Raw genomic sequence first — 144179 nt, forward strand, 5'->3', positions numbered from 1 at the left:
TGAAAAATGTGTTTCATACGGAGAATATGAAAAGAAACAAAACTGAGAATCGTATATGCAAAATTTTCTTAACAGACCGCACAACAACTGAACTTGTACCTTTAGTTATATTTCACTGATAATTTGGCTTTTGTTACCAGGTCCTTGTTTTCTAACACTTGTCTATAAAATTCTTTACATTGACAGTTGAGGTTCCATGAATGGTAGTAAAAATACTGTATATTTCTATTACGAAATTTGAAAATAAACTAAATACGGGACATTTGGGTGGCCCTGAAAGGTCAGTACGGGACAGGGGACAAAATGATCAAATATGGGACATGTCCCGTATATAAGGGACGTCTGGCAAATTGAAGCCCCGCCCCGCCCCGCCCCGAGCGGCACGAACTCGAGCTACGCCACTGGCGTGGAGTTTGCATGTTCTCCCCGTGTTTGTGTGGGTTTCCTCCCGGTGCTCCGATTTCCTCCCACTGACCCAAAACATGAAGGTTAGGTGAACTGGCAATGCTAAATTGGCCCTAGTGTTTGTTTGACGTGTCTGTGTGTGTTTGCCTTGCGATGGACTGCCGTCTCCAGGGTTTGTTCCTGGCTTGCGCCCTATGCTTGCTGGAATAAGCATCAGCACCTCATGCAATCCTGGTCTGGATTAAGCGAGTTAGACACAATTGACATTCAAAGATACTGCGAAAAAATGCATTTCTCATTTTTTTAGACGTAAATGTACTAGCACATATTTCTAAATGTAAAATATGTGAAGAAAAAGACGAATTAAACAATCAGATAATTTACAAGTAAGGCGGAACCATTTGTTTGTGAAACTGGTTTAGAATAAAATTCCCCAAACACACTGGTTGTCCAGGATTTAACTTGGTAACCCGCTGTCTATGAAAAATATGATAAAGGAGTAACAATGAAGTAACTTCAAATAAAAGTACTTCTTAATTGAAAATTTCGCTCAAAATAAAAATACTGCACCGCACAAGTTCCTCGAAACTTGTCAGCTCGACGTTTCTCCTCCCTCCCTGACTTTGTTATACCGGTGTGGCCACGCGTCTTCTCCCATTGGCTGCAGCACGCGACTCCACTCCAGGAAGTAAGCGACAACGAGCCCGGTCTCTCAAGGGCGGGAGGCCAAATATGAAGCATATGATTGGTCGTGTTCTCGGTTACGTCACTAAATCCCTGCCCATTTGTTGGTTTGATTGGCTGTTATAGCTACATGCTACGAAGTGCTTGCCCTTTGAGGACGCTGGTTTCCGGCTGTTCTCGTTGGCGGGCGGTCTGTGGGTTTTTTTTTTTGGTGGGGCGCGTTGCTGTCAAGAAAGATGGCGAAAGAAGAATGCGAGGTGAAACGGTTAGATCGAGTAGCAGCGGAAAAAAGCCCCGAAACCCACGGCCCTGACCCGGGAGACTTGAGGCGTGGAGCTCGGGAGCTGGCAGCTTTGTATTCATCCGGTAAGTTGACGCGTAGCCAGGGGTGTTAACGTGTACAGTAGACGGGAATCGCGGGGCGGCGGTTGCATACGAATTAGCCGGCGTTCATACAGGGGGACCGCGTTACCTGTCAGTCTGGCTGCCTGCAGGGACACCCCATGCCACTGCTGTGCCATTCCTGTCATTGGGGGTGTGTGTAACGTATGGAATGTACACCGGCACACAGTGACAAAGGTGATGTGCATCTTGTTGTCAGCTGAATTATTTAAGCGCCCCCGTCTTTTAAATGTACGTGCCAGAAGCAGCGTTGACACTTAAGACGTGTGACGCGTGTGGCGTGGTTCACTGTAGAAACGCAAACCTAACAACTGGGGATGCAGTTTGTAATGCTGGAGGCACATTCCACACGGGCATTTCCTTACTTCCCGTTTTGTGCAGTTTGTGAAGTTTCAGGATTACTAAATCTGTTCACCTCTCCACATTGTACAATGTAACAAAATGAAGAAGTGGCCCTTTTGCAGCACCTCTCCTCTCTGAAGATGAGGGATACATAGAACTTTATTTCTTTCCAAGGGGAAATTAGGCTTTTCACATAAGCTTTTTAAATAAATAAATAAATACATACGTACACAAATAGATGAATATACACACTGGAATGACTATAAAGCAAGAAAATTCAAAAGAGAGAAAAGTTCTTACCTGGCTGTCACGGTCATAGTGAGGCATTATGCAGACATTGTTATAAATGAGCTCCAGTGGTGTTTCTTGACACACTTCTGCTGAGTAATTCGTTAGGTGAAAGTCCTCCATGTAAGTGTGTCAGAGAGAGGATGTGCAGCATTGTTTATAATGGCACTCCGTTTTGTTTTAATTCTCTCCATCACTACTAACTCCAGGGGTTCCAGAGTGTGTCCTATAACTGAGGTTGCCCTTCGAATTAGCCTGTTGATTCAGTGGGTCTGTCTTCAAGTGATGTTACTAGCCCAGCATAGAAAATCGCACTGGCTACCACAGAGTTATACAAGATGTGAAGGGTGTCCCTTCCTTCATTAAAGGAACACAGACTTCTAAGGGAAAAAGAGCCTGCTCTTCTCTTATATATAATTTTTCTGGGATCCAAGACCATTACAACCTTTCATTAATGTGGACAACCAAGTACTTGTAGGAGTGGACCACCTCTACATCCACTCCTTGAATCGTAACTGGTCAAAAAAAGAGGCTCTTTGGTGTGGCGAAAGTCAATAACCAGTTCGTTGAATTTGCTGATGTTAAGATGCAGACAATTCTCTTTACACCAAGAAACCAACTTTTCCACCTGACTCTTATACTGTGTCTCATTCCTATTATCAATACACCCCATAAGTACAGAATCATGTGAGAATGTCTGCAACTGACATGACCTGGTGTTATATTTTTAGTCTCAGGTGTACAGAGTGAAGAGAATATAAGACAGGACTGTTTCCTGTGGTTCTCCAGTGTTGCTGACGTCCGCATCAGAAACACAGTCCTTGAGTTTGACAAACTCTGGTCTTCCTGGTAGATAGTCCATTATCCAGGACAACAAAGGCTCATCCACCAGCATATCTCCAAGTTTACCCCTTAACAATGATGACTGGATGGTACAGAAGGCGCTGGAGAAATCAGGAAACATAATTCTCACAGTGCTGCCAGCTTTGTCGAGGTGAGAATAAACCTTTTGTCCGATAGGCAAACTGTAGTTTATAAATTAATTCTAATTAATTAGTTTATTTACATAAAGCTCTTCTAAACTGCTCAAAGCGCTTTACATAAACAGTGCAGAACTGCATTTACCTTCAGCAATATGCAGCATACACCTGGATGATGTGACAATGGCCATTCTTGTGTTGGCACACAATGCAATAACACATTAATTATTACATGACAAAAAGTTGGGAAAGATTATTAGCCAATGAACAGCAGGGATCTTTTATGACCACACAGTGTCATGAACTTGGTGTTATGTCTGATCTGAAGGATGGTACCAATGTTAACATCATCATGTCACCATCACGTCACCATCACTGCACTGGGGCATAGGTATCTACACACGGACCACAGGGTAAGTGCCCTGTGAAACCCAAACGTTCTCCTAGATAGTCTCCCAAACATGCTTAGGTTCATGTAGATTTTCTGTTCTGAAGTTCAGGTAGTGTGGCTGCTAACAAAAAGATCCATTAGCACAGTTTGGCTGAGTTGCACATTTTTCTTCAAAACACCTGGACCAGCTGTCACTGCCAGGGTATAAAGATGTTACAGTACATTAGTTGCTTACAAAGTCTGGAGATGGGACATTTCAAACCTCTTTTAATGAACTCTGTAAAATTCCTCAATCTAAGTATAATTCATTTTCTCCCATCAATAGCCGAGAGGTTAACTTAAGCCATGAAACACAAGTATGCTTTAATGCAGAGTAGTGTGCAAGGAAAGTAATGTGGGTAGCACAAATAAGGTGTCACCCACAATTCATCCCACCTGGCATCCTCTTCCCAACAACTTGTATTCTCCATTGAAGCCCTTCCTAACTTCTCTTACCTGGCACCCAGCAATTTAAATTAGTCTCCTAGTTTGCTGTGTATAGTGATGAGCAAAACAGTTCAGTGTTATTTTGCATAGATTCACAAAATTGATGCTAAAATGTGTTTCACAAGTGATTTTTGCAGCTGAAAAAGTCAGAAAAAACATGTATTTTCTTTATGTCTAAAAGGTGAAAATTAAGGCATATTGCTCCCTAAAGCCTCATTTGCACTTAATTTATTTTTTCCACACCTGCAGCTTGCAGGGAAAATTTGGGGGGTGGTGGCAGAATCGGCACTCCAGTCACCATTTTATATATATATATATATATATATATATATAAATAAAATCTATCCATCATCCAACCTGCTATATCTTAACTACAGGGTCACGGGGGGTCTGCTAGAGCCAATCCAAGCCAACACAGGGCGCAAGGCAGGAAACAAACCCCGGGCAGGGTGCCAACCCACCGCAGGGCGTGCACACACACACACCCACCAAGCACACACTAGGGACAATTTAGGATTTCCAGTACACCTCACCTGCATGTCTTTGTGGGAGGAAACCGGAGCACCCGGAGGAACCTACGCAGACACGGGGAGAACATACAAACTCCACGTAGGGAGGACCCGGGGGGCGAAACCGAAGCTCACACTGTTTAGCAACCAACAAGTCAATTGATCTCACTATTTAATTATCTGGTCTTTTTAATTCTGTCATTTAGTATTTAGAAAATAACAGTAGTGTAAGATTTACATTCATAAGAAATGCAATATTTGTATTCTTACTGTAGTTTAGGTTCTTGACCCTCTGTCATTTTGCTTTTAATTTGTCATTTTGTGAGGAGTTTGCTTTCGTAGTTATATTCTAGTAATGGCAGCTAACAACACCAAATGATTTAAAGACTTGACAAAAGAGACTTAAAAACTGGGTTTCCTAAGTTTTATTGGTTTGCAGTAAGTATTTATATATGTTACTTGGTGATAATATACTGATTTATTATCCGAGAAGATTGTCATTATTACCATTATCATTCTCATACCGCATTTCTTGGCGTTCTAATTCTTAATAGCCCTGCTAGTAGGTATGATTTTTGAAGTATCTGCAGACTTGGTGCACTTAGTGACATTTGTCCTGTCCCTGTCCCTGTGTTTGTTCCACTGAATAATTGTCATTACTGGGATACAACTAAAGGCCATGTTACATTAGACCTCTTTCCCAGTGATTTTCTGTTGTAGCCTTCATTTACGTAATTACCCATTAAGTCTGTATGACAAAATCGGACCAGTTTAATTTTGTCTGTATTCATAGGGATGGGGCTTTTTGTGCATTAGAGATGATAAGTAATGAATGCTAATTTGGGAGTACAATGGATATAATGCAGCAGCAAAGACTAAGTTACGTGAGTGTTTTGGACCTCACAGATAATAGACAGGCTTGTCTGTCTGAGATCTTGTGTTTTATGTACCACAACAGAATGACAAAAAGGGAAAAAAGGTCTTTGAATTAGTCATACCTGTTAAACCTTGTACCGCACCAGCTCTATCAGGCAAGCTCACTGTGAATTGACTTGTTCCCAAGATGAGATCAGTAAATGGCAGTTGCCAAGTCTGAGGTACCTTATGACTAGAAGTCGCATAAAGTGACTTAGTTAAGGGGGCAAATTCCAAAATAAGCTGAGTGAATACAAACTTTTTTTTTTTCCAAAAATGTAGAATAAGAGAAGGGAAAAAAAACAACTAATTAAACAATAAGATCATCCATCCATTATCCAACCCGCTATATCCTAACTACAGGGTCACGGGGGTCTGCTGGAGCCAAGCCCAGCCAACACAGGGCACAAGGCAGGGCGCACACTCACACACACACACACACACACACACACACACCCCTACACACCACGCACACACTAGGGACAATTAGGAATCGCCAATGCACCTAACCTGCATGTCTTTGGAGGTACCCGGAGGAAACCCACGCAGACATGGGGAGAACAAGCAAACTCCATGCAGGGAGGACCCGGGAAGCAAATCTGGGTCTCCTAACTGTGAGGCAGCAGTGCTACCTACCGTGTCATCGTGCCGCCCGCACAATAAGATCAGTTAGAGGCAAAATAACTTATTGATTGTGAAACTTGTTGGAACAAAACATGCAGCCACAGTGGCCTTCAAGGACTGGTCTAGATCCTCGGTGAAATTGACAGCTGCAATAGTAGACGGCAAATATTAGAGATCAGGCCCCAGCAGGAGTGAAAAGAGTAGCTTACACCGTTTAGAAAAGAATGTCTTCTGGTGCCTTCTTATGTTTTACGTTGTTGAGATGAAATTTCATTGAATTGGAATGCTGAACATAAACGTCATGAATAGCCTCGGCATTAATCGTTCAGTGTGGTGGGTGGAACTGCCTTTGCTGACACCTTCTGAGTCATGAAAAGCTTTTAAAACAGAAATGTGACTAACAGCGAGCTTAAGATTTGGGTGTGGAAAAGTGGTTTGACAAGGCCCTGCCCAGGTGAGGAAACCAGATCAGCTCCGCTAGCCTGCCACAAAATGCTGCCCGGGGATTTGAGATACAGTTGGGAAGGTCACTGGTTATTCCGTAAATCAGAGAAGATAAAGATGTTGTGTTTTTGTTTTATACTAGCACACAGATTCACCATAAACACCAAAAAAAGTCCTTACAATAAAGTGGCTAAGTTCAGTCAGGTGTTCTAAGAAGCACCTCTGGGGGTCTTTTCTGCCCGCTCCTATTAGGCAATTCGATACTTCCTGCCAACATACTGTTTAAGTTCATTTTGAAATCTCTGCACAATATACATTTAATTATTTTTATTTAATTATTGATTTATTGGCTGTATTATTTGTCCTGTAAGTCTGTATTCTTTTTTTTTTTTTAAAGTTTCATCCTATAAATTAAGTATGTATAAATAAATACTTTATTTGTAAACAAAATAAACAGTATTTTAGGGCATCATAATAAATAAATAAACCACCATTAAAGCCATGAATGTCCAGAATCCTCAGTACTATACTACTACTAGAGCAACATGAACCACAGTACTCCTTTCACGAATGCAGCCGCTTGCCTCCATTGCTGTTACTTCAACAAAAATTTAACAAGTAATTCATTCCATTGTCACATCGGATCATTATTATACTCCTTAAGACCGTCATTCCCATCCCAGGTGATACTTCTGTCATTGCCACACCAGTCAACAGCCTCGACATTTGCCGTGGAACCACACCTCCTCAACTCTCTCACTGCCCTTTCCCTCTATACCTGCTGCGAGTCCTCACAGCCCAAAGTCCTCCTTGTTCCTTTGCTCTTATTGAGCAGGTTTGACACCCTCCTTGGGACGGCACTTAACACGCTTGAGAGTTTCTTTCTCCATCCTGACGAGTGTTATCTCCACGCTCCTTCATTGCCTCATCTCATCTCATGCACACACCATCCCTTCTGCTATTCCTGGTTTTTACTCCTATTTCCTCCTTAGCTCACCTGAATTTAACTACTGATGAAGGTCGTCCTATACTTGTCACGGGGAGCTGTAAATGAGGGGTGGCTGTGACCCAATATTAACAATTAGCCATCCTCCCCACCCTCTGCTTCGCTTTTCATGGTGCCTTCTTTCACTGAGTTTAAGCTGTCTATTTAAAAGCCCCACTTGTCATTGTCTCCGTAACACAAAGTGTCACACTAACAAAAAATATGTGTAGTTTAAATAGCAGAGGAGAGCATGTGACTTAGTTATAACATAAACTAGCAGGGTGCATGTCTGATCAGTTAACAAAACATCTTTACTCTCAACAATCGGAATACAATGACACATCCTCATCCCCTTAAATGTCTGAATGCAGTATTTTGTTCTGTATAACGTCTGAGAAGTGCATTTTTACAGCTGCATATTTTCTCAGTAGTTCATTAGCTACATTTATGTCTGTAAAGCTTCACATGCTCAAGAGAGTGGTGGCAATGGTGAGACCATGAAACAGATTGTTGTGATTTACGTAAACCTAATATTAAACTGTTATATGAGCAAGTAGGTGACAAATGACTACTTAGGCCACTGATTAATTTGAAAGCAGCAAAAATGCGTTGGTAATGAGTGACTTTTTTTTTTTAGGAAGATAAGAATTTTTATATTTTATTGTTTTAATTAAGATAATTTTTTATTTATTTTTTTATTTTTTCAGGAATATAAGAATTTTAATTATTTTTTATTTTTTAAGGAAGATAAGATTTTTATATATTTTTTGTTTTAAGGAAGATAATAATTTTTATTATTTTTTATTTTTTAAGGAAGATAAGAATTTTTATATATTTTTTGTTTTAAGGAAGATAAGAATTTTTATATTTTTTTATTTTTTAAGGAAGATAAGAATTTTTATATATTTTTTATTTTTTAAGGAAGATAAGAATTTATATACCAAAAAGACATTTTCAATGGGAACAGCATATTCAGTCCAACACAGGTTGTTGAATCCTATTCACCTAACTGCTTTGCAAAATACTGCATCATCCAGTTGAAGCTGGAAAGTTCCCAGTTGTACTGCGGTTTGCCCCTACTACTCGGTTATTTTATTCCATGTATCTGTGGTTCTCTAAATGGAGAAAATTTTTCTAACAGTTGTCTGAAGCCAAACCTTAAGCAGCTTCCATCTCTGCCCCACTAGTTCTTGTTGAAGAATTCATCTAGCCATCTGTTAATAGCATCAGATTTGGATCTAGAGGAGATGTAAATAATTATGATCAGAATGAACTGTAGCATGCACTAGTAAGGAGGTGCATCATTCAATAACATTTAATCTATTGCAGTAGTGTAACTGCTCAAAAACTGTATAAAATTTGTTATTAACCTGTAATGATAACAATGTGTCTGAATCTAGTCATGACCGTTCTCAGTTTTACGGCTGTAAGAAAGAGCACTGCAGTAGATACGCTGATTCACGTCCACAGAAAACAAAAATGGTTTGCTCAGGATTAGGGATGAGTGAAATTTGCTTCACTTCAAGTTCAGTGAAAATGTCTGGGAATTTTGTCAATCTTGGCAAAATGCATTGAAGTGAATTGGGAAGGAGAAACTGAACTCGTTCTGAGTGGATTATTGGGGTGCAGTGGTCTTTTAACCGTCCCTGTCACTGAGTGACTTTACATGCACTTTAATAACTTGATTTCTAACCTGCTTTCTAAAATGCCATGTAAATCCCTATTCCAGTTAGAGAAGCCATGTGAACACATTTAGATTTCTGCGTGAGTAATCCTGGTTATTAGACCATGTAGACCCTTAACCGGGTTGCAGTTAAGGATTCTGTAGTCTGCACATGTTTCTTGCACTCTGTTAGCCTGGCATTCACTTTCAGCAGCTACAGGCTGATGTGTTAACAAGAGTAAATTTCCTGTGGCAAATGCTGAGACAATTGCATTATTCCTTCTCCTGGTTGAAGTAAATCTGCCTCCATAGTTCAAAAATTGCCCAATTCACGTTAATGATCTAAACATGCAGTGCTAAGCCCAGCAGCAGAAGCTCGGGAGCAGTGGTGGGGGTGACATGTTAAAAGTAACACACATTAAATAGTCCAATTACATTTTTAAGTAATGAGTAACCGTACACAATGTTTTAATTTTTGAGGTAAAAATACGTGCATTATTATTATTCCAGCAGCACTGGGTGTAAGGCAATGCATGTATACAATTACTGGTATTCCAGTTTGCAGTGCTCATTCACACAGCCAAGCAGAAAAGAGTGTGCTGCATGTAATCCACTTACAGAAACACATTAATAAAGTGGTACTTTAGTTTTAATCCAGGTATTTTCTATGGATGTGTTGAAATAGTGTAGTTGGGTTAAAAAATGGACTGGATGTTATTTACTTCACAGCACATGAAGGACTAAATGTATTGAAATAGAAAAAAAATCACAAGAAAGCTATTATAGGCTTCATGCTTGTTTTCAATTCAAAGCAGCCTTTGATGACGCTTTATTCCCTTTGCGCGGTTTAATGACACTGGAGTGTTTTGCAAAGGGTGAACTCCAGAAGTGTACTTGCATGTGTAAAGAAACCAGTTTCTGCTTTAACAGAGTTTTTTGCCTTATCCGTGTTTGGTGTGCTCATGTAAGTACACTCACTGTCGCTACCCACTCTGCGCTACATGCTAAAGAGCCTAACATACTTAATCCAGTAGCGAAGACACAACATTCAATGAATCAATGCAGAATAACAAATTATTTTATGAGGGATGATCAAAAAGTTTCCACACTTTTATATGTTTATTGGAAACTGTTAATGCAGAAGGAGTAGTAATTGGGCATTAAAAAATTGGTATGACGCTGGGAAAATTGCATCGCAAACAAAGGTGACTATGTAGAAAAGTGATGTCCTTTGTTTTTGAAATTCTTAATAAATTGAGTTAAAAAAAAAAAAGTGCAAAAACGTTTTGAACTTCCCTCGTAAATGATATTCTCATCATAGTCTGCTAATGTACCCCTCAAATGAAAGTACTGCAAGGCGTTTTTTTTAATTATTATTATTATAGTGTAAACATAATTTTTTGCTATTTGGAGAATTAAAAAAATTTAGGCTTTAGTTAATTGCACATTACATATACTTTATGTGAATGTCTTCCCAAAAGATTAAGCCAGACTTGCTACATGAAGCCAATTTTAAGTAGTAAGTCAACTTTTTCTTTTCCTAACTGGCCTCTGAAACTTTAATGGGAAGCAAGGAATTAATAGCTGGTAGGTATTGTTATATTACCTAAATAAACAAAAACAAAATGCCACAGTGGGTTTGCTCTGTGGCACAGGCCTTAGTTCTGTAGCCTTACTTTTCCAGAAAGTAGTAGTAGAAGTTCACATCGTTGCCCGGTCGCTATCCATATTCGCCAATCATTTTTGTGTCTGTGTGCGTTTCTACTGGGGTACTTCACTTTTCCAGCCACATCACAAATGGACAGATGATACTTTATTAATCTCCAAGTTTAAATTTAGTGTTCTGCAACAGCACTATGAAGCACAAATTCAGGGGGTCGAACAAACCATTAACACAAAGTGTTAGGTTAACTGGAATCTCTTTCTTGGCTGCAGTGAGAGTGAAAATGTGTGTGAATGAATTATGGTGCCTTGATTAGCTCCGGCTCCCTACTAGCCTAATTTGAATAAGAGACTTCAGCAAATGGATGAATAAAAAAAGTGTAACTGAAGTAATTGCCAGCTGATTTTTATTTTATTTTTTGTCTTCTTCCACAGGAAAGCGTTTCCAGGAGTGGATATCTGTCATCTTCTGCTTCTTCTTACTCATCTTCAACTTCTATCACCTGCTTGTCCACTTCCACATTGATCATATTTCCTTCATGCTGACTGGTGTTGGTAAGATGAGAACTTTTTAACATTGTACAAAAACTGAAATTTGCTACACAAATCTGTGTTCACCTTTCTGTGCCGCAACTGAATTTGTGATCATCAGACAGTAGCCCATATACTAACAGATATACAAAAAATCATATAATAAATACATCCAAAGAAACGCTCATTAACAAGGAGAAATACAAAGTAACATGTCTATCTTGCATGGGCCATACTAACAGTTTTTTTTACTTTCCCGTATACGAAGTACAGTGAAAGTTTTGTAATCGTCCAAAGATTCGAGGTTGAGATTTTGATGAATCTCGACATTTTAGACCTCCCTGATTTTCTTGTATACAAAGTACGGGGAAGGTATTTGAATCCTCCAAAAATTCCATTTTGAGATTTTGATGAATCTCGACATTTTAGACTTCCTCAAGTCCAAAAATACCATTTTTGGGATTATTTGAGTGCCAATCTGTCTATAAACACGATAACTTAAATACGCTTTTACTTTGGCCAACCAAATTTTGCATACAAGTATTAGATATGAAATGTAGATTTCTTTTGGGCTATTTTTTCTAAACTGGAAGTGGTACCTTGCCTTTTATTCATGCAGTTGCAGAGTGTGATTTATGCAACTTTCCTGTTTATAATATTTCATAATATATATAATATTTTATTCATTCATTTAATTTGTTGTTGATTGTTCTTTAATGTCCATAATAAAAAAAATGTAATCATTGTGTTGCGGTTTATTCCTCAAGTATCCATCCCCATATCTGATTATACAAGAAAGTCTAGGGGAGACCATTCCTGATTTTTTTTTTTTTTTTTTGTACTGATAGGTGGGGTAGATGGGGTAGCTCATCAACAGTCTTTTTTCATTCTCTTTCTCTCTTTTATGTGGTGTAGTGGATAAGGCTGTGAAATCAAAATCACTGGTTCAAGCCCCACCTTCTGCTCCTTGACTGACCCAGTACACACCACTTAACCGGTCTATACTCGTACTGCAAAAAAACATGCACAGATATGTAGTAGAACTGTTTACATGAACAGTGCATTTGATTATGCTCATTTGGGAAAGACACTACTTAAATAAATTGTTGTTTGTTTCTACAAAAGGGTAAAACATGCAGAAGCCAGTGTGACTAATGGGCTGGCTTATGAATTGTAAGTGGAATGGTGTATTATCTAGACTTGTGGTAAATGTGTCAAAACCAGTTTCTGAAAGGTTAATGGTTTCCAATGGGAAAAGGGATATAATACATACAAGAATGAAAGTGTTGCTTTGATGTTTGCACCTTCGGACAAGAAACAACATTGGTAAATCTTGAAATGAAAAATCTTAAACGTAAAAAAATTACATTAAATTAAAATTTATTTTTTAAATTTAAGTTTTCATTATATATATATATATACACACACACACATAAATACATACATACATACATACATACAGTACAGGCCAAAAGTTTGGACACACATCCTCATTCAATGTGTTTTCTTTATTTTCATGACCATTTACATTGGTAGATTCTCACTGATGCCTTCATATATATATATATATATATATATATATATATATATATATATATATATATAAAAACAAAGGGAAGTTCAGTTTCTGTATTACATCTTGCCTGAAGATGGGGACTGAGTTGCCTTGAAAGCTTGCATATTGTAATCTTTTTAGTTAGCCAATAAAAGGTGTCACTTTGCTTGGCTTTTCTCTACATTCATAATGGCTAACACGGTACAACACCCTAGTACAACTATTATAACTGGACAAAGACCTGGGGCCTCATACATAAAGCCATGCTTAGAATTCACACTAAAACATGGCGTAAGGACAAAAGCGCAAATGTACATATGCACAAAAAAACTCAGATGCAGAAATCTGTACATTCGCCAACTTCCACGTTCTTCCACTCCATAAATCCCGGTCAGCGTGAAAAGTAACGCATTTGCACACGCCTGCTGCCCCACCCCAACCCCTCCAAGGATTATGCCTCTTTAAGTATGCAAATCAATATAAATTGCCCTTAAGTTCGCCGTTCTGTGAAAAGACAATGGCAAAAGCACAGGGGGAAAAAAGAAGAATTTCAGCGAATACCGAGTGGAGGCAAGGAAAAACATACTATTTGTTGATTTAAACAGTGCTATAAACAACAAAAGGAAAGTTGATCGAGTGACATAGAGTGTCGGAGAAACTCGAAAGCTCAAGTTAACAAAGTCGCACAGCGCCCGAAATAAAAAAGAAGTTGTCAGATATCAACGTCGCCGTGAAAAGGCGAGTCATAGCCCACTGTCTGAGTGTCATATGAAAGCTTTTTACGGTACAGAGAAAAGAAAAAAAAAATAGGGACACACTGAGAAAAAAGCTCAAAATGTCAACTTTAATCTCAAAATTTCCACTTTAATCATCTAGTTTATGTTGTCATTAAAGTTGAACATCATGAACTTCATCTTTAAATCGTTTAATTTACTACTTTCTTAAATACCATCGTAACTAAAGTAGCACGTTAAATGCTTTGTTTTGTATATGTTCTATGTGTGTGAATCACTACGTGCCTCTTAAACGGGCTTTCTCTTCCTCCGACAGGACACAGAATCCATTACATTCGTGATATTACAGCTCTCTGATATAATTTTCATGATGATAAGAGTTAAAGCACGTTATTAAACATGGGAACACGGTGGTGCAGTGATAGTGACAAGCTGGGGCCTCGGCCATAGACTTCCACACGCAAGATGCTTACTGTGCCATGTGTGACCTTCAATGAAATAATTTATTGTAGCGGTACTGTCTCTTTTTCATACGTACTAACTCCCAATTCCTGTCCTTCCTTTTCTTTCTCCAAGTAACTAATCGCCACACAATCAGCTCTGTAATAGACGTTAAGCCATCTGTAAGCTTAGAATGCCGATTCTTCAAAATCTTTAGGGAACATTGAAATATCTTCGTAGTACATGTTTAATTATTCTGTCCATCTATCCTTCCAGTGTCGAGCCAGCCCCAGCAAGAATACAGTGCGAGGCAGGAACAATCTCTGAACTAGCTAGCGCTGTGCCACCGTATCCTCACATGTTTAATTATTAACAATATAGATTATTTAAATGATGTTAACATCTTATCTGTATAATGTAATAGACATATTTTGCTGCATTTCATCTTAAAAATGATATCATCATCATATGTAAATACGCGCTTTATAAAGTGGCTCAGTTTGTGCAAAATTGTAACTGTATCGCAAATTTACAGTGAGGTAATTGTACTAATGTCAATTTATTTATATAGCACATTTAAACCAACATAGGAATGCTGTGGTCAAAGTGCTTTACAATAAAAGACAATACTATATACAATACTAATAAGTACAAACAGTTCTACAAGGAGCACTTGATGGACTGATTGAGTGCGTTTATAGTTCTTGGGATGAAACTGTTTGTGAACCGCGATGTCAGTACAGGAAAGGATCTGAAGTGTTTGCCATGCGAGAGCAGTTCAATAGACAGCATGGCTGAGGCAGCGTGTGCTTGATGCTGTATCCCGATAATTCTCTTACCAATCAGTTGCTGTAGAGCTGTGATTCCCCACTCGGATACAGTGATATAAATACTCTGAGTGGTGCAGTGAGAGTAATGTGGGAAAAGATGATCCGCTGTGGCAACACATAACGGGAGCAGCTGAAAGAAGAAGAAGGTGTAGTGAGAGTAACAACGCTAAAAATAAAGGGAAACCACACTAGAACAAAAGCACTGCTTTGACGCTGGGTGCCGCCAGTTTGCAAAACCGAGTGGAGAACTTGCGTACGCCATGGTTTGAGCAACCTTAAAAATGTGTGTGGCTTTACGTCAAGTTTAGATTTTATACATTGTGATTTGAGCGTGGAAAAAACGGACATTTTTGTGCATGCGCACCGTTTATACATGAGGCCCCTGGTCTTTTGGACAAGTGCTCTCTGGTCAGATAAAACAAAAGTTGAACTATATGGCCATAATGATTACTGCTATGTATGGAGAAAGAAAGCCAAGTCTTTTAAGGCAAAGAACACTATCCCAACTGTGAAGCATGGGGTAGCTGCATCATAGTATGCTGTTGTTTACCTGGTAAAGGGACTGGGGCACTTCAGATAATAAATGGCATCACGAGGAAGGAGGTTTAAACTTGGTTGCAAATTTGTCTTCCAGCAGGATAATAACACTAAACCAAAATTGTAACAAAATGGCTGAAGAAGGGGCCTGAGTTGCTGTGAAAGCTTGCATATTGTAATCTTTTTAGTTAGCCAATAAAAGGTGTCATTTTGCTTGGCTTTTCTCTACATTCATAATGGCTAACACGGTACAACACCCTAGTAACTACAAAAAAATGGCTTAAAGGTGACAAGGGGAAAGTATTGGAGTGTCCGTCACAAAGCTCTGACCTGAATCCTACAAGAAATTTTTGGGCTGAACTGAAAAAGAGAATCCGAGCAAGGAGGCCCACAATCCTAACCCGGTTACATCAGTTCTGTAAGAACTGGCAAATATTCCTGCCACATATTGTGAGAAGTTTGTAGGAGGTGACCCCAAGTGTTTGATTCAAGCCCAGCAATTAAAAGACAAAGCCATCAAATACTAACAAAGTGGTATGTCAACCCTCTGAAAACCTGATATAGTCAATAAAGGCTGAAATCAGTCTGTCTCTTAGCTATTATTCTAACATTACCACTTATGGCAATGAAGTATACACTAATTGACTGATCATTGGGAGTATGTGGTAACATGACCTGAGTGTTGATGTGAAACACGTTTGAAAGTATTAAGCTGAGGTATATATATATTTTTAAATTCAAACAATTGCCCCCAAAATTACTGTTTTCACTTTGTCTATTAGCACCTTTCACATTATCCACTCAATTGTGTTTTGTAGCAGTTTGGAACGGAACAGGATGGTTTCACAAGTGTTGTGAGAGCTTGTCTACATTTAATGACTAGCTAATTTTCAATACCTACTTTTCAGGTGAAAGATGAGCATGCTGAAATTTCCAGAATGAAAATTATTGTATTTTTGTATGCAAATGGAGGTGCATTATTTACAGTAAGTAGGTTGACAGCCATCAATTCCCAAAGAGTACAAGATTAATCTGTTAAACGTTCTGAAGTCTAGATTGAAATTATTGTGTCTTGTATTATTCTGTCACTGCTGCCTCACAGTTAGGTGACCCGGATTCGCTTCCCAGGTCCTCCCTGTGTGGAGTTTGCATGTTCTCCCCGTGTCTGCGTGGGTTTCCTCCCACAGTCCAAAGACATGCAGGTTAAGTGCATTGGCAATTCTAAATTGTCCCTGGTGTGTGTTTGGTGCGTGTGTGTGTCTGTGTGTGCACCCTGCGGTGAGCTGGCCCCCTGCCTGGGGTTTGTTTCCTGCCTTGTGCCCTGTGTTGGCTGGGATTGGCTCCAGCAGACCCCCGTGACCCTGTAGTTAGGATATAGCAGGTTGGATAATGGATGGATAGATGATTCTGTCACATTCTGTCGAGTGTGTTTTCTTTTAAAAAACCCTTTCCATTTATTCAGAACTAAAATAAAAAGACCAAGCCAGACTTGGGTGAGTACTTAATAAACTTTTTATAGAGTAGATGTGTTGTGTAAAAGAGACATCTGTTTTAATCACATACTGCATGGATATGGATCATGTGTGTGTGTGTGCCATGAGTTATGGGAAAACACAATTGTGTCATTGACTCCCTAAAGTACAAAAAAAGAACGGCAGAAATGTATTTAATATATCTCAGAGTTGTACAACATTAAAATGAGTCTGACCACATGCTCCCATGGGAGGTAATCGGACCTTTCCATATTGGATGAAGACCATAATGTCACTTTAGCCTTGAAGTTGCTCTGGTCACACAAAGTCTCCCACCAGCAAAACTGTAAAAGTCTTGAGGAATCTCTTGTTTATTTGTGTGTTGCAATTCATGTAAGTGAGAGAATGATTTCTCCGTGGTCTTCTTTCATAACCAAGAGGAACAGCTCCTTCAGTAAGCCAGATCAATTTATCAAGATGCGTGTGCCTATATGAAACAAGATCCAATTTAGTGAATGGGGTTGGATACAATTCTTCAGTCGGTAAACTGGAAAAATGTTAATTTTGCTAATGATGAGTTAGAAACACATTTTATTCGCAATAGCCAAACAAGGTGCCATTTTCAGTTAAGCTTGCTAGAAAAACATGATGGATTGCACGTAGTGATGATAAAGATCTTGTGGTTGTGTATTTGGAAAGTGGTTCCTCAAAGATTACTTATGCCTCTCCTCATTAGCCAAACAGCAAAGAGTGTACTCAGAATTTATTAGTGGCTTTACAGCTCACTGTATTTTGCATTCTGCAGAGCATTTATTTTTAGCAGCCGTATCTCCAAACAGTTGCCAATGTTACGCCTTTTGCTGTATAAACCACTTCCACTCACTGTTATCTGGTTAAATGGCATCCTGCACCTGCTTATATTTGTCTGCAAAGCAAGATGTTCTCATGCAAAGACATGTCATAATATTGGACCTTTCCCAGATTTCATAAAAGTCCTACGGAGTACCATCATTCTTTTGAAATATAAGCATTTTAAAAGTCTTGTTTGTAAACACATGAATATTGACCAGTTTATGAGATGAATTTTTGCAAATAGGAAAAAATTACCTGAATTAACTCTTAGGTTGTGAATGAATGTGCTAATAAACCTTCTGTAGGCAGCTTATCATTGCACATATTTAGTCTGTACTGGTCGGACATTTTTAGCTGTAGCTACCAACTTGTTAAAAATAATTAAGAAGTCATTTTTAATGGGCCATTACTTTAAACTTTTCAGGAGGCACATTGTTTTACTGCATCAGAAATGAATGGGTGTCTCCCTCATCACAACGAAATGTATTTTAAGTGAATCGGTGACTCTTAAACAATGCCAGTATGAGTTGAGTTACCAGGTTTTGGTTCCTTTCTTTTGCCTGATGCTGCTGCCATGGATGCCAGCTTCATAAGTGGCCTTCAAAAATGGTTGGCTGATTACATACATTTAACAATTTAATTTATTGTCCCTTTTAATATAGGGTTAGACTCTCTATAATCTGGCAAAGGATTTTACTTTGGGTCCCTTTCAGGATTGACAAAAACAGAATGACAAAAATAGTGTTATGGCATAGATGTGTGTAATGTATAAATATTTTATTTCTTCACATACTTGCTGTCAAGTCATGTTGTAATACCTTTTTTTTTTGCCCTATCCACCAACTATTAACACAGTTGCCTACCAGGTGTTTCCTTTTGCACTGAATGAGCACAAATAAAGTGTGTGGATGGATAGTGATGTTCATTTAGCCTTAGCTCTTCCTTTTTAAACACAAGAAAACTGACTGTGAAAGAAAAGAATTCAATTGGCGCAGACACCACATGGACAATTCACTGGTGCAGGATTTGATCCCAGGACACCAGATCTGGGAGGCAGCAGTGCCAACTACTGAGTTGCCATCCTGCTTCTTACCCTCTTTTAATTCAGGGTGAAACAATGAATTGAATGGTATTTGTAAAATATGACTTCAACTATGAACAGGAATACCCAGAGAGAACGTATGATAATATGTTCTTTGGCGTTGCACACATGTTTTTAGTTGCAAATGCAAATCACCTTCTGTAGGTATAAAGAATTTTTTTTTTCTCAGTGCTTATAACATTGGATGTAGATTACTGGTTTATACTTTTCTGATTTCCTTTTTTCTTGTAGTTGCAGGAATTCTCTCAGCAGACTTTGCCTCTGGCCTAGTGCATTGGGGTGCAGACACGTGGGGGTCTGTTGAGGTCCCTGTTTTTGGAAAGGTATATATACTTTTTTTTTTTCTCAACAATATCTTTGTTACTTTGTATTGTATTTTCTCAAAGAATTAAGGACTATAACAAAATAATGCAATTGTGATTTGACAGCCATATAATAAGAAAAGACAACATGGTGCTGTAGTAAATTATGTAAATGCCCTGATTGCCAGCAAACGAGAACTGAAAAAGCAGGTTAGATAATGGATGGATATTTCATATCCTGTTAACAGTACTAAAAAAATCTAAGGGCTAACAAACACTACTTCAGTCCCAAAAGTGGTATCATATATATATATATATATATATATATATATATATATATATAATTCAATAAGGCAAGACAACCATGGAAAGCACGCCAGAAGGGGCATGGATTCACTAAGCCGCCAACAAGTGAGACACCTATGGCACACGCAGGAAGGAGCCACGCCCACCAACTCCAAGACCATTGGATACGATGACAATTCGCAGGGCCACGCCCACCAACTCGGACGCGACGACACAGAAAAATGGCGTCATTTATATTCGTCTGTCGTAGAGGCCACATGCAGTGCAGGTCAGGTTAATGTAATGTGCATGTCATGCACCTCCGAGCTACGTTGACTGTTCATAGAGGCATGTTTCTCGCAGAGGTGAATCGCCATATGCAGCGTGTGAAACGGTTCGCAAGGGGTATCCCATGGGATCCTTAAAACATTCCTTTACAACTGAGATTAAAACACAATGAAGTCAGCAGTCTTTAAAAACCGAATTTTCGGTTACGACGCACGACAGCGTGCACCATAGCAAACTGTTTTACACGCTACATTCCGCAATTCGCATCCGCGACAAACGTGCGTCTTCTTAGATGCTCCTGCACTTTGCTCACACCCCCCTCCCACCTCGCTACTACCGTGGTCGGGTGTCTTGGTGGATTATATATAGAAAAGCAGCCAAAACCGCACAGAGCAATGAAACGTCTAGAGTTCCATCTTTTCATTCACTTTGTTGTATCCTCAAACCCTCCCTTTTTAGACAATGGTGTCTTTCCAGAAGTGTTCAACCATCCATCCATCCATTTTCCAAACCATCAATAAATAATTATATGGCGTTTGTTATGCCGCGGGTTCACTATTGTGTTGTATTTTGCTCTCTCCAGAGTTCCATCTTTTCATTCGCTTACTGTTGTATTTTCACACCAACCCGTTTTAGACAACCGTGTCTTTCCAGAAGTGTTTAGCATTCAATAAATAATTATGCATGACATTGAGTGTGTGTCTACTCGGCGTGAGCCGTTGAACCCCATTCGGGCTGCAAGCCGTGGAATTCCCACTAAGTGCGACTCATACACTCCCACTGGTTGCGTACACACCTCCCTCCCACCTCGCTACTACTGTGGTCAGGTGTCTTGGTGGATTATATATAGAAAAGCAGCCAAAACCGCACAGAGCAATGAAAAGTCAGTCACAGGTACATCTGGACTGTGTAAAGACCAGGGCTGTGGAGTCGGAGTCGGAGACAATTTTGGGTACCTGGGCAAAAAGTTAACCGACTCCGACTCCTACTAAATTTAAATGGGAATTAAAAAAGTAAGTTGAAATGTCCCAATTCACAAACAGTCATAATGAACTACTTCTCTGCTGTAAGAATAAAGCCCAATGCATGCAGTGCATAATGTTACCACAAAACGAACATGTCAAGTAACCATGAAGCATGCTTTTCATTGACTGTATGCGTCACTATATGGGATGTAATGCACAGGTAAGGTGCGGCACCGCTTTCCATTGTGTCGTGTTCCACTGTTACAGGGAACTGTGAACCTAGCCTAAAGTCCCCCATACATTTACAGATGCACTGCTGATTTTTTCGGCCGTTCAACGAGTCATCACACGTCAAACGCCTGAAAAATCATCTGGTGTGTTCTCAGCTCCGTTGGCCCCCCTTCGCTATGCGCTAGTGAAGGGGCCAAGGAGCCGAGAACACAGATCTCCCTACCTGTCTCCAGCAGAGGCTCGTTCTGCTGATCAGCTGGCCGGTGAGTGACACAATACACTAAACTTCCGGCTGTCTGACAGAGGAGACAGCCACTGCAGCAGACCGAGGCATCACATTACTTTGGATGGGGGCGGTGGTCGAGATTTTCGGCAAGCTGGATCTGCCCGTCCATGTGGACACCCGCAATCTGCGGCCGCCAATCAATTGTGTTTGTCTTTAATCTGGCATTATAGTAGAGTGTTGGCTTCCTAGCCAGTAGTTCTGTGGTGAAATGACATGTATGTTGCCTTCCTTTCCTTCAATGGATGTAGAAAATACATTAGCATAGTATATACATACAGAGGAGTCGGAGTCGGAAGATTTAGAAACTGAGGAGTCGGAGTCGGAGCATTTATCTACCGACTCCACAGCCCTGTTAAAGACGACGACTCAAGTGATGAGTTGGAGGTGGGCACATGAGCGGGCAGTGCATACTGGACGAGAAATCAGCAGACTAGCATGACGAACAGAGCTGAATGGTCGTCCTTCTCCTCTCCTTCCGTTCCACACTCAGCGCCGTGCACCCCCATCCCTCCGTCTGGCAGGAGAAGGCGCGAGGACGGTCCGCCGGTTTTCAGTCATGGACGATTGTGTGTTGGTTCGTTCCGTGCATTGTTACAATGTTGCTTTTCTTGCTGATTTATTACATTACCGATTTTTCAAATGTTAATTTTCTCCCTGTGCTTAAAAATCATTAAAAAACCGGCCTGATTATGCGGCGTATGGTACACCGTGGGTTGGCTAGTTGATATAATTCCATTAAGGATATCCTATATTATTCAGGCATAGCTTAAGAAAAATTGCACTGTGAATAAAATATAAAATTACCTATTACTCTGAACTGGAGGTGTGCCAATTTGAGAAATCATGAAAAGTAGATTTCAAGAGAATTTTAAAAGTTTGGTTTGGATCTTATTGAGTACAGGCAGTTTGACAACCCCTGATAAAGAACACAAGTGTCCTCATGGAAGGTACTAGAATAAACTGTATAAGAGCAATTATCTCCCATCTTAAAAAGTAGTGAGGTCTTTAAAACTGAGATGTGTTAGCAAAAGTAAACAAATCAAAACCGAAACTGGAGAAGACTGAAGACGCTTTTGATTTAAAAAGGGCAGCCGAAGCGTTCTGTATATGAGCTACAACAAAATACAGCTCAGTTTGTCATAAATTGCACTTCTGGCTGGAAGCACAACAAGTTACACACCACAAAAGCATCCATTCATCCATCTAGTTGAAGCAAAGCACACAGGGACATGCCACAAAAAATACAAACCATATTTGGAGTATTGTGGGCCTTTGTGAAGCAGGATTATCTCTCTGCCAAGCTGCTGAGCAGAATGGATGGAAGGTGACGGCAGTCCATCTGTGTTAATGAAGATGGGAAGAGGAGGGCATCCACAACTGGAGACGTGATTCTGTACAGCCCCATATGTAAAAGTCCATATCATGAATGCACAATGGGTGGTCGGAAAATCGAGAGTCCACCTTATGAGAAGGATTTAGGACTTGTAGTGGACTCTAAGCTATCGACTTCCCATCAGTGTTCAGAAGCCATTAAGAAGGCTAACAGAATGTCAGGTTATATAGCACGATCTGTGGAGTACAAGTCCAAGGAGGATCTGCTCAACCTTTATAATGCACTAGTGAGGCCTCATCTTGAGTACTGTGTGCAGTTTTGGTCTCCTTGCTACAAAAAGGACATAGCAGCACAAGAAAAGGTCCAGAGAAGAGCGACAAGGCTGATTGAGGGCTACAGGGGTTGAATTATGAGGAAAGATTAAAAGTGCTGAGCCTATACAGTTTAAGCAAGAGAAGATTAAGAGGAGACATGATTGAAGTGCTTAAAATTAAGAAGGGAATTAGTACAGTGGATCGAGACTTTTATTTTAAAATGAGTTCATCAAGAACACAGGGACACAGTTAGAAACTTGTGAAGGGTAAATTTCGCACACACATTAGGATGTTTTTCTTTACACAAAGAACGACAGACACTTGGAATAAGCAACCAAGTAGTGTAGTGGACAGTAAAACTTTAGGGACTTTCAAAACTTGACTTGATGTTTTTTTGGAAGAAATAAGGGGATAGGAATGGCGAGCTTTGTTGGGCTGAATGTCCTGTTGTCGTCTAGAGTGTTCTAATGTTCTAATGATTGGTGTGTTAGAAGAGTGGCTCCAGCAGAAATAATGAAAATGGTGGTATCCTGGTGAAAAATTGAGCACAGTACAATTAAAACTAAGATGTGTGATCAAGACATTGAAATGCGGACTGAATTTGTCCATGTCACTGCCCAGGAAAGTATGTTTCATCATCCTGCCTAACTCAACAACAGAAATAATTCAATCTGTACCAACATCTTAATGATGAGACATTGTGAATGCTGGTGACATTAAACAAGGAATTAAGTAATTGCCTGTTAGGTGTGTTCCATTCATGGATACTACAAGCTGAACATGCTGCATCCAAATATTAGTGACTTTCAATATAAAACTGAGCACGGCTCATCTTACTGCCATCTGCAAGCCTGTTATTGACAGTAGCTGCCGCAGTACTCTGTTTTCCAATCCAGAAGTTTTTGCTGTGTGTTTTTTATGGCTAGTATAATCAATCAGACTCACTGTCACAGCAGAAAGGTCTACACAGATGATGTGCAATTGTCTTCTTGACTGTGGTCACACATTCTCCAGGCATGACTGCTAGCCACTCGTCTTCACTGCCACACATGTCTGCAGTGTTGCCTTAAGCAGGCTGATTAGAAAGAGGAATGGCAGTCTGTCATTTTTAATGATCAAAGCACATTCTGCCAGAGGATGAGTGATGATCGTGTATGCAAGGGACCACATTCATTGTGCATACACAACACACCCGGGCATCATGGTGAAGGGTGGTATTGGCTACAGAGCTCGTTCGTGTTCAGTGTTTGTGTTGGAGACAGTAGTCACCACTGGACATGTCAGCCAGTTAGTCCTGTTCCTGTGTGAAATGGGAGAAGTGTTGTTTCAGCAAGACAGTACCTGCCTACATTCCATGAGTGCAATGCAATGTCACCCTACACAGTGTTTGATCGCTCCTTTAGTCCGCATACTCGCCAGACACCTCCCTAATTGAATATGTATGATTAGGGCAGCCAGTGATCAGCCCAAAGCTGCATGGACTGACATCCCACAGGAGGACATTCATTATCTGAATGACAGTATAGAGGTCTGTATTGCAGCAAGGGAAGATTATTAATGTTAGGTTTGTGTAACATGTGACATTCTCTGTGTACCGAGTAACAGTGTTGTATCACATTGTCATGTGATCATATTCTTAACACATTCAAATGACTGTCCTAACTGAATCTCAGTTCTGTTGTGTGACACCTACCAGGTGTTTTGGTTTTTTTTTGGTTCACCAACATATATAAGGCAATGTATGTACCAGGGTGAAAACTTGGAGTTATCAACAAATTTTACCTGTTTTAGAGAACACAATTTGAACACTTTCATAATGACAGGTGTACTTCGGGATGTGGAGACCAACCAACTGCCACGGAGTGATATCTCACAGCAACAGATTGTGCTGTGCAGAGATGAATGATTTTGGTTTGCACTCATTTGTGTGGTGGCACGGTGGTGGCACTGCTGTTTCATAGTAAGGAGACCAGGGTTGGCGTCCCGGATCCTCCATGTGTGGCGTTTCCTCCAGGTGCTCCGGTTTCCTCCCACAGTCCAAAGACATGCAGGTTTGGTGAATTAGCAACATTAAAATGGCCCTTGTGTGTGTGTGTGTGTGTGTGTGTGTGTGTTTGCCCTGCAATGGACCGGCACTCTATCCAGGGAATTGTTCCTGCCTTGCGCTCTGTGCTAGCTGAGCTGGGCTCCAGCACCCCCCTCGACCCTGTTCAGAAATGAGCTGGTTAGTAAATGACTGACTGACTCATTTGTGTCATAACTACGTCAAAACTAGAGTAGGTCAGACATACATGCATGTTTTCATCAAGATGTCATTTTTTTCATAGTTCATTCAACATGACTAAAAATCACAGTTTTGTGTAGGAAAAGTACCTTTATGAACTCACCATGTTTTTTAACTTACTGCAGAAGCAGAGATGTAAAATTTGTCTAATCCAAGCATCCTGATCAGTTTTGGTTATTTATATATCTCTCTCTCCATCTTTTTTTTATTTCTTTTTAATATTTAGGCATTTATTCGACCTTTCCGAGAGCATCACATTGACCCCACAGCTATTACCCGGCATGACTTCATTGAAACAAATGGTGACAATTGTATGCTGACAGTTGTGCCTTTAGCAAACATGGCCTTAAAATTTGTTTCCCTCTCACCAGGTAAGTCTTGTAGGTACTGTGCCTGTTAAAAGTCTTCATACTTTTGGAAGTTTCCACATTTTATTTTTATACAGTGTTTAAAATCACCGTGGATTTAATTTTGACATTGATATACAGAAAAAAACTCTTTGACATCAAAGTGAAATGGATCTCTACAAAGTGATCTATTTTAATTACAAATATAAAATATAAAGTAATTTCATTAATATTCAATGTAGAGAAAAGCCAAGCAAAATTACACCTTTTATTGGCTAACTAAAAAGATTGCAATGTGCAAGCTTTTGAGGCATCTCGGGCCCCTTCTTCAAGCGAGATATAATACAGAAACTGAAGTTTCCTGTGTTTATATCCACACACTAGGACAAGAAACAACAATGGTAAATCTTTAAATGAAAAATCTTAAATGTAAAAAATAAATAGGTTCATTCAGGCTAAGATTAATTAAACAGGGGAGAGAGGAACAATGTATGGTCAAGATCTGTAGGTAACTGTCCAACAGAGTCCTTTGAAGTTGGTGATGAGTTTTTCAAAACAATATGTGTCTGTAGACAGGTTGTCTGTGTCATTCTGAGAGATGCAAACAGTCCATACCTGGCTATAAAACTCTTGTCTCTATTCAACCCATGTTGTAATGTGTTCAGTTTTACCCTGAGTTTGACTTCCCGTTCTTTTCTCTCTTGCTGTGTTCTGAGGTTGCCCATAAGCCCTGTGACTTTAAAGTCCCTCTCACAGTGTCCATGGCTGTTGAAGTGGGCCGCTACAGGAACATTTGTGTTGCCATGTTTAATGTGGAATCTGTGTAAATTCATTCTCTGGCAGAGTGTTTGTCCAGTTTCTCCCACATAGAGTGCAGTGTCAGGACATTTCGTGCAGAGAATTAGGTAGACAACATTAGATGATCTGCAGGAAAATTATCCCTTTATGTGATGTTCAAGTCGGCAGTTTGGTATAACTATACGGTCTGTATTGTAGATGTGGGCACCCCTTTTACATCTTTTCTGTAGGCAGGGAGATGTGCCATTTTCTGTCGGTTCATTTAGGGAGTTTCGGACAATTAGTTGCTGCAGGTTTGGCGGTTGTCTGTATGCCAGGAGGGGAGATTCAGGAAATACATTTTTCAGTGTTTGGTCGTTGTTTAGCATTGGCTGAAGTTCTTTTATAAATATTCAAGTCATTATTGAGTAGATGCATCTTTGGAAGCCATGATAGCCTTGAGTGTGTGTGTGTCTGTACATCTATCTCTGTTTCTTAATCTCTCTCTCTTTCTATCAGTTGAGCACATCAGCAGTTTTCGTCCCCCCTAATTCTAACCCCCATCCCCCAATCTGTTTTGCAGAAATGCTCAAGCTCTGTTACGTTGTATGGGGATCCTGAGTTGAACAGCCTTTTTTTCAGGTCCAGCCACTCATTCTCAGTTGGAGAGATATGGGCTCTGACCTGGTCACTCCAGAACATTAATGTGGTTTTTTGAAGCCATTCCTGTGTAGCTTTGGCTCTATGCTTGGACTTTCTTTTGTCTCCCAAGGTGCAGGTTTATTGCAGACTGCATCCATTCTCCTCTCTATCGTCGCAAGCCTTCCAAGGCCTGTTAAAGAGCGTTATCCTCGGAGCTTGATGCTGCAACCACCATACGTCATGTTTGGGATGATGTGTTTTTGATAATGTGCAGTGTACAAGATGTTTAGCCTGGTGGTCAGAAAGAACCATTTTAGTCCCATCATGCCCTAGAACTTTTTTTCAGACATCTTCCGTGTCTCTCTTATTTACCTTCTGGTAGATTCTAGCTGAGATGCCCTGTGCATTTATTTTTCCTTTTCTCCCTCTCCCATAAAGCTGAGAGTAGTGAAGTATCCCAGGAACAGTTGTCTACTTCGTCTCTCCAGTCTTATCCACTGTAGCTTGTAACTCCTTCAGAGTTCTCTGAGGTTTCTTAGTGACCTTGTTTACTTGTCGTCATCTTCTTGTATATCACTCACTTTTTGTGGATGGGCTGCTCAAGGCAGATTTACAGCTCCACCATTTTATTTACATTTCTTAGTGACTGGATGGATGGATAGGTAGAACTTTATTTGTCTCCAAGAGGAAGTATAAATATTTAGTGACTTGGATATTTTTAGTCTCCATCCCCTGACTTGGACTTTTCAATCCCCTTTTCACGGAGTTGCTTAGAGAGTCCTTTTATCTCCATTGTGCAGATTAGGCCACCATACTGACTCATTACAAACACGACCTTCCACAGTCAGGTGCATTTATACCACAATCAGTTGAAACCCCAAACAGGTGACCTCCATTATTATGTGAGTTTTAAAACTAATTGGGCCCAGTAATGATTTAGGGGTGTCCTATTAAAGAGTGAATACATGTGTGCATTGTTAATTTTAATAATTTAAATAACTTAATATTTTAATTATTTAGACCACTTTACAGAGATCTGGTTTCAATTTGACATGAAAGAGTATCGATTAGTTTTAATATTTTAATACACTAAAATTGGAAAACCTCCAAGGGGGTGAATACCTATTATTGGCATTGTACATCTGTATATGCATACATCTGGGTACTTCTAAAATTAGCATATCTGAAATTGTTTTTAAAAAGTATGCCAATAAATGTGCCGGAAAAACAAATGTAATTCCAAATAAGTGTCTTTACTGAGATAAAAAGCATTTTTTCCTTCATACTTCAGGCATGAAGGCTGGTTATATTCTGCCTCACACATCAAAATCATTTAACGAATTGTAAATAACTGTTAACATCAATAAAGCAGTGTGTGTCTTGCTTTTGCAGCGGAGATCTATCATACCTATTCCTGGGAGTGCTATATATTTGCTTTTGCTGTCTTTGTGACCCTCACAAACCAGATCCACAAGTGGTCACATACCTACTTTGGCCTACCCAGATTTGTGACACTTCTCCAAGATCTGCATATCATCTTACCCAGGAAGCACCATCGCATCCATCATGTCTCGCCACATGAAACCTACTTCTGCATCACTACAGGTGAGAGAATGGCAGCCGTGCCCCTCACGATGAAAATAGGGCAGTGATTCAATATGTTGTGCCAATGTGAAATTTGTACATGAGAACATAATTATAGAGTTGGCACCTTTTTCAATTTGAGTGTATTTAGAATGACTGTTGTTCCAGATTATAGTTTTGTGTTTTCTTTACAGTCTGAAAGGATTACAGATTTTACAAGAAGCTCTCCTTGGGTAAAACGGTGCTGCTGTGTGGAAGCTTCTTAACAAAGGCCAGCAAAACATAAAAGCATAAACACTTGCCTTTTTTTTTTTTAAGTAAGGTTTGGTTTTGACTGCAAGATGAAACTCTTGACAATACTACTATCATTTGCTCTTTTAATGAAATGTATTTATACCAGGAAACAATTGGACTGCTGGTCCTTGATGAATGGTGTTTCATGTGCTTCTTTTTCCTTCTTACTATCACAGAGTTCCTCTGAAAGTTGCTCTTTAAAGTCATGCAATGCACCCTCTAGCGTGGAGGCTGCCTGGCAAGGTGATGGGCCACAGTGTTAGCGAGCTGCTCAGGTGGCTCTATATTCAGGCTGACCTCTCTGTCTGCGATATGTACGTGTGTCGTGCAGTCTCATAGTCTCTCGTTCCTCATCGGTGCAACTGCTTCTGGCTTTTGGCTCGACATTGATCAACAGTACAGAGTAATGGGGATTGTGGAAGAGAGGTGAAGAAAAGAGTGCAGGCAGGGTGGAGTGAGTGGAGAAGAGTGTCAGGAGTGATTGGTGACAGACGGGTATCAGCGAGAGTGAAAGGGAAGGTCTACAGGATGGTAGTGAGATAAACTATGTTATATGGGCTGGAGACGGTGGCACAGGAGACAGAGCTGGAGGTGGCAGAGTTAAAGATGCTAAGATTTACATTTTAGGTTTCTAATTTACCTGAGACACACACACACATTTTGCTGCCAGTCACCCTTCTAGCCCTGCTTCTCTTCAGCATAATATGCTGACTACTACAATAATGCAGTGACTCCCTGTGTGTTGATACTGCGATATCACTTGCAGTTCACATACATGTGCTCATCCACACTTGTGGCAGTGACCTTGATGTGTGTGCTGTCAGTCACTCCAACAACTCCAGAAAAAACAGTGACTTGCACGAATGCAGCTTACCTTAACATTACTTCATGTGGAGTGATGGTCAGTCAGTCATTGTGCAACCCACTATATCCTAACACAGGGTTATGGGGGTCTGCTGGAGCCAATCTCAGCCAACACAGGGCACAAGGCAGGAACAAATCCCGGGCAGGGAGCCTGGAGTGATGGTGAAATGTATAAATCTGCATTATTACTTCATGCTTTGTAAGAGTGTTTAAAGTTTGGTGCAAACTTTTGAGACAAGGTTGATTGCAACATACCCCAGGCACTGCTATTGCAAAGCTGAATTTCCATGTGGAAAGAATAACGTAACAGTACCAATACTGTTGTTTTGGCTAACAGGGCATGGCTTCTTTGCATAGGTGGCATGATCACGTGATTTAGAAAATTTGTTATGAATATTAGTCCGTGTCTGTCATATCTATGTATGAGTTCACTGTTGTCCGGTGTTTCCAAAACATTCTGCCTTTCCTGGAATATGTGTGCCAATCTCATCATCTTCCGGTAGGTCCTAAAGAAGGTCGGTCAGCTCACAAGCTCCCCCATCCTCCTGTGGAACCTACGAGAAGTTTCCCAAATTAGGAAAGTTGATGAAATTCCACATTTGCATCACTCTGAGATTTTTTTTTTTTGCCAGTTATGACTGTTTTCCTACTGGTAAACACTTGATAAATATGGGCACAGACTTCAGTCCAAGTGAGGATGTATAGCTGGATTTGACAAAAAAACTGTTCATCTAAAATTCTCATGCAGCCTGATGGAACTTCAGATGTTTTGCAAACAAGAATGGGGGGGGGATGTCGGAGTCCAGATGTGCAAAGCCGATAAACTGAGAGAGAGACCTGTAAACAAAAGACGCAAGGCTGCCATGGCTACACTTGAAAGGGAGAATACTTGTGCAGTCGGTTATTTTGGGTTTTATATCTGTAATTAATTTAGACCACTTTGCAGAGAGCTGTTTTCATTTTAACCTTAAAAGAGTCTTTTTTTTTTCTGTTGATTACTATCAAAAAAGCCAAATTAACTCCACTTTGATCCAGTGTTGTATAACAAGAAAATGTGAACACTTCCTAAGAAGGTGAATACTTCCGATAGGCCCTGTGTTCTGTTTTTCTTTTGTGGCGCATCACTAACTGTGTATTCTCATCATTTCCATTTTTCCATCTCTTTGCCAGGTTGGCTCAATTATCCTTTGGAGAAACTCGGCTTTTGGCGACGGTTAGAGAACCTCATCCAGGGCCTTACAGGAGAGAAGCCGAGGGCTGACGACATGAAGTGGGCCCTGAAATCCCAGTAACCCAGCAGAATCCACTGGTTTTAGTCCAGTGCTCAGTTACTCCTTCTACCTCTTGAATTTAGCACTCCTTAAATGCCACAAGCATTGGAGCCAAAGCCATGAAAGAAGATACACAGTATATGGTTGCCATTGCTTAAGTCAAGGGATTGATTTACCTAAAAAAAAAAAAAGACTAATACTTGAAGAACTAAACTGCTTTCCAGCTCGCTCAGAAGCACTTTTTCATATATATATATATTTTTATTTAACTTTAACTAGAGTTTGAAATTGGACTGATTGGAGCTGTCAAGAATGAAGCTACGTCTGGTTCAACAAGATGTCTGGCCAAATGGTTAATGTGGTCGCGGAATTAACACTGGCTACTCAGTCAAACACAGGATATTAGGTACTGAGGGTGCACTTCCATGGCTAAAAGCATTAACAAAGATACTATAACTTTATAGTAGTCATCTGTTACTTTTATCAATATATTTCTTTTTATAAAATTTAAATTGATACTTAATGAAAACATTAAATAGCCATTATAAATTAGCATCTCTGCCAGGCCTGCTTCCCAATAAGATGTTCTGAATTAATGTTTGGTACATTTATGCTAATCATCGACTCTAAATAGGCTAAGGGTGAGTGAGAGTTAGGGGAGGTTCGTGAGTGTGTGTCCCATCCAGGCCTGGTTCTTGTCTCACCCCCTTGTATCGGACATGAAAGCAGATGAATAAAACTGACAGCAGTCTTTAAAGCCTTTAAAGTAAACATCTTTCAGTAAGTCAGCGATAGATGCAGATACGTTCAGAATACTGACTAATATGTTAAATACAAAAGCACAATATTAGAAATTAAAGTCTGCATTCGTTTAAAAAAAAAAAAAAAAAATATGAAAGTTGGCTGGGATTAATAAAATCCTGGATGGGCTCAGAAAATGGACAGCTGGATAACCTCAGCTTGTTTTAAAGTAATTGATAATTGTAATTAATTTCAATATCTTTGCGTCCATTTCTAACATATTGTTACTGTGTATTATATGTATATACCAATTTTAAATATCACATGAATCTGCTGTTACATATTTATATTGGTAATAACATTCCTATTATGGATTAAATACTGTAAAATGGTGTTGGGGGGGGTAAAGTAAAATAAAATGGTAACATGATTATTGCCATAGTGGTCCAAAGAGGGCTGCTGTTCTTATTCCAGACGGTCATCTAATCAGATGTTGTTTTGTGGGTCTGATTGACTACACCACTAATTTCATGCTGAGCTTTCATTGTCTGGCCTTTGTTTTCCTACAGCATTCAGTAAAGCGTTGCATTCAAGCACCGCCGCTCACAAAACCTTCTATCGATTTATTGTTGTGACCCGTGATAACTTCGTCCACAGCTCATTCCTGCCTTGTTCTGAAACTGCTGGGGCAGGTTTTAGGATCCTGTAACCATGAACTGGACTGAACCGATCAGATCATTTCAAGACAATTGTGAAATGGCAGAGTTCACTTCAAATAAGGCCAAGTGGTGGCAAAGACCTGTGCGCTTTTTTCCACTCGCACTGTAATGTTCTTGTTCACTTGCATTAATGTTTCCCCCTCATTGATGTCCAATCACCGCTTTGATTGATTCTCCTGTTGTATGAGTACGGGGGACGCCGCTGTGAGGGCCTTCAGGTGTCGGACACTGTCCACTAGTCCAGTCCCCTGTCACTGCCCCGATGTTCTTTTCTGTCTGGGCCCATTTTACACTCGGACTCATTCACTTTCTGCACACTTTATTGTGTTTGTTGATTTTATTCTGAAATGGAAAAATTTGCCGTTTTTGCCCATCAGTCTACACTCCATTACCCATCATTACAATGTGACAAGTTTTTTTTAAAAAAAAAAAAACTGAAATTTCATTTATAGAAGCACTCAGACCTTTAATTCAGTACTTTGTAGAAGCCCCTTTCATTAGCTTCCATGTCTGCGTGGGTGAGTCTTGACAAGCTTTACACACCTGAATGTGGGCAGTTTATTCCATTGTTTCTGACAGATCCTGTCAGGCTCTGCCACATTGGAGCTTGAAGCGCGAGCAGACATCTTAATATTTGCATTCTAATCCACAGGGGTAGATGCTAATGGGAGTGGAGGACTTGGCATTTCTGTTCTTGAAAACTGTTAAAATGGAAAAGCAGTGTCTGGCCCCACAAGTTGACCATTGCCTGTCATTACACTCTGCATTGTCTGTGTTCTCTCTGCATGGCAGGTGGATTGGTGTGTCTATTAGGTCATATAGCGCCTTGAGATGTGTGGAGTACAAGTCCATGGAGGTTCTTCTGAAGCTTTATAACACACTGGTGAGGCCTCATCTGGAGTACTGGGTGTAGTTTTGGTTTCCAGGCCACAAAAAAGGACAAAGCAACGCTAGAAAGGTCCAGAGAAGAGCAACTGGGTTGATTCCAGGGCTACAGGGGATGAATTATGAAGAAAGATTAAAAGAGTTGTGCCTTTACAGTTTAAACAAAAGATTAAGAGGAGACCTAATTCAAGTGTTTAAAATTATAAAGGGAGTTAAGCATATTGGATCAAGATTGTGACTTTAAATTGAGGGCATCAAGAACACGGGGACACAGCTGGAAACTTGTGAAGGGTAAATTTCACACAAACAGAATGTTGTCCTTCACACAGAAAACCACAAACACACGGAATAAGTGACCAAGTAGTGTGGTTGACAGTAGGACTTTAGGGACTTTCAAAACTTGATGTTATTTTATAACAATTAAGTGGACAGGACTATCCAGCTTTGTTGTGCTAATGTGCTAAAATTGTCCCGTGTGTCAGCGTAGCTGTGTTTGTGAGTTTGCCTTCTGATTACAGACTGTCCTCGCTTCAGCCTGCCCCCCTTTTCAGACATCCAGCATCTCCGAGGGGTACTTGGCAAATGTAGATGAGAAACATCCATCTGCAGGTGTAAACGGGCACTTTCATGGTGGTGGTGACGTCACTGTCCGGCTATGCAACGTGCTTACGACTCTAACCTCTGACCTTGAGTTACCCCAAATCTTAACCGTTTCTACTACACTAACCTTAACGTCGGCCGTGATGGCTTTTACTGGTTTAGGCAGGTCTGACAATAACAACATTTATTTATATGGCACATTGTCATACAGGTGATGTAGTTCAAAGTGCTTTACAAGATGAAGAAAGAAAAATATGAAAATAAGATCAGGTAATACAAAGTAACAAAGAATACAGTAAGGTCCAATGACTAAGAGGACGGAAAAAAAACAAACAAAAAAAACTCCTGGGGCTGAAGAGAAAAAACAAAATCTAAAGAGGTTCTGAGGCCCTGAGACCACCCAGACCCCACTGGGCAATCTACCTAATGTAAATGATCTCAATCCGTCTTCATGTGGAAGAATTAGATGATGATGGTCATGTGGACATCTGGCCTTCAATCCATCAATGGAGGGACTGCATGGTGCTTTGATCAGGTGCTGGTGGTGCAGATCGCCACCACAGCAGACCGGAAAAAGAACAGCAGAGAAGTAACGATAATAAAAAAAATAATAATGAATGTCTATGTGAAACTTGCACAGCAGGGGGCGTCAGATGCACTGGTATGAGTATATCCACTTCAAGAGAAAACGGGCAGGAATTTATAACTCGCTTAAAGGGTCGTCCACTTGCTTTTTTTTTGGAAAATTGAAATGAAAGATTCACAAATTAATTACTAATTGTGAATTCAAGTCCTGTCTCTTCAGTTGCTTTTTCAGAAGTAATGAGAATTGTCTGCCATTTAAAGCAGTTTTATAACGTTGCTTGTATGCAGTGCTTACATCATCACTTTAGATTAGATCACTATATATATACTAGAGGCACTATATAACAGATAATTAGGTGAACGGCACTATATTATAGATCGATGAAAGACACAATGATAGAGTACTATATAATTAATAGATGATTGATTTTGATTTCAGGACCTTGGCACCTTGATTTCAGGGCCTCGAGACAATTTTTTCAAGCGTTTGGAGCTCCTTTAATGTGGACAACGTGCCAAGTAACTGAACTGCTGGGCAGCAGGGCGAACCTAAAATAAGCCAAAGCGTCTTTTCTTAAATTTTGCAGACTGCACATTGCTTAGGATTTTTTCCCCAGGGCTTTGCAAACACACTGGCATGGTCTCAATCATAATGAGGTCCCAGTTTCATCGGTGCGACTTTAAACAAATGAATTTTCTAAACGCGTATACAGAAGCATACTAACAGATAACGCATCTTTGCAATAAATTGTCCCGCATTTCATTTCACGGTCACCAGTCGGGCAGAGGAAGCAGCTTCAGACCAGAACACTGGCATAACACGACTGTTACTGATGAGTATTTGAACATTGCCCTTAATAGCTTTTAATAAAAACTTCATAATTCAAACAATTTTGGAACGACTAAAAATTTAGCGGTTGAGATTAATGTATATGCTAGTTTGCCCGGATTGATAGACACACCGATGTTTTATATATACGGCCGACTGGATGAGTCATTATTAACCATGTGTCCTGCTTTCAGAAACGTCTTTCCACCTCTGCTTCATACTAATAAGTCCGGAAAAGTGTAATCAATGGGATTTACCAGGGCCCCATTGTTATTTTTGCTTTAGGGACCCCAAATCATTAAATCCGCCTCTGCACGCAAATCCCGAGACAATTCCACGTACTTACGTCGGTAACGTGCCAGATTCACACAGACTAAAGAAGAACTGTTGTTAGCCGGATGGCTGAGTGTAGACCGGCGTTATCACTGCGCCGTTGCGTTTAAATTGGCCAATACAACACGCCAGAAAAGAAAAGGCGTTGAAGCGGAGATGTATGGACAAAGTTAAACGCGTTTGCCCCTGAGGAGTTTTTGACCCTTGCGGCGTTCCATTGCGCGCCTCTCACTGACGATGCGCGAATCTCCGGAGTTTCGTTTCCTCTTCTCACGCGCGCGCGCCGCTCTATACGCACAGTGACGTGCGCGTCCCCGTGCGGCAGCAAGAAGATGGCGGTGGACGCCGGATCTGGTAGGAGAAAGAGCGAATCGGATATTCTATGCAAAACCGTTTAAGCTTCGCTTATGAAAGCGGGACATCGTGTATTCAGACGAGAGTACCGCGTTCAAAGCTCCTGTCTCGTCCGTTTGGTTTCGGCGAACGTTTTCGCCTTGTCCTTTACACGAACGTCCCCTAGATAGTTTCCTACATTGCACGTCTGGACGCGCTCCTCTGCTACAACTTTGAGTGCGTCTGCGGTGCTGCTCGTTGTGTACATTTAGTAAGCGAAGGCGTCCGCGTTAAACATTGTAATGCCGGGTAGAGGGAAAATGCGGCTGGAGCGTCTTTCCGAAGAAGCCTCGAGCAGTCAGTCGCGTTTGGTTGTAAAGCCAAGCCGTGCCGTGTCGCCCGCAAAACGGGTGCGTCGCTGCGCCGCTTCGCCGCTTCGCCTGCGTTTTAAAAACCGCATGCAGGGGGGATGGGAGGGGGGCACACAGTTAAAAGAAGTTGCCTTCGAAATAAAGGAATGCTAGCGTTTCGACCCCGTGTCTCCCAGCCGAGTATCTGTTTTTTTTTTTATTCTTTCGTATTTTTAATGATCCAAGCACACATTGACTGCTCGAATGATTCGGTAGTTTGCCGAAGCCGGGGCGACAGACATACAGGCGCACAGGGAGATAGTCGTCCCTGTTAGCACGAAGCCCGAACTCCTTACAGACTGTAGGGTTTTTTTTTGTTTTTTCGCAGCACACTTTTAAATGACCTCAAGAAATGGATAACAAGCGTGGATCGGCTCTTAAAGCTACGAAACTCGGAACTGTCCTGTCAGTTTTTTATTTCTATTTTTCCTGTAGCCGGCTCACGTTCTTTACTATTAGTGAGGCTTTGGAAAGGGCAAAATGTGACACATTGAGGGTCTCTGCTCTCCATCACTACTAAGGAGGTGTCTTCAATCTCAAATGCTGCACTTTAAGTTAATTCTTTGCTTCATGCAAGGCCTTCCATGATGCACTTCTTACTCATTTTTAGTAGAAGTGACATCGTTATTTTTGTAAAACTACAGTCATGTGAAAAAATAACTATACCCCAAGGATATTGTTGACTTTTTCTGCTTATTTGAACAGGCAAACAGTAGATCTTCATGCAAATGGTGCCTACAGATAAAAGTGATCAACTTAAGCAAATGATCCATATCATTAACATAGTGTATTCATACTTGTAATCTAAATGAATGAGAGAGAATACAGGTTTGTCACATGGAAAAACTAATGCCACCCTACACTTCTCACTTCAGATCCATCAGATTAGAACTGGGTGTTCCAGATTAACTGCTAAGGTTCAGAACTTGCTTAAGGTTTATGCAGATGGCCTCTGTCTAATTTAAACCTCAGGCATTTTAAAGGTCTGGTGTTCTCATTACTATTGATGTGTGTGGTGTGGTGTCATCATGCCAAGACCAAAAGGGCTCTCAATGCACCTCCGAGAAGGTGGTTGTGGATGTTGAGGAGTCTTCCAAGGGATTTCAGAAGGTCACCAAATGATTTGAAATCAGTCATTCCACTGTAAAGAAAATCGTCCACAATTGGAGTAAATTTCAAATGATGGCTATTTTTTCCAGGACTGGCCTGCTCAACACTTCAGAAGTTTGATAGTAAAAGAGAAGTCTCCAAGAACCCCAAAAATTCATTGCAGGTAACTCTTCTAAACGTTGATGTTGGTGAACATGCATCAGCAATTAGAAAGGTAGACTGGACAAGCGTGATCTGCTTATGTGGTGTGCCAGGAGGACAAAAAGGCCTTTGTTGTCCGAAAAGAACATTAGGGCAAGATGACAGTCTGCAGTTGACCAGCTAAGCAAAGACCAGACCTTCTAAGCCAAATGTGATCTGGACAGGTGAATCAAAGAGAGAGATGTTTGGCCACAGTGACAGTCGACAGTGCAAATCGAGGACAGCATTTCAAGAGAGGAACTTGTGCAACTGTGAAGCATGGTGGTAAAAATGTTCTGGTTTGCGGTTGATTGACCACCTCGGGGCCTGGACAGCTTACAGTCAGTGAGTCAACTTTGAGTTCTGCGTCATTTCAGAGTGTGCTTCAGGAGAATGTGAGGCCATCGGAAAGTTGAAGTCGAGCTGGAAATGGACCTTTCAACATGATAACGACCTGAAACACACTGAGGAATGGCTCAAAAAGAAGAAACTGAGGGTTATGGACTGAGCAGGCCCGATTTAAATCCCTTTGAAATGTTGAAACGGACAGGAAACGCAAGAAAGCCCACAGACATCTTGCAGCAGAAAGGAATTTTGAATGGAGGAGCGGTGAAAATTGTCATCGAGTCCGTGTCAGAGGCCTGTGGGCAGTTTAAAAAAAAAAAAAAGTCAATTCTGCTAAAGGGAGCAATACCAACTTCTGAGGCCATGGGTGGACTTATTTTTTCCACAGTAGATGTCAATTTATACTTTAATTGAATAAGTTTATGCTGTAATTGGTACTTTTCTATTGACACAAATCGTATTATCGTTTTTAAGGGTGCTTTCACACCTACAGCATTTGGTGCCCCTGGTTCGGTTCGTTTGCGTTGATGTGAATGCAATCTCGGTACTTTGGTGCGCACCAAATCAATCGATCCGAGACCTGCCTGAAGGGTGGTCTCGGACCGCTTTATCCACTCTACTTTGGTACGGTTCGTCTGGTGTGAAAGCAACCAAACCAAATCTGATGAAATGGTATAGTTTAATGCACTTTGGGTATAAGAGATACGGGGTTGTGGGTAAAATTCTTTTCACTTCCTGTTGACTTCATTAAATTTTTCAAGCTATCGACTTGTGATGAAATTTAAACCGCGGAGAAACGTGGAGTGCCGAAGAAATTAAGTGCCTCGTAGATATATGGTCGGATGAGCATATCCAAAAGCAACTGTCCACGACACATAAAAACACCTGCATTTACGCGCTGTTCAGTAAGCAGCTAAGGGAGAAAGGCTATCCTCGGACAGTTGAACAATGCCGTATTAAGACAAAAAAACTTCGGGCGAAGTATATAGAAGTGCGTGATGCACTTAGCAAAGCGGGAAGTTCTGGAAAAGAGAAAGACAAGTTTCCCTGGTGCCGATGGGCTTCGCGGTCTATTTTGGTTCGTTTAGAACTCGGAATATGTGAAAGCAAACCGTACCCACGTCTGTTTACTACATTGTAACATTTTTCTGACTGGTGCGGACTAAAGCAATCGAACTATAGGTGTGAAAGCACCCTAAGATTAGGCACCCAAAGGGGATATTAACATTAGGGACTTAGAAGTGACTATGCTCTACCGCCACTAACTTTAAGGTTAGTATTTGTGGTTGGGGAAGGCCAGTCAAATAATTTTAAAATTCAAAAATTAAGTAATCGGGAGGCGGCCCCAGTGATTTGTGTCATGATAATAGAAAAGTACCCTTTAATATATTCAGGTAAATAACCTTTAATTGTAGACACTGAATTGCATGAAGATTTACTGTTTGCCTGTTCAAGTATGTTCAAAAAGCTGTCAATTTACATGGTGTGTCCTTACTTTGTCAAATTACTGTTTATGTATATATCTATATATATTTCTATATCTATAGATAAACATATAGCCATAGATAGCTATTACGTACATATAATACACCGATCAGCCACAACATTAAAACCACCTGTCTAATATGGTGTATGTCCCCCTCGTGCTACCAAAACAGCTCTGACCCATCAAGGCCCGGACTTAGAAGAACTGTGAAGGTGTCCTGTGGCACTGAGATATGAACAGCAGGTCCTTTAAGTCCTGTGATTTGCTTGGTGGGACCTCCATGCATCGGACTTGTCTTTGCCAGCACATACCACAGATTCTTGATCAGATTGAGATCTGGGGACTTTGGGGGCCATGTCAACACTTTGAACTCTTTGTCGCCGTGTTCTTCAATTCATTTGTGAGTAGTTTTTTCATTGTGGCAGGTTGCATTATCTGCTGAAAGAGGCCATCTCCATCAGGGAATACTGTTGCCAGGCAGGGGCATACGTGTCCAAGTAACATCCATATGAATGTCAGAACCCAAGGTTTTCCTGCAGAGCATTACCTTGTCTCTGTTGGTTTGCCTTCTTCCCATAGTGCATCCTGCTGCCATCTCTTCCTCCAGGCAAACAACGTACACTCCCCCAGCCATCCACATGATGTAATAGAAAATGTGATTCATCAGACCAGGCCACCTTCCATTTTTCCATGGTCCAGCTCTGATGCTTATGTGCTCATTGTAGGTGCTTTTTAATAATAAGAAATTACATTTATTGAGCACCTTTCACAAACCCAAGGCTGCTTTACATACAGAGAAAAAAAAAATTACACAGATGACCAAAGTTTGTAGAAGAGGAAAGTTTTAAAAGTGCAGAAAGAGGAGCAATCTCGGAGAGACTGAGGAAGAGAGTTCCAGTGTTTGAGGGGCTGTGGCACTGAAGAACCTGTCCTCCTAGGGTTGGAGAGTCTGGTGCGTGGGACAGTAAGGCGATGACTGCTCGAGGACCTGAGAGAGCGACAAGGAGTATAAGGAGCTGTGAGAGGTCGAGGGGGGTGAGGTTATGTAGGGAGGTGAGAAGCAGAATCTTGAATTTAATCCTTGATGGAGCTTATAACCAGTGAAGCTGGGAGAGAACGGGGGAGATGTGAGCAGAACGCTTTGTGGTTGTGAGGACTCTGGCTGCAGAGTTCTGAATTAGTTTAATTATTAATTATTTTTGTGGTGGACAGGTGTCAGCATGGGCATCCTAACAGGTCTGTGTGTACACCACAAGCTGCAATGCACTTTGTATCCTGACATGTTTCTGCCATGGCCTGCATTAAGATTTTCAGCAATTTTTGCCCCACTTGTTATTCTGTGGAATTGGATTAGATGGGCTAGCCTTCGCTACTCATGTATACCGGTGAGCCTTGGGCACGCACCCATGACCCTGTCTCTGGTTCACAGTTGTCCTTTGTTGGACCACTTTTTGTAGATACTCACCACTGCATACTGAGAGCCCCCCCACATTTGGTGATGCTGTGATCCTGTTGTATAATCATCACAGTGTGGCCCTTGTCAAAGTCGCTCAGATCCTTTTGCTTGTCCAACACATCACCTTCAAGAACTGACTGTTCACTTGCTACCTGATATATCCCACCCCTTGATGAGTGCCATTGTAACAAGATAATGTTATTCACCTGATCTGTTGGTGGTTTTAATGTTGTGGCTAATTGGTGTGTGTGTGTGTGTATATATATATATATATATATATACACACACAGTACAGGCAGTCCCCGGGTTACGTACGAGATAGGGACTGTAGGTTTGTACTTAAATTGAATTTGTATGCAAGTCGGAACAGGTACATTATTTTAATAAATGCTACTAGCCAACCCGCGGCGTACGCCGCATAATCAGGCCGGTTTTTTGATGATTTTTAAGCACAGGGAGAAAATTAACATTTGAAAAATCGGTAATGTAATAAATCAGCAAGAAAAGCAACATTGTAACAATGCACGGAACGAACCAACACACAATCGTCCGTGACTGAAAACTGGCGGACCGCCATCGCTCATGTGCCCACCTCCAACTCGTCACTTGAGTCGTTGTCGTCTTTGCACAGTCCAGGTGCACCTGTGACTCACGTAGACTTGCCGTGTTCCTGCAGGAGCATCTAAGAAGAGGCATGTTTGTCGCGGATGCAAACTGCTGTATGTAGCGTGTAAAACAGTTTGCTATGGTGCACGCGGTCGTGCGTCGTAACCAAAAACTCGTTTTTTAAAGACTGCTCACTTCATTGTGTTTTAACCTCAGTTGTAAAGGATTGTTTTAAGGATCCCATGGGATACCCCTCGCAAACCATTTCACACGCTGCATATTGCGATTCATCTCTGGCGTGGCTCCTTCCTGCGTGTGCCATAGGTGTCTTACTTGTCGGTGGCTTAGTGAATCCACGCCCCTTCTGGTGTGCTTTCCATGGGTGTCTTGCCTTAGTGAATTATATATATAGATTGTTGACCGACTGTAACCAAGCATGAATGATGGAGTTTCACGTCTCTCTGACCTTCTTATTATTTCTACTTTATTTTCAATGGTGATGTTTTTTCTCTTCTTTACTGTATCACCAGCACTTGCATCAGATTTGTGTTTCAGAGACATTCTTAAAGGTTAAGAGGAGCTCTTCTGCACGGCACTGTCCACGCTATCACAGCAGGAAGGCACCCGTCGTCAGCACGTCTGATGTATTGGGTGGTCCAGATCTAATTATGCAATTTTCATTACGCTATAACTTATTCAGTTTATTACATAGAAAAATCACCCGAAAAATCCCGGAGCATCGAGAAGTGTGCGAACTGAAGACATAAAGAATCGTCTTCGCGCTGGACTGCAATCCAAGCTGTATAAATCAAAGTCATCCAGATGATCTGGATCTGCATAATTAGATCTGCGCCACCCTATACTGACAAGAGACAACTTCCTGCTATGTGCGTAAAAGTACAAGCAGGCTTACTATTGAGAATGAATGGGGGCAGGAAGGGGCGGTTCATCAGCCCACCTCACAGTCACCTCCACTACAGTATGCTGCCTGCAATGTCCGCTGCACCACCGCCCCCATTCAACACGCAGCCATCCGAGGCACACTACAATGCTACCCCTCGCCGCCCCGTTCACCCTAAATGGCCTCCGTTCAACCACAACCGGGTCACCGCTTGCAGCATTACCAGCCGCCCACCTGGAATGAACAGGCAGCCGTGCGTGGTAGGCGGGCAGTGAAACAGCTTGCCGCCCGAGGTGACGCTACACTGCACGAGCAGCGAAATCGCCTCCGTCCAGCCTCTGCTTGCAGCGTCCCCAGGCAGAAGAGGACGGAGTGGCAGTTACTGAGTCGCATGCGTCGCAGCCATGGCCCCGTTCATAGGTCGGATGTCTGTAACCTGGGGACTACCTGTATATATGCTTTCTGCTGTGCACAGTCAAGTGAGCTACTCTTTTATTTGAGATGAGGACCTTTTTAAAATTTGCACACATTGCATACTCTTGGTGTTGGTTTACTGAGAAGTTCGTTCTTTGAGCTTTCATTTTTAGTGATGGTTCTCTCTAAGCAGCTGCTTTCATAACCTCTTGCATCCTCTTTTCACTTGGGTATCCTGACAGTGTCAGATATTTTGTGGTTTCGGTGGTGCACCTGTTTCTCTCGCTGGCATAGAGAATGTAGAGATCTGCCAAATGACAGGAGACCTTTCAGTCCATCAAGCCTGTTTGTTTAAGCTGTCCCAAATTCATATCCAAATCTTTCTTAAAGGTGGTCAAGGTTTCTTCTTCAACTCCATGCCACGGCAGTTTATGCAAAGATTTTTTGGAGTCTGAAACAAAGTGCTTCCTGGCTCCGGTTCTAAATGCTCTCCATTAGGTGTGATTCACCCTTGAGCTGAAAAGAATTCTGCTGGACCTGCTTTAAAAAATGCCTTTTGGGATTATGAAGACCTGGATGAGGTCCCCACACGGTCTCCTCTGCTCGAGACTAAACAGTTTTGATTCCCTGTGGCTGTCACAGTTGGACATGTCCTCGAGCTCTGAGATGCACCTGGTTGCTCTCCTCTGCACAGCGTCAAGTGCTGCTGTCTTTCTTGTACTGTGGTGACCAGAACTGCACACACTACTCCTGATGTAGTCTCACTAGTGCATTATATGGTATGAGGATCCCATCCCTTCATTTATATTCAATGGGCTTTACCACGTTGCCTCACGTTTAATCTGTCTTTTTTAATCGCTTCTAAACATTACTTAAATGATCAAAATGTTGTTTCAACATAAACCCTTAAATCCTTTTCAGAGGTCACTTCCTGCAGGTCATCGTGTCCCATCTTGTATTTATATTTGCCTTTCCAGTTGCTCACATGTAGCACTTTCTTTCCTATGTTAAATTGTATTTTCCAAATGTCTACCCGATTTTTTTTTTTTAGTGTTTTGGAAAATGTTTGCTTTCATCGTGTGGTCCCAACCTGTCGTCCTCCGCTGTTCCTCCAATTTTAGTTTCATCTGTGAATTTCACAAGTTTCCTTACTATACCAGAATCCAAGTAATGGTCCGAGGGCAGACCCCAGAGGGGGACACTCCACTGATGACCCCATTGTCCTCTTACCCGTACACTTTATGCCCTGCCGATTAAACAACTTGAGCTCCTGTTTTGTAGGTTACCTCTGATGACTTCAACTTCCCGTTTCAGAATTAATCTTTGGTGTGGGTCAACTGAGTCAGAAAATCTTAAGGAAATTATGTTGTTTGCTCTTGTCAACTGTTTAAAAAAAATCTAAAAGATCTAAAGTTTTTTTGGTACGATCTTCCTCTCATTAATCTATGCTGGCTGTTATTTAGTTGAAATTTTCATTATACAGTAGGACCTCGGTTCACGACCATAATTCGTTCCAAAACTCTGGTCATAAACCGATTTGGTTGTGAACCGAACCAACTTCCCCCACAGGACTGTATGTAAATACAATTAATCCGTTCCAGACCATACGAACTGTATGTAAATATATATATTTTTTTAAGTTTTTAAGCACAAATATAGTTAATTAAACCATAAAATGCACAGCATAATAGTAAACTAAATGGAAAAACATTGAATAACACTGAGAAAACCTTGAACAACAGAGAAAACTAACACTGCAATAGTTTGCGCTATAGCGCTACCAACCGCCGGCTAAAAGCACTTTTTAAATGAGTTTTAAGCACAGGGAAAAAAATGAACATTTGAAAAAGTCTGTAATTTAATAAACCACCAAGAAAAATAACATTGCAACAATGCACGCTACGAACAGATCGCTGGAAACAGAAGTGAAAACAAAATCAAGCCCAGTGCATTCTTTAACTGCCTTCCTACCTTAATGCGTCAAGCTCTCTCTCGCGCTGCCTGTGTGTGTGTGCATCTCGGGCTGCCTCTGTGTGTGTGTGTGTGTGTGTGTGTGTGTGTCGCAATCTCCTGCGTGCTGCTCTCTCTGGCACTGCCTCTGTATGTGTGTGTGTGTGAGTGCGCGCCTCTCTTGCGCTGCCTGTGTGTGTGTCTGTGTGTCGCTCTCTCTTACTCGTTGCACAGGAAATGCACAGGGAGAGACTGAACATGTACAAACCGAAAGGGAAACTGGCTTGTTCGTATACCGAGCGTGTGGTCGTGAACCGAGGCAAAAGTTTGGCGAACTTTTTGGTCGTAAACCGAGTTGTTCGTGAACCGAGGTTCCACTGTAGTCATTTCTTTGCTTCACTCCTTTTTGTAGTGTCCTCACGTTACTTACTCTTACTGTCCTTATAATTTTAGTCTTATTAATGTACTATAGTGTGTGATGTTTGCTCTGAGGGTGTTGATGGAGAATAGAGAGAAGGTCAGAAGGAGTTCCATTTCGTCTTTTTGGACCTGGAGAAAGCATATGACAGGGTGAGAAGAGAGGAGTTGTGGTATTGTATGAGGAAGTCGGGAGTGGCAGAGAAGTATGTAAGAGTTGCACAGGATACGTACAAGGGAAGTGTGACTGTGGTGAGGTCTGCGATAGGAGTGACGGAGGTGGGATTACATCAGGGATCGGCTCTGAGCCCTTTCTTATTTGAATAGTGATGGACAGGTTGACAGACAACATTAGACAGGAGTCCCCATGGACTATGAAGTTTGCTGATGACATTGTGATCTGTAGGGAGCAAGTTGAGGAGACCCTGGAGATGTGGAGATATGCCCTAGAGAGGAGAGGAATGAAGGACCACCATGATAGAATACCTGTGTGAATGAGAGGGAGGTCAGAGGATTGATGAGGGTGCAGGGAGTACAGCTGGCGAAGGTGGATGAGTTTAAATACTTGGGATCAGCAGTACAGAGTAACAGGGATTGTTGAAGAGAGGTGAAAAAGAGAGTGCAAGCAGGGTGGAGTGGGTGGAGAAGATTGTCAGGAGTGATTTGTGACAGACGGGTATCAGCGAGAGCGAAAGGGAAGGTCTACAGGACGGTAGTGAGACCAGCTATGTTATGTGGTCTGGAGATGGTGGCGCAAGTGGCAGAATTACAGATGCTAAGATTTGCACTGGGTGTGACGAGGATGGACAAGATTAGAAATGAGGATATTGGTGGGTCAGCTCAAGTTGGCCGGTTAGGAGACAAAGTCAGAGAGGTGAGATTGCATTGGTATGGACATGTGCAAAGGAGAAATGCTGGGTATATTGGGAGAAGGATGCTAATGATAGAGCTACCAGGGAAGAGGAAAAGAGGTAGGCCAAAGAGAAGGTTTATGGATGTGGTGAGAGAGGACATGGCAGGTGATGGGTGTAACAGAACAAGATGGAGAGGAAGATATGGAAGAAGATTAACCCTTGTGGCAATCCCTAACTGGAGCAGCTGAAAGAAGATGATTAATGTACTATAGTTTGGTGTAGTTGGCTACAGTAGGGTGGTGTTTTCATTAATAATTCCTAACGTTCATATTGAGCATTTCTCACTATTCAAAGCACTTTATGTAGTGAGAGGGGAGCCACTTCAGCCAACCATTAATGTGCACTACCCACCTGAATGATGCGATGGCAGCCATTTTTGCACCTGTACACTCGCCACAATTTAGCTATTAGGTGTTGAAGGTATGAGAGACAGTTAGCCAGTCAGAGGCAGGGGATGATTAGGGGGCCAGAATGACTAGGCTGAGGTGGGCAATTTAGCCAGGACATCGAAATACACCCTGCTGTTTACAAAGGATGCCTCAAGTTCTTTTATGACTACAGAGAGTCAAGGCCTCGGTTTGACGGTCCCATTTTAACAGCACAGTGTCCCCAGCACTGCACTGTGGGGCATCGAGATCCACCTTCAGACCACTGCGTCAGTGCCCTCTGCTGGCCTCATCAACACCTCTTCCAGCAGCAACCCAAGCTTTTCCTCAATGGTCTCCTATCAAAGTACTGGCTGGGCCTGAACGTGCTTAGTTTCAGGTGGCTGACCTGTTCTGAAGCGCAGGTGGTCTGGCTGTTTGACTGATCTCGATCCTTTCATCGTAATATTCTCATAATCTGCTTAACTTAGCATAGTGCTAGTGATAGAGCACACAGCCCTGCTATTCACAGCGGGATCTACTCATCCATAGACACATACGGGGACAGTTGTGGAGCAGGCAGTCATGCTAACCTGCAGAGGGGAGCAACCTCTGAAAAGGATTTGGGGGTTTATGTTGACAGCATATTTTCATCTACTAAGCATTAATGTACAGAATCGATTAAAAAAGGCAAATGTTAGGTTATATCATAAAAACTGTTGAATTTAAGACTAGGGACTTTATGCTCATACAGCATAGAGCACTAGTAACACCACATCTGGAGTCCTGTGAGCAGTTCTGGTCACCACGGTAGAAAAAAGACAAAGCAGCCCTTGAAGCTGTGCAGAGGACATCAGCCTGGTGTACCTCAGTAGGAAGTGTCCTACTGTGTCAGGCTCAAAGATTTAAACCCATTTAGTCTCATGCAGATGAGACCACATGGGGACCTCATCCAGGTCTTCAATATCCTCAAAGGAGATCCAGTAGAATTCATTCAACTAAACGGTGAATCTCGTACTTGAGGTCACCTTTGGTAATTAAGGACTGAAGCCAGGATGCTCTTGCTTACTCATAGAGTTGTGGGACTCGGGAAGCAAACTACAGAGACATGGAGTTGAAGGAGAAACCTCAGTAACCTTCAAGGAGGATCTGGGTGAGATATTGGGGTCTTTGATGGACTGTGTGGGCTCCTCTTATTTGTTAAATTTCTTAATTTCTTGGGATTGTGGGATGGACCTTCCCTCAGGCTGCAGCACTTAATCGCCGAGTTTCCATGTTGCCCTCCTTTGAAAATGCACACCTCATATGCTGTAACTTTTTCTTGAGGTCCATCGTCATCATCATCATGTCAGTTTATGATCCCGATTGTGGACAGATTCTTGTAGTCGTCAGATGCCCAGCCCTGATGCATACATTGTCAATTGTTTTTTTTCGTATGATGCCTGTTATTGGAGCACCCTGTACAAAACAAACAAAGGTATTTGAAGGCGGCACCTGTAAGAAAGCGTCCGGTTTCACTTATTCCTCTAGTTTTATAAATAAATAAAACGGTGACCAGATCAGATGTTTGAAAAGCCTGGATTTCCTCCTTGTTAGAGGTGCTCGTTAATATTGTAATAATTTATAACCTGCCTTGTGATGGCATCTTCTTTGAATGAATCGGTGTAATGTGACGAGTAAACTCATTTCACTGCTTGTCTTAGTAACTTAATCCGACGGAATACATTTTTGTGTGTTCTTTAATTTATTTTCATCTTTTTATCTTTTGTTTTCTTTGCATTCTCTTAATTGCGTGGGTTGCAAAAATTAGCTTTGAACTAAACTGCCCCCATAGGTAGCAGGATTCCCCAATCACATCAAAGTAAAAAAAAAAAGAGGGTGGGGCCTCTGCTGAATCACGATTGCGTCAAAGCAGTAGGGCGACTCCCCTTGAAGTTCCCATCATGTCAAAATAATGATGGCCGCCCCGCAAAGCTCCCATCGTGCTGGAGCAATAAGGACTGTCTCTTGTAAAGTTCCCATCACATCGAAGCAATAGGTGGGGTCCCCCTTGAAATTCCGTCTTGTCGGACTGTGCAGTTTGGTTTCCTAAGGTCTACAAAGTGGAAGTTTTTCCACAACTGTGAGTGAGTGACAAAGGAGAGGTGGGGGGATTGAAAGGAAAGCTGAGGTTTACCTCTGGTGCTGAAAATCCTCAAATGCTGGTCCCATACCGTTTTAAAATGTTGTTTTTTTTGGTACTTTCCCAGTACTCCTAATATTTTACACAACCCAGTACACTACTTAGACACTGGATGTTAAATGCAGACGTCACTTGTCGGTGTCGGCGATAGATAGATGGATGGTACATAATTTGTACCAAGGTGGAAATTTTGCTTTTTACAGAAGCTTAAGAAATTTAGAATACCAGTAACGGTGCACTGCTATAACGATAACATCCAGTGGATCCACTTGACTTGAGCATTCCTAGTTTTCATCCTCTTTCTCTGCACATTTATCTTTCGTTTGCTCAGAGGTTGATGTGCTTGCTGCTTCCTGAGCAGCTCTTCTTCTCTTCACCCTAGCGACCCTCTTCTTCCGTCGGCATCTTTTTGCGTTAAAACTGATTGAGTCCGTGTTTGTGTTGCAATTAATTAGTACATTTTAATTTTTCACTTAAGCTGGCACTGAAGGCTTCAATTTCCCTCAAGAATGATTTAAGATATGAAGTGGTAGGGGAAGTGCTGGCGAAGGTGGTAGGGAATAAGAACGGCGCCCGTACGAATGCGCTGGCCGCTGCCAAGAGTTGATTCTACAATAAAATAAGAGGAATAACCTTGGAGGTTAATCATCACCCTGAAAGCAGATAGTAGACGTCATGTAGTATATGTGTATCAAATTTCAGGTCGATAGGTCAAACGGTTTGCGAGCGACAGGCGATTTAAAATCCTGGACAGACAAACGGTAGTGTATTATATAAGAAGAATAAGAAACTCGTGGCCTCCCTGCCCTCACGTAAAGGCACTTATGTGGAATGAGCTGAACTTCTACATTTTGGCAAAACTGTGTTTTGTTTTCACCATGAAAAAAATTCAGCTTCCCAGTGAAGACATCGTTGATGTGACTTTCCAAAGTAGTTGCTCATCTGTCGGCATGCGTTTTTCTCTCTTGTTCTCGTTTTTGTACTCTCTATCCTGTATTAAGCCTCATGATGGAGTTCCTTGTCATGACTGAGGATCAATAAATGCAATACATACGGTTGATAATGAAGGCCGAACATGTGTGTACCATGCCCTGGGGGATTGTCAATACTGTAGATCAGCTTGCAGGGACAGAACTTCTACATGACGGTAAATGTTTCCATCCGCCATTGCTGCCTCACAGTAAGGAGACCAGGGTCCGTGTACTCCCTGCATTGAGTTTGTATGTTCCCTCTGGATCTGTGTGGGTTTCTCCCACAGTCCAGAAACGCGCAGGTTAAGTGAACTGGTCATCTTCTGGAGTTCTTTGTCAAAACGTTCCAAATATTAAACGGTGCAATAAAAAAAAGTCAAACGTTATCCTCTGCCTCCGTGAATCCAAAAATAAGCATGACGCCTCTAATCGTTTTATAAATATGTTTAGTCAAACTGACACTTCGTTTATTAGTTTCTCTTTCCACTCTTTTGAGCCCTGCAAAGGTTCAGCATACCAGTACAAGTGCTTCATACCTTACATCAAATGCTGCTGGAATAAGAATAACGCAGGGATTTTTACTTAGTAAGATATTTGTTTAATTATTCATTACTTTCAAAAGTAATCAGACTATGTAACACACTCTACTTTTAATGTGCTGCACCTTCTACTCTCAAGTTTCGCACCGTACGTTCAGCTCATCAACGTGAATGTTGTGATTTCTGAAATATTGAAGACGGATTATTTTAGCCAGGCAGAGGAAAAATGCACGCACTTAAACATTTGACACTGGGATTTTATTTAGTGGACGCTTCTACCTGAAAACGTGTGAGAAACAAATACGCATGCAGGCTGGCAGAGTGCAGTGGCCATGTGCAGACAAAAAATCCTTACCTGTAACCCAGTTAAGGGTTTACATGGCCACATAATCGGGTTATTCACAGAGAAGTCTATCTCTGTTAGTCAGGTTTTGCAGAGGCCAGTAATCTGATTTCTCCAGCCGGAGTAAAGGGTCTACATGGCATTCTGTGAAAAACTGGGCTATCAAGGCACTCGATGACAGGGGCACCTAAACGTCCATTGCACCGCTCTGATTGCTTCACAATGAGTTCCGTTTCTCCTTTCCCCATTGACTTCAGTACATTTTTACCGAATTCTCTGCAATTCTCAAACATTTCTGTGTTTTTACCAAACTTGTAGCAAGCGAATTCAGCAAGTTTCCTTAACCCCTAATCCTGAGCAAAGAGACTTTTTGTTTCCATGAATGTAGCAGCGCATTTAACGTTAGTTAGAACTGAGCTGTGAGATGCGACTTGATTTGGAGATACTGTTCTCATCTCAGAGATAACTGCTGTCAGTACAGGTCAAAGTTTGTAGCTGAGCAGCCACACAGTTGCATTAGGTTGAAAGTTACAATAAAATCGGGTTGGGGAGCATGCACTGGTACAGTGTGTCGCCACACCCACTACACGACAAAACAACTCAGGATCCCAGTTTGTAACCCCCTAGGCAGACGCACGATCCAGTCCCACCTTCCGGAAGTGACCCTCTATCTGCTGCAGCCAGGTGTTACGTGGACGACCTCTTGGGCTGGTCCAGCCATTCGGGTCCCCAACAATGAGGATCTTACAAACCGGATCAACCACGGGGAATCATGCCACATGGCTGTAGTGCCGTAACTGACACTCCCTCACAATGCAGGCCATGTGCCTCATTCGGGACTGCATGAGCAACAAAAAGTCAAACCAACGGTACCCAAGGATTTTCCGGAGAGACACACATGAAGCAGTCCAGTCTTTGTCTCAGGTCACTGGATAGCGTCCATGTCTCCATATAGCAAGACAGGAAGCACCAGTACTTTGTAGACTTGGACCTTCGTCCTTTTGCGTAGATATCAGGAGTGCCACACACCCCTTTCCAGCGACCTCATGACCATGCTCTCCCAATCCGTTTACTGACTTCATAGGAAGAGTCAGATGAATGTCACTGCCAAGGTAAGTAAACCTCTCAACAAGGTCAAGGTCTCCGCAAACAGACACACTGCTGATGGTTGTGCTCAAGATGTCATTAAAGACCTGACTCTTTGGTTTATACTGTATCAGGACACTCACGAGCCCAGACACTCCCGACTCCACACTCAGTCTCTCGAGTGCCCCGATCAGAGCCTCCATGAAGATCACGGCATCGTCAGCAAAGTCAAGATCCGTGAATCTTTCTTCACCAACAGATGCCCACCAGCCGCTGGACCCCACGCCCCTGCCCAACACCCAGTCCATACAAGCATTGAACAGAGTGGGAGGAAGAACACACCACTGACTAACCCCAGAATCAACTGGGAAAAACGCAGAGGTCCTGCCTCCACTCTGCACAGCACTCAGAGTACCAGTATACAGGCCAGCCATGATATCCAGCAACCTCAAGGGGATTCCACGAACCCTAAGGATGTCCCACAGGGCAGCTCAATCAACTGAGTCGAACGCTTTGCAAAAATCCATGAGAACCCTCAGTGCCAGTTATTGTAGAGGTTATTGTAAACGCATAGCCCTTAGGACAGCAATGACAGAGTGCAACCAGCATCAGCCGTCCATTCATGCACGCACCCCAGGGCCATCTTAACAGCATTATAAAAAGTCACAACATACGTAGATTAGCATGGGGCCCCCGGGCAACTGCCCAGCGTGCCCATGCATTAAGACGGCCCTGACGCACCCCATCACTTGTTGCCCTGTGTACCACTTCTGACACCTCACAGCTAAGTAAAGTGAGTAGCTTTAGAGCACATCCTCAGATACGCTCGTCAAAAGTTACACACAGAAATGAAAAAAACACAAAGTTCAAGAAGAATGAGTAGAAATTGTCAAGAAAGGGGAGCTTGACCTGAAATTAGGCAGTTATGACACGAGACGTTTCGAGGTGACGTACTTGTTAATGATGGCACCAGAGAGTAAGCGAAGAATTTCGCTTTCCTCTGACCCCGTGACCTATGAAGACTTCTGTCCAGTTAATTAATTAAATTGCATGCATTGTTTTAGGTGTTACATTGAAAACACTTTTATACCTGCAAGTCTGTACCAGTGCCTCATGTCGTGCTTTATATTTAGAAATGTGTCCAGCACTCTCAAGCGGCAAAATACATTTTAATGAACACATTCAAAATATCTTTTAATTCCTCTCTCAGCTTTTGAGTTTATAAACCGGAACACACGGAGTGTCATTCGCGAAGAACCGCATTTTTGGATAGCGCAGCGGATTGACATTAAAAGGCTCAGGAATCAGTGGCACATCACAAGATTAAGGAAAGTGCCCGCATGAGAAGAGACATTTGTCAAGAGCACCGGCCTGAAACGCTGACTGTCTGCAGCCAGGCTGCCCTCCACACGATGTTTTGTTGATTCAGCTGGTGGTAATAAAGAACGGCTGCTGTTTGTTAATGGTGACCAGCTTGTCCTTCTCGCCCCAAAAACAAATCTGCTTGTTTTGTTTGGTGTGGTGGTTACCATTCAGGCTAAAAGGAAAAAGGGGGGTCTGGAATTCCTTGTAAACACTCGGGCCTTCTGCATTTCTCCCTTGTGTTATTGGGGCAAATTTTAACGTTTAGGTGTGAGCCACTGAAGTCCTGTTCTTTCATATTCACAGTTCATCGCACTAATATGTTAACTAAAATGACATTTTTTTGTTTTATTTCCAGTACTAAATGTTGGTCCTTCGCACTCCTGTCTCAACTACTTTTGTTTTGCAGGTATAAAGGTTCCTCGGAATTTCCGACTGCTGGAAGAGTTAGAAGAAGGTCAGAAAGGAGTAGGCGATGGGACAGTGAGCTGGGGTCTGGAAGACGACGAGGACATGACGCTTACTCGTTGGAGGGGAATGATTATTGGACCACCCCGGGTGAGTTCTCCCTGCGTTGAGCTTTTCTTACCCTCATTGAATAGTCGCTTGGGGGCGATGAGGGAAACTCTGCACCGCTTGTATGCCTGAGGGTCACAATTGTTGTGTAACAAGTCACATGTTGGGGGGCCTTGATACACTAGAAAAATGAACATTTTTTTAACAAGTTGTCTTAAGACTTCGCGCTCTGATACAGCACATTAAGACTTCCTTATGTGTACAGCATGACCTTGGTGGTGTTGATTTCTTTAACACTATAAAAGTTTCAAACATAGTAAATGCCTTTTTTTGCTATGTATGATAGTGAGTGTTTATATAATAACTCTTTACATTTATATAGCACCTCTTCTCACTACTCAAAGCGCTTTACATGGTGAGTAGGGAGCCACTTCAATGTGTAGCATCCACATGGATGATGTGATGGCAGCCATTTTACACCAGTACACTCAGATGAGCCATTAGGTAGGTGAAGGGATGAGAGAGAGAGAGCCAATTAGAGATGGAGGATGATTAGGGGGCCTGTGGAGGGCAATTTAGCCTGGAAATCGGGATACAGCCAAGTCTTTATGAAGAATGCCCAGGGATCGTCTCCATAATTACAGCACAGTGTCCCCATCACTGCACTGGGATAATGGGATCCATATTTAAACCACAGAGTAAGTGCCCCCTGCTGGCCTCACCAACACCTCTTCCAGCAGCAACCCAAACTCTTCCAAGTACTGGCGGGGCCCAAATATACTGAGCTTCAAGTGGATGACCTCTCCTGAAGTGCATGTGGTATCACTGCTGGTTGTATGCAGACACACACACACACACACAGTGAATTGCTCATTCATTAAAATGGGCTTAATTAAACAATGTTAAGTTCTTCATTCCAGTCACTTCTTACATTTTCAAACCTCCGTTCACCAGATATCCCTTACATTTCTCTTTCTTAATTTGTCTTTTTTCACCAGACACACTAGCCCTTACAACCCTCTATCTTTATGCCTTTTGTTTCCTTTCTTTGTCAGCCATTCCAGCCCTGTTTTGAATGTAGGATGTGACACATAGGCCTTAGCATCACAGTTTATTATTCAGCAGGCTGCTTGCCTTTGTTCATCAGACATTCCTGCCCTCTTGTGGACAATGGATGACATTACACACTGGGCAGCCGGAGTGCAGACACCCAACTAACGTATTATCGTTTATATAGGGTGGTCCAGATCTAATTATGCAATTTTCATTACACAGTAACTTAAGTTTATTACATAGAAAATCACCCAAAAAATCCCAGGCCATCAAGAAGTGTGCGAACTGACGACATGAAGAATCGTCTTCGCGCCGAACTGGAATCGTCCTGCCATAAATCAAAGTCATCCAGACGATCTGGATCTGCATAATTAGATCTGGACCACCCTGTATATGGAATATGTGTGTATCTCTGTGAGGTATTTTTCCCCGTTTCTCACCGTGTTCATTTCATGCAGGTGGAGGAACCTCCACTCTCAGCCCCCTACGCTCTTCCAAATGCACATCTTTCACCAAGGGGACCCCAACTGCTCTTCTAAGAGGGAGAATGCCCCACTGTTCAGTTACCATCTGTGGGTCAGTATTGAACTTGAGGTAAAACTGTATCCCGAGACCATAAAAGATTGAGACACATGGGGTCTAACCTGGAGCTACGAGTTGGACAATTCAGAGAAAATAAAGCTACCTGAATTCTCAGATTTGTGATGTAACGGTGCTAACCTTTCACCTTTGTCAATTGTATAAAATAAAAAAAAAAATAAACCTGGTCAACCAGAAATGCAATTTTTGATACACGTTTAATACGTTGAGTCTTTTTTTTTTTTTGTGCCGACCTAACACCATGCTGTGAAATCGATCAGATCCAGTCTTTAGCTACTCACTGCTGTTTCTTATAATAATGAGGCACAAGTAACCCTAACCCTGGCTCCCTTTCCTGGATAATAACAGGACACCACAGTTAATACGAGACAATTGAACGAGGCGATTATAATGACACCAAAACATGGATTATAGAAATGGTGCACACAAACACAATTCACACACATGAGACAGGCACGTCACAACACAGAGGACGGTAATTAGACCAAAAAAAAATAAAATCTTAATTCCGACCATATGAAAGTTCAATCCGTGACCAGGTGAAGTGCAATTACCGTATTTGCTCATGTATAAGTCGGGTCTTGAAACCCGAAAAATCAATCATAAAATCAGACCCCAACTTGTACACTTGTTCAAAAATGCAACACTTAAATTTTTATCATCTTGCCTCAGATCTCGCACGAGCTTCTCGGCCGCATTGAATTTTGTTGCAGCAGCGCAGTTACCGATTTCTTTCGCAACTTCAATGACATTTAATTTAAAACCATTGTCATATTTTCTTCTGATCGAACGCTCCATCGTATATTGAGGGATGCTCTTACGACAAAGGTAGACGAGGGTGTGAGATACAAAACACACAAATCAGTGCAAACGTTGCTTTGGAATAGTTCGGGTATTCAGGCAAAATACAGAGAGAGAGAGAGAGGGAGGTTAGGAGCACACACTGATACAGCACATTGCCACACCCACGTAGAAAGAAAAGGCTGTGTGCTCCATGGTTACTCTCTCAGGTGGGCATTAGCATATCATAATCTCATGGACCAATTGCGTGAGTTTTTCACATTCGACTTATATGACCGATATTATAAGATACTGGAAATTATACGGTAAAATCAAGCCCTGACTTATCCGTGGGAGAACTTATCCGCGAGTATATACGGTAAATGGAATATGGAAGATGGAGAAGCTCCCCTATTCAGAAACGCATTTTATTCCCTACATGCTGGTGCTGATTTCTGTTTTTCCACCTTTCTCACTTGCAGACGGTGTACGAAAACAGAATTTACAGCCTTAAGGTGGAATGTGGCACGAAATATCCCGAGGTGCCTCCCTTTGTGAGATTTGTCACCAAGATCAACTTGAATGGAGTGCACAATTCAAACGGGGTGGTGAGTATACTGTGTGTACGAGTGCGGCCTTCTGTCCTGTGTGAACAGATGAATAGCAGGGCTGTGTGGTTTCAGTTCAGATTTGGAAGGACATTTCAAATATTGAGAGGTTGCATCCCAGCCAGCCAAATGGCAGTTGTACAGGTAATAAATATTTTTTTGGTGTTCAGCACAAGAAAAACCTTGACAGACATCTGGGCAAATTTACAATTTTGTACTTCTGCATTGATGCTCAGAGAACGCAACTCTGTCTTTTGGTCCTGATGTGTAGTTTGGGCCTGCCCCAAAAAACATGGAGGAAGAGAAGCGTAAAGATTCATGTGTGGTTTCTCAAATTACCCTTGAGCAAGGCTCTTGACCTGAAAATTACACCAGGGACGCGGTGCTGTACTATGGGTGACCCTGTGCTCTGACACCCCAATGGTCATGATAATTAACAAAGTGTATCAAATCAAATTATAAAAAAAAAAGACTCCTCTAGCATCATTCAGCTTTCCCACTGCTATAATACAAGGTGGTGCAGGGAAACGGGAAATCTTTAATTCAATCAATCAATCAACATTTATTTCTATAGCACATTTTCATACAAAAAAAATGTAGCTCAAAGTGCATTACAAAATGAACAGAAAAATAGAAGACACAATAAAAAATAAACATAAGTCAACATTAATTAACATAGAATAAGTAAGGTCCGATGGCCAGGGTGGACAGAAAAAACAAAAAAAAAAAACTCCAAAAACTGGAGAAAAAAAATAAAATCTGTAGGGGTTCCAGACCACGAGACCGCCCAGTCCCCTCTGGGCAATCTACCTAACATAAGTCAAACAGTCCTCTTTGTATTTAGGGTTTTCATGGAAGGACCTGATGATGATGGTCACGTAGACTTCTGGCTTTCAGTCCATCATTGTTGGTGCATCAGGATGCTTTGAGTAGGTGGTGGTGGCGCAGGCCGCCACCACAAAGAAACCGGAAAAAGAAACAGAAGAGAAAGTAGGGGTCAGTACGGATTTTGGAGCCACTGTGAATAGTTATTATGAAGAACTGAACATACAGAGTATCAGAGTATCATAATTGATGTTCAGCGCACGAATAAACACGTTACACAATGAAATGTACTGTACAGGATATGCAGTTAATAATGGTAATTAATATTCATTCAATATTCATTTTATGTTTTGAAGAAAACATCATGAAGGTGTTGTCCATTTCTCCGTACACATTCTTGACAGCCTGTTGTGGAAATTCTAGATTGCTCGATGTAACACGTCAAGAGGGATGCCAGCGATTTCCTCTTCAGTCCTCCAATTTAGTTCAGCGGTGGTTGCAGGACGTGTGCGGTACGCTTGGCTTTTAAGATATCCCCACAGAAAAAAAAATCAGAAACGGTGACATCTAGAAAGCTCACCCTTGCATGAAATGATGCGCCTTCCAAGTAATCGCCGAATAGCTGCCAGGCAGTATGCAAAATGGCCCCACCTGGGAACTACTTTTTTTTAAGGCTGAATCCGTTTCTTCGAAGTTATGCACCCGTGTTGTAATCGCATGAGCAGACGGGACACGATCATGACGTCCAAACGGGTAATGACACCGGAATACCCTTTGTGCATTAGTCACACGATCATCATTCTTATAAAAAGCTTTCACAGCGAACACTCGTTGTGCACCACTCCACTACTACATTATATCTAATGGCAAAGGGTCCTAAACGAGGTCACATTGGTCCCAAACAACTACCAACACCCGGTTCTAAATTTTCTCATTTCCCTGTGCCACCCTGTATAATGACAGCAGAAAGGCTACTGTACCAGCAAATGGCCGCTGGCCATCTTAGATAGATAGATAGATAGATATGAAAGGCACTATATAATAGATAGATAGAAACTTTATTAATCCCAAGGGGAAATTCACATACTCCAGCAGCAGCATACTGATAAAGAACAATATTAAATTAAAGAGTGATAACAATGCAGGTATAACAGGCAGACAATAACTTTGTATAATGTTGATGTTTACCCAACCCCTGTGGAATTGAGGAGTCGCATAGTGTGGGGTCTCCTCAGTCTGTCAGTGGAGCAGGACGGTGACATCAGTCTGTCGCTGAAGCTGCTCCTCTGTCTGGAGATGATCCTGTTCAGTGGATGCAGTGGATTCTCCATGATTGACAGGAGTCTGCTCAGTGCCCGTTGCTCTGCCACAGATGTCAAATAGTAATTGGCTGTTGAAAAGTTGGTACGGCGCTGGGAAAATTACATTGCAAATGAGGTGACCCTGTAGAAAAGTGATGTCATTTCTTTTTGAAATCTATACTAATAAAAGGTAAAGCCCTCACTGACTGCTCAGTGCCCGTCGCTCTGCCATGGATGTCAAACTGTCCAGCTCTGTGCCTACAATAGAGTCTGCCTTTCTCACCAGTTTGTCCAGGCGTGAGGCGTCCTTCTTTATGCTGCCTCCCCAGCACACCACCGCGTAGAAGAGGGCGCTCGCTCAACCGTCTGATAGAACATCTGCAGCATCTTATTGCTGATGTTGAAGGACGCCAGCTTTCTAAGGAAGTATAGTCGGCTCTGTCCTTTCTTACACAGAGCATCAGTATTGGCAGTCCAGTCCAATTTATCATACAGCTGCACTTCCAGGTATTTATAAGTCAGTTTATATAAAATGCATTCCATAATGAGCCCCATTTCTGCGTATCCAGCTCCATACTTTGGCTGCGCTTTCCAGGAGGTTCCGTTACACGTGTGGTAAGATCTACTCAAAGATGGTGTGACCTCTCTACTTCTATTGTACTTGAAATGGTGGAACATCATAGAAGGCCCACGGTGCCCTGATATGTCCGTTATAGGAGTGGGTGGAAACTTGTGTTGCGTGGTATCTCAGTACTGAAAAACCCCAGTTTTTAAAATTGTTTGGTGCCAGGATTTTGGTCATTTCAGTACTTGAGGTAAATGGTAGTTTTCAAGCACCTCTATACCACTCCGGTGCCCCAGGGATTGTTAAGATTCACTATACTTCCTATGCCAACCTGGATTCACAAAGTGAACAATCCGCTCTTCCAATGTATAGATTTACATAAACTCACGGGAGACTCCAAAGTGGAATGTTGAGTGTGGCATAGTAGGTAGGCACGCAATTGTGCGGTGGAGCCAGGAGGTGCACGTGTTTGTGTGCTGGGTAAGTGAAGCCGCTGTGTGGTTGTTTATTGGTTATTTGCTTTGGTACTGAGGTCTGTAAGCTGGTATTGATACCAAAGTCACAGTTTTACTGCCAATCCAACTCCGAATGGAACTTGTCACCCCACAGCTGTTCTTCCTGTGTCCCATAGTCCAAAGACATAGAGATGAGGTAAACTGGCTTTGTTAATTTGGTTGGTGGGTTTGTGTGTTTGCCCTGCGATGGACTGGTGTCCAGTAGTTATGCCTGCCTTGCATGTTATGCTTGTAGAGCAAGGCTGTGGTTGCCCTACGACAAAGATGAGCAGGCCAGGAAAATGAATGAATGGATGGAAGGATGTTCCATGCATTGCCCTCCTTTGTGTGTGGTTCTTCATGCTCATTGTTGGCAATACGAAGTGAAATTCTGATCTGTCTTTGGCACTCTGTCTCTCTCTCTCTCTCTCTCTCTCTCTCTCTCTCTCTCTCTCTCTCTCTCTCTCTCTCTCCACCCTCCCCTTGTTATCCTGCTAGGTGGACACCCGTGCAGTGCCAGTTTTGGCGAAGTGGCAGAACTCCTACAGCATCCGGGTGGTCTTGCAAGAGCTGCGGCGACTCATGATGTGCAAGGAAAACATGAAACTCCCACAGCCCCCCGAGGGACAGACCTATAGCAACTAAATGTCGGCAGCGGCGGCCAGCTTTCACTGTTTTTTGTCCACCACTCCTTCCTTCCGTCTTTCTGCTAGCGGCATTTGTGCGGGCTTCAATGAAATTTTCAGCCTCGCAGTGACACGGCTGAGGAGCGCAGACAGAATTCGAGTGAGCAAGAGAGACAGGCAAATGGTGACCTTTGGCTCCACAGGAAAAAAAAAAAAGACCACTGAAAACGCGATATTCGATATTTTTTTTAGTTTCCATTACTTGATTTGCCTCATATGCTGGCTGTGAAGTATTCATCTTTATTCCCGAATGTAAAACTGTGTGACTTTTTTATTTTTTTTTATTTTTTGGCACAATAATGACAAACAATCAGTACAGAACGTTTCTCATTGGTTGAATCCTTATTTGCTACCCCGTACTGCACGCGAGACCACCACCGTAAAGCGCGCCACCGCTCTCCTCGCTTTAGCGTCCAGCCAGTCGTCATTTCCCGCACTATGCAATATCGAAAAAAGCACGTGAACTGGAATCGGCTGCTGGCTCGCACCCAACACGAGGGGGCATGGAGGGTCAGTGACACCCACCACCCCACCTTCTCTTTCCTTAACCCCCTCCACTATTCTATTTTGCGCTGTCATTTGCTCAAGATGACAAGACATTTTTTTTTTTGTTTTAGTTTGATGCTTTTCCCATTCTGTACTCTGAGGTCATGTTTACTGCTTGATTAAACCCAAACCTCCCTGTTCGCCTTTCACCCTTAAACGGCCACAAAAACAGAAAACCAATTCAGTGCAATCTGCTTTGTGTTTTGTCAGAAATGACTTGCGATCTACCCCACTGTTTGGTGTTGGGGGTGATAATTAGTCACAATTCTTGGTCTTTGGTATTTTGTGTGACTTTTTATTGGAAATGTCATTGATTTATATTGATTTTTTTTTCTTTTCAAGAATAATTCATATTAGAGACACATTTGTTAACTGCCAAAGCAGAGTGTTCATGCAAAGTTGACAGCCCTTTCTGGATACTGTTAGTTAATAAAAATACAAAATACAAATAGTTGAAGAACACAACCTAACACTTCTTGTGCTTTTTTTTGTTTCCTTTGAGTATTTTTAGAGACCACCTTGGGGGGGGATGGGGGGACTTTACCTCGTCTTTCAACTCTCTTCTTAACACACAGGCATATGAAAAAGTAAGTACACCCCATGATAGTTTTTTTTTTTTTTCTTTCTGTTAACTTTTTGTCATGTGAAATAGTTAAGTCCTCCCCATGGGAGCTCTTGACGCTTTCTTCATGCGAACGGCGTCAACCAGTGAAGGTGACAGGCTTGAACGAATGACACAAAATCAACATTCATTCTCAGGTCTAGAGGGGCTGCTGATCTTGATTAGGCGATTTTCACCCCAAAGTCAGTGGTTCTAAAACCCTGCCCAGTTGGGGGTGGGCTGCAGGTTTTTGTTTACAGTCAGTAATAATACGAGGGAAGTTCAAAAAGTTAGCTCACTTTTATATTTTCATTGGAAACGGTGAAGGCGGCAAGGAGGAGTAGATAGATTATTAATCTCAAGGGGAAATTCCCATACTCCAGCAGCAGCATACTGATAAAAAAAATATTAAATTAAAGAGTGATAACAATGCAGGTATAACAGACAATAACTTTGTATAATGTTAACGTTTACCCAACCCCTGTGGAATTGAGGAGTCGCATAGTGTGGGGTCTCCTCAGTCTGTCGCTGAAGCTGCTCCTCTGTCTGGAGATGATCCTGTTCAGTGGATGCTGTGGATTCTCCATGATTGACAGGAGTCTGCTCAGTGCCCGTTGCTCTGCCACGGATGTCAAATAGTAATTGGCCGTTGAAAAGTTGGTACGGCGCTGGGAAAATTACATTGCAAATGAGGTGACCCTGTAGAAAAGTGATGTCATTTCTTTTTGAAATCTATACTAATAAAAGGTAAAGCCCCCACTGACTGACTCACTCACTCATCACTAATTCTCCAACTTCCCGTGTAGGTAGAAGTCTGAAATTTGTCAGGCTCATTCCTTACAGCTTAATTACAAAAGTTAAGCAGGTTTCATTTCGAAATTCTACACGTAACGGTCAACAACATCCGCCATGTTAAACTTTCTTATTTATGGCCCCATCTTCACGAAATTTGGTAGGCGGCTTCCCTGTGCTAGCCGAAACTGATGTACGTACTTATTTTGTTGGTATGATGCCACTGTCAGCCGCCATATTGAACTTTCCAACGGTCTTTGTTACCTATGGCCCCATCTTCAAGAAATTTGGTACGCGGGTTCCCAACGCTAACTGAATCCTACTTATGTACATATATACGTCCATCGCCTGCAGCTCGGTCGGCGTTGGGTCCCCCATCCCAACGCCTCCCACGTTGTTGGCTGCCTTCCTATATAAGGCCGTCCGTCGCTCCTGTCTCTACATTCCCTTCCTTGCTTCGCCACGGTATTCACGGATCCCTGCTAACTGCAGCCTTTTTATGTAATCCACGGCTTCTCCGCTGTTTTATTGTGCATTTATTATGATTATAGTTATTCTGTAGGTATTTTGGACTTACTTTACATTGTTCAGGTACCCATTTCCTTTATCATTCCAACCGTACCCCCATTAACATGTCTATCGAGGTGATCACCATCGATCAAAGAACTGTCACTTACCGAGTGGTTTCCATGCCTGGAGATGGCACCTACCTTTTCCATTCTCTGTGTTACATATTGCACGGCCATATCAGGCTCACTCTTGATATCCGGAGGAACATTGTGTCTTATGTATTGAATGACTGGGACAGGTTCAAGGTGTGGACTGATGACGGTACAGGAGATAATTAGACTACACAGGAGCACTAGAAGAGTGAAATGCTTAAGCCCTTCACCTATGGATCTGCATGTGAGTTGATGGCTGCCGCTGAATTGTTCGGTTGTCGCTTTCAAGTGTACCAAAATGGCCAAATATTTTACACCTTTCTACAACCGCCAATGCCTCTTAAACATCTTAGACTGACAGGTGACGATTTCAGTAGTGGACACTTTGATGTTTATGAATGTTTAAACTCTCAAAAGCTGGATGTGAAGTTATCGATGAAACTGGTTGTGTGCTTACCACGCTACGAATACTGTCGTAATTGAAACAAACCAAGAAACTCAAACCGATTATGACAGCAGCAATCCAAGCTGTGAGATTTGAGACAAGATTACTGTTCACATGGCCAGCTGTACGTTACATGCTCAAGAGTAAGCTCAGCACACAGCTTGGTCACATTACAACCGGACTTCTGAACTGACAACGTGATATATAAAGAGATCCTTAACAGATAGTTATTGGTATATTTTCCCTCAGTTTAAAAAGGTTTACTTTTCTTCTTAATAAAAATGTTAAGGCAGTACTTCGGCGCTGCGAAGCGCGGGTATTTTGCTAGTTCTTAATAGAGTTTTAAAAAAAAAAAAGTGCGGAGACTTTTTGAACGTCCCTCGTATGTCATATGACCCGATAGGAGAAAATAAGTAAAGCAAAACAGCTCTGTGAGCAGAATGTCGATAACACAGGTACGAGTACACAAAGATAAAATGGTTTGGATTATTTCATGAGTTTTATATATTTTTGGGCACATTACTTTTCTACAAGGGGTGTTCAAAAAGTTTCCGCACTTATATATTTTCATAGTAGTAATTGGGTATTAAAAAGCTGGTACAACGCTGGGAAAATTGCATCATGAAGGAAGGTGACCATGTAGAAACGTTTTGTCATTTCTTTTTGAAATTTTTAATAAATAGAGTTAAAGGAAGTGCAGAAACTTTTGAACGCCCCACGTAAATAATGATGGATCTCATTTTGGCAGCTGCTCCTTTTATTCTGCATACAGAGAATCGGAGCAGTGTGATTTTTACATATATGATCCATTTAGTAATCTTCATTTTTCACATAGCTTTAAATGCCTCACTCTCTTTTGTTGTTTTGTGCCAGTTACATTCTCTGTAGTTTGCGACCCTTTCATTGTATTGATAACAAGCAGAGCTGACACCCAGGCAGATGGCAATGAATAATGAAAGGCCACAACTCCTTCTGCGTCAGCGATTAGGAAATAACGGATTAAATAACCAGAACACCTGGAAAATCGGAATGAAAATACTGTTAGAAAAACCAAAACAATTTTCCCAGTGTAAATACTTGGTACATTTTCAAATCAAAATTTACCAAAGTTAACCCTAAAACACAGAGGTTAGGAGCAGGCGCTGATACAGCGCATTGCCGCACCCACCACTTGACAAACCAACTCGGGGTCACCTCGGCACCACGCCACGGTAGTTCAGATGAAATGGGACACTGGGAGATTTTTTTTTTATGGTGGCCGGAGTGCCAATTCTGCCACCAACCCCAGGTTTTTTCCAGCAGATTAACGTCATGCTCAGGACCGAGCAATCGCAGGGTAAGGGCCTTGCCCAAGGGAGTAGAGTCACTTTTGGTGTTTATGGGATTTGAACCGGCGACCTTCCAATTGCCAGTACAGACCCCTAGCCACAGAGCCAGCACTCCGCCCTAAACACAGAAACTGGGAAATAACAGCTCACGTAATTAGGCCGGGAGTCCGATTAGAAACAGAAGGACAAAAACCTGCAGCCACTGGGGGGGTCCTCAGAACTGAGTTTAGGAACCGCTGCCCGGACGACACAATCGGTGATCAGTAAATTAGCTGATTTCAGAAACTTTTCCAGAACTTGCTTTTCAGTTAACGGTCATTTAGTTGTAGTGCTACTTTACATGTGGCATTACGGTAGTTAAGGAATCACACGTGTCGATTGCCATATTTCTGATAAATGGAGCTGACAGTCAGACATTTGGAGAGTGTGAAGGCAGGAATACTAATTAATAACATTTATATAGCGCCTTGAATCTTTAATAAGTGAGTGGGGAGCCACTTCAACCACCACTAATGTGCAGCATCCAACTGAATGATGTGGCGGCAGCCATTTCTGTGGCAGTATGCTGACCACACATTAACTGTTATGTGGTAAAAGGATGGTGAGGGGAGATGGCCAGTTAGAGACGGGGGAACATTAAGGGGGCCAGAATGACCAGGCTGTGTTGGGGCAATTTAGCCCAGGACATCAGGATACACTCTGCTCTTTATGAAGGATGTCTTAAAAGCATAGGTGTCTCCATCCCTGTACTGCAGCATTGGGCTCCATATTCAGACCACAGGTTCTGCGCACCCTGCTTGGCTCCGCCAGCACCTCTTCTGACAGCAACTCAAGCTTTTCCAAGATGGTCTGCCTTCCCTGTACTAGCCAGGCCTGAATATGCTCCGCTTTGGGTGGAGGACCTCTGCTGAAGTGCAGGTGGGTGTTGACTTTTACGTGAAAGGAAAGGGAATGTGAGGAGTCGTGCTGTGCATGGGGCAGAATGGCGGAGTATAAGAAAAGAGAGCTGCGTCTTCATCAGAAATTAAGAGAACGAGTTTGGAGCATTTTGTCTTGTCCCGTACTTAAAAAGGACCCTGCTTGGTTGAGTGTGGACAGTGGGTGGGCTCGTGTTTAGTGCAAAAATGCACATTTTTAATTAAGAAAAAATGAGATAAGGAAGAATTTGCCATCACTGCTTATTAAATAGGCTTACTAGCACAACATGTTGACTGCCAGCCCATTTATTAGTAGGACACTGCGGTGCAGGTCTGTACACCTCTCTCTCTTTCTCTCACATTATATATATATATATATATAATATACAGTCATATGAAAGTTTGTGACACCCTCTCAGCCTTCATAATAGACTCTCCTTTCAACAATAAAGATAACAGTGGCTTGTCTTTCATTTCCTAGGAACATCTGAGCACTGCAGTGTTTTCTGAACAAAGATTTTTAGTGACGCAGTATTTAGTTTATGAAATGAAATCAAATGTGAAAAACTGGCTGTGCACAAATGTGGGTCCCCTTGTCATTGTGCTGATTTGAATGGCTGTCACTGCTCAGTGCTGATTACTTGGTTGGATGAGCTCGTCAAGCCTTGAACTTCACAGACAGGAGTGTCCAGTCATGAGTGGTCAAAGGTATTTAAGGTGGTCAATCACAAGTTGTGCTTCCTTCCCTTTGACTCTCCTCTAAAGAGTGACAGACAGCATGGGATCCTCAAAGCAACTCTCAAAAGATCTGAAAACAAAGATTGTTGAGTCTCCTGGTTTAGGGAAGGCTACAAAAGCCATCTCAGAGGTTTAAACTGTCAGTTTCAACTGTAAGGAATGGAATCAGGAAATGGAAGGCCACAGGCACAGTTGCTGTTAAACCAACACAGCAGGTCTGGCAGGCCAAGAAAAATACAGGAGTGGCATATGAGCAGGATTGTGAGAATGGTGACAGACAACCACAGATCACCTCCAAAGACCTGCAAGAACATCTCGCTGCAGATGGTGTATCTGGACATCGCTCTACAATTCAGCACATCTGTATGGCAGGTTGATGAGAAAGAAGCTCTTTCTGCACTCAACGACACAAACAGAGTCGCTTGTTGTATCAAATGCTCATTTAGACAAACCAGAGTCCTGTTGGAACAAAGTGCTTTGGACTGATGAGACAGAAATGGAGTTACTTGGTCAGAACAAAAAGCACTTTGCATGGCGGAGGAAGAACACCACAGTCCAAGAAAAACACCTGCTACCTCCTGTCAAATGTGATGGAGGTCCCATCATGCTGTGGGGCTGTGTGGCCAGTTCAGTTACTGGGGCCCTTGTTAAAGTCGATGGTCGGATGAATTCAACCCAATATCAACAAATTCTTCAGGATAATGTTCAAGCATCAGTCACAAAGTTGAAGTTACGCAGGGGTTGGATATTCCAACAAGACAATGAGCCAAAACACAAAGGCATTCATGCAGAGGGAGAAGTACAATGTTCTGGAATGGCCGTCACAGTCCCCTGACTTGAATATCATCGACAATCTATGGGATGATTTGAAGCAGGCTGTCCATCAAATTGAACTGAACTGGAGAGATTTTGTATGAAGAATGGTCAGAAATACCAACATCCAGAGTCCAGACACTCATCACAGGCTACAGGAGGACAGCGTCTGGAGGCTCAAAGGAGCAAAAGGAGGCTCAGCTAAGTATTGATGTCATATCTCTGTTGGGGTCCCACATTTATGCACCTGTCTAATTTTGTTATGATGCATATTTTCTGTTAATCCAATAAACTTAATGTCACTGCTGAAATCCTACTGTGTCCATAAGGCATGTCGGATATTAAAAGGAAGTTCAGCCAACGATACACAAAAATCCAAAGAATTACGAGGGCTTCCCAGACTTTTTCATACGACTGTGTATGTATGTGTGTGTGTGTGTTATATATATATATATATATATATACACACACACACACAAGAGGGCTTTGCCCCCTGCTTACTTCGCTCACCAACCCCCAGTCCCGCACTACACGCTAGCCTCTTTACATTTTTGCCGCTCATGTATGTGGAGGTGGATGTACAATTTAAACAGATTTTTATTTTCATGGGAATTATTATATACGCATAATAGAACTATTTTACATTCCAGCGACTAATTAACCATATTAAAAAATAGTAAAACGTAATAATTTGAAAGTAAGTTATATTTCATGTTATGTTAGTTATTCATTGAGTAGTACAATTTTATTCTGTTTGGCTTTGAAATGAACACGCAAATACTTTTTAAAATTACACTTTTACTGTAAAACTTCAGTAAAAACAATTCTTTTGAATTCAATTTTCGTCAATATCGCATTGAATTTTGATTCTTTGTTTGGACTTTCATCGTGACAACGCAACGTAGAACTGCCCGTGATTGAATTTCATTTCTTTCTCTCTAATAAATAAAACGACTTTTTCGAATGTTTGTCCCTGTGATTTGTTAATTGTCTTTGCTATTCTAACGGGATGCTGTAAACGTTTTAATACGAATGGCATATCAAGATCTCCTTTGTTGTCTAATGTTATCCCCTGAAGATGGACTACTTTATCTTTCTTGGATACGTCCTTCTTTCAACAGTAAATCGCGCGGTGGAGGACTGGACGGTGTTAATGGTTGTAGATATTCTACGTGATGTTGTAAGTTGATGTTTTCATCTTCCACGCCATCACCTCCAATTGTTTCAGCGGAGTCTATTGATACGCATTTAACCAATTTGCCATGTAACTGATTGACATTTTTCACGTTAATTCGTTTGACTTCATTTTTTCTCTGCGCTAAGATTGCCCGTGTACTCGCTTCTTTGGTTGATAACCCAAGATTTGGACATAATGCGTCTTCTTTATTTGGGATCTTAAAGTGAGGAAAATGTAAAAATGTATAAGAGCTGAGAGAGCAGGAAGTGTGTCTGTCAAAAGCATTGACACCAATGAGAGGTGAGAAGACCGTGGGCGTGTTTGAATATGGAGTGGAGGGCGGGACTTGGAAAAAATGTCATGGCCAAAATCTCAGCTCTTGGGACTTGAAAAAAGTCTTGTCTTGTCTCAGGATTTTTTTATAGTGTGTATGTGTGTATATATATATATATAAATATATATATATATATATATATATATATATATATATATATATAGTAGAATACCAGCCGCTGGAGAAGTAGTGTGTTAAAGAAGGTACAAAAAGAAAAGGAAAAATTTTAAAAATAACGTAACATGATTGTTAATGTAATTGTTTTGTCATTGATATGAGTGTTGTTCTCATATCTATCTATATATATCTATCTATCTATCTATATATATATATATATATATATATATATATATATAGATAGCAAAATACCAGCTTGGCAGCGAGAAGTAGTGTGTTAAAGAAGGAAAGAGAAAGAAAAGGAAACATTTTGAAAATAACGTAACATGATTCTCAATGTAATTGTTTTGTGTATTTGGTGGCAGCGTCACAAAGTTATTTTCGTCTAGCTGCATCAGAAAATGTACCACGACGTCTGACATGCCTCCTTTTTACTGTTTTATCACAGCTTGGATTGTTGCTGTCATTCATATATATATATATATATACACACACACACATACACATACATACACACATATATATATATATATATACACATACATACATATATATACACATATATATACTTGTGTGTATGTTTGTATGTGTCTATATGTGTGTGTATAGCTTTGGTCACTGATTGCAAGGGAAAAATAATAAAATGTAGTCTATAAGTTATTAAACAGTAAAACATTAAGGTTTTAAGAAGTACAGGTACATTGAGCACTACTGGAGTGGTTGCGGGTAAACTACATTTTAAAGACTGTGTAACACAACAGGTAAGTAACTAACAGCAGCTAAAATATATATGGATCATCTCTCGGTAGTAGATCCCTTTTGAAAGGCGCTACACGATGGCTGTGGTATAGAAATTACATTTTCTATGTGAACGTTCAAATTTGTGCCTCTGGTAATGTGCCTTACCGGCAATTAAAGAAAATTATTTTTGTGTCCTCTGCAGTGTTAAGAGAGAAAGGCTTTGGTTTGGGATAAAAGGAAAAAAGGTGTAAAGAAAGGAAAGTTGCCTTTCCTTTTATATAGTATAGAGATGTGTTCGCTGACGATATGAGCATCTTCTGGGGACAGTCGCGGTGTGTCTTGTGTAGACTGGTGAGACGTCCCCGCCATTAATCGGCTGTGATGGCACTGTCAGTCTTCCACTCCTGTGCGTATCTTCATAATCCGAGCTGAGGACCTCATAATCGTATACGTGCAAAAGAAAGTGTGAATCGCCTTAATATTATTTTGCCGTGGTGTAGAAAAGGGGTCCCGTGTTTGCACTTGTCTGGGCTATAGCGCAGGGGGAGGAAGAAAAAAATTAAAAGTGCTCACTTTGACTTAAGGCAGAAGCGCAGTCAGCGTCTCAAAGGCCGGCACAGCTACGCACGCGCGCTGGCTGCTCGACTTTGCTGGGCAGGAGACCCCTTTTGTACACACGTTCATGATATCAAAAGTCTAAGCGCTCTTTGGAGGTAATTCATATATTATATATATATAGCAAAATACCCGCGCCTCGCAGCGGAGAAGTAGTGTGTTAAAGAAGTAATGAAAAAGAAAAGGAAACATTTTAATAATAACGTAACATGATTGACATTGTCATGAGTGTTGCTGTCATATAAATGCCTGCCTAAATAAGTCACCCTCGCTTTGCTCTTACTTTTTTACCGTTCATTTAATCATGGCTAGTGGCGGAAAACTTATAAAATGGAAGGAGGATGGCTTTACCAAAACAAATATTGATGGCGAATCGATTATTCATAAAGCTTGAATTGGTGATCTGTTTTTCTGTGTTAACCTCATATTTTTTCATACTTCTTCTCAAACTAAGGTGGTGCGAGGGTAAAATATGGCGTTATTTCAGTGCCACTATTCTGAGCGCACGTAAAAAAATATTGCAAGTGCAAGTGTTGCATTTTGAGGAGAAATTTATTTTGAGCGTACAAAAGCTGAATTTGAGTGAACAAAATTCATTGCTGCGTGCAAAAAATGTATTTCAGTGTTTGCACTTATCCATATACACACACACAATAGCACCCCCTCTCGCTCAGTTTTTTCATTTGCGCTTGCTCGCAATGTGTTGCTTGCGCTCACAACATTCTCTGCTGCAAGCGCTCAACTCTCTGTACACCGTTATAAGTGTGCCACAAAACCAACCAATCACAGACTTGGTTTCAAAATTCTGATTGGCTCTTACGGTCTCCAATCAGCTCGCTAGCTGCTGCATTCCGGAAACAGTCCGAAATGTAGCTAAATCCAGCTAAACTCAATTAAACCCCAATTTGGATAATATCTTTAATTATTTTATTTTAAAATATATTATTTGTTAAGACTATCGTTGGTGTAGTATAATGTAGTTGCATTATACAACCATGCCAACTGACTGTTTCCGGAATGCAGCAGCTAGCGAGCTGATTGGAGACCGTAAGAGCCAATCAGAATTTTTGAAACCAAGTCTGTGATTGGTTGGTTTTGTGGCACACTTATAACGGTGTACAGAGAGTTGAGCGCTTGCAGCAGAGAATGTTGTGAGCGCAAGCAACACATTGCGAGCAAGCGCAAATGAAAAAACTGAGCGAGAGGGGTGCTATTGTGTGTGTGTATATGGATAAGTGCAAACACTGAAATACATTTTTGCACGCAGCAATGAATTTTGTTCACTCAAATTCAGCTTTTGTACGCTCAAAATAAATTTCTCCTCAAAATGCAACACTTGCACTTGCAATATTTTTTTACGTGCGCTCAGAATAGTGGCACTGAAATAACGCCATAAAGCTCCCCTTTGCTTGTAATGCAAAGTGTGATTAAATGCATTATTTTTTAACGCGTTAAGGAGCACATGCATCGAAGCTTCTCAGCTGTGCTTGTGCTAAGAACGAAATGAGATGAATGGGAGGGGTGATGATGACGTGACTCCCCCACCCGCCTTAACTGTCAATCCCCACAAACACAGTCTCTCGAATTTGCATAAGCACACCCCTTCACCTACAATTTTAACTTAGTTACAAAGTGATCAAAACTCTCATTTATATCCTGCGTCCTCTCATTAAACTTGTATCCCGCATTCCGTGGGCATGTGAAACGCCAGCGGTAGCCTGTCTATGAACTTAATTTAAAGTTTAGGTTTGCACCTTGCTTTCTTTCCGAGGTAGCAGGACTCATGAATATGGTTGTATGTGTCACTGGCTCGCTTCTTATTGTTTTTCGCTGCCTTCTCAATTATATAATGCAAGTTTTCTTAAGCGCTTTTTGGAGGTCTTCCTGATTTTCTACGCACTGCGTTGACAGTCAGTTCACGTGATTACGTGGGAGGCGTGATGATGTCACACGAAACTCCGCCCCCCACGTCTTTCCAGCTAAACTCTATTACAGTTAATGGAGAAAAATACCTTCCAGTTATGACCATTAGGCGTAGAATTTCGAAATGAAACCTGCCCAACTTTTGTAAGTAAGCTGTAAGGAATGAGCCTGCCAAATTTCAGCCTTCTACCTACACGGGAAGTTGGAGAATTAGTGATGAGTCAGTGAGTGAGTGAGTGAGTGAGTGAGGGCTTTGCCTTTTATTAGTATAGATATACACACACGCACAGGTAGTCCCCATGTGACGCATGCGCTTCATTAACTGCCGCTCAGTCATATTCAGCTTGGGGACGCTGCAAGCGGTGGCTGGAGGGGGGCGATTCCGCTGTTTGCGCAGTGTAGTGTACCTCGGATGGCAAGCGGTGACCCGTGGTCCATAGTCGCAGCTATTGCTCGTGTGCAGCACGGAGGCTTGATGGGACGGTTCACTGCCCACCCAGTATGCCACCACAGCTACTGCTCCTGACTGGACGCAGGCTGGATGGAGCGGAGGGGGGCATTTCACTGCCCGCCCACTACACACGGCTGCCCCGGCTGGTAATGCTGCAAGCGGTGACCTGGTTGTGGCTCAACGGAGGCCATCGAGGGTGAACGGGGCGGCGGGGGAGGCAGCATTGTAGTGTGCCTCGGGTGGCTGCCTGTTGAATGGGGGCAGTGGTGGGCGATTCACTACCCACCTTTGGCTGCACCGTGCTCGTTCTCGGTGGGCAGACGCTGCAGGCAGCATACTGTAGTCGAGGTGACTGTGAGGTGGGCTGGTGATGAACCGCCCGTCGATGCCCCCATTCATTCCCAATAGCAAGCCTGTTTGTACCGTTACACACATAGCAGGAAGTTGTCTCTTGTCAGAACATCAGACGTGTTGACGACGGGTGCCTTCCTGCTGTGATAGTGTGGACAGTGCAGTGCAGAAGAGCTCATCTTAACCTTTAAGAATGTCTCTGAAACACAAATCTGATGCAAGTGCTGGTGATACAGTAAAGAAGAGAAAAACCATCGCCATTGAAAATAAAGTAAAAATAATAAAAAGGTCAGAGAGACGTGAAACTCCATCATTCATTGGCAGAGCACTTGGTTACAGTCGGTCAGCAATAGCATTTATTCAAATAATGGACCTGTTCCGACTTACAGTACATACAAATTCAACTTGAGTATAAACCTACAGTCACCTCGCTCGTACGTAACCCAGGGACTGCGTGTATAAATAAATCCAACGTCTAACTGTATGTCTGCTTTTCACGAGAGAACTACTTAACGGATTTAGATTGGGTATTTGTCTGGAATTTGCTTGAACATTCCGGTTGATTTTGCGACATCTGTCATTGTTCTGTAAGTACCGCAGTTCGCTTGTGGTACCGATTTATTTGCGCAATTCCGAGAGAGAGGCCGAGGGGCGGAGCCATCCTCACTCACACACCAGCCTCCATTCCGGTCAGTCTACCTCTCGCCACGTGTTGGAGTGCACCTGGCCTCCGCTGAGCTAGCCACACCCACTTGTTCAACAGACATTACCATCTACAGATTGTTAAGGAGTACCATTTGCCATTTTTGAGAGAGATCAGAGCTCCGCGTGTTTTAGAGGGTAGCTGCTCATTGGCAGAGATATCAGTGCCACGTACTTTTCACGCTCTCTGGTCAGAGCTGAACACGATCAGACACAGTGCCAGCGTTTGACGTTGGAGTGAACTTACCTTCAGCTTGGCCAGAATTACATTTTTTTTAAAAAACTCTTAACTTTTAAAGTTTCACTACTACGTGGACAGTGCCGCTTGGGACAGCTAGTGTATGATAAATAAGGAACTCTTGATCAAAAACTGGTAAAGAAATGTGTTACAAGGCCACGGTTGTATTATCAACAGTAACTTTCAGAAACTCCATGTCCCTAGAGCCAGTTTCGGCAACCGAGGGTCAGAACGCCAGAGTTCCCGCCTTTCAGCTACCACCCATATCGCATTGCACCCGACGGCCTCTCTTGCAGGTGGTGGGCCCACAGGAGAGCGGAACCATGTTGCGCCTTCGGGCTGAGCCGTGGTCGAAGGTCCAGCCACCAGGCGCTCGCCAGGCCTGGCTCCAGGGTGCGGCCCCGGGTACCCTTTCCAGGGCAAGGGAAACGCCGATCCTTGGTGTAACTCCATATGGGGTCTCAGGATCGGGTTAGTCTGGATCTTCACCTCAGACCTGTTTGCCTTACCAGGAGCATGTAGCTCCCGACAGCATAGCTCAGAGGATCACTAGACCGCCATGGCAAGGCCTCGATCCAAGAAGGGGGTTCACCCTGAGTTCCTCAAGGCTCTGGATGTTGTGGGGCTGTCTTGGTTGACACGTCCCTGCAACATCGCCTGGACATTGGGGGCAGTGCCTCTGGATTGGCAAACCGGGGTGGTGTTGGTCCCCCTTTTTAAGAAGAGTGACCGGAAGATGTGCTCCAGCTATAGGCGGGATCACACTCCTCAGCCTCCCCGGTAAGGTCTATTTAGGGGTGCTGGAGAAGAGAGTTCGGTCGATGGTGGAATCTCAGATTCAAGAAGAACAATACGGATTCCGTCCCGGCCGTGGAACACTGGACCAGCTCTACACCCTTGTCAGGATCCTGGAGAGAGCATGGGAGTTTGCCCAACCAGTCCACATGTGTTTTGTGGATTTGGAGAAGGCATTCGCCCGTGTCCCTAGAAGGATCCTGTGGGGTGTACTCCAGGAGTACGGGGTGCAAGGCTTGTTGTTACGAGCCATTCAGTCCCTGTACGGGAGGAGCAGGAGTTTGGTCCGCATTGCCGGTAATAAGTCGGACTCGTTTCCTGTTGAGGTTGGACTCCGCCAGGGCTGCCTTTTGTCACCGTTTCTGTTCATAAGTTATATGGACAGAATTTCTAGGCGCAGCCAAGGAGCGGAGGGGGTCTTGATCGGTGACCTCAGAATCTCGTCTCTGCTATTTGACGTGGTTCTGTTGGCTTCATCGGACTGTGACCTCCAGCTCTCACCGGAGCGGTTCACAGCCGAGTGTGAAGCAGCGGGGATGAGAGTCCATCCATCCGTCCATTATCCAACCTGCTATATCCTAACGGCAGGGTCACGGGGATCTGCTGGAGCCAATCCCAGCCAACACAGGGCACAAGGCAGGAAACAAACCCCGGGTAGGACGCCTGCCCACCGCAGGGGGATAAGAGTCAGCACCTCTAAATCCGAGGCCACGGTTCTCAGTCGGAAAAGGGTGGAATGCTCTCTCCGGGTTGGGAACACACTACTGCCTCGAGTGGAGAAGGTCAAGTATCTCGGGGTCTTGTTCACGAGTGAGGGAAGAATGGAGCGGGAGATCGACAGACGGCCGTGTTGAAGAGAGAGCTGAGCCAAGAGGCGTGACTGTCGATCTACCAGTCGATCTACGGTCCTACCCTCACCTATGGCCACGAGCTTTGGGTTGTGACCGAAAGAGCAAGATCGTGGATACAAGCGGCCGAGATGAGTTTTCTCCGCAGGGTGGCTGGACTTTGCCTTCGAGCACGGGTGTCGAACTCCAGTCCTGGAGGGTCACAGTGCCTTCAGGTTTTCATTCTAACCGTCTTCTTAATTAGTGACCTGTTTTTGCTGCTAATTGACTTCTTTTGCCTTAATGTTAATTAATTTGAATCAAGCCCCTTTGTTGTTTCTTGGTCCTTAATGAGCAGCCAAAGAATGAGACACAAAACAAGCCGCCACACGACCAGCTCACCAGTGCCCATCACACAATATCTGAAAGTAAAGAAAGGTGGAGGTCTCAGTAAGGTTGATCTCTCGGCTCACCAGCACATTTTGACAGCGTTCTTAGAAAAAAACAGAAAAATTACTGAGAAAAGAATGAGAGCAGCAACAAGCAGTGGAATTAAATAACGGGTTTAGTTAACAGCGAGAATTGGCTTCTTATTAAGAAATTGGTTGGAGTTTGAAGCCCCAGTTTAGCTGGTCATCTGTTGGCTCCTTTCACATCTCATTTCTGCTTGGCTGCCATTTAATGAAGGAAGGAATCAATTCAGAGGGCTGAACTCTTCTAACAGGGCTATTAAAAAGTTAATTAGCAGTGAAAGCGGGTCACTGATTAGGAAAAGGGTGAGAATGAAAACCTGCAGCCACTGCGGCCCTCCAGGCCTGGAGTTCGCCACCCCTGCCCTAGAGATCGGCTGAGGAGTTCAGTTATCCGGGAGAGATTTGGCGTAGACTCGCTGCTCCTCTGCATTGAGAGGAGTCAGTTGAGGTGGTTTGGGCATCTGGTTAGGATGCCACCTGGACGACTCCCGGGGATGCCCCACTGGGAGAAGGACACGGGGCAGACCCAGGACACGCTGAAAGGATTAGATCATCCCCGGCTGGCCTTGGAACGCCTCGGGGTCCTCCCAGAGGAGCTGGAGGAGGCTGCCGGGGAGAGAGGGGTCTGGGCTTCCCTGCTTAGGCTGCTGCTGCCCCCGCGACCCGACCTCAGATAAGCGGTGGATAATGGATGGATAAAACTCTCAGCAATGTAGAGAAACTGTTAATGAATTTATTTTCACCGGCAGGGCGACTAAAAGTCCGGATTTGAACGAGAGTCCTTGAAGGACGGCACCACGCGGAGTGCGGGCTTGGTAGCACATGCGCCGTAAATTGAATGCGTTTCTTTGCAGTGTCCGCGATTGTGGCACACACCACATTTGGTAGTTGGTGACGTTTGTGCTCGGCGGGTGGCAGAACGTCCATGTTGTGCTGGCAAACTGCTTCGAGTTGCAGAAACGCCTTTGGGGCAGCTGGCTGCATCAGAGCTTACAGGGTCATTCATTTGATTGCTGTTACTATCATTAAAATATTCATCTTGCAGTAAATCTGATTATTCGAAAACAGCTGCAGCTTTGTGCCTTTTTCTCCATGACATACCTACGAACTGTCTGTTTATAACACCATTTTCCACAAGCTGTCGTCACCAAAACCAAAATTCTATGACTGTCCACTAGATGGCAGAACTGGAGCAGGCAACGGAGACGCAGCGGCGAGCTGGCAGTACGCTGAGGTGCGAGTTCAGGCGCGGACTCGGTGAGACACAACTTGACTCGCACGGCGGCCAGATGTGCCGATTTTACGGGTGAACTTGTTAAGCATGGCAGCCTTGTATCTTCTTGATAAGCATAAAGATTTTTATTCGAATTATGGCTTATAAATGATTCTTTTATGGCGTGTTTATTATGGACTAGCAGACCTCGTGCGCTTCGCTGCAGTCACTGTAGTTGGAATAATTATGTATCTACATGCGACTTATATACAACGTTTTTGGTTTGTCCTCCTGGAGCCAAATATATATACATTTTCTCTATGACTAATTCGTGAACATGCTACATAAAAAATAGAAACGGGAAAAACGGCAACACACGCCGGGAACAACAGTAAATGAGATAAAGTAAAAGTCTACCAAACACTAAATGAGATCAAGTAAAAAAGGGCAACACACGCCGGGAACAACAGTAAAAAACAACAGTAAATGAGATCAAGTAAAAGTCTATTAAACACTACAAAAACGAAGTAGAAAGTAACAGTAAACCGCAACACCGCCGAGAACACCGGCACACCGCGTCTACTAAACACTAAGTAGAAACTCTAAAGGTAAAAACACTATTCAGTAAGAACTGCGTCTAGTAAATCAGTAAAAGGAGAGACGACTAAACACTAAGGAGAAAGAACGGCAAGACCGCGTCAGCTCGGCGCGAAATGAAGTGAATGGGAGGGGAGATGATCACGTGATCACCCGCTTTAACTCTCCATCCCTCCACAAACTCAGTCTCTCGGATCCCAACCCTCCTTTATATGTATAGATACATATTTTGGCACATTTTATTAGTTAGAAAAGTTTTTACGTTATTGTTTATGGCCACTTAACTGTAAACCTGCAGAATGTATCTTTATGAGTAAAAAAAAAAAAAAAATGAACCGTTTAACACCTGTGGTGTGAAGTTTAATAAAGTATTATTTTTAATATGGAGCATAAGACTTGTTCATAGTGGATTATTCAGGAGCTTAGTGTAAAAAATTGGCCAAAACGTGTAACATGACATTGACTATAATTCACTATGATTTTGCGACTTCTCTCATTTCGCTTGCGGTATCGATTTATTTGCGCGAATTCCGCCTTCCTCACTCACTCGCCAGCGTCGTGCGCCTTAACTCCGCTTAGCTAGTGAGGAAGAGAAAACATTATTATTTAACTCCCAGATATCAAGGACTGTGTTTTGAGTTGATCGTGCTGCAGAGAGCTATATGATTTGTTCCTCATTTATGCAGAAAAGGAGTTGGGCTGTGTGCACAACATTTTATCATTTATAGGAAAGGCTGACCTCTGATCAGAAGACCCTGTGAAGAATGTAAGATCTTTATGGACTATAAGAATATTTAAATTGATTCTAAGTGTGTATAATTAGAAAGGTGTATTCCTTAGGAATGCAAATGGTTGTTTGTTTCATGTTTTAGGACATTCCAGTATGTCATAAATTAAGATTTAACCTTAATAACCTCGGAATGAACTACTAGGGTTTTTTTTTTTTCCTTTTGTAGGATATAAAAGAGAGAACGGGTTTACTTTAGATATTCTGCTAAAACCCAAACCAGTCGACTGAGTTGGGAAGCGGCAGTCTCACATTCTCTCTACTCACCAAGAATTAAGAATAAAGAAATGATTTTTACTTTAATTGGGTTTAAGTTCTTCCGTTGTTTTCGACTTCAGCGCTCACACTAGCGACGAGAGAACAATTGAATTCAACTTTGTTTGTTATTTAAAATAAAGTGTTACTGAGGTCTCGAGGAGTTCGAGTCCGGATATTCTCCTAAGTGTCTGCCACGTTGAAAAGATGGACTGCAGTTCAGATCGTGGATCGTGATTTGGTGTTAAATGGATCGTCATAGGATTTTTTGGAAAGATCGCCCACCCCTAAGTTGACTAATCAAGTTTTCACATTTATGTAGGACTCATTAACCCTTTGGTGAGCTGCTTGGAAAGGGGAGGCGAGCTACAGCGACGTGTTGGAGACCCCTGGGCTAATGTGATGTCCCGGGTGTTACGTGACTGACGTTGAGGGCATTTCGTGATGTTGGGGCCTTACATGACTGACCTCTTGGGTACTGCAGCCTGCAGTTGCACTTTGTTGGACGTCGACGCCATTTTAGGGGTCGTTTGCTCATCGCTATTCGTGCATGCGCAGAGAATCGAGTTCCGATCAACAAAACGAACTTTTCTTTGCGCAAAGAGAGTCGAAAGTAAAACGTAAGAGCGAGTTGTGTCCCCGTTTGGTGCCGATCACAGTCCTCTACCTCGAAATTTCGACTGAAGTCGACATCCATGCTGGAAGAGTTAAAGCGCAGGTATGGAGGGTGCGGTGTGTGGTGCCATCATGCCAACCCCCAAAGAGCTCCCTATAAGACCCAGAAAGAAGTTTGTGGCAGGGGATTTCAGAAGATTGACGGATTTCAAATAATTTGGCATTACATCATAGGAGAAGAACCTCATGCCAGCTGTGGTGGTGGCATTGCCCAGGGTTGGGGTTGCTTTGCTGCCTTGAAGTGAATGCCCTGATATGAGTTCCACTGAAACGTTGAATCGGGCAGGACAGGCAAGAAAACCCACAAACGTCTTGCAGTTGAAGGAATTTTCGGGAAATGGAGGAGCAGTCAAACGTGTCGACGGTGGAGACGGGGTGGGCAGGTAATGCAAAACGCCAACGACGAGTCAATTCAGCTAAAAAGGGGCCAAACCAGCATCTTAGGCCAAGGGTGGACTACAACTTTTTTTTTTTTTTACATCTGTTGGTATTTTTGTTAAATAAATGATAGAGGTGGTCTGCCCAACATTTCCCTTCTCAATCTATAGACACAGTTTGCCTGTTCAAACACGTTGGCACAGCACAGTCAGCAGTTTCCAGGGGTGTCCTTACAGTCGTGGCCAAGCGTTTGGAGAATGCGCCAAGTTTGCTCCTTCAGATCTTTTTGTCAGATGTTTCTCTGGTCTACTGAAGTAGGATGACGAGCAGTCCCGGAGTTTCGAAGGCTTTTATTGACAACGACATGAAGTTCATGTGCAGAGTCAAGATTTGCAGTGTTGGCCCTTCTTTCTTTTTCATGACCTCCTTAATTCACCCTGGCAGGCTGTCCATCAACTTGTGGGCCAAATCTGGACTGATGGCATAATCAATGCCTGGAGTTTGTCCAAATTGGTGGGTTTTTGTTTGTCCACCCGCCTCTTGAGGATTGGGATTGAAGGTCTGGGGAGTTTCCTGGCCATGGACCCCAAATTTTGAGGTTTTCTTCCCCGAGCCACTCGGTTCTCACTTTTGCCTTCTGGCCCGGTGCTCCGTCATGATGGCCACCAAACTGTTCTTGGATGGCTGGGAGAAGTTGTTCTCGCAGGATGTTTTGGTCCCATTTTTTATTCATGGCTGTGAGTGAGAAGCAACCCAACGTGACATGAATGGTGTCAGGATGGTTCACTGTTGGCGTGACACAGGACTGATGGTAGCGCCGCCGTTCACCTTTTCTTTTTCCTGGATGCCCCAAACAATCAGAAAGGGAATTCAAGAGACTTGAATGACTTGACCTCAGCAGGCCAATCCCAGAGTATCAGGCTGTCCCTGAATCATTGCTGCCCTTCTTGATGCCCACCAGGCCATCCTCCAAAAGTCTTTGTCTTACTCACACCTGCCTGCCTGCTGCCAAGCCCTGCCCCGGTGGTGCCCGCAGCCGAATCCACTTTAAGGAGGCGCTCCTGGCACTTGCTGGACTTTCTTGGGCGCCCTGACGCCTTCTTCACCTCTCTGTTGTACCTCAATCATCATGATAGAGTGACCTCCAGCCTTGTCCTCGTCACTGTCACCCGTGAGAACGAGAGGATCACTGAAGTGACGTCGGCAGGTCCTTTGGTGGCAGGGCTGGCTTGCAGTGGTTTTTTGGAGATGAAGTTCATTTTCGTGGCAGAGAGGGACTTTGTAATTAATTGCAATTCATCTGATCCCCTCGTCGGAACATTCTGGAGTCGATCGATGCCTTCATAAAAACGGAGACCGCAGACTTTGTGAAAATCCACATTTGTGTCCTTCTCATAAGTTTTGGCCCCGGCTGTACTTTGACAGCCGACCGTAAAGACGGTAAGCCGCTGATTCTCCACACTTGCGTGATGATCTCCTTTCGTTCGGCTGCACGATTGTGGACTCGCGCCGTGTCTGCAGTCGCAGTGGGAAAGTTTCCACTTTTCATCAGTCGGGTTCTCTTGCTGTTTTCTGGGTGTAAAGATGGCCGCCCCTCGCTCTGTGGGCACCAAAGAGAAGCAGCGAGCCGTCCGTGCACTGATGGAGGATCGGGGACTGAAATCCTAGCTGGTTGGTGGCCCACGTCACACACTGAAAAAACTTTAACCTCCGTTCAACTTAACATAATTAAGGTCACGATTGTCAGAGACGGCTGGGGAGGCGACCCGGCCGGGACGCCCAGGAGGACCAGACCATGTGGGGGAGACCGCCCTGGTTGCTTTGGGGACCACAGATAGGGAGCTTGGAAGCTCAACCCTGTAGGGGCCTGTGGTTACCACCAGGGGGCGCCCCAATGCCTTGGAGACCCTGGACCTCAGCACTTCTGCAACGCCTGAGGAGATGAGGAGCAGGGACACCCGGAGTGCTTCCGGGGATACAGCCGGCACTTGGGACGGGTCGGCGGGAGATTGCCGGGAAGTACCTGGAGCGCATCCGGGGAATTACGAAAGGGGCTGCCTCCCTTTATTCAAGGCTGGAGTCGGGTGAGGAGAGGAGAGAGGCAGACGGTGCGAGAGGCCTGGACGTTTGGGGAAGTCTTGGGGTTTGTGGTGCACTTTGGACTTTAAATGCTGGAAAATAAACGTGTGCTGGCGAGTGTGCCAAGTCTTCCTGTCTGCGTCCGGGGCTTAGTTCACATGATTCACACTTAAAAAGGATTCTATTGGTTCAGACTGATAATATTATCTTATTTAAGATGAGTCAAATCATTTAGGGTCACTGGGTGCAATTCACTCGTTTTCTACTGAAGTAAATCTATTTTTTAAGTTGTTACAATTTAGGGCGGCACGGTGGCGCAGTGGGTAGCGCTGCTGCCTCCGAGTTAGGAGACCCGGGTTCGCATGTTGGTTTTCTCCCACAGTCCAAAGACATGCAGGGTTAGGTGGATTGGCGATCCTAAATTGTCCCTGGTGTGTCGGTGTGTAAGCCTGGGCACCCTGCCCAGGATTGGTTCCTGCCTTGCGCCCTGTGTTGGCTCCAGCAGACCCTGTGTTCAGATTCAATGGGTTGGCAAATGGATGGATGTTACAATTTCAAATGGTTTATTGGTCGTAACCCGTTTCTATTCTATTAGACATATTATGAACATAACACATTCCAATGCTGTACTTTTGACATTAATTTAAAAATCTAATGCAAATACACAAGCATTTGACAGGGTGAATCTTAAATACACAACAAAAAAAATGATTACACGTTTCTACAGCTTTCTTGAAAGTATGTTTTATTACGAGCGCTTATACTTAAAATGAACAGTTGAGAGACAGGGTTACTTACCAGAAATCCATCATCCAACCCGCTATATCCTAACTACAGGGTCACGGGGGGTCTGCCGGAGCCAATCCCAGTCAACACGGGGCACAAGGCAGGAAACAAACCCCGGGCAGGGTGCCAGCCCACCGCACAGATCATAATCTCATTTGTCAAATGAATAAAAAACTAACAAGACAAAAGAGCTCAAAAAACACAAAATCTAAAATCTCCTCAAAAAAAGATTAAATATCAAATACAGTAATCCCTCCTCGATCGCGGGGGTTGCGTTCCAGACCCCCCCGCGATAGGTGAAAATCCGCGAAGTAGAAACCATATGTTTGTGTGGTTATTTTTATATATTTTAAGCCCTTATAAACTCTCCCACCCTGTTAACATTATTAGAGCCCTCTAGACATGAAATAACACCCTTTAGTCAAACGTTTAAACTGTGCTCCATGACAAGACAGAGATGACAGTTCTTTCTCACAATTAAAAGAATGCAAACACATCTTCTCTTCAAAGGAGCACCGTCATAAAGGAGCAGAGAATGTCAGACAGAGCGCTCGCTAAGAAAAGCAAACAATCAAAAAATCAATCCGTACTTTTAAGTATACAGAAGCACCGCGATAAAGCGGCATTTTGTAGAGGAGCGTCAGTGTCCTCTGTGCAAACAGCCCCTCCGTCAGGCAGAGAGGGTGAGAAAGATAGAGAGAAGCAAACAAGTGCCACAGGAAGCATATCTTATATCATTGAGGAGGTTTAGTTAATATGTAATACCTGCTCTGACTGGGTAGCTTCTAAGCCATCCGCCAATAGCGTCCCTTGTATGAAATCAACTGGGCAATCAAACGGAGGAAGCGTGTACCATAAATTAAAAGACCCATTGTCCGCAGAAAGCAGCGAACCAGCGAAAAATCTGTGCTATATATTTAGATGTGCTTACATTTAAAATCTGTGATAGAGTGAAGCCGCGAAAGTCGAAGCGCGATATAGCGAGGGATTACTGTAATCCAAAACACACCCTGCCCGGGATTGGTTCCTGCCTTGTGCCCTGTGTTGGCTGGGATTGGCTCCAGCAGACCCCCGTGACCCTGTATTCGGTTAGAAAACGGATGGATGGATAATCCAAAACACGCTAGATATGAAATACTAAACAAATATAATACAAGAACAAATTAACAACAACATTTATTTCTATAGCACATTTTCATACAAACAGTAGCTCAAAGTGCTTTACATAATGAAGAATAGAAAAATGAAAGACACAGTAAGAAAAACAAAATAAGTCAACATTAATTAGCATAGAATAAGAGTAAGGTCCAATGGCCAGGGTGGACAGAAAAAACAAAAAAAAACTCCAGATGGCTGGAGAAAAAAATAAAATCTGTAGGGATTCCCGACCACGAGACCACCCAAGTCCCCTCTACCTCACATAAATGAAACAGTCCTCTTTGGATTTGGGGTCCTCACAGAAGGACTTGATGAAGATGATGGTCACGTAGACTTCTGCCTTTTAATCCATCCATCATTGTTGGAGCATCATGATGCTCTGAGTAAAGAAACCGGAAAAAGAAACAGAAGAGAGAGTTGGGGTCAGTACGGATTTTAGAGCCACCATGAATAGTTATTATGAAGAATTGAACACACAGAGTATCAGGATTAAATGAAGGTGAAGTTAGGAGAAGGCCATGTTACAGTAATGTGTTGTCAGCCGTGTTTTAAACTGCTCTACTGTATCAGCCTGGTGAGTTCCTATTGGCAGGCTATTCCAGATTTGAGGTGCAGAACAGCAGAAGGCCGCCCACCTGCCCGCCTGCCCGCCTCGCCACTTCTTTTAAGTTTTGCTCTTGGTATTCTAATCAGACCCTCATTTGAGGATCTGAGGTTACGATTTGAAATATAAGGTGTCAGACATTCTAATATATGAGAAGCCACGAGATTATTTAAGGCTTTATAAACCATAAACAGTATTTTAAAGTCAATCCTGAATGACACAGGTAACCAGTGTAGTGACAATTAAGATATTAAATATTAAACAAATGAAAGGTAATAAAATAATTTCCAAAACAAGTCTTCCGAAATCAAAAGTAACAAAGTCAGAATTAGCACAAGTCATCCAAATTCGAGGTGTTCATAAGAAGTTTAAGGATTGGCTTCATGAGGTCGATGTACGTCATAAATGGGAAGAGTTCTGGCAAATGTTTAAAACAAACAAACAAACCCTGCCGGGCAGGGTGCCAGCCCACCGCTGGGCACACACACACCAAGCACAATTTAAAATCGCCCGTGCACTGAACCTGCATGTCTTTGGGAGGAAACCCACGCAGACACGGGGAGAACATGCAGACCCCACTCCTCCCGGGAAGCGAACCCAGGTCCTGAAAGTGCGAGGCAGCGGTGCTATCCACTGCGCCACCGTGCCGCCCCTACCAGAAATCCTCCGTTATAAAAGTCTGCTGCTGAAAACGACCAGACCTGGACAGCCACGTCCACTCCACTCGGGAAAGTGTTCTTCTTTTCTGGCAGTTGGAGAGCCAGCACGCTGGAAAGTTCGACCGGCAGAAAACACAAACGACCTTCCGACACAGCAGACGAACAACCTAAAATATTAGGTTAACTGAAATCGGATTTTGATGTTTATTCCGTCCACCATAACTTACTTTGGTACAAACATTTTTTTTTTTTTACTTTGAGATCTGAAACCAAACATTTCAAGCTACAACACTCAATGACTAATCTTAAGCTGCTTGAAAGAGAACATTTACGGTGAATGAACAACATCAATGTTGGACTTTTTTCAGTGCGCTTGCGAGTTGTGGGACTCGGGGACAAACTAAACGAGACCTGCGGCAGAATCAGAAGGACCTTGAAGACTGGGGTGGGGGGTCTCCTCTCGTTTGTCAGGGTCCTTAACGTTTTGAGCTTCTCGATCCGCTCGGTGAAAACGCTGCCTCTCCATGTTGTGCAGAACGCCACCGCCGCCTTCTTTGGATTCCAGCCCACAAAAAGCAGACCACCATTGATGCACCGGCCAGGTGAGAATCCAACCGAGGGAGAGTGCGAGCGATGAAGGGCACCGCCAGTCCACACGTGTGCAGGGAACGCCGTCATATGAACACGATGGACAGAGAAAGGGGATATCATGGCGGGGGGGCGGTGATGTTTGTAATAATTCAACAAACAAATGGACAGATGAGCCACTTCAGTTGGTGCTAAAGGTAGGACCCCCCCTCGGCTCTAATAGCTGGCACCTCAACATTAGGGGGTTTCCCTGCTCCTCCCTGCACACTTGTTTGAGGGGGGTCTCGTGCGCACAGCCCTTTCATACCCACAACACGTTCCCCAGACGTGAACCCACTTGAGGACCCCCGGACCACCGTGTATCAGTGCGTCTGACGCCACCACAGGCTGTCCGGGGGCTCACTGATCTTTATTGAATAAAAAAATAGACAGATAATTCAATATGGATGGCTGACCGGAGTCAGATTGTCGTCAGCACCCTGATGTCGTTTTTTTTTCTATAAAACAAATCTTTTGTTAAATGGCTGCTGCTCATCGCCGCTGCTTTATAGTTTTAGAACTTTATGGCTGAAGGATTTATTTATTTTATTATTTTCTTCCACTGCCCACATTTCTGCCAAGCGTCTTTGTCTTTGGTCTTTCAGTTTTCTTTCCCCAGTTGACACTCGGACTCTTTGTTTTACATTTCATTTCTTTCCAGTCCAATCTATGCACCCCCCCGGCCTCCATACTTGCTTCTCGCTTTTCTCCTCCTCTGTCTCGCCTTCCCCGGCCCAGCACTTCAGGCCGCGGCCATCTGCGCTGGCAGCCAATGTTACTGGCAGGCGGCATGAAATCTGACGAGCGCTGAAGGACGAGGCCGCAGTCCAAAATAAAATACGACGAGCGGGTTCGGTGACACAATGAGTTGGGAAGGAGCTCCGGAGTCTCGAGTGATGCCATCGCGCCTTTCAAAGCACACACACACACACACACATCACACCCTGGGCTTCATCACGTAAACCAACCTCCCCCTCCGCCGGCTGGCCCTTTGAAGTGGGCCTCAGAGACCCCGCATCTCGGACGCAGCTGTTGCCGTCCATAAACGTCCCCAAATGGGCCTACGCCAGGAGTGCTGTGTAGAGTGACGCGTCTTCATGGCGGAGTGTGAGAACGAACACCACCAAACACACCTTCTGGCCGCGACCCTCGCACATTAATTAAAAAATGTTGCCAGGCTTTTCCAGGTGCCCACTGAGGTGAAGCAGGGCAGGGGCTACAAAAGCCCACTCACCGATACGACAAACTCAATGGCTGCTGATTTGGTTTCCATACAGGACTTCATCGCTGGTGCTGCGCCCTGTTTTGTGAGGACTTGCTGCTGATGTCCACATCTAAAGTTCTTTTCTACCTGTCGATAATCACAGCAATCAAACCTCGATCTGTGCGGACCACTAAAACGAGATCGGGCGAAGGTCAACTTGAGACACGTTCACCGGGACGTCTCGTCTTGTGACTCCAAGGTGGCATCTGACACGGGGCACTTCTGACACATTGGTGGCAATCGAGTGGTGACACGTCAGTAATTGGAGAAAAGGAGCGGGCAGGGCGGCCCACCCAGCACAGGCAGCGGCCTAAAAAGAGAGACAGGTGCAAATCTCGCTGCTACCTGGCATTGGGCTGAGACTGGGCCAAAGGCTTTAAAATAAAAATAGCAAGAATAATACCCAAAATAAAAAGGGTGTGGGGAACTGGCAAAACCCTTGTGCCACGTGAACCAGATCATAATCCATCCATCCATTATCCAACCCGCTGTATCCTAACTACAGGGTCACGGGGGTCTGCTGGAGCCAATCCCAGCCAACACAGGGCACAAGGCAGGAAAAAAACCCCGGGCAGGGTGCCAGCCCACCACAGATCATAATCTCATTTGTCAAATGAATTAAAAACTAACAAGACAAAAGAGCTGAAAAAACACAAAATTCAAAGTCATCTAAAATCCCTTCAAAAAAAGATTAAATATCAAATAATCCAAAACATGCTAGATATTAAATACCAAACAAATATAATACAAGAACAAATTAGATATTAAATATTAAACAAATGAAAGGTAATAAAATAATTTCCAAAACAAGTCTTCCAAAATCAAAAGTAACGAATTTGGAATTAGCACAAGTCATCCAAATTCGAGGTGTTCATAAGAAGTTTAAGGATTGACTTCATGAGGTCGACGTACGTCATAAATGGGAAGAGTTCTGTCAAATGTTAAATGTTTAAAATCTAAATTTTCTCAATTGCTGTAGGAGAAAACTCACAAATAACCTCATATTTCTAATTGGTGACGCTGAAATAGTCTGAAACGATACCCCACATGCTTATGCTTGAAATTTGTCATTTTTAACCTTCTAGGGGGAATCCCTTAGTGGGCTGGGACCCCCAAATATGAAAAATATGATCATATTCACAATCAGCCATCTCAGAGTAACATAAAACGACACCCCGCGTGTCTATATTACCAATCCCCCTTTTTTTTTTTTTTAAAGTTTTGTGACCCCTCGTGTCCCACTAGGGGGGTGAACCCCTGGGGTCGGATGAGGTGGTCTGCACAACTGACCATTTTTGCTGAAGACACTAACTGGTTTATCATACGGGTTTAATTCTGTGCACAAAATATGGCCCAATAATTGCCCAAAAAAATATTTTGGGGGTGTAGAGAGAACCCCAAAAAGCGTGACGTCTTGTATAAGTAGACATCAAGAAGGGTATGTCACATGTGGGGTTTTCCTCATACTGGTGAGCTCAGAGGCGCCAGACAAAAAACAAAAAGCAAACTGAAGTGACTGCAAATGTTCGGAATACAAGAACAAGAGAAAATCCAAATAAAGATGGTGGAAAGACCAACAAAGTGAGGAACTGTGGCCCTTAAACTGTAAATTGCTCCCGTGGCGCTCTGATTCCCCAGAAAAAGGTCATGTGAAAAGACAACATCCCACCTCTGGGATTAACAAAGTACTGTACATCAAATCAAATCTGGAGCCTTACAGTGGGCTCATCGGGTCACACACCTCTGTCTCTCCCTCTCTGTAGTTTCAGGTGGTGCCGCTTGCCCTGCCAGTTACTCCGCCATGGAGACACTGGGACTGTGAGGCTCATTTCTACTCCCTGGCGTTGGCCCTTTGAAGTTTGTAGAAGAGCAGACCCTGACTAATCGCTGGCGGGATTACAGGTACACTCGCCCCTCGCTGCCTGTGCTGTCTTCAGGTGAGTTTTCAGTATTAAGCCACAAGCGCGTCTATAAACAGGCGGCCAGCAGGTGGCGCCCGCGCGCTCCCGTTAGTTTCGTCTTCTTATTCTTTTCGCTCAGACACAGTCAGACAGTGGCGGCCTTTATCAGTAAATAGCTGCGTGGTGTGAAAAAGAAGGTTTAAATAGTGAGAGCAGTAAAATTTTGTTTCTGCTTACATAAATCTCAAAACTAGAGAGTGCTGCAAGGTGTGCTGGTCACCTCTCGTATCCTGAACGTGAGCTGATGTGAAGGAACATCGCCAATAGCTGTCGTTTTAACGGTTGCCTAATTATGTGAGTGATGACGGAACGGCTTTGTTGAAATGTGCATTCAGAAAGACCCCATGACCTTCTTCACATTTTGTTTTGTTGCAGCCTTATGCTAAAATCACTTCAATTCATTCGTCGCCCTCATCAAGCAGCATTTGATACCCCCAAGTATAACAAATCGAAAACAGCATTTTAGGAATGTATTGAAAAACAACTAAACAAAAACTGAAACCCTTTTCTCAATACTTAGTTGAAGCCCCCCTTGGCAGCCATTCCTGCCAAGTGCCTGCATGGTTTTGACACGACGAGCTTTACACACCTGGAATTGGGGGATTGTCTGCCATTCTTCTCTGCATATTCCTCTCCAGCTCTATCAGGATGGATGGCGACCACCGGTGGTCGGCTAATCTCAGGTCTCCTCGGAGATGCTGGATTGGGTTTAAGTCTGGAATCTGATTGGGCCACTCAGGGACATTTCCAGAGTCATCCTCAAGCCACTCCTGTGTTGTCTCATTTGTAATAATGTAACATTCTCAGATCTGATTACCCCAGTTCAAGGTCAACTGTGGTAATAATTATCATCATCAGAAAAAAAAATATAAAAATCAAATAATGTACAGATTTATACAGTAGTGTTCCCTAAAACTGTGCCACTATGCCGACATATTAATAATAATAATAGTAATTAATAATAATGTAATAGTGTAACATTCCGAAATGAAGTGGAAATAACAATAAGCCCAGAAAATGTATACATTTTAACATAATTTATAAATCTGTGTGGTAGTGACAATTACAACTGTGTCACCATGCTACCACTTTAATAACAAGAACAAGACTGTAATAACAAAACATTATCAGATGAGATGGCAATAATAATAAGCAGAGAACCATTTTAATATTCTTTAGATCCGTGAAGTAGCGACGCTTACCACTGCGTCACCGTGCTGCCGCATTAATAATAATGGAATAGCATGATTCTCAAACCTGCTTACTTCAAATCATGGTCGTTTGGGTTGCCAATAATAACACTTAATTTCTGATTACTTTATTCATCAGCAGAGTTTATTTGACTTTCCTTTTGCGCTCACCGTGTTTGTGCTCACGCACTTTGACGCCCGGAGGACTTTTCATGATGGACACCTGATTGTTTGTTTTGCGCCTGCGCGCACTGACATTAGGTATCCTACCTTAGGTTCAGCTCTGCCGGGTGACTCTTGCAAGGGAAAAATCGTTTAGAGAAATGTACGTATTAGTATTATTATTATCAGAGTTCGCCTCCCACTGCTCGGTTGTCTCAATGAAGAGTCGCGCTTTATTAGAAGACGAGCAGCACCTGCCACCTGATGGCCAGCGGGTCGCAGTGGTGTTCGGATGGAGCGCACTGTTACCCCGTTCCAGCCCGCATGCTGGACAGGCAGTGTCACTTGATAAGACGCCGAACTTCCAGGAAGCGTATTTTTACTCTGCGCCTCGTAGGCAGTGAAAGACTTTCGAAGCGCACATCTGTGCCGCGCTTCTGTTGCGAATGAAGCCCCGCCCACCTGTTCTGGTCTAGCATCGTAAAAAGGCGCTTGAGGCCACGCCCTCTCGCTTGGAGTCGTGTTAAAAAGCTGACTGGGGAGCCCAGGTGGCGATGTGTTGGTGTCTTTGTGTTTTCTTGCGCACATCTTTCTTTCTTTCTTTTCTTTTCTTTTTTTTTTTGTAGGGTTATCGAGTGTCCCGACCACAACACTTTCAACGAGGTGTCCGTCCAGTTCAACATGGCGCCGTTTCAACCTCCGCTCAAGCACATTCCGTCCGATTTGTCTTTCTTTTTTTAAAAAAACAGGCCTGAAGTGAATTCGCCTGAAGAGTCAAAGGGCACGCATTGGCCCGTCCCAGGGGGTCGCTTTCTCCTCTCACACCTGCAGCCTGGCTGAACCTCTCACCCCTAGGCTCGTTGGTATGCCACTGAAGAAAAACGATCTCACGTCCAGGCAGGGGGGCAACAAAGCTGTCAAAAGAACGCAAGTGTGCTTTGTAGTGCCAGTGCTGAGTCAATATTATTCTAGTGGTCAATAAAACGAAGCTTTGAACAGTCGCCCCCTCGTTATAACCTCACTTTGCGCCGAGAGTGTTATTGGACCCCCTGCCAGGGTCTGCGGGCTGATCTCGATTTCCCGGTCCTTGTGCATTTTCTTTCCACGGTCGAGATTTTTGGGGGTGTCACTTACTACGATCCCACTTATTCGGTCCTTCTCATGTCAGTGACGGGAAGAACAAGGAATGGCAGACAATCCCAATGGAAATCCTCGAGTTGTGCCGTCACTCGTCAGATGTTTGGTTCTTTAAAGTCCTTTTATTCCGCGGCGCGCGGTTCCTTGTAGCTTCATTGCTTGACAAAGAACCACTTCAGACTGGGAAGGCTTCTCTGCATATCAAGTCGGTTCTTTGGGTTTTGAAATGTGGAGAGAACAGAAATCTTATGTAGGCAGCAGATGAAGAAAACCTGCAATGAGAGTCCCTTTAAAATCAGAAGACCATTGGGACGTCACAGATCTGTTATCATCTATTTAGAGAACTGGCTGCAGATCTAAATAAATGAAGGGCCGTTCTGGAAGCTTCGTTTACAGTACCACAACCCGACCAAGCAAAGAAATGTTCCTTCATTTCCCCTAAAATGACGAATCAAACAATCCAGACATCAAGATTGCATGCAAGGGATACATACGTGACAAAATCCTAAATAGGTCAGCTTTACTAGATCTGCATGTCGTTGTCATGTCCCAAACATTATAAACAGGTTAGAGTAGAAAAAGTTTCCCCTTCAGTGAAAGTCTGTCACGGTGTCTGAATTGTTTGATTCGCCATCAGTGTAAATACATGTCAGTAAATTTAACAGTAAAAACACGGTAAACGACGAAAGTAAAATATCTTTTCTGAAAAAAAGGAAAGTTACCTTCTATCCTACTGAAAATGACCGGTATATCTTAAACAATACATTTCATTGTTTTTTACAGCCAAGTTTTGTAAAAACAATATTTTTCTACCTTCAAAATATGCCGTTTACTAATACATTACAATTACACCGAAAAATCCCTGTTCATTTTACAACGTGAAACTGTTAAATAGCGAAGGTAAGCAACTGTAAAGTGTACAGTAAAACGGTAAAGCGCTGCGTCAGTAACAGCGGAGTGACGATATTTGCATAAGGGCACGCCCCCTTTGACCATGTTGTTCCTGGTGAACCGCATAGCTTTGAACAGGAGGGAGGAGTCAAGCAATGTGACCCCTTTTATTGGCTGACTAAACAGATTACAATATGCAGGCTTTCGAGGCAACTCACGCCCCCTTCTTCTGGGGGAAAATCTTAAAATTAGCAGACTTGTTTTTTCCCTGCGCGCTGAAGGTTTCTTGAGGTTATGGAGGCTGATATGTGGTGGGTTGAATTCATTAAGCTGGCACACCTGTAGGCCACCATACACCCCATTAGCAAACTTTACTTCTCCACCAGATAATGTGCCATAACTTCCTTAAACATTAAATTCTTTTCAATTTACATACAGTTGTGCTTGAAAGTTTGTGAACCCTTTAGAATTTTCTACATTTCTGCATAAATGTGACCTCAAACATCATCAGATTTTCACTCAAGTCCTAAAAGTAGATAAAGAGAAACCAGTTAAACAAATGAGACAAAAATATTATACTTGGTCATTTATTTATTAAGGAAAATGATTGAATATTACATATTTGTGAGTGGCAGAAGTATGTGAACCTCACGGATGATCAGTTAGTTTGAAGGTGGAATTCGAGTCCGGTGTTGTCAATCAATGGGATGCCAGTCAGGTGTGAGTGGGCACCCTGTGTTATTAAAGAACAGGATCTATCAAAGTCTGCTCTTCACAGCACGTGTTTGTGGAAGTGTATCATGGCACAAACAAAGGAGATTTCTGAGGACCTCACAAAAAGAGTTGTTGATGCTCATCAGGCTGGAAAAGGTTACCAAACCATCTCTGAAGAGTTTGGACTCCACCAATCCACAGTCAGACAGATTGAGTACAAATGGAGGACATTCAAGACCATTGTTACCCTCCCCAGGAGTAGTCGACCAACAAAGATCACTCCAAGAGCAAGGCACACGTGTAATAGTCAGACCCCAGGGTAACTTCTAAGCACCTGAAGGCCTCTCTCACATTGGTATATGTTCATGTTCATGAGTCCACCATCAGCAGAACACTGAACAACAATGGTGTGCATGGCAGGGTGGCAAGGAGAAAGCCACTGCTCTCCAAAAAAACATTGCTGCTCATCTGCAGTTTGCTAAAGATCAGTTGGACAAAACCAGAAGGCCATTAGAAGAACGTTTTGTGGACGGATGAGACCAAAATAGAACTTTCTAGTTTAAATGAACGCGTTATGTTTGAAGAAAGGAGAACACTGCATTCCAGCATAAGGACCTCATCCCATCTGTGAAACATGGTGGTGGGAGTATCAGGGTTTGGGCCTGTTGTGCTGCGTCTGGGCCAGGAAGGCTTGCCTTCACTGATGGAACAATGAATTCTGAATTATATCAGAGAATTCTAAAGGACAACGTCAGGACATCTGACCATGAAGTGAATCTCCAGAGAAGGTGGGTCATGCAGCAAGACAACGACCCTAAGCACACAAGTCGTTCTACCAAAGAAGGTTAAAGAAGAATAAAGTGAATGTTCTGGAATGGCCAAGTCAAAGTCCTGACCTTAATCCAATCGAGATGTTGTGGAAGGACCTGAAGAGAGCAGTTCATGTGAGGAAACCCACCAACATCTCAGAGTTGAAGCTGTTCTGTACGGAGGAATGGTGGTGTGCAGGAATGAGCAGAAGTTACCGGAAACATTTAGGGGGTCACAGCAGATACTGAAAGCAAAGGGTCACATACTTTAGCCACTCACAAATATGTAATATTCAATCATTTTCCTCAATAAATAAATGACCAAGTATAATATTGCTGTCTCATTTGTTTAACTGGTTTCTCTTTATCTACTTTTAGGACTTGAGTGACAATCTGATGATGTTTGAGGTCACATTTGTGCAGAAATATAGAAAAGTCTAAAGGGTTCACAAACTTTCAAGCACAACTGTACTTACATGCTACATATTTACTATTGGTTGTTGTTACTTTACTGATGCAAACCGTGTATTGGTGTTTGATCCTGATGATAATTTCTAATGGCTTATTGATTGGCGTATTTATTACAGTGCATGGATTTCAGGTTAAGGTTAAACATTCATTTTTATTGGAATGTGATGTAAAGAAAAGACAGTTAACTACAAAGTTATACCTTAAATCTAAAAATTTTGTCACCTTCTTTTTAGGGTAAAATTCTGGCAACCACAGCTGCCAATATTATGCCATCAATTCAACATTGTTTTTTTACAGTGTGGAGCAGAGGGTTAAACCCGTCCCAAACATCAAGGAGGACAGTGTATAAAAAAGACAGCCATTGTTCTAGTGTTACAACTTACCCTGAACAGGTCGCGAGCAGTTGGAGCCTCACCGAGGAATTATCGGGCGCGAGGCAGCAACAACACGTGAGCAGGGCGCGCGCGCGCGCACACACACATAGACACACGCACGCGCGCACACACGTCATAGGTCAGTCTAGCAAGTCCTTGGACTGTAAGGGGTAACCCACGTGAACAGGGGGGCACCACGCAGGGAACACCCGGGATGTGCACAGTCACTTTGAGCGCTGAATAAAACGAGGGGGCACACATTCAGACTTGGGGGCAGTTTTAGAATTCGACACGATGCTGTTTTGGAGAAATGACTTGAATGGGACTGGCAAGCTTTGCGGGACTTTATGGTTTGTTTTTGTTAAGCTTATTGTACTTTGTTCATAAATATGAACTTTTAACGGTAAAAACACAAAAAGTAAAATAAGCAGCACATACGATATGACGATAAGAAGTGTCTCCAAAACTGAAAACTCCCAAACCGAGAATGTGCCATGAAAGTACCGACATTTGAGGAGACGCTGGGCGTTTGTACGGGATTTTTTTTTTTTATGAAAAGTCCGTTTGAAATGTGGTCACTATTCATTTGTAAAGTTCATGGGAAAAAAACAATACAAATATTCATTAACTCAGCGTCATATGACGCTTTTATGATATCCCGACTTTATAGATGAGGTTAGATGAAGATACCTGGAAAGAAATTCAGTTTGACGTGTTAGCGTATCGGGTGGCGCAATGGCCAACGTGTGTGGAGTTCGCGCTTTGCTTTTCCAGTCATAGACCTAAAGAAGTGCATCTGCACATCATTGTTATTATTCGGCGACTTACAGCATTTGAAATACCTTTGTTTGCAGGTCTTTTGTGTTTCCAGTTGGAGCACAGGCGGCAGATGAAGGGAAATTAGTAGCAGGAGTCGAACCCACAGCTTCAGGGTTTGAAGTCCAAAGCCTAAAAAGACCACTACGTGACACTGCCTGCCACAACGCGGGACCAGAGGTCTGTCCGGGGTCGTTTACTGCTTTGTCCCCAGTCCTGCTTAGGACAGACTCCGGGAACGCTCGCGCCTCTCTCTGCTGTTATTTCTTTTTGTAAACCTTAAAACCCAGTGAAAGGTTAGGGACTGTGACTGGGACTGTGTCCAGAGCACTGGGAGCAAGACAGGAATTAACTGTGGACGGGGAGCCGCTCTGTGGAAGAATGCGCTCCATTGGTGAACTTATTCAAGTCGATTTAACATAAACGTCCGGGGATGAGGAGTGACAGTGGCTACGCTTTCTTTCTTTCTTTCTTTCTTTCTTATGTTAAAATAATAGAAAATTAGTATTGATGATGAATTAAAGTTAAATTAAAAATGTCTTTGTTCACTCTAAAATTATTATTGATGATTGATTATTAAAGTAAAATTTTAAACTTTTTTCTCCTTCTTTCTTTCTTAGTTGATTAACACTGGCATTGCATAAAGATATTTTATACTGAATGCGTTAAATCATATTACAGACACTAATTCTGACGTCACAACATGCTACGCGTGCAAGTTTAAAATTCATGAACATTATTCACCTTTACAAATACACATATTTTTATTTTTTACCGACTCTAATCGTTTATTCCTGAAAAAATAAACACACACACAATTTTAGTTCGCAAAGCATTGTAGTAGAAAAAAAAATCACGTGCTTTACTTTGGCTGAAAGTTTTATCCGAAATGTGAGCGCTGGCATGCAGGTAAAGTGGCCGACTCAGAGTCACACAGTGCGGCAGCAGCGGGACGGAATCGATCGAGGAGCGGAATCAAAGTCTCGCGAAACGGAGCCGTGCGTATCGGGACAGTTCATAGAAGTCACTCTGATTGTGAAAATATTCCTATAAAATAAACCGAGACTGCTTGAGTCCGGATTAAATTACGGAGAATATAAAGATTGAAATAGTACTTTAAATCATTTAAGTGTAATTTAAACAATAAGTAATACTAATTTAAATAGTAAAACGTAATTATTTAAGTAATAATTTAAGTAATTTAAAGGTATTCAAGGATATACTTTTAAAATTGCTTGAAATATGTATTATTACAGAAAATTGTTACTATTTGTAGATGGTTTTTTGACGATGAAACTACTCAAATGATAAGAGACACAAAGAAACCAAGCAAAAATGGTAAATATATTATATTACACTGTAACATTCTTAGTTGGCCAAATCCATTTCTGGGTCGCAGAGGGTGCGGGAAGCATCGTGAAGCCGCTAGGACGTCCATTCGTTGTACAGACACTCACATCTCCTCACATTCATATTGGGTTTGCCAAATAAATTCATTTGCACTCTTTTGGGATGTGGTCGAAAATGAAGAATCTGGGAAAACTTGGGAGCACCGGAGAGACTGTGGATTCGATGAGACACAAACCGCCAGTATTGCAGGTAATCGACTGTCATTGTAGCTTGCTTTCTTTCCTGCGGTATCCTGTGGCCTGGAACCCCTGCAGATTTTTTTTTTTTTCTCCAGCCGTCTGGAGTTTTTTTTTTTGTTTTTTTTGTCCTCCCTGGCCATCGGACCTTACACTCCTTTTCTATGTTAACTAATGTTGTCTTATTTTAATTTCTTATTTTGTCTTTTATTTTTCTTTTCTTCATTATGTAAGGCACATTGAGCTATACTTTTGTATGAAAATGTGATATAGAAATAAATGTTGTTGTTGTTATAATATAATATTAAAAAGTCTCCACTGTATATATATATATATATGTGTGTGTGTGTGTGTGTGTGTGTGTGTGTGTGTGTGTTTGTGTGGCAATGTGAACTTTATTTATCACATTTAAAAACACTAGGAATGCTGTGGCCAAAGTGCTTTACAATAATAGAATTAAAGAAAACCACACAATTAACATGAATACATGAATAACATAAACAGAAATAAAATAAATGAACATAAATAAAATAAATAGAAGTAATGTTACATAATCACAATGAGGAAACCATCAGTATTACTGAAGGTCACAGAATGCAAGTGAATAGAAATGAGTCTTTAATCTTGTTTTGAACAGTTCAATTGTAGACGACTCCTTTACATACACACACACACACACACACACACACACACACACACACATATATATATATATATTTAATATAAATGCAAGGATTTGTAAGCGCATCCCTTTTAAATCATTTATGCGCTGGAGATTTTTAGCCAATTTTGTTTTATATTATATTATATTATATTATATTATATTATATTATATTATATTATACCATTTAGGCAGACTCATCCAGAGCAGGGTCCCAACAAATAGCGTGTTGTACAATATCAATCCCCGTGATATACGCCGTGCAGTCCATTATATTATATTATATTACATTCTGCTAAGTCGTAATCCAATTTTTGTGTCTGCATGCGTCCTTATGCGACCTGTACACTTAAATCTCGCCCACTTGTCGCTTAAATGGACATTTTTCTGTTTTTTTTTTTTTTTTCGTTTATTTTCAGCAGGCTATAATGAGACTTCCGCCAAATTCATTTTAGGGTCATGGAAAGGAGGTCTGCTCTTCGCGGGGCTCTCGTCCACTGCAGGGGTCTCTCCCACGCACATACAGTCCCGTAGAGACTAATTAAAGCCCCAAATAAATGCGCCCGTAGTTTGGAGCGCGGGAGTCCGCCGAAGAGAATCTGCACGCTCAACGCACACTCTTAAGGTGACAGTGCCCGAGTGGTCCTTCAGCACGATGTCACAGGGGAACCATTCACGGTTCCCAGAAGGCCCATCTAAACGAAGAGTCCAGAAATTGTTTTTTTTATTTTTTTATTTATTTAGATCCACCACAGGCTCCATACATGAAATGGTGTTCAGTCAAGCAATGGATGCACACAATCCAGTAAAGAAACAAAGCGCCATTAAAGAAGCCGCCTTTTTAAGAGCGCGTATCATCTCCACAGCGAACGGGGCACAGCGCCGTATTTAAAGCGACCCCCTGTTACCCCCCTGCTTGAGGACACGTGTTTAAAAATGTCAAATTTAGTGGAGTGGATGGGACGGGTGGTTTCTTTCTTTCTTTTTGTATTTCGGCAGGACTTCCAAATCTTTTATATAGCGCCATTCAAAGTGAGCACAGCGACAAGCGGGCACGAAGAGAATAACGAGCGGCGCGTCTGCTCCTCACCAGTCCTAAAAGTAAAGGGGCTTGCTGGTGTCCTGCCAGGCGCCATCCCTAAAGTCTCACGGAGCCCGGTTAACTCCGCCGGTACAGGCTGCACTGCCAAGTTATGGCGGGCTCTTGGCTGGTTGTGAGGCGCTATAGGATTGACCCCCTTGAAGCCCCGCCCCTCGCTCTATAAGGACGGGTTACGGTCATTCTCGCCCACTTGCTGTGCTGTTTAATCGCCTGCTGGACTGCCGCTGAGGCTCGACCTGCTGCTGCTGCTGCTGCTGTGGTGAAATTGCGCGGGTGGAACTCCGAGGAGCTGCTGGATGCGACGCTCAAATTCTCCTGGCGAATCCAAACCCCCTAAAACGAATCTGCATGTGCTGAAAGCGGAGAGGGAACGATTCCCGACGACTGATCGCTTTTTCTTCTACTCGGCGATCCGGCTTGAGCCGTGCGGAGGAAACACTAACGGCCACCGATGGCTTTTGCGATGCTACGGCCTATGGCGGCTCATCTCATTTACCCCGACCTCAGCATGCTGTCCGAAGACGAAGAGAACCGGAGTGAAAGCGACGGCAGCTCCGATCAGAGCTACGGCTGCTGCGATTCAGAGGACAAGCGGCGGCGCATCTCCCGGAAGGCGTGCGTTGACGGAGTGCTGGGGAAGCCGCGGCAGGCGGCGAACGCCCGAGAGAGAGACCGGACGCAGAGCGTGAACACCGCCTTCAGCGCCCTGCGCACTCTCATTCCAACCGAGCCCGTGGACAGAAAGCTCTCCAAGATCGAGACCCTGCGCCTGGCGTCTTCGTATATCGCCCACCTGGCCAACGTGCTGCTACTCGGAGAGAACACCGAAGACGGACAGCCGTGCCTGACCGCGGTTTACGGGAGCCACGGCGAGCTGGATGGCAAACAGCCGCGGACCATTTGCACCTTCTGCCTCAGCAACCAGAGGAAAGGGGTAAGTGACGCTCTGGGACGGGGATGGTGGGTTTGGGGGTCTGTGTACTGTCGTCGGGTTATGTGAGGGTCACCACGGAGCTCTTACTCCCCTGGAACTGCACGTGGAGGTCATTTCTATCCGATGGGCACTTAATTGTGGTGAATGGGCACTTGGTCGTGTCGTCAGTCGCCCACCGAGAGTGAGCGCAGCTCGGGGGGCACCAACATATTTTAAGTGCTTATAGGGTTTCCAAATGTCTTAATGCCACCCTGTCTTCAAAATAAAGATGCCAGAGTGTTTCTTCAAAGCAATGTTCCCTAAAGAGTACAGCTCCTGTACGCATTTTGTAATCGGGGGCCAAAAAAAAGTGTGAAACATCGACTTTAAATGACACTCGCTACAATCACACACAGCTCGGTGTCCTTTCTCTGTCTCACATTTAAAGAGTTCTGTTTTGTCCACATGTTAAGAACCTTTTCAAAGCCTACCAAAGGAAAAAAAAACAAAACTCTTCATATGCAAAAACCTTAGAGCGAAATGGCAGGCAGTGGCGCTACGAACAACCGCAGAACACGCGGCCTCTCAACCTTCTTGGGGTCGCGACCCTCTTTTTCCTAAAACTGTCACACTCGACAGCCCGTTATACCCTGCGTCATAACCCAACGTGTCAGTATGGAACCAGGACTTCTAGGCGGGTAGTTAAAGAAATAAAGAAGAAAAAATAAAACCATGACGGCATCCCAGCTCTCCAATTCAAGCACCGCGAGTCTTGGTAATAATAATAATATTTATCATGGCAGTCTGCCGGCGGCTGCTGAGATGTCCTGCCCCGACCCCGGACCCCATGAAGGTTATATATATGTATATATAATATGTGTGTGTGTATATATGTATGTGTATGCATATATATATATATATATATATATATAGATATAGATATAGAGATATATATAGATATAGAGATAGATATAGATAGATATATATAGATATAGAGATATATATAGATATAGAGATATATATAGATAGATATAGATGGATGGATATGTCTATGTATATATCTACATCTCAATATTATCACATCACAAAGCGAAGCTATAAGTTACATTGTTATTACTAACGGTGCTTTCCGCCAGCACTCGGTGAACAGCGCGATATACAAACCTTATTATTTTTTGGCAAGCGTCGCTACAACGCGGGTATGGAGTTTTGGGTTCGAATCCCACGCCCGGACGATGTCGGTGCCAACTTTGACTTCCCCGTCTTTGGAGGTTTTTACTGCCACACCTCACTGGTTCCTGCTTGCCCTCGAAGTATTCGGGATAGACGGGGTCTGAAGATGTTGTTGTGAATAATAATAATTAATATTTGGATGACGTCTTTCTTCAAGGCGAACTTACAACATGTCATGTAATTTTATAACCCAGATCAGGGCCGCGATGGGGTTTGCTATAGAATGCCCGAGATAGCATTGGGAGCAAGTCGGGAACAAACAGAGCGCCAGACCATAGCATGACGAACAGGCACACGTGCGCATACGCGGGTCAAAGTAATGTCCCCAATTCGCCTAACCTGCATGTCTTTGGAGTTTGGATGGAAATCGGAGCCCACGGAGGTGAGATTCGCTTAGTTATTCCAATTGCAGCGCAGACAGGTGAAGCGACTTGCTCAGGGTCACACGCTGTCGTGAGTGAGATTTGAAGTCCAAACCCACTACGCCGCATCGCCTGCTGGGGGTTTCCAGCGCTCCTGCAACTTAGAATCGCAGTACAGAAGTGAAAACGACGGGGGCCACTGGTTTATTAGAGCGGTGCCATAATGGTTCTCAATTGAACTATCCATGTGAATGTTCCAGAATAAAACGCATTTAAATTCACCGGTTCCCTCAACAATAGCCGATAACGGAAGTGTGGAATCCCCAGATATTTCCGACTTTTAAATTTCATTTGTTGCCATTTAATTTTAAAATGTAATGACATAAACGAAACATTTTCAAACCTCCTTCATCCATTTTTTAGAACCGCCAGCTAACCTAACACGGACCTCCGTGGCGGTTCCTGTAGAAATTCCACTCAAACTGACGTGCAAACACAATTAAACCCAATGTCAGCCACCATTGCTAACGACTGCGCCACCCGTACGCTTTGCGGACACACGAGCGCCTTCTCAAACGCGGTAAGCTTTGACGTCATGTGTGATAATCGCCAGACGACATTCATTAGTTTAGAGCAGGGGACCCCAACTGCGGTCCTGGACGACCACAGTGGCTGCATGTTTTCACTCTAACCATTTTCTTAATGACATGTTTTTGCTGCTAATTAACTTCTTTTGAATTAATTTTAGTTTACTTTAAAAAAAAAAAAAAATTTGTCCCCCCTGAATTTCTTTGTTCCCCCTAATTAAGAAAAGGGGTTAGAATGAAAACCTGCAGCCACTGTTGTCTTTCAGGACCGGAGTTGGGGACCACTGGTTTAAGGTGTCCTCATATTGTCCATCGAAGATTGCCGCTTTGGGTGGTCGAGTCCCGCTCCTGGTCGATGTCTATGTTCCTATTATGTCGGTATGGATTTTTATGGCGTTATTTCAGTGCCACTATTCTGAGCGCACGTAAAAAAAGATTGCAAGTGCAAGTGTTGCATTTTGAAGAGAAATTTATTTTGAGCGTACAAAAGCTGAATTTGAGTGAACAAAATTCATTGCTGCGTGCAAAAAATGTATTTCAGTGTTTGCGCTTATCCATATACACACACACAATAGCACCCCCTCTCGCTCAGTTTTTTTCATTTGCGCTTGCTCGCAATGTGTTGCTTGCGCTCACAACATTCTCTGCTGCGAGCGCTCAACTCTCTGTACACCGTTATAAGTGTGCCACAAAACCAACCAATCACAGACTTGGTTTCAAAAATTCTGATTGGCTCTTACGGTCTCCAATCAGCTCGCTAGCAAAATGCAACACTTGCACTTGCAATCTTTTTTTACGTGTGCTCAGAATAGTGGCACTGAAATAACGCCATAGATTTTCGTCTCAAATCCCTAAAATCCTGTGAGGTTGAGAATGAGATGTTAGGTTAAAAAAAATCGCATACTTGAAACCCCCCAAAAAAGATGAATTAGTTGTGGAGGTACCGGGCGCTGGAATAAAGTGCAGATGAGCTCACTGAATGAATTCCTCACCTAAGATTTCACTGACTGTACCTGCCGAGAGGAGCGATTTTCCATATCGGGTTCCCAAAGACGCAATTTAGCGACCCTTCCCTGGTAATAAAGCGTAGGTGCGGTCAGATCTCGAAACGAAACACAGCCGGCGGTCTGCTTCTTCTGTACACAAGTGAGAAACTCGCGCGGAGAACAATTCAGAAAATGAACTATTGGGGGTGTTCAATTTATGTGTCAATTTTAAATTATCTTTGCTGTTAATCTTTCGTTAACCTTTGCTATTTACATTGACTGAAATTTGTTAGACTGCTACACTGACGTTCATTTATGTTTAAACAAAGCAATCTGATTATTTCCTTTCAACAGAAGCAGAATCCGTCTCAGGCACTGTTGACATTGCTCATTATATGCTAATCTCACTCAAAATTAATCGTTTTCTAATCCTCAGAGCATGGTATTCCCATTTTTCCTATAAACAGTTCAAGGAAGTTGACTGAACTTAAAATAGTGTGTCCGCGACTAGCCCATATTTGGACAAAGTCCCTCCCCTTTTATCGGCGTCACATTCCGAGGGACCTCCGCACCTTTGACTGCTTGGAAGGAAACGTAAAGTCTTTCAGGGAGTTCGTTCTTTTTTTGTCAAGTGTGCTGATTTGATTCTTTTTTGATACAAGCCACCGACTCTATCCCAAGCATGGGTCCATAACTAAGGTGACCATCCGTCCCCGTTTTCCGGGGACAGTCCCCTTTTTCGGACAACTGTCCCCACTCAGAAACACGTTCCCGGTTTAAGATTTCGTCCCCGGTTTCAGCTGGTTCACTTTTTTGAATGTATCTCATCACCACGATAATTTGAACTCGGCGCGCGTGCGCGGTGTTTTGACGGAGGTTAGGCTTTACCGCATCCTGCAACTTTGGCGAGGAATCACGTGATAAGCTTTCGCTTTGTACTCTGTAGTGTTTAGGGTCCCAACTCGTGATCTGTAGATCGTGTCAATTTCGACATTTTTGAAGATGCCAGGAAAATAAAACATGTACATTATCAGTAAACGGAATTGTAAGTTTAATGTCCATACAAAAATGTTGTTTCTTGAACTGATGCAGACTATACAGAATGTACTTATGATTTACAAAATTGTCCACATTTCCAGTCCTTGCACGATCTTGCGTTAAGTTTTGCTTGTTCTTGTACGCTAGCACGTCATAATGAAACTGCATTTTCACAACCAGGCTCCTCTAGCCATCCACCATGTCCCCGGAATGGCCCAAAAAAATTCTGGTCACCTTACCTTAACGGACTTTTATTTTTCTTTGGAATACAAACAACCATTTAAATATGGAGAGAGGTCTGTTGCACACAATACGAGAGCGTACAGGTTCAGTTTGTCTCAGAAAGGCGTTTATTTCTGAACCACTAATTCCATAGACATATACAGACGTGTATATAATTCGATGTCTACAACTAATCCCGCCAGAAACTCATCCTCTAACCCCAAACACTTTACGGCAAACAAGAACACACTGTCGTAAAATGTACATACTGCAAAAATAAGTCGTTTGAAACGGTCATATCTGCACAAAATGGAAATCTTTACTGTCTGGTAAGCTGTGTAGGGCCGTGGAGTCGCCAACTCCGACTCCTCCATTTGTAATCGGACTCGCATATTCACTACGGTAGTTGAAAGCGCACAACACATCAGGCACTTCGTCACCGCCATCCAGGGGGTCTTCGGGCTGCTTTTTGGTGTGGCTTACAAACGTTCAGTAACATTAAACGTAACCATACAACATTAAAGAAAAGCTAATTTTTTATCGAACTTCTAGGGTTTAATCGAATTATTATATGCGGAATTCGAAACCTTTTAACACATATTACCATTTACACTTGGTCGGAGTCGAGACGTTTTTACAGATTCTAATTCCAGTAACCCAATAAAAAGCAAACCGGAGCTTAGTCGGCGCTGCACACAATCGTTAAAAAAAGAAAGAAAGAAATCGGGAACCAGAATGTTTTACAGATTCGTTATCAGGTATTCATAATGTCACCGGTTATGGACAGACAGACAGACCGAACTTTATTTGTCCGCAGGGGGAGGTTTGGCATTTTACAGAAGGTGTTTAAATGAATACATAGAAAGAAAGAAAGAAAGAAAATGGGCGGCATGGTGGCGCAGTGGTAGTGCTGCTGCCTCGCAGTTAGGAGTTCGGTTCGCTTCCCGGGTCCTCCGGGCGCTCCGGTTTTCTCCCACAATCCAAAGACATGCCGGTTAGGTGGACTGGCGATTCTAAATTGGCCTTAGTGTGAGCTTGGTGAGTTCGTTTGTGTCCTGCGGTGGCTTGGCACCCTGTCCGGGATTGGTTCCTGCCTTGTGCCCTGTGTTGGCTGGGATTGGCTCCAGCAGACCCCCGTGACCCTGTATTCGGATCAGCGGGTTAGAAAATGAATGGATGGATAGAAAATGCACTTTATAACAGATAGATGAAAGGCACTATAAATAGATTGAGAAGGCACTGTATAACAGATACACATAGATAGATGAAAGGTATTATAAAATATAGATAGATAGCCATGGACACTGTGAGAGGGACTTTAAAGTCACAGGGCTTATGGGCAACTTCAGAACACAGCAAGAGAGAAAAGAACGGGAAGTCAAACTCGTGTTAAAATTGAATACATTACCACATGGCTTGAATAGCGAGATATGAGGACTGCTTGCATCTCTCAGACTGACACAGATAACACAATGTTTTGAGAAACTCATCACAAACGTCAGACGACTTTATTAGACAGTTATCTTCTCCAAAGATCTTGACCATACATTGTTCTTCTCTCTCTTGTTAAATGAACCCAAGCCTTAATGAATCTATTAATTTGTACATTTAAGATTTCTCATTTAAAGATTACCTTATGTTGTTTCTTGTCCTAGCGTGGATATAAACACAGGGAACTCCAGTTTCTGTATTACATCTTTGCCTGAAGAAGGGACCTGAGTTGCCTCAAAAGCTGGCATATTGTAATCTTTTTAGTTAGCCAATAAAAGGGGTCATTTTGCTTGGCTTTTCTCTAAACCAGGGCTGTCGAACTCCAGTCCCGGAGGGCCGCAGTGGCTGCAGGTTTTCATTCTAACCATCTTCCTAATTAGTGACCAGTTTTTGATGCTAATTAACTTCTTTATCCTCAGCTTTAATTAGCTCGACTCCGGCCCCTTAGTTGTTTTTTCCTTAATCAGCAGCCGGACAGTAATGAGACATAAAACAAGCAGGACATGAGCAGCTCACCTGTACCCACCAAACAACATCTGACAATAATGATGAAGGTCTCAGTAAGGTCGATCCCTCGGGTTACCAAAACATTTTAGGAGTTCTTAGAAAGAAAAAAAAAACAGAATATCAACAGTTATTTTTGGAAATGTCTGCTGTGGCAAAAAAACATGGCAGAAACAAGCCATGGAATTGAATAACGAGTTTAATTAACAGCAAGAATCAGCTTCTCATTAAGGAACCGGTTGGAGTTTGAAGCCCCAATTTAGCTGGTCATCTGTTGGCTCGTTTCAGGTCTCATTTCTGTTTGGCTATCATTTAATGAAGAAAAGACTCAACTCAGAAGACTTGAAAAAATAGAGGGAAAGGAAGTTAATTAGCAGTGAATACTGGGCACTGATTAGGAAAAGAGCAAGAGTGAAAACCTGCACCCACTGCGGCCCTCCAGGCCTGGAGTTCGCCACCTGTGCTCTAAGGCACTATATAATAGATAGACCAGTAGACAGATATTAAAGGCACTATACAACAGATAAACACATAGACAGATGAAAAGCACTTTAAATAGATGAGGCGCTATAAAAACTGATAGCTGGATATTTTTGAAAACAAACTTTATTGAAATGGGGGGGCGCAGTGGGTGGCGCTGGCTTCTCCCTGTGTGGAGTTTGCATGTCCTCCCCGTGTCCTCCCACAGTCCAAAGACATGCAGGTGAGGTGCATTGGCGTTTCTAAATTGGCCCGTGTGTGTGGGTGTGTGTGCCCTGCTGTGGGCTGGCGCCCTGCCCGGGGATTTGTTCCTGCCTTGTACCCTGTGTTTGCTGGGATTGGCTCCAGCAGACCCCCGTGACCCTGTGTTTGCACATAGTGGGTTGGAGACCAACTGACTGACTGACTGACTGACTACTTTATTGAAATTGTCACAGGAAAAAAAAAGTAAACCAATCGCAATCCTAATTCTAAGCTAACATTGTGGACACGTTCCTAAAGGTGAGCACCCTGTCCTCTATCAGTTTCATAGCTAGACAGATAGATGAAAGGCGCTATAAATCATAGATAGCTAGAAAGGGCACTATAACTGAATGGACAAATACATGAATGAATACACACACACACACACCACCGAATGACTACAGAGCAAGAAAATTCAAAAGAAAGTAGAGAAACGTCAGACTTTGCAGTCCCTGCAGTTACGCAGGCGTATTGCTGTTGCTATGAAGGACCACCCCGTCCCCCAGTTACACAGGCGTATTGCTGTTGCTATGAAGGACCACCCGTCCATTCCACCGTAGCCCCCAGTCACACTACTTGACTTGCGGTTTTGCTGAATGGTTTCTCCGTTATATCGTATCACAGACAGAGGATGGGCAGCGTTGCTCATAATTGATCTAAATACACAAAGGTTCTTTTCTGGAACCTTCTTGTGGACAATTCCTTTGGGAACCATAACTGCTTCACCCTTGACTTCGCTCTGAAGATCTGCCCGGGCGCCTGGTACGCTAGAAGAACATCTTTGTCTTTGTTTCCTTGACACATTCCTGCTACGGTTACTTGACAAATGCAATCAAACCAAAAGGGAACTTGTGTGGCACTGAGAGGACCGCGAGACGCTTAGCCGACCTTATAAGAGATGGAGCCGCCGTCCACAACTTGAGAAAGCAGGAAATTAAGTTTAACAAAAATATGCATCCTCAACTAAAAAGGAAAAAGTCTGGGGGTTGATTTGTTTCAAACCAGTTTTGTTAAACTTGACTTGCATGTATGGAATGTTTTTTGATTTGAATGAAATAAAATATTTTTTAAAACGGACATACATAATTTAAGTTTAATATACGGGTTTGGTTCCCTTAATTTTACTTAAGGATGTTCATTTTTAATTAGTTTTAATTAGAAGCACTTTATCAATCCCATGGAGAAGTGCAGATGGATAAAGCAGCAGAAACATAAAAAAAAGCAAGAATACGGACTCACAGGACACATAATATAGCCAATCAATCGATCAATAAATAAAAATAAACTTAACGAGTACATCGGGAGGAAGCACTGAATTACCTGATAACAGTGGGCAGAGAAGACCCCGAGCGGCGCTACTTCATAGCACACCGCAGTAGAATGAGAGAGAGAGAGAGAGAAAGAGGAGAGAGTGGGCGAGCGAGAGAGAGAGACAGACAGAGAGCGGGCGAGAGAGAGACAGAAATAGGGAGAGAGCGAGAGACAGAGAGACAGAGAGGAGAGAACGGGCGAGCGAGAGAGAGAGAGACAGAGCGGGCGAGACAGAGAGAGGAGAGAGTGGGCGAGCGAGAGAGAGACAGACAGAGAGCGGGCGAGAGACGGAGAGGAGAGAGAAGAGAGAGAGGAGCGGGCGAGAGAGAAGAGAGAGAGGAGCGGACGAGAGAGAGACAAAGCACTCACGGTGGGCGAGCCCCAGACACACTCACTGCAGGCTCAGCTTGGCTTTTCTTGATCTGTTGGGTCGCCTACCAAACATTACAGATTTCCATTTTAGGAAGCTTTTAAAAACTCAAAGTGCCAACTTCATATTAAGAGAACTCTTCCCATTTTTGACTTTAAGTGTAAAACCTGACATGTCAGAGCAAGTAGTGTGGTAGACAGAAGAACATTGAAGACCTTCAAAACTCGACTTGATGTTACTTTAGGAGAATGAAGTGCACATGACTGGCGGGCTTCGTTGGGCTGAATGGTCCGTCCTCGTCTGGATTGTTCTAACAATGGGAGGTAAGAAACTTCAAAGTATCCCTCATGAGGAGGACATAGGAGTCGTAGTGGAATCGACACCATCAACTGGCAGGCCGTGTTCAGAGAACATTAAAGAGGCTAACAGACTGCCAGGTTATATAGCACCTTGATGTGTGGAGTTCAAGTCACAGGAGGGTCTGCTCAGGCTTTATAACACACTGGTGAGGCCTCATCTGGAGTCCCACCAGACATAACAGCAGAAGAAAAGTTCCAGAGAAGATCAACTCGGATGATTCAGGACTACAGGGGATGAGTTATGAGGAAAGATTCAAAGATCTAAGCCTTAAGGAGATGAAGAGGAGACCTGACTGAAGTGTTTAAAGTGATGATGTGAATGAGTCCAGTGGGTCGAGACTTCATCAAGAACACGGGGACACGGCTGGAAACTTGTGAAGGGGAAATTTCACACAAACATTAGGAGGTTTTTCTTCACACAGAGAACCACAGACACATGGAGTAAGTGACCGAGTAGTTTGGTGGACTGTAGGGGCCTTCAGAACTCGACTTGATGTTATTTTAGAAGCACTAAGTGGATGGGACTGACGAGCTTTGTTGGACTGAATGACCTGTTCTCATCCAGATTGTTCTGATGTTAAAAATGAAACCAATAAAAAAAATGTAAATGACCATTACCCATGAAGTCATCCCAGGCAGTGGGTCTGCACACACATACAAGCCACCTTAGCAGGATGAGTTTAGTGAGATGAGGCGTGAAACCAGAGTGTTCTGGTGGAACCTCACCACATACATGATGTGGACAAGATCCAGTAATAAGTGAACAGGATTTGATCCTAGGATTCTGGTGCTGAGAGACTGAAGCACTTGTCCATCCATCCATCTTCTTAACATGCTTATCCAGGGCAGGGCTGTGGGGCAGATGGAGCCCATCCCAGCAGGCACTGGGCACAAGGTACACTCTTAAAACTACTGCTTCTTTAATGAAATTGTACTGGGTTGTGTGGTTCCACATTGAGCCAGGGCTTTTCACAGAGTTGTTTGGAGTGTTCCTTTTGTTGTCCTCATTGTGTAGGTCAGCCCACCATACTGGCTCACCACAAGCTGGACCTTCCATTTAAATTACAATCGATTTGAAACCCCAAACAGGTGAGCTTCACCAACGAGAACAGGCCATTCAGCGCAACAAAAGCTCACCAGTCCTGTCCAACTGTCCACTTGATTCCTCCAAAATAACATCAAGTCGAGTTCTGAAGGACCCTAAAGTCCTGCTGTCCACTGGGTCACTTACTCCATGTGTCTGTTGTTCTCTGTGTGAAGAAAAATCTCCTAATGTTTGTGTGAAATTTCTCCTTTGCAAGTTTCCACCTGCGTCCCCGTGTTCTTGATGAACTCATTTTAAAGTCGCCGTCTCAAGCAGCAGGATGAATTCCCTTCATAATTATAAACACTTTAATCAGGTCTCCTCGTAATCTTATTTTGCATAAATTAGGGAGGCTCAGCTCTTTAACGCTTTCCTCCTAACTCATCCCCTGTAGCCCTCAATCAGCCCAGTTGCTCTTCTCTGGACCTTCTCTTGTGCTGCTGTGTCCTTATGGAGACCAAACCTGCACCCAGGACTCCAGATGAGGCCTCACCAGTGTGTTGTAAAGTTTGAGCAGAACCTCCTGTGACTTGTACTCCGCACATCAGGGCGCTATATAACCTGACAGTCTGTTAGCCTTCTTAATGGCAGTAGATAGTGATAAGGCCACTACGACTCCTAAGTCCTTTTCATGAGGGATACTTTGAAGTTTCAGACCTCCCATTGTGTATTCAAATTAGAACAATCAGGGTGAGAAGAGGCCATTCAGCCCAACAAAGCTCGCCAGTCCTGTCCATTTCATTCTTCTAAAATAACATCAAGTCGAGTTTTGAAAGTCCCCAAAGTCCTCCACACTACTTGGTCACTTACTCCATGTGTGTGGTTCTCCTTCTTACACAGACTTCCTAATGTTTGCGTGAAATTTCCCCTTCACAAGTTTCCAACTGTGCCCCCATGTTCTTAGTTAACTCATTTTAAAGACACCGTCTCGATCCACTAAACTAATTCCCTTCATCATTTTAAACACTTCAGTCAGATCTCCTCTTCATCTCCTTAAGGCTCAACTCTTTTAATCTTTCCTCATCACTCATCCCCTGTAGCCCCTCAATCAGCCCAGTCGCTCTTCTCTGGACCTTCTCTTGTGCTGTTATGTCCTTTTTGTATCCCGGAGATCAAAACTGCACCCAGGACTCCAGGTGAGGCCTCACCCAGTGTGTTATAAAGCTTGAGCAGACCCTCCTTGGATGTTCTTTCCAAAACTTTCCACATTTTTAAATAATTTGTTATGTTCGTATCCTGCCCACTACACATTAAAGACTTCTGTTTGGTCCACATTGTGAGGACCTTTCCAAAGCCCAAAGTGTCAATTTCATATCCGTTCTTCAGGTGAGACGTTAAAAAACCGAGGCCCTGACCCGCTGTGGTCATTAAAGATCCCTGGGCATCCTTCATAAAGGGTGGTGTGTGTCCTGATGTCCTGGCTAAAGGGCCCACCATGGCCTTGTCATTCTAATAATCCCCTGTCTCTCTCTCTCTCTCTCTCTCTCTCTCCCACGTCACCACCTAACAGCTGAATGTACTTCTGCAAAATGGCTGCCATCGCACCAGCCAGGTGGGCGCTACATGTTGGTGGTGGTGCTTGAAGTGACACCCTCATCAATGAGTAGTGAGAAAAATGCTATATAAATATAAAGTATTTATAATAATAATAATAACAACAACAATAGAAACAACAACAATAGAAACAACAACAATAATAACTTATTATTATTGTTGTTGTTATTTTTATTATTCATAATATTAATAATATTGGCTCCAGCAGACTACCGTCACCATGTAGTTAGGATATAGCGGGTTGGATAATGGATGGATGGATAATATTAATAACAATAATAACAATATGTATTATTGTTATTTTTATTATTATTATAACAATTATTATAACAATAACAATAACAACAATAAATATAATTATTATTATTAATAAAAATAATAAAAACAACAATCATATTTATTATTGTTGTTGTTATTATTATTATTATTCATTGTAATAATAACAATTATCATTATTATGATGCAGAGAGCCCTTCACAGGCTTTGTCAAGCAGTGGAACCACACAATCCACTAAAGCACCCGCCCGCCTGCCCGCCATTAAAGATCCAGGGTGTAAACTCCTGCCACTTTAGTAGGCTCTGACCTCTGACCTCTGCTAGAACATACTAGATGAACTCAATGCTTGTGGTTAGCGATGCTGCCTTTGTTTTTAAAGATAATTTCTAATGCCAACTGAGTAGTCATTTTTGGGGGCCATGGCCTGCCCTCTCTGTGTGCCCTCTCGTTTCTAACGCGTTGTCACTCCGCAGGTGAAGGGCAGCAGGGACTGCCTGAAGATGAGGGCGGTGAGGATGAGCCGCAGATAACACGTCTGCTGTCTTCTCCGGTGGGCTTCTCCCTTCCCTTGTGACTGGCATCACTGCAGCTGCCGTGCAAGGAGAGACCAGGCTGGAAAGCGAAGGCGGACATTTCAAGTAAGACGGATGCGGGACTTGTGTTTTAGGTCTGCTTGTTGAACACACTGAAGGACGTCAGTCCACCATTTGTGACATGAGTGCCACTTTCACACTTTAATGCAGAGCATCAAGGGGTTGATATTATCCGTTGAATTAGAGGCGCGGTTATTTTTATATTCATTTTGTAAACTTTTTTTTTGTTGTTGTTGCTGTTGTTTTTTTGTCTTCAGAATTAAAATAAAGTTTTTATTTTTGTTCACGAGTTGTCTTACGCCTTTATTATTAATAATTTCACTCCGAGGGTTTCCATTTCAAACGACGCTTTGTAATTTGTTGTGACTTAACGTGCACATGCTTGGGTATGTGACACTGGCAGTGTGCCTGCGTGACACCCGTGGCGATCAATGACTCAAAACGGAATTTTACATTTTTTGCCCACCAGTCCACACTCAGCATCCCATAATAACAAAGTGAGAGCACGCTTTCAGAAAGGCGTGTGAAATCCCGGTGAGCGTCCCACAGTTTAGGCTCAGTGTGTGACCATGAGAAGCTGCCGACGTGACGGCCGTCTTCTGGTGGGCTGCGAATGGGGAGAGTGAGGGTCCGGCCTGCCACCCAGATAAATCGGAGACCGGACCCCCACACTTTATTTAATATCACACCTTCCTGAAATGGGCCCGTCTCGCGGCTCTTTACGTGTGGAAAGCTTTTGTCTACGGCGGGTGAGTTTAGGGGGTCACATGACTCGCTTAGCCAATCAGCATTGTGCAATGAACAGGTGGCCTTGAGGTATAATATAGCGCCTTTAGTATGTGAATTTCCCCTTGGGGATTAATAAAGTTTCTAAATCTATCTATCTATCTATCTACAGGGTGATCCAGATCTAATTATGCAGATCCAGATCATTTGAATGACTTTGATTTATGCGGGGACGATTCCAGTTTGGCATGAAGATGATTCTTCATGTCGTCATTTTGCAAACTTCTCGATCCGGGATTTGCGGATGATTTTCTATGTAATAAACCACCCTATATTATATACTGCCTTTCACATCTATCTATCTATTATTATAGTGCCTTTCACATCTATCTATCTACATTATATAAAGGTATCCCAGTATTGTTAATTCTCTTGAAATGGGACCACTGTGCACATCACGAGATTCCCCCTTTACCTTGAACTACATGATGACGACATCACGGGGACTGAAAATGCACAATTGTGGAATTCTGTGATGCCTTTATGTTGTAATAATCCAGCAACACTCTAAACAGGTGTTATATAATGGAAGTACTGGGGGGTGAAGTGACTCCTCCAAGGTCTCTGGTGGGAGTGAATCCCTGACCTTGTTGAATTATATACCACCTTACCAAAGCTGAATGTCATATTTAGACTCCTTATGCTTTAATTTCTATAGTTGGACAAGCGGAAGTCTTTATCCACACAGTGGTGGCACTAGTGAGGTCCACGCTGGGTGACCCCATCAGAGGGAGTGACACCCCAATGGCTGTCAATATGAGTTTTTGTGCAGTGTGCTGAAATCAAAAAGGGGAGCCCCCCCCCCTCGATTATAACAAGTCTGCAGAGGGACCCCACCTCAAGCTCCCCCTTGATGAAGCGGGCACTGAAATCTCAAGGCGCCAATGGAATGACTGAGTAGACCCCGCCCCTGATTAAACGATTCGAGTGTCACCAAGGGGGGGGAGGGGCCTCGCCTACATCACCCAATGAAATAATCGAGTGTCCGTATGAAATCGCTAAGCGCTGCCCTTTACTATAAAACAAGTGGGTCTCCATCATTGGAAATCTACCTGCCTGCCCCTGATGACATGATTGAGTGCCCGTGGAATAAACTCACTAAGGGTCAAATGTCCGCGGACGCTGAAATCAACAAGCGGGACCCCACCGATGAAACAATCGAGTAGTCCTCATGTCGTGAACGGTGGGAATTATCGGGCTGGGCTGGTGGTCCACACACTGCGTTGTTTAAAGTATGACCAGCTCTCCGCTGAGAAGCGCTAAGTAGCGAGTCACCTGTGGGGGTCTTAACCTGGCTGTGGTTAGCGACACCAACCCTAGTGACGCCACTGGAGCCACACCAATGTAGGGACAGCAGCGGAGTTACTGGGGGCTGAGTGACGATGTACAGTTACTTTCTCTAATGAGCACCTGATTTGTCTCCATATTTCTAAAGTGTCAGCCCAAGAGAAATAGCAGCAGGACATGGAGGGTAAGGGGTGGGAATGGAGCCGAAAACCTTACCATTTTATAAAGTGACTTTTTATAATAACATCTGCTAATAGGCCCTTACAGGAACAAGTAATGAGAGAAAGTCGAAGTCACAATCAGAAATGATGCCAAATTTTTGTGTATATATATATATATATATATATATATATATATATATATATATATATATATATATTTTTTTTTTTTTGTAGTGAGCACACAACTAATAGATAAACCAAAAACAAAGGAGGAAGTCATCCAGCGAGACTGAATGGCCCATTATTTCAGCTTCCCATTAGCAGAAATGTTATTACCAGTATGTAGGCCTATAGAGAAGCGGTGTTAGTCAGTCGTCACCTCAGTGCCCAGCACTGGACACACATGCGTGTCACCAAATGGCGGTGCTAGAAACCGTACTGAGATTTTCAGGTAACAAGGCAGCGGCGAGTGGCGACGTGTTGTGTGTTGATTAAGAATTTCACCGGGGTCTGTACACGCGACAGTAGGACCCTACAAAGCTATTACCACTTACGAGAGTCGCTCGATTTTGTGACACACGCACACACACACACACACACTTCGCTGTATAAAGTGATGCGGTAGTGTGAGGGCTGTAGGGGGGCTCACTTGATAGTCAGGCGCTCCAAGCCTCACGTTCAGCCCTCGGGTACTCCTGTGGCTGCAGGTTTTTGTTTCAATGTCTCTCAAATGATGTCATTGTTACGCCAGCTGAATTTTTCATTTTTTATAAGAAATTAAGAAGTATTTGTAATGTTGCCACAACTATAAAAGCTTACGTTTACTTCGTCATTTTCAACTGGCTGAACCCTCAGTGTTTCACAAGGCCTGCTCTATTAATTGTAACAGCATTCGCGTCATTCCAAGTGGGCAGTAATTGCAGCTACCCGCTCGGACGCAGGCGCCTTACGCCTTTCCCTGACACCCGCACGCGATCTTGCACTCTCACTTACTGAGCACCGCCCGATACTCTCGAATGTAGTAGGCGGGGTCTTGACGCATCAGGTAGGAGGCTGCTCTACCGGCCAATGAAGTTCTACAGCCTCGTGATTGCATATGTATAAGGCAGATTTGCATGCACCATATATGGAAGTTTCAGGGCGGTGTTCACGTAGGAATATTTACAAGGGGTTTGTGATTTCTAAAGGTGAGATCGCATAGAAATGTGCATACAGCAGGTTTTAATGCCGTCTGCATTTTTCTGTTGTTTTTGGCCTTCGACGCACATTCACTTATGCATTATTACAAGTAAACTTTATAGAAATGGGGCTGCACCAGGTTTTATAATTCAAATGTGTTTTTGTTTTTGCTGTACGCATTTTCCATTTTTTGGCGGCAGTATACTGTATTTTCACCAGGGTTGCCACTCTGACATTTAAGAAAAACACAGACCGGTTAATCAAATAAACACAGAAAAACATAGACATGTTTAATACTGCATACAAGGAATTTTCAGATTAAATACAACAGCAGCACCAGTCTGCCAAAAAAATCTAAGTGTAAAAAAAAAAATGATATCATATTCCTGATAAGTAAGAAACGTCAAATTCAAGCTTGGGAGCAGAACGTTGCACAGGACTCGTCCTCAATCAAATCAACGACTTTTAACTTTTACTGTTTGTACTTTTTCAGTTTCTCACCGCCCTTTTTTAATGTCCTCGATGACAGATTTTGGTGACTTCCAAGTGTAGCGATTGATAATATTGAATGACTATCAGCACGTGACTGACTGGCATTAAGGCGTGTGATGTGACGTCGGGGCATACGTCATCGGTCACCGTCACCAAGTTAAGTTGCTTATGCACAGACTAGGAATTACATTTTAGAGATGCGCAGAGTTGATACGTTTTTGTTGAGATGTATGAAACAATACATTTATGAAAGAAACTGTAGTTCAAGAATGGTGCTAAAAAAATACATGACTGAAATAGAAAAAAAAATGGACCCGGGAGACAAAAACATAGAAACATAGACAGGAACAGAAAAACACTGGGTTGGGAACACTGATTTTCACGCTCAAATGCACATTAACTTTTATAAACGAAGGCCCCAGGACTGGCTAAGTGACCCACTCGCCTTTTCACCGCCTAATCGCTCACACGCGGCGAGCAGACTGGGACACAATGGCTGCCGTCGGATCATTAGTGGTGTAGTATGAATGTTTATTAACTAATTAATACAAAGTTGTGTGCTTTAAGTTTGTAGCTTTCCACAAACGTAACTTTAGCATCGCCTACAGGACGACTTACTACTTACTGTATTAGTGGTCTTTGTTCTCAATGTCTAGGAATGTCTTTGTCCAGTTAGAGTAGCTGAAGTAGAATGGAGAGTCCACTTGAATAAACTCCATTAGAACAGACAGACAGTCAACAGACAGTCACAGACAGTCACAGACTCACAGACAGTCACAGACTCATACACTCAGACACTCACTCACACAGACAGACAGACACACTAACACACAGACTCACACACACACATACAGACACACAGTCACAGACTCACACAGACACACTCACTCACACAGACAGACAGACACACAGTCACAGACTCACACAGTCACACTCACACTGACAGTCACACAGACAGACACACTAACACTCAGACTCACTCACACACAGACAGTCACAGACTCACACAGACAGACAGACACACTAACACTCAGACTCACACACAGACAGACAGTCACAGACTCACACAGACACACTCACTCACACAGACAGACAGACTCACACACACACACACACGAGGGTAAGTAAACAGTTCTGGTTCTCTTTTCTTTGGGTGGGCTGTACAGCTCCCCCCCCCCACACACACACACTTGTGTAAACGCGGCCCCCTCAGCTCACAATGTTTTCCTCTTCATCAGCTTCTTGTTGATCTCTAGGACTAAACACGGCCACCCTGCTCTCCGTTTGCACCAAAGCACTGATCTGCTTTTTAGCGGGCCGACGTTGTCCCAGGAGGTCGTTGTCATCGGCTCACCCTCATAAAGTGCAGAGTGACTTTGGGTCGTTTATTTAAAATGAATTCAGAATGAGAAATGAGAGCCTGTGACCTCCAACAGGGGGGCTGTGCCTGTGGAACTTCCACTAGCAGAAAGACAGAGGGAGTGGGAGTGGACTGGGACAAAGGGGGACGAGCGTGTGACCCCAAGCAAGTCACGTCACCTGCCGAATACTGACTGATAACTGAAATGTTGTAAGTCACTTGGATGAACGAGTCAGCCAAACAAATACATAAAAGTAACGTAATGTAAAATTAGATTTAAACAGGACCATATGTACGTGTCATTTAAGTGCCACTTTGCAAAACGGTTAGATATGAAAGGCCAACAACAACAACAACATTTATTTCTGTCGCACATTTTCATACAAAAAGTAGCTCAAAGTGCTTTACATACTGAAGAAAAGAAAAATAAAAGACAAAATAAGAAATTAAAATAAGACAACATTAGTTAACATAGAATAAGAGTAAGGTGGTCCGATGGCCAGGGAGGACAGAAAAAACAAAAAAAAACTCCAGACGGCTGGAGAAATAAATAAAATCTGCAGGGGGTCCAGGCCACGAGACATCCCAGTCCCCTCTGGACATTCTACCTGACATCAGTGATCAGTCCTCTCTGTAGTTAGGGTTCTCACGGAGTCACTTGATGTTGATGGTCATACAGACTTCTGGCTTTTAATCCATCCATCATCATTGGAACATCACGGTGCTTTGAGTAGATGATGGTGGCACAAGATGGTGGTACTGGAAAAGGAAACAGAGAGAGAGTAGGGGTCAGTACAGATTTTAGAGCCACCATGAATAGTTATGATAATGAGTCGGACATACAGAGTATCAGGATTTTAATTACAGTGAAGTTATGAGAAGGCCATGTTAAAGTAATGTGTTTTCGGCAGTTTTTTTAACACATTGGCACACTGCGCAGTTGCCCGAGGGTCCCACACTAATCTCTGTATGTCGTGACTTGCTGAGTGGCACTATAAAGGCGCTATATAAACAAGATCGATCAGTCTTTGGACTCTCAATCCCTGAGGTTGTCAGTTCAAATCCCACCACTGTGTGACCCCAAGCAAGTCACGTCACCTGCCGAGGCTCCCACTGGACAAACCAAAGAAGACGCTGCCAATTGTAACTGAAATGTTGTAAGTCGCCTCGAATGAAGGAGTCGGCCAAACAAATAAATAAAAGTAGAAGTGCATATGAACGTGTCATCTAAGTGCCACTCTGTATAGGCCAGGGCCATCTTAACGCGTGGGCACACTGGGCAGTTTCCCGGGGGTCCCACGCTAATCTCTGTATGTCGTCACTTGCCGAGTGGTTGTGTAGTTTGGGGGTCTATAATGCTGTATATAAAGACGGCCCCGTGAAAGGCGCTATATATGAGATCAATCAGTCTTTTGTTTGGGGTCACACAATGGTGGGTCCAGTCACGTCACCTGCCGGGGCCCCAACCGGACAAACAAACAGAAAGAAAGAAAGAAAGAAAGAAACAAAAGAAAACCTCAGCAATTGTATCTGAAAATGCCGTGAAGTCGCCTTGAATGAAGGCGTCAGCCAAAAAAGTAAACGTAAATGTGCTGCAAAGTGTGGCCGCCGTCCCATCTGGCTCGGCCGTGGACTTCCCAGAATCCCATGCACCTGGCGCAGGCACAACAAAATGGCTCTTTCTCACTCTGCGTTTTGCATTCTCTCCCTCCCTAGTGAGGGCAACGGTGACTCAGTGTAATGAAATGTCGACCCCTCTCAGCGTCCTTCAGTCCGAGGGAAGAAAAGAAGAAATAAAACAGAAAGCCGGTTTAGCGGTGGGATCACCCAACGAGACCCTGATCAGGCTGGAAGTCCCCAATCCGACGCTGAGCGGCCCCCTGGCACGTCTATGACTCGGAGGTACCAGGCCAGATCATGAGAATTGATATTCTGTTTTTTAAAAGTTCAGACCCCCTCTTCGATGTATGCGCATCCGCAGCCCCCCACCAGGATGTGCTTCACTTCCCGGCTGGCAGAGCAGCTCCACCCCATCTCCTGCCCTTTCATGAAGCTGCATGTTTGATGTTTAAAATAACTAGAAAGGCACAATCCCGCTCCGACACGCTCGCTCCGCACACTCGCCTTCCTGTTTACCAGCCGAGGGTAAAACAAACTCTTTGTAGCGAAACTGCAGCTGCCATTGCTTCCTGAGACCACCTCCTCGTTCCCCGATCCTCCGTCCATGAGCAGCTCACTTTTTAATTGTCCTGTTGATGCCAGGGAGTTGACCTCCACTCCACCCTGGTCAGCGATGGTTTAAGCAGCGTGGCGCCAACCAGAGCCAGGGATGTTTGGGAAGTGCTGTCATATCCTTGATCGTTGCCCCCCGTTCTACCTAAGTGGTGGAAATGTAAAAAAAAAAAAATTGAAATGGTGTGAAGCACTCAGTTAGTTGGGCTAATCACCCTATGGCTTAACGAGACAACTGCCACTCAGAGGGGGGCCAAGAATTCCAGTGGCAAGAATCGGGCATGGAAGCAGCAGCAGCAGTCAATCTCTACTTACAGAGACCCTGATAAAGCCGCGCGGCCAGGCAGGAGTTCAAACATCATCAGCAGGGGACACACAAATCAATGACTTGGGCCATAAAAGACCCCAACAGAACATCGCGCCCGCTTTTTACTGAAGGGGACGCTGTTCTCTATTACGGCCGCAGTGATCTGCCCGTTTGACCAACTCAAGTGTCAAACCACCTACTGGGTGGCTCGTTGGCTGGTTAGCCTGGCCACACCCCTGGGGTTCAAGTCCTGGGGCGGGGTTGTGTGGAATACCACCCCAGAAAAATAAAACAGTTTTTAAAATGGGACCCCTTAACAGCATTATAGCCCCCCCCCCGGGCAAAGCAGTGCACTGGGACCCCTACAAACACAACCACTCTGAGAAATACGAATTGTAAATACATACATAGATTAGCCCCTATGCTCGTGGGACCCCCGGGCAACTGCCCAGCATGCCCATGAGTTGAGATGGCCCCGACGGTGGCAGCACTTTGTTCATTTCAGTACGGCAAGGAAGCGAGTGGCATGCTCAGTCATTCCAAAGGGGGTCCCTCTGTAGCTTCATTTTAATGTACGGTGCCCCCCATAGTGTTGGGGACAAAGGCAGGTTTGATCCTTGATATGCCCCCCCCACCCCCAAATCAAACAATTCAGACATTGTGATCAAAGTGCCCATTTCAGGGGATTTCCACTCATTTCGTTCACACAGCACCATAGTGTTGGGGACAGTTGGCATCACCGGTGTTTGTGATTCCTCAGGTGGGTTTCTTTGCTTCTTTCTACCCTTTGGGGTCTGTCATGGCCCATGTTCAAGTCGAGGACAAGAGCTGTGCCAATGAAAATCAAAGAAGCCGTTATTTCCGTACATTTTGGTGACACAACTCTTCTTCTACACGTCCCCCATAACGTTTGGGACACGGCAGTGGCAGGTCTATTAAAGTCGTTGTCACATTTAGGACATTGTCACGTATCCCTCGTATGCATTGACTGCTTGAAGTCTGCGATTCACAGACGTGACCAGGTGCTGAAGGTCTTCTCAGAGGGGACTGGGTGGTCTCGTGGTTTGGAATCCCTGCAGATTTTATTTTTTTTCTCCAGCCTCTGGAGTTTTTTTTTTTTTTGTTTTTTCTGTCCACCCTGGCCTTTGGACTTTCCTTATTCTGTGTTAACTAATGTTGACTTATTTTTATTTTTTATTGTGTCTTCTATTTTTCTATTCTTCTTTTTGTAAAGCACTTTGAGCTACAATTTCTTTGTAAGAAGATGTGCTATATAAATAAATGTTGTTGTTCTCTGCCAAGCCTCTCAATGCAGCCATCTTCATCTCCAGCTTGTTTAAGTTTTCTCTTCAGCAAATGGAAGGCCTGCTCAGTTGGACTGAAATCAGGTGACTGGCTCGACCATTCTAGAATTTTCCATTTTTTATCTTTGAACAACTCGTGTGATGCCTCAGCTCTGTGTTTGGATCCTTATCTGGTTGTGGGATGAAGGAGTTTGGAGGCTTTAAGTGGAACTCGAGCAGGTCAGATGTTTCTACACACCTCAGAATTCATTGTGCCGCCAGCAACGCCATCATCAATGGAGAGAAGTGTGCCAGGACTTGTGGCAGCCATACATACCCACGCCGTAACACCCCCAGCACCGCCATCTTGAACAGATGAGGTGGTCTGCTTTGGACCTCGGGCAGCTCCTTCTTGTCTCCACACTTTGCTCTCGCCGTCACTCTGATGAGGTTCATCTTGTCTCATCAGCCCACAAGACCTTTACCCAGAATTCTGCAGGCTCTGTGAAGTCCTTTTTCACAAATCTGTAATCTGTCTGTCCTGTTTTTGAGGTCTCCATCTTGCAGTGTTGCCTCCTCAGTGTCTTCTGCGGGTAGTCGTCTCTGACACACACACACACACACACTGGCCCCCTGAAGACTGTGTCTGGTCTGTCGGACAGGCGTTTGGAGCTTTTTCTTCACCATAGTGAGGATTCTTCTGCCATCAGCAGTGGTGGTCTTCCTTGGCCTACCAGTCCCTATGTGATTACTGAGCCCACCAGTGTGTTTTGTCATCTTCATGATATTCCACACAGTTCATTTCGGTCATCCTAAGGTTTTTCTGATGTCTCCAATGGTTGTTTCTTCTTTTTCACGCTCATGATGTCTTCTTTGACTTTCATTGGCACATGAACATGTTGAACAATGGCAGCTCCAGACTCCAAAGGGTAGCAGCAGGCCAAAGTATCTTATAAAGAATATGAAACCCACCTGAGGAATCACCTGTGACGCCAACTGTCCCAAACATTATGGTGCCCTGAAATTAGGGGGGTGTAAAAGTGTTGTGTGACCCAAATGTCTGCAGATCCCCTTCATTAAAAGTCTGCCATGGGCACTTTAATCACAATGTCTGAATTGTTAGATGGAGCAGAGGGGGAAACCAAGGGGAAAACTTCATTGGGGGGCACTGCATGTATTAAATAGAGCGCAAATCACCAAGGGCCCTGAGCCGCCCAAAGAGGAGGCTCCTCTTATCGATTTACAGAGTGTGGCACACAAAGCGGGCATGTGATTGAGAGGCAGAGCAGGGTGGCAGAACACGTGCATATGGGCTAGGGAATCAAAAAAAAAAAAAAAAAGTGTTGTTTGGGTCATCCTCACCCCATGAGGCATGGAGCTTCAGACCGAGGGCGATTGATGGTCATTTTTGATTTCTTCCATTTCCCAGTAATCACACCAACAGTTGTCACCTTCTTGCTGGTGGTCTTGTAGCCCATTTCAGCCTCGTCCCTGACGTCCTTTCACAGCTCTTTGGGTGTTGCCCAGGATGGCGGAGAAGTTGGAATGGAAGAAATGGATTCTGTGGACAGGTGGGCTTTATACACATCACGAGTTGAGATCAGGAGTGTCTGTGATTGATGGATTGTAATGTGTGTGCCACGTGGGCACACAGCCACTCTGTGGGAGCCAGAATTCTGGCTGGGTTGTAGGGGGTCAAATCCTTATTTCTCTCAATGACATGCAAATCAATTTAGAACTTTGGTGTGATGCGTTTCTTTCTGGATTTGTGGTTGATATTCTTTCTCTTTCCATTAAAATGAAACTTCCATAAAAATGAGTGACTGTTCATTTCTTTGTAAGTCAGCAAACGTACAAATTCAGCGGGGGATCAAATACAAATATCACCCCCACTGTAAGTCTAATCCAGCGTTTCTCAACCTTTACGTATTTGTGACCCGAGTTTTCATAACAGTTTTAATCGCGCCCCCCTAACATTTTTTTGAAACCCTAATAAAATGTATTCCTATATTTTTTGCTGCCGATACGCCGCTATAAGTTTTATTATACCTACTTAACTTTTATCGACATTTATCTAACTCTATATTTATTTTTCTAGTATCAGAATGTAGTTTACGTTCATTTGTTTTGGTTTCAATAGATTATTTTTCATATTTTCAATTTTTCTCGCCCCCCCTTTTTTGTTACTGGGGCGCCCCACAGGTTGTGAACCGCCGGTCTAATTGACAGGTCACCACTTTCTGGAGTCATAATCTATACAGTAATCCCTCCTCGATCGCGGGGGGTGAAAATCCGCGAAGTAGAAACCATATGTTTCTATGGTTATTTTTATATATTTAAGCCCTTATAAACTCTCCCACACTGTTTATAAATATTCCCCGCAGAGTTATACAGCATAATCCCTTTGTATTCTCTTAGATATTAGGTAAGATTCATTGAAATTATGTATATAAACACACTGTTTATATATAGTAAAACCTAATTATTTTAAAGATATCGAGTGTCTCCGATATCACGTTACAGCCATTACGATAGACAGGCCACCAGCAATAAATACGTACAATGCAAGAAAAATAGTATACTGTAAATGTGTGTACAGTGACACTAAACGTACGTACATGTACTAAATAGTACATGTGCAAATAGACAATTAATTATGGTTACTCGCCAACAATGACACGATGACTTGTCCGATAACGATGAGTTTAATTTTACTGCACAACAAAGGAGAGCGTTACACCCTTTAAAGGAGCCACTTCAGGCGACTGTGTAGCACCGCCGTTGTTCTTCTTCAATCCAAATCCCTAAAGCAGATTCCATCCAGACTACTGCCTTATTACATCCACTTACAACTCGTTCTGCACCCTGGTTAAAAGGACACTGCGGCCGTAGATCTTATATTCCTTTCCTACTTTTTAAATAAAAAGAATCGTAGCCTTCAACAAATCCAAAACGTTTACCTTTTCGGCAATCATTAACCTCTTCCGTTTGCGCTTGGGCACGGCCCCTGAAGCAGCAGCAGATCGTTTTGGAGCCTTAATGAAGGGCTTGACTACACACAAAGATAAACACAAAAGAGCACAACTCTTTACACAGCGAAACACGTTGATGCTGAATGAGCGAGACGAGACTTCCTGGTTAATACCGCATTCAGCACACAGGAACTTAACTGCGTGCTCTGATTGGTTAGCTTCTCAGTCATCCGCCAATAGCGTCCCTTGTATGAAATCAACTGGGCAAACCAACTGAGGAAGCGTGTACAAGAAGTAAAAAAGACACATTGTCCGCAGAACCCGCGAAGCAGCGAAAAATCCGCGTTATATATTTAGTTATGCTTTCATATAAAATCCGAGATAGAGTGAAGCCGCGAAAGTCGAAGCGTGATATAGCGAGGGATTACTGTATCTCTATTTATATAAATCTCTCTGTCTGTCTGTCCGCCTTTCACGAGAGGACTACGTAACGGACTTAAATCGGGTTTTTTCTAGAATTTGCTTGAACTTTCCGGATGATTTTGCGACTTCTCTCGTTGTGCCAAGTATCATAGTTCACTTGCAGCACCGACCTATTTGTGCGAATCCGAGAGACAATCAGCGGGCCGGGTTGGTGAAGGCAGGTACTCTTCACTAATGCGCCAGTCAGCACCAGGGCGTCTACCTTACCTCCGTTAGTTAACGAACGAGAAGACTACTTCACGGATTTTTTTCTAGGATTTGCTTGAACTTTCCGGTTGACTTTGCGACTTCTCTCATCAGGCTAAGAATCGTAGTTTGCTTGCAGGAGTGATACATTCGGGCTGATCCGAGACAGAGGCTGCGGGGCCGAGGGGAAGGGGAAGCGTGACGTCAGGGAGAGGGGAGCCGCGGAGAGCCCTCCTCACTGTCTTATGCTGGCAGAGCCGCGTTGGACGGCTAGTCTTATATGTGAACGTCTACGTGTGGGTGTCTGTCCGTCTGTCCATCTGGCCGGCCGGCCGGCCCAGAAGTGAGAGGTGGAGTCTGGGTAAAGGCTCCGCCTCCAAGGAAAGAGAAAACTCGCTTAATAACACAAGCGAGGCGAGCACGTCAGCAAAACAAAACCTCCAAAGAAAGACAACGTCGCTTAGCCGCTAACGTCGGCGACACGGTGTCCCTTTGACTTTTCCTCCCCGCTAATACACGAGCGAGGCGAGCACATCGGCCAAACGAATCCTCTGAAAAAAGAGACACTCACTTAGCCGCTAATAATGCAAGCGAGGCGAGCACATCGGCCAAACGAATTCTCCGAGGAGCGAGACGCCCAGAGTTATTCCTCTCAATTACCTGACATCTTGACATTTTAATTTTGTTTTCTGACAATTTCAATAGTTTCTAGGACTCTGGGCTTTATGCGGCACGGGCTTACACAATTAGTGTATATATATATATATATATAAAATCCAACGTCTGTCTGTCCGCTTTTCACGAGAGAACTATGCAACGACTTTACATCGAGTTTTTTCTATAATTGGCTTGGACATTCCGGTTGATTTTGCGACATCTCTCATCGTGCTAAGACTCGTACTTCGCTCGAGACGGGGCGGGACCTCAGGATTAGGGAGCCGGGCGGGGCCCTCCTCACTCACTCACTCACTCATTCCCACGCCAGCCTCCGTTTGAGTCTGTCTACCTGTGTGTCGCCACGTGTTAGAGCGCACCTCGCCTCCGCTTAGCTAGCGATACCCGTTTGTTCGACAGACGTTACCATCCTAAGATTGTTAAGGAGTAACGTGTGACGTTTTTGAGAGAGAGAGATCAGAGCGCCGTGTGTTTGAGAGGGCAGAGATATCACGGCCACCTGCTCTTCTCCCCTCGTGGGGGATGCTCTCCCGTCAGAGCTGAACACGATCAGATACGGTGGCGACGTTTGACGTCGGAGTGCACCTACCTGACGCTTGACCAGAAGGGTATATTTTTTGTAATTTTCTTATTGATTTTTAAAGTTTGTCCCGTTTCACTACTACACCGGCGGAGCCGCGGGGGACAGCTAGTCAGTACATATAACTAATAATGGGGGCCATACCTTGACTTTCCCATCCTTTTGTAATTCTATTTATTTATATTTTGACACCGCAGGGACTGCACCTCATTTCTTTGTATTTGTTACGATGACGAGAAAGAGATTCTGATTCTGATTGGCACCTTTGGATTCTTCCTCACTTAAAAGTAAGCCAACGTCAATCGCTGCAGTAAAGGCCGCAGTGACACGGAGAGTTTAAGTTAATTGCACGCGTTTCTTTATTTTTTGATGTTTAGGCCACAAATAAAAATGCCAGCAGAAACATCCTGTCCAAAAGTCCAAAGAGATTAGAAAGTGAAGTCTTGACAAGACGCTGGCAGTGCCCCGGAGAGAGCTGCGCTCTGCTGGGCTGGCACGTTCACTCTGCGGGTTTGGGTGCCTCACGGTGGGAGCTGCGGTTTAACCGAAGTCAGCTTCTCCACAACCACCCAGCAAGCAACCAAAAGACTTTTGACATTTTTTGCAACGACGTGGGAAAAGCATCTCAGGCAAGGAAGAAAAAAAAAAAGAAAATAACATCTGGATCCCAAAACATCCACTGTGCAATAATAAAAATTTAAATTGGTCCCAGAATAACCTCCTTTTTCCCCCCTGGGTAAAGCCTTTCCCAGGGATGCGGTCTTGGCAGCAGGCAGCATGGCAGAAGGACAGCTGTCTCCATGGGATATCGAAGTGGGCAGGTATGGGGGGTCTGGGAGGAAGCGGCTTCAGAGCCCGGGTGGCCATGGCAGCCTTTTTTGTATTTTTTTTCTTGCTCGATATTCGCATCGTTTTGAGGTCTCAGACGAGTCTTCATAATGGAGAAGAAAAACAGGCCATGTGAGGGCTTCGTTTAACTGCTTGGAGGCCGATGGTCACTGAAGGCCATGTCACATTACGTCAAGGCCAGTCGCATAATGTGACATCCCCAAGTAGTCGGTGACTCGCCCCTCAAACCGGTTTGATTTGGACTTTTAGTCGTAGTGGTGGGCTTAGCGTGTGTGTGAGAGCCAGCCAATCAGTGCTCACAATGCTCAAAGGGCAGTGATGAGGGACAAGAAACGCGGGGGTTTTGGGCCCCACAGAACAGACAAGACGCTCGTCTGTCTGACGTCTCCCGTTCTTATATATATATAGATACCATCATCTACATGCTACACCGATCCCTCTCCCACTTGGACAGAGGCAGTGGTGCTGTAAGAATTATGTTTCTGGACTTCTCTAGCGCCTTCAACACCATCCAACCTCAGCTCCTAAGGGACAAGCTGACAGAGATGGCAGTAGATTCACACCTGGTGCCATGGATGGTGGACTATCTTACAGACAGACCTCAGTATGTGCGTATCGGGAACTGCAGGTCTGACATTGTGGTCAGCAGCACAGGAGCGCCGCAGGGACTGGACTTTCTCTGGTCCTGTTCAGCCAACATACATCAGACTTCCAATACGACTCGGAGTCCTGCCACGTGCAAAAGTTCACTGATGACACTGCTATGGTGGGCCGCATCAGGAGTGGGCTAGAGGAGGAGTATAGGAACCTAATCAAGGACTTTGTTAAATGGTGCGACTCAAACCACCTACACCTGAACACCAGAAAAACCAAAGAGGTTATGGTGGTGGATTTTAGGAGGACCAGGCCCCTCATGGACCCCGTGATCATCAGAGGTGACTGTGCAGAGGGTGCAGACCTTTAAATACCTGGGAGTGCAGCTGGATGATAAACTGGACTGGACTGACAATACTGATGCTCTGTGCAAGAGAGGACAGAGCCGACTATACTTCATTAGAAGGCTGGTGTCCTTCAACATCTGTAATAAGATGCTGCAGATGTTCTACCAGACGGTTGTGGTGAGCGCCATCTTCTACGCGGTGGTGTGCTGGGGAGGCAGCATAAAAAAGAGGGACGCCTCACGCCTGGACAAACTGGTAAGGAAGGCAGGCTCTATTGTAGGCACGGATCTGGACAGTCTGACATCCGTGGCAGAGCGACAGGCGCTGAGCAGACTCCTGTCAATCATGGAGAATCCACTGAACAGGATCATCTCCAGACAGAGGAGCAGCTTCAGCGACAGACTGCTGTCACCATCCTGCTCCACTGACAGACTGAGGAGACCCCACACTATGAGACTCTTCAATTCTATTATCTATTATATAGTACCTTTCACATCTATCTATCTATCTATCTTATAGTGCCTTTCCTATCTATCTATCTATCTATCTATCTATCTATCTATCTATCTATCTATCTATCTATCTATCTATCTATCTATCTATCTATCTTTATGTGAGAAAACAAACAAGATATAAGGTGAGGGTTGAAATGAGGTCCTTTATGGGCAAAACAGATACCGTATATACTCGCGTATAAGTCAGTTCTTGAAACCCAAAAAATCGATCCAAAAATCAGACTTCGACTTATACGCCTGTTCAAAAATACGACACTTAATTTTTGTTTTTTAACGTCTTCTTGCCTCCACTAATCTCACACCAGTTTGTCAGACACATCGAATTTTGTGGCAGCAGCTCAGTTACCAATTTCTTTCACCACTTCAATGACTTTTAATTTAAAACAAGTTTCATATTTTCTTCTGATCGAACGCTCCATCATAGATAAAGGTGTATGAGGGGGTGAGATACAAAAAACACAACTCAGTGCAAACATTGCTTCGGAATAGTTTGGGTATTACTGTGTGGTCAAGTAGGCATAATACACAGAAAACGAAGGCCATGTGCCCCGTGGTTCCTCTCTCAGGTGGGCATTGGCATATCATAATCTCTTGGACCAATAGCGAGAGTTTTCCACATTTGACTTATACGACCGACATTATAAAATATCAGAAATTATTGGATAATATCAAGTCTGGACTTATCTGCGGGAGAACTTAAACGTGAGCATATATGGTAAATAACATCAAAGGATGCTGACAAATCTAAAAGACAGTAAGTTGGGGGACATGCACCGGTACAGCGTGTTTCTGCATCCACCACTGGACAAAACAGTTCAGGGTCCCTGTTGGAAGCCCGCCCAGGCGAACACGTGGTCCAGTCCCACCCTCTGGAAATGGCCTTCAATCTGCCGCTGCCAGGTGTTACGTGGGTGCCCCGTTGGCCTGGTCCCCAACAGCGAGCCGGATCACCCTCGGGTAATCGTGCCACATGGCAGTAGTGCCGTAACTGACGCTCCCTCACAATGCAGGTCATGTGCCTCATTCAGGACTCCGTGAGCAACACAAAGTCAGACCAGCGGGACCCGAGGACCCTCTGAAGAGACACACATGAAGGAGTCCAGTCTTCGTCTCAGGTCACCGGATAGCGGCCATGTCTCACAAACAGGAAGCACCCGGACTCTAAAGACTTGGACTGTCATCCTTTTGCTGATATCAGGAGTGCCACACACCCCTTTATAGAGACCTCATGACCCCCCGTGCTCTCCCAGTCAGTCTACTGACTTCACAGGAAGAGTCACCAGAGTCACATGAATGTCACTGCCAAGGTAAGTAAACCTCTCAATGACGAGGTCGTCACTCTCTCCACGGACAGACACACTGCTGTGCCCAAGAGGTCATTAAAGGCCTGGCTGTTGGTTTTTATCAGGACCCTTGCCAGCCCAGACACTCAGACCCCTCATTCAGTCTCTCGAGCCCCCCGACTAGAGCCTCCATTGACTCCGTGAAGATCACAGCATCCTCAGCCAAGTCAAGATCCGTGAATCTTTCTTCACCACCGAAAGACAATAAGAGGGGATACAATGTGATTTCTATAGATGATACCCCGTGATTTAATCGATGTTTAAATTAGCTCTGGCCAATTACAGGATTTAATACTGAGGTTTGATATCTCATTTTGTTATTAACACGGCCGTACATCCTGAACAACCAGCCTCCGTTTCCTCACCAATCATGGCCCCAGATTAGGACCCTCACAGACCCCTCTTCAACGTGACGTGTGGACACCGGATACTCGATCACTTCATCAAATCGGGTCCTTTTCCATTCGTGGATACTAAATCGTTTGATCGAGCAGGGTGGTCCCCCTCCTGATCATTTTGACTCGAGGATCCTCAATTGTTTAAAACGAGCAGATTTGGGTACAAAGGCCCCCCTTTGTCATCATGGGCCCCTGAACAGAGTGGTGCAGTGGTGACCTCAAACCCTGAGGTTGTGGGTTCAAATCCCACCACTGACACCTGTGTGACCCTCAGCAGGTCACTTCACCTGCCTGGGGTCCCAATTAGAAAAACAAAACAAAACATAACCAATTGTGCTGGTTTGGAGATGTGCATAGGAGTGATGCTGGGTATACTGGGAGAAGGATACTAAGGATGGAGCTGCCATGGAAGAGGAGAAGAGGAAGGTCTATGAGAAGGTTTATGGATGTGGTGAGAGAGGACATGATGGTGATGGGTGTGACAGAGCAAGATGACGAGGACAGGAAGATATGGAAGAAGAGGATCCGCTGTGGCAACCCCTAACGGGAGCAACCAAAAGAAGAAGTAACTCAAATGTTGTAAGTCACTTCGGATAAAGACGTTGGCCAAATCTTCTTCTTCTTTCAGCTGTATCCATTAGGGGTTGCCACAGCGGATCATCTTCTTTCATATCTTAAAGGCGTTAGCCAAATAAACACATAAATGTAAATGGAAGCTCTGGCACTGGAGAGTGGCACCGTATTGCATGTTGGTTAACACACACAAATCAATATTTCACCGTACCCTGTGCTCATGACCCCTATAAGAAGGAAGTGAATGGCGGGGGAATCCTAGCAGAGCAGCATGTCAGAGGCCACGAGTCGCTCCCATGATCGTTAAGAAGGCCTCAGTTCACAGAACCCTCACCTGCAATACAACAGAAGGGCGCTAACACACTTCATCCCACCCCTTTAAAACGCCCGAGGCCCTTTCCACCTGTGAGCGCCCACCTCTGAAGCCAGCCTGGTGGCATTCCTTCATTCTTGGAAACTCTCTTCGCAGGTATCCGTGTATGAAACTCACTGAATCGGAAGTTTCTGCCATCCAGCGCCGGGTTCACAATCCTGCCTTGTGGATTGTCCGGCACACATTTTTAATTTTAAGTACTCTAAAATATAAGAACATAAAGAATGTGACAGATGAGAGGAGACTGTTCTGCCCATCAGGTCTGCTTGTTTTTATTAAATGATTTTATTTAACTTGACTCCTCTGTCTGTTTGTTTGTCTGTCTGTCTGGTCAAATCTTACAACTGATTTTAAACCCACTTTTGGCGAAACGAATTTCTTCAAATCTTTGCATACGTGCTCAGTATCGACGACAATGCAATAATCCGTCAAAAGCGATGCAATTACGTAACAAGTTTCGCCGTAACCAATGGTTATGCGATTCCAATTAACGCACACACAACAATGACGGAGAGAGAACAGAGTGAGATGTCAGAGCAGAGACGCGGCGGAGTCGGTGAATACGCGGGCCGACTTTACTCGTTGACTCTTGCGAAGGAGTCGCCGCCGTATTGCCGTAAGTAAGGTGACCAGAATTTTTTTGGCCCAATCCGGGGACATTGGGGTGGCTAGAGGAGCGTAGACTACATATGTCGCGAGAAGAATTCATGCCTGGTTGTGGAAAATGAAGTTTCATTATGACGTGCTAGCGTACACGAACAAGCAAAACTTAACGCAAGATCGTGCAAGGACTGGAAATGTGGACAATTTTGTAAATCGTAAGTACATTCTGTATAGTCTGCATCAGTTCAAGAAACAACATTTTTGTATGGACATTAAACTTACAATTCCGTTTACTGATAATGTACATGTTTTATTTTCCTGGCATCTTCAAAAATGTCGAAATTGACACGATCTACAGATCACGAGTTGGGACCCTAAACACTACAGAGTACAAAGCGAAAGCTTATCACGTGACTCCTCGCCAAAGTTGCAGGATGCGGTAAAGCTTAACCTCCGTCAAAACACCGCGCACGCGCGCCGAGTTCAAATTATCGTGGTGATGAGATACATTCAAAAAAGTGAACCAGCTGAAACCGGGGACGAAATCTTAAACCGGGGACAAAACGGGGTCATGTTTCTGTGTAGGGACAGTTGTCCGAAAAAGGGGACTGTCCCCGGCAAACGGGGACGGATGGTCACCTTACCGTAAGCTTGCCGTTCTGTTGTCGATATTTTTTTTTCTCGCCGCGACCCAGCACTAATTCCAAATGAGCCTGAATAGAAAAATAGAAACCAAAATATCATTCGTTTTAGTATTCAAATAATTCTGCAAATAGATATACAGGGTGTCCTGCGGTGGGTTGGCACGCTGCCCAGGATTGGTTCCTGCCTTGTGCCCTGTGTTGGCTGGGGTTGGCTCCAGCAGACCCCCGTGACCCTGTAGTTAGGATTCAGCGGGTTGGAAAATGGATGGATGGATATACAGGGTGGTCCAGATCTAATTGTGCAGATCCAGATCGTCTGGATGACTTTGATTTACGTGGGGACGATTCCAGTTCGCCGCGAAGCCGATTCTTCATGTCGTCAGGTCGCACACTTCTTGAAGGTCCGGGATTTTTCGGGTGTTTTTCTATGTAATAAACTTAATAAGTCACAGCGTAATGAAAAGTGCATAATTAGATCTGGACCACCCTAAACAGGGGGTCCTCGGGTTACGACACAGTTCTGCTCCTATAATAGTGATGTAACCCGAATTTTGGTGTAAGTTGAAACACACCCTAGCCTACGTCACTTACCACACCTAATACATTTGTAAAATCATAATCTAGAACATAAAAACACAACTAAGTCACAGAAAAAGCAAAATGACATAAATATACTGTACTGTAGTATCAGAAAAAACGGATCTCTTTTCAATGTCTAATTTCACTTCCATCGTGATGGCTTTTCTCTTCTTTGAAGCACTGCCATCTGAAGACTCTGACTTTCGTTTAGGAGCCAAGAGGGCCAAAAAGTCGCCAAACAAAGCAACACAAACGGACCAGTTGTGCCGCGCGCAACCAAACGAGTTCACTCACGCAGTCTGTAAGTACGACGCTAACGGCGTAAGCCGAAACACTCGTCTTTTATGGGAGCGAGCGTCGTATGTCATAACCCGAGGGCTCCCAGTATTATGTAATACTTTTAAAGAAGCTTCCATATTCATGAAAAATGATTCAAGAAAAATCATTTGCATCATACTCAAAAACTAAAAAGTTAAAAATAAAAATATATAATTTTTTTTAAGTAAAATGATTTTATTTTCTTTAATTATAATTGCACTAAAAAGCAAAACAAAATTTTTTCCTTAACCACAATTTTCAAGGTTATATGTGACTAAATTAAATTGTGAGGCGCATATAAATAAATTCATTCAATCAATTAATAGAATAGTTACTTTCATCATAATATATATATATATATAAATAAAAAGTTTCAAAAATTGCTTGTATCAATTAATTTATGTGCGCCCCACGATTTTACTTAGTCGCATATAACCGCGAAAATTGTGGTTAAACAAAAAATTCTTTTTTGCTATTTAGTTTATTTATAACAAAATCGCTTTGCTTAAAAACATTCTTTTATATGTCATTTTATCTATCAGCTTGGGCATTAAACTTTCTAGACCAAGGATGCTGCTTCAGTCCTACTGTTATTAACTCCTTGTTGGACCCCAAGGAAGCAGGTGGCGGACTTCAGGAGGAAACAGCAGCAGATCTACAGCCCCAGCAGCATTAATGGAGCTCCTGTTGACAGAGCGAGCGGCTTCAAGTACCTGGCTGTGCACGTCACCGAGGACCAGACACGGACCCACCACACGCAAACACAGCGCCTTACACACCTGAGGAGGCTGAGGAAATTCAAGCCACCTCTTCTGAAAACTTTTGACACCAGCGCCGTAGATGGTATCCCAACACAGAGCCGCACATCACGGTTTGGGAGTCGCTCAGTCCAATATCACAAAGCCCTGCAGAGAGTGCCACATCTCAAGGTTGGCACTGCCCTCTCCGAAGGACCAAGCAGTGCAGGACCACGGCAACTCACATAATGATGGATTTTGCCCACACTATATCATATAGTGCCATTCATATCTATTTATTATTTAGTGCCTTTCACATCTATCTATCTATCTATCTATCTATCTATCTATCTATCTATCTATCTATCTATCTATCTATCTATCTATCTATCTATCTATCTATCTATCTATCTATCTATCTATCTATTATATAGTGCCTTTCACATCTATCTATCTATCTATTTATCTATCTATCTATCTATCTATCTATCTATCTATCTATCTATCTATCTATCTATCTATCTCTATTGTGCCTTTCACATCTATCTATCTATCTATCTATCTATCTATCTATCTATTATATAGTGCCTTTCATCTATCTATCTATCTATCTATCTATCTATCTATCTATCTATCTATCTATCTATCTATCTATCTATCTCTATAGTGCCTTTTACATCTATCTATCTATCATATAGTGCATTATCTATCTATCTATTATATAGTGCCTTTCATCTATCTATCTATCTATCTATCTATCTATCTATCTATATAGTGCCTATCTATCTATCTATCTATCTATCTATCTATCTATCTATCTATCTATCTATTATATAGTGCCTATCTTCTATCTATTATATATCTATCTATCTATCTATCTATCTATCTATCTATCTATCTATCTATCTATCTATTATATAGTGCCTTTCATCTATCTATCTATCTATCTATCTATCTATCTATCTATCTATCTATTATATAGTGCCTTTCATCTATCTATCTATCTATCTATCTATCTATCTATCTATCTATCTATCTATCTATCTATCTATCTATTATATAGTGCCTTTCATATCTATCTATCTATCTATCTATCTATTATATAGTATCTATCTATCTATCTATCTATCTATTATATAGTGCCTTTCATCTATCTATCTATCTATCTATCTATCTATCTATCTATCTATCTATCTATCTATCTATCTATCTATTATATAGTGCCTTCATCTATCTATCTATCTATCTATCTATCTATCTATCTATCTATCTATCTATCTATCTATCTATCTATCTATTATATAGTGCCTATCTATCTATCTATCTATCTATCTATCTATTATATAGTGCTATCTATCTATCTATCTATCTATCTATCTATCTATATATATATCTATCTATCTATTATATAGTGCTATCTATCTATCTATCTATCTATCTATCTATCTATCTATCTATCTATCTATCTATCTATCTCTATAGTGCCTATCTTTATCTATCTATCTATCTATCATATAGTGCCTTATCTATCTATCTATCTATCTATCTATCTATCTATCTATCTATCTATCTATCTATCTATCTATTATATAGTGCCTTTCATCTATCTATCTATCTATCTATCTATCTATCTATCTATCTATCTATCTATCTATCTATCTATCTATCTATCTATCTATTATATATCTATCTATCTATCTATCTATCTATCTATCTATCTATATCTATCTATCTATCTATATATAGTGCCTTTCATCTATCTATCTATCTATCTATCTATCTATCTATCTATCTATCTATCTATCTATCTATTATATAGTGCCTTTCATATCTATCTATCTATCTATCTATCTATCTATCTATCTATCTATCTATCTATCTATCTATCCTTTCTGTCTGTGGAATCTCTGTCTGTCAATTACTCTGGTCTGGGTGGGCGTGGTTGTTGGTCGCAGGTTCGCTCCGTTCGTTTGGGTATCTGTGAGTATTTCTCGTTTTTCTTTTTCTAACTTTCTTTACTATTAGTTTTATGTATAAAGATTTTTTTACTGATTTGCCATTTATTTGAAAGTATATAGTTTATTGTCAGTGGTTGTTGTAATAGTCGGACGCTGCGGCTCGCCGCCATGGCCGCGTCCCGAGCAAAGCCTCCAGGGCTTAACCCGCGAAATTTTGAAAATCTTTCAAGGAAAAATGGAATTAAAGTGGTTGTGGACCCGATGGTTTCTGTTGAGGCGTGTGTTATTGAGGTAGCGAAAAGAGTTGGCTGTAAGAATGTGAAGTCAGCATCCCGAATGAACAAAACTATTGTAGTTTTTCTAAGCGACGAAGCTATGGTGCATACTATAGTGCAGGAAGGCCTGGTGATAAACGGCTCGCTAGTCCCGGTTCTGCCTTTATCGACTCCTGCTAAACGAGTTATTATTTCAAATGTTCCACCATTTTTGAAAAATGAGGCTTTATTAAATGAACTTCGTAGATATGGTGAAGTCATATCTGATGTGGTTATGATACGCTTGGCTGCCGCTCACCGGATTTAAAGCATGTCGTGTCTTTCCGGAGACAGGTGTACATGATACTAAATAACTCGCGTGAGGAGCTTGATGTGGCCTTGAAATTTAAAGTAGAGGGTTACGAATATATAGTTTTTATCACTACGGAACAAATGAAATGCTTTAAGTGTGGTCAGACAGGGCACAAAGCGAGTCAGTGTAAGCGGGTGAGATGACGGAGTGCTCGGATATGCCGGGACCGTCTGGTGTGCACAGAGAGCCCGTGATAGAACTTCGGACAACGAAGAGAATGAGTCGGTGATCAGTGATTCGGAAATGGAGGATCTGAGTTACGATTCAGATGAAGCGGCTGAAGATCAGAGTGAAATTACTGTAGTTCAAAGTATCACAGCTGGCCGGGACATGAAGCAGGGGAGCTGGAAGTGTCCAGCGGAGAGCCTGCGTTAGGAAAAAACCTGAGGGCTGAAATGATCACGGCCGCAGCGGCTAATGCCGGGCAGATTAGTAAAAGTAATGGGAACAAGAAGGCTGAAGTCAGCCATGAAGAGGAGGAGATGGTGGCTAAGGTGATACCAGGGTCGAATATTATAAAGATGACCCTGCAGCGCTTCTCCAAAAAACACCCACCGAGAGTATTGCCGCTCTAGAGACGTGCCCAAGAGATGCGCCTTCTCAAGGGGGGGCGGAGAAGAGCGCGCTGGCTGTGCAGGCATTGACTGAAGAAACAACGCATGAGACGGGGGCCGATGGAGAAATGCTCGTTGAAGACAGTAACGATGAACACGGTTATGTTAAGCCGGTAACCAGAAAAAGAAAAGAACAAATAACCAGTGGTGGGCGCGCCAAGAAGAGCACTAAGACTGAAAGTGCAGAGGCCGCCGCTAGTGATCAGCAGCAGACAGACGGCACTGAAATCAAAGCGAGAGAGGAAGGAGGGGAGGACGGCAATGAATCTGACCCGTCGATAAGAGTTGATCTGTCATCTCACTCGAGCTTACACGAGGCTTACAGCACAGAAAGCATTTTGCGCTTTTAGAGTTTTTAGAAGGGAAGCGGGGGGTCAGTATAGTCGAACACTTTCCTGATCTCCATCAGTTTCTGAGCTCGGCGAAGCAAGTGCGGCGGCGGGCTGCTGAATTAGGTATGACCTCCAAAGAGAGAGTCCGATTAAAGAATATCATAAGCAAAGTGAAACGTTCACTAGAAGCACAATCATGATGGCAGTTTTAATGCGATTACCCGTTTCTTTGGTTAATGTAGTGTTGTTGACCGCCACCTTATTTTCTTTTAAAATGCCTGTCTATTCCCTGTGCTCTTTCAATATAAACGGCTGCAGAGATCTAGTAAAAAGAACGGCGCTATTTGAGCACTTAGCGCAAAAAAGAATTAACGTGGTTTTCCTTCAAGAGACCCATACTGACGAGGCTAATCAGTCTGACTGGCACAGAGAGTGGCCAGGGCTGGCACATCTTAGTCATGGCTCAAATCTCAGTGCAGGAGTCGCGATCTTATTTTCTAAGAGTTTTGTACCTGACAGTGTTGTTTGTACTGAGTTAATCCAGGGGAGGCTGCTGAAGGTAGAAGCGCAGCTGGGAGAGAAGAAGTGGGTGTTCATTAACGTGTACGCCCCAAATGTAGGGATTGAGAGAACTCACTGCTTCTCAGTTTTAAATGATGTCCTGGGGACATGTGACAATGATGAGCTGGTGTTTGTTGGGGGCGACTTTAACTGCACAGAAAATGCGCAGCTGGACAGGAATGGGCTAGAACCGCACCCGGGGTCCGTCCAATCACTGAGGTCTGTGGTCACCAATAATAATCTCCTTGATATTTGGAGGGATTTTTATCCGGGGGTCCGGCAGTATACGTGGGTGAAGAGCTCAGCTGGGCTGCTGTCTATGGCTCGACTTGACAGAATTTACATCCAGAAAAATCACAGGAACCTCATAGCTAACTGCTCCATTCTTCCAACTAGTTTATCTGATCACTGTCTTGTTTCCCTTCAAATCTCTTTTCTCTCTGCTCCTTCTGTTAAATCCTACTGGCACTTTAATAATAATCTACTGAAAGACCCCCACTTCATCAACTGTTTCAAATACTTCTGGACACAATGGAGATACAAAAAGAAGACCTTCTCTTCACTGAGGCAATGGTGGGATTGCTCAAAACTGAGATACGCGTATTGTGCCAACAATACACCGAGCACACCACCAGGGATGTGAATGCGCCATTTCTGAACTGGAGAAGGATATTGAGGAACTTCATTCAGTTTTATGTAATAACTTTGACGGCAGCATTTTTGAGTCCCTCAAAACTAAGAAACAATTATTGATGGACCTTATAGACAAGAGAGTCAACGGCGACTCGTCCGCTCGAGAATGCAGTCGCTCACCCAGATGGACGCTCCTACGCAATTTTTTAAACTGGAAAAAACAATTGGCCAAAGTAAGACCATCAACTGTTTAAAAAATGACAAAGGTCAAAACCTGCTGGAGCCTGAAGCCCTTCGATCCTGGGCACACCAATTTTACCAGCGACTGTTTTCTGCAGACATTGAAGAGGTACATTTAGAGTCGTCAGTTTTTCTCCAGGACTTACCTCAGGTTCTAGATGGAGAGAAAGACTTCATGGAAACTACGATCTCTCTAGATGAGTTGACCACAGCGTTGAATGGGCTGAACATTGGGAAGTCCCCAGGAATTGACGGTTTGCCTGTTGAGTTTTTTAAAGCTTTTTGGTGTCACCTTGGCGCTGATCTGGCAGAGGTTTTCTGTGAAAGTCTGCGAGTGGGTGAACTGCCCCTTTCCTGTCGCAGGGCGGTTATCACACTACTCCCAAAGAAAGGAGACCTCACGGAGCTAAAGAACTGGCGCCCAGTAAGCCTGCTGTGTGCAGATTACAAAATCTTCTCCAAGGCCCTGGCTAACCGGTTAGGAAGAGTCATGGCGAGTATCGTGAACCCCGAGCAGACATACTGTGTCCCCAGCAGGTGTATTCTGGACAACATCTTCCTGGTTCGGGATGTGATTGATGCTGCCAGGCTCTTTGGGTTTGATGCTGGTCTTTTATCACTGGATCAGGAGAAGGCGTTTGACAGGGTGGACCACAATTACCTTTTAGCAGTGCTGAAGGCCTTTGGCTTTGGACCTTCATTCATTAAACACATTGGACTTTTATATCACAACGCTTTTTAGTGTCGTGAAACTCAATGGAACACTAACCGCCCGCTCAAGGTCACCAGAGGGATACGCCAGGGTTGCTCTCTGTCCGGTATGCTCTTCTCGCTCTCCATCGAGCCGCTACTACAACAAATTCGCATCCGCCTTCAAGGTCTGAACATCCCTCAGTGCCCGAATTTACAGCTCAAGGTGGTCGCGTATGCTGATGATTTAACCGTGTTCATCTGTCATCCTGGAGACATCACGGAGCTGAAACATTGCCTGGATGAATTTGAAAAACTGTCATCGGCAAAAATTAACTGGGACAAAAGTACCGCATTTTTAATTGGCAACTGGAGGGATGGAGACCCACCGGGCCTACCTGGTGGCCTTAAGTGGAACAGAAGAGTCTTCAGATACCTGGGGGGTTTTAGGACAAGGAGGAGTAGCTGAAGAAAACTGGGCAGACTGGGCGGAAAAGTTCAAGCCAGACTGAAGAAATGGAAGTATCTTCAAAAGGAGATCTCCTGTCGAGGCAGGGTCCTCATTATTAATAACTTAATAGCCTCCATGTTCTGGCATAAGTTACAGTGTATAGACCCTCCAATATCGGTCATCAAGAACATCCAGGCAATACTTTTAGATTTCTTTTGGGATGGCCTGCATTGGGTAAAGCGCAGTGTCCTGTATCTGCCTGTAGAAGAGGGCGGTCAGGGACTCATTGACTTGGTGAGCAAGATGGAGGCCTTTAGGTTACAGGCATTACATCGGCTCTTATACGGCCCTGAGCACCTACCATGGAGACAGCTGGCCTTTACCTTATTTCGTGGGGTAAGGAATTTAAATTTTGCTGAACATTATTTTTATTACATTCTGCCAACGTTGTTGGGTCTGACCTGCCGGAATTTTATAAATCTGCACTTCAGGTTTGGCACAGAAAGTTCAGGAGGACCAGGCTAAATCTGAAAGTATTTTTGGTTCTTGGAAGAACCTTTAGTCTGGAATCCTCTTTTAGATTGTTCGTTATTATTTTCTGACTCATTCGTATCAATTCTTTTAAACAAAAGAATTTTAAAAATAAGACATTTATTTAATACAAATATGAGGTGCTGGCACACCCCTGCCCACCTAGCGACAGTCCTGGGGATCAGATCAGTACGCTTGGTTGACATTTTTCTTAGTCAAGTACAAACAGCACTGCGGAGGTCAGGAGCGAGTTCACTGTGTGACGAGTACTTCACAGGTGAGGGACACCAGAAGCAGAGATGACATCACCCACCATCATTGTAAGACCACACGTCACTGACCACACTGACAGACCTGGACACCTTCTCAGATTTGGGACTCTGGTCGAGAAAGACTTTGAACTGTTTAACAAAAAAGAACTTTATAAACTGTGTGTCAAAGTGACATTTTATAACCAACTGAAAGGGTTGCCAGATACTTTGTGGAGGAAAGAACTGCAGGTCTCAGAGAACATAACACCTTCATGGAGAGCTTTTTATAAACTCCCGTTACAGAAAAGACTTGGGGATCTGCAGTGGAGGATAATGCACTCGGCCTTGGCCACAAACTCATTTCTGAATATAATTAACGCTTCAGAGACTGACCAGTGCCCGTTCTGTGACACAAGGGAGACCATCTTTCATATGTTCATTCACTGTGAACGGCTGAGGCCTTTGTTTATTTTCTTGGATTTAATTCTTAGTGGTTTTGGTTTTGGTCTCTCAAAAATTAACTTTATCTTTGGTATTAACTATAATCAAAAAAATAGGAATAAGTCTGTTCTTGGGAATTTCCTCTTAGGACAGGCCAAGTTGGCAATCCTAAAACAAGGAGGAATAAAGAGAAAAACCTCATGGGGACCGACGCTCTGCTGCTGTTCAAAGTTTTAATTAAAAGTCGACTAAAACTCGAATTCATGTACCATAAACTAACAAACAATTTAGAAATGTTCAGCGACATGTGGGGGACACGACAGGTACTGTGTGCTGTGGAGGGGGGCGAACTGGTGATCAACTGGGAATGAAAAGCATTGGTGGGCTTCAACAATATGCTTTAATTAATGTGCGGAGTAGGAGGAGTGTAAAGAGGGGAGTAGTGGTGGTCTTTGTATTATAATGAATTGTTAATTTTTATTTATGTGGAGTAGGAGGAGTGTAAAGGGGGAGTAGTGGTAGTATTTGTATCATAATGAACTGTCAATTGTTTTGATTTTCTTATTAATGTAAAGCGGAGTAGGAGGAGTGTAAATTGGGGGGAGTAGTGGTAGTTGTCTGATATTTACTTTTTGTTAATCTTGAATATTGGGGCTGTTTATCTTATGACTGTGTATATTGTTAATGTTCATAATAAAGGTCATTTTAAAATTATCTATCTATCTATTATATAGTGCCTTTCATCTATCTATCTATCTATCTATCTATCTATCTATCTATCTATCTATCTATTATATAGTGCTATCTTATCTATTATATATCTATCTATCTATCTATCTATCTATCTATCTATCTATCTATTATATATCTATCTATCTATCTATCTATCTATCTATCTATCTATCTATCTATCTATCTATCTATCTATCTATCTATCTATTATATAGTGCCTTTCTATCTATCTATCTATCTATCTATCTATCTATCTATCTATCTATCTATTATATAGTGCCATCTATCTATCTATCTATCTATCTATCTATCTATCTATCTATCTATCTATCTATCTATCTATCCTATCTATCTATCTATCTATCTATCTATCTATCTATCTATATAGTGCCTTTCATCTATCTATCTATCTATCTATCTATCTATCTATCTATCTATCTATCTATCTATCTATCTATCTATCTATCTATTATATAGTGCCTTTCATCTATCTATCTATCTATCTATCTATCTATCTATCTATCTATCTATCTATCTATCTATCTATGCCTATAGTGCCTTTCATCTATCTATCTATCTATCTATCTATCTATCTATCTATCTATCTATATAGTGCCTATCTATCTATTATATAGTGCTATCTTTCTATCTATCTATCTATCTATCTATCTATCTATCTATCTATCTATTATATAGTGCCTTTCATCTATCTATCTATCTATCTATCTATTATATAGTGCCTTTCATCTATTCATATCTATCTATCTATCTATCTATCTCTATCTATCTATCTTTCATCTATATCTATCTATCTATCTATCTATCTATCTATCTATCTATCTATCTATCTATCTCTACTCATACACTCATAATAAGCTTGGTATTAATTTGTAGGTGGCACTTGAAATCCACCAAACAGCCACATGGCTGTACTTGCAGTGTATCTTATGTAACAGGGTAAAATCCACAGTAAAGCAGCTTCTGAATTCTTCCAAGCTTTGCTTCATCACAGACTATAATGGAAGATGCCGACGGTTCATGACAATCTGTTTGTCACACCTTCGTAATGTCTCTCGTTTCTGCTATTTTATGGGTCCTTGTTAAATGCTGGTTAATCTAAAGTGTTGTGGAGTTATTTGAGAACGGACTCTCCACAATGGCAAAGTGCAAGAAAACAAACACATCAACCATTTGGTGAGCCCCTGAGACCCTGGAGGTCCCTACACCAGTGACAAAAAAAACCAAACCAATGGAGGGGCTGAGACTTTGAGGCGTCTGCATTGACTGTGAGAGGCTGGCATTCGTATTCTTGGATTATTGTCTGGCTAACTTCTTCAAGGCTGCTTCTGTTCTTTCACGTTTCACTAAATCCTCCGCCCACATTTGTTATTTCGGCTCTCTAGATTGTCCCAATATTTTGTAAATGGCCTAGTAGATACTTTGAACACTTGAGATGAACTCTGTATAAAATAAACCTTCATCTAGTTTCTTATCCACTTAAGGGGGAGCCAAAGGTTACCCTAGCAGCTTGGAGCTCAAGGAAGGAATCAACTTCAGGGTTGCCCTTCCTCTTGAAGCCTGGTGTTTTACTACAAATGGGTCAAAAATAAAAATCAATCACAGCTAACAATGAAAGACGCAACACAGGATGAGCTAACCATTGACCAGTGACCTACAGTTCATGGCCCTCATAGAGGTGTCTACAGGGTCCATGGCAGTGTT

General features: G+C 43.0%; 2 protein-coding genes across 3 annotated transcripts; both read left to right on the forward strand.

The window, feature by feature from the left end:
* Window positions 1-1299: 1299 nt before the first annotated feature.
* LOC120538004 (ubiquitin-conjugating enzyme E2 variant 1) lies at window positions 1300-60547 on the forward strand. Of its 2 annotated transcripts, XM_039767348.1 has the most exons (8): window positions 1300-1455; window positions 11216-11335; window positions 19066-19157; window positions 25349-25493; window positions 28281-28493; window positions 53373-53521; window positions 56395-56520; window positions 60204-60547. In XM_039767348.1, the coding sequence occupies exons 1-8, from the start codon at window positions 1326-1328 to the stop codon at window positions 60348-60350; spliced, it is 1122 nt and encodes a 373-aa protein (XP_039623282.1). In that variant the 5' UTR covers window positions 1300-1325; the 3' UTR covers window positions 60351-60547. The 2 variants fall into 2 exon arrangements, with proteins under 2 accessions (XP_039623282.1, XP_039623281.1); XM_039767347.1 differs by lacking the exons at window positions 1300-1455; window positions 11216-11335; window positions 19066-19157; window positions 25349-25493; window positions 28281-28493 and adding an exon at window positions 35846-35947.
* A 38562-nt stretch (window positions 60548-99109) lies between these two features.
* tcf15 (transcription factor 15) lies at window positions 99110-112773 on the forward strand. The gene is made up of 2 exons (XM_039767350.1): window positions 99110-99867; window positions 112421-112773. The coding sequence occupies exons 1-2, from the start codon at window positions 99385-99387 to the stop codon at window positions 112475-112477; spliced, it is 540 nt and encodes a 179-aa protein (XP_039623284.1). The 5' UTR covers window positions 99110-99384; the 3' UTR covers window positions 112478-112773.
* The last annotated feature ends 31406 nt before the right edge of the window (window positions 112774-144179 follow it).

The sequence above is a fragment of the Polypterus senegalus genome, chromosome 10 (genome assembly GCF_016835505.1).
Source record: "Polypterus senegalus isolate Bchr_013 chromosome 10, ASM1683550v1, whole genome shotgun sequence".
NCBI lineage: Eukaryota > Metazoa > Chordata > Cladistia > Polypteriformes > Polypteridae > Polypterus > Polypterus senegalus.

Excerpts from the sequence above, each read along its gene's own strand:
- tcf15 (XM_039767350.1), top strand. The coding sequence starts at position 99,385 with ATGGCTTTTGCGATGCTACGGCCTATGGCGGCTCATCTCATTTACCCC. Across the intron at positions 99,868-112,420 it reads TCAGCAACCAGAGGAAAGGG|GTGAAGGGCAGCAGGGACTG; the intron begins GTAAGTGACGCT and ends GTCACTCCGCAG.
- LOC120538004 (XM_039767348.1), top strand. The coding sequence starts at position 1,326 with ATGGCGAAAGAAGAATGCGAGGTGAAACGGTTAGATCGAGTAGCAGCG. Across the intron at positions 25,494-28,280 it reads ATTTGTTTCCCTCTCACCAG|CGGAGATCTATCATACCTAT; the intron begins GTAAGTCTTGTA and ends TTGCTTTTGCAG. Across the intron at positions 53,522-56,394 it reads TGATTATTGGACCACCCCGG|ACGGTGTACGAAAACAGAAT; the intron begins GTGAGTTCTCCC and ends TCTCACTTGCAG.